General features: G+C 37.6%; 2 protein-coding genes across 3 annotated transcripts; one reads left to right on the forward strand and one right to left on the reverse strand.

Moving 5' to 3' along the window:
* The first annotated feature begins 48,942 nt into the window (after nt 1-48,942).
* On the forward strand, nt 48,943-99,457 carry Galnt5 (polypeptide N-acetylgalactosaminyltransferase 5). The gene is made up of 10 exons (XM_003478576.3): nt 48,943-50,843; nt 62,075-62,241; nt 64,355-64,474; nt 80,741-80,876; nt 81,727-81,846; nt 83,843-83,960; nt 84,759-85,082; nt 89,552-89,632; nt 92,253-92,414; nt 93,761-99,457. The coding sequence occupies exons 1-10, from the start codon at nt 49,399-49,401 to the stop codon at nt 93,899-93,901; spliced, it is 2,814 nt and encodes a 937-aa protein (XP_003478624.2). The 5' UTR covers nt 48,943-49,398; the 3' UTR covers nt 93,902-99,457.
* A 769-nt stretch (nt 99,458-100,226) lies between these two features.
* Ermn (ermin) lies at nt 100,227-106,680 on the reverse strand. 2 transcript variants are annotated; one of them, XM_063259118.1, is made up of 3 exons: nt 106,223-106,673; nt 105,512-105,604; nt 100,227-102,751 (listed from the first exon to the last, which is right to left on the reverse strand). In XM_063259118.1, exons 1-3 carry the CDS (start codon nt 106,446-106,448, stop codon nt 102,237-102,239), a joined length of 834 nt encoding a protein of 277 aa, XP_063115188.1. In that variant the 5' UTR covers nt 106,449-106,673; the 3' UTR covers nt 100,227-102,236. The 2 variants fall into 2 exon arrangements, with proteins under 2 accessions (XP_063115188.1, XP_063115189.1); XM_063259119.1 differs by lacking the exon at nt 105,512-105,604 and having other exon boundaries at nt 106,223-106,680.
* Nucleotides 106,681-144,179: the final 37,499 nt, after the last annotated feature.

The following is a 144,179-nucleotide window of genomic DNA, read 5'->3' on the forward strand; positions in this document are numbered from 1 at the left end:
ACACCATATTCATAGTGAAAAACTCAGTTTTGCTGCTAATGTCATCCTTCATCACTGCTTCTCAACATAATTCTGCAAGTTCTCGCTAACATAGTAGGATGAGAAAGAAACAGATACATAATTGGAGAAGAAGGAATAAAACTGTCTCTTATTGTCCATATAGAAAATTCAAAATAATTATCTAAAAAAAATTGGAAATTAAAGAAATGATAGTGAAACTGAATAATATACAGTTAATATATAAAAATCAATCATTTTTCCAGCAATAAGAATGAAAAAGTGGAACTTGAAATTAGGAACAAATTTCTATTTATATCAGCACTCCAAAAAATGAAATATATAGGCATAACTCTAATAATATATGTGCAAGATTGACATGCGGAAAACTGTAAAACTCTGGCCAAAGAAAGCAAAGAAACCAATTAAATGTAGAGATATTCCACTTCCTAAAAGGAAGATTTAATACTGTCCTATGTTAATTCTTCCCCATTTGATCTATAGATTCAACACAAGCCAAGCCAAAATACCAGTAAGTTATTTTGTGAACACCGATTGTCTTAGTTACCTTTTACTTGTTGCTGAGACAAAATACCTGATGCCCAAACTTGGCAAAGGAAAGGTTTATTTCTTTCAGTTTTTGGAGGTTTCAGTCCATACTCAGTTGGCTCTGAGGCAGGGTTGCAGGAACCAATTTTCTTACATACAAAGGCAAAAGATTCAGAATAGCCAGTTGCATACTCAGTTGGCTCTGAGGCAGGGTGGTATGGTAGGGCTGCAGTTCATGGCAGCCACAAACAGCAAGGCAGAAACGAGCAAGAGAGAGAGATATACCTTCTTCCTGCCATTACATTATATGCTGGCTCCACCCCTACGGGTGTAGCAATGACACCATCAATCCGAGCAAGACAATGAACCAGGACACTTTTGCTTTGTGGAAGATCATGTCAAGACAGTGTAACAAAAAGGTGCAGCCTCAGGGAAAATATTCACAAAAGACACTTGTGATAAAGAATTATTATCCAAAAGATACAAGCTTTTAAATCCAGTGATGATTAAAGAAATCCTCCAATTTACAAATTTACAATTTACAGAATGATAGGAACAAACACTGCACCAAAGAAGACACACAGATGGTGAGTAAGCATGTGAAAAGGTATTCAGATAACATTTTCTTAGTCTGTTTTTTGCTGCTCACCAATATCTGAAACTCAGTCATTTATAAAGAACTAAACTTGTGACCAACAAGTACGTGAAAAAATGTTCAGCATCATTAATCACCAGAAAATGCATATCAAAATTAGAATGAGATATCATCTCACTCCAGTTAGAGTAACAAAACACAGACAAGGGCTGGGGATGTGGCTCAGTGGCAGAGCAGTTGCCTTGCACGCACAAGGCCCTCGGTTCAATCCTCACCACCACAAAAAAAGGAAAATAAAGCAAACAAAGGATAATAACCACTAGTGAGAACATGGAGAAAATGAAATCCTTGTGTTCTATTGGCAGATGAACTAGTACAGGCATCATGGAAAACAGTGTGAAGGTTCTCAAAAATTACAGCAATATCACAGGTTACAGCAAATAGTATAAATGTAAAACCAAAAGGAAATATCAGTGTGTCAAAGTTACATTTTTACTCCTATATCTATCACAGGACTACTTGTTAGAGCCAAGAAATGCAACATGGACCCTTTACTAGTCACAAAAATTAACTTAAAATTGATCAAGACCTAAATGTAAAACACAAAAGTGTAAAAATTATAGAAGAAATGGCAATGGATTTACTCACTGTTTGAAAGGCTGAACATCCAACGCGAAGATGCTGTCATTATTCGATTGGCATCTTTGTCCTGTGACCTCACATGGTCGAAGGCAAATCAGCAAGCTAACAGCCCAGCCAAATGCTATGTAAGATTTTTGTATAAGACCTTAGTCCCATGAATGAGGAAGAAACCCATGAGACCTAATGACTTCAAGGCTACATCTTTTAATAGTTTCCAGATGACAGCAGCCAAACTTTGGAGAAGACACTTTCAAACCATCATGTACCTTCTTAGGGAACTGCGAATTCAAATAACAATGAAATAACATCACACATCTGTTAGAATGGACAAAATCAAAACTACTGAGCACCACATGCTGATGAGGGTGTGGAGAAAAAGGAACACTCATTCATTTCTGGTAAGACTATAAAAGGTACTATCATTTTGGAAGACAGAAAGTGTCATACAAAACTAACCATTTATTTACCAATCAAGCCAGCACAGTCCTTGGCACTGACCCAAATTAACTGAGATTTACTTCTGTGCAGATACTTCTGTGCAGGGCTGTTTCTAGAAACCTGATTCATCACTGTGATACCCTGGGAGCATACAAGAGGCCCCTGAGGAGGGGAATGGATAAACTAAGGCATATCTGATAATGTAGTACTATGCAGCACTCAAGAAAGGATGAGCTATCAGGTTATAAAGAAACATGGAGAAGCCGGCCCCGAGGCTGCCCCTCTGCTTTCGCGGCCCTGTTCTGCGTCTGCTTGCTGAAGAGATGGGAGGGGGTGCGGAGTCTCCTGCTGAGTGAATACCTACCTTGGTGGAAGCAGCTGAAGGCTGCGAGGCACTGCCTGGAGCGAAGTATCCCCTTAGAAATGGGTTACACAATTGAGAAGGTGCGTGCTGATGCTAAAGCCCTCGTTGAATGACTGGTAGATCAAGATGAGGTCACAGGGTCTAACTGAACAAACCACAGCTCTCACCAAGTGAGTAGAAGCAGTGAAACAATAAATGATCCTATGAAGAATAGGATCTGATTCTTTCACTAAACTTTGGGTATGATCATCAAAAATTAGAATATAATACAGATATCTTTCAAATGATCATCTTAGATAAAAATCATTCAATTTTCATATTAAATTTTGGCATGTTTTCAGGGAAGAGTTTGAAGATCACAAATATCAATGAGTTCCACATTAGTTCTGAAAAACATACAATCTTCAAACCAGAACCTTTTAGGAATCCTGAGAATAAACATTCCCTCTTCTGGTCGGGCTACCTCTAAAATCTCTTAAAGGTCATTTTCTATGGTCCCCTCATGTGCCAGTGTGACGAGCATGGACTGAATAAAACTTGTTCAATTAAGCTTGTAGCAAGCTGTTCACCAGAATTTCTAACAAATAAGTCCTTCTGTTCACTCGTTAGAGTCGTGATCAACAAAGCGCCAAAAGAAAAAATGCTGTTAGTTCATTAGTTTCTCTGATCAGTGATGAAAGAGTGGATCACTGATCTGGCAAAGTATTTACTTTTTTTCTGCTTATGCCCATATATCTTTTCTAAAACTCAATTTCTAATATTATGTTTTTGTACTTGTTTATGCATTTTTAATATATAGGTCAAAGATAAATCTGTAACCTCTTAAGGCTTTACCATGTCAAGGTGGGTGCCATATCCCCACCATGACTACAAGTAAAAAGGAAGAGAAAATTTAGGGCCAAATCCTAATGTAAATTTTCTGAAGACTAGAGGAAGAGCAGAGAGAACAGAAAGAGCCTTTCCCACTCTCAGATTCATGGAGAACAGGTACCACTGGTGAAACCTCCTCCTCGGCCCTAGCCCAATTGGAAAGTGCCATCTCCTTGGGCCCCAGGCTCCAGGTTCTGTCACCCCAACCCCTCCATTTGTCTCTCCAGCCTGAAGGGCAGTGGCAGCTTCTTACTGTTAACACCGGGGAGCCCTCTAGCGGCTCAGCTTCCTCAGTACCTGCTGGACCAATTGTATGGATTAAATCTTATGCAAGGAAAGATTTTGCGTGATTTAGTTTATCTCACCACACCCCCAGCTGATAAGAATAACTCTGGCATCTTCTGACTGTAAGTTCTACAAAAGCTGAAGCACCTGTGTGTTCCAGCTGCTTAGTGGGCACAAAACAATGTTTCTGTTGCACAAGTGAAGAGTCTTATACTTTACTAACAAAATAGAGGTAACCTTCTTAAGAAAAATAAATTACTGAGTATTCACAAATATTCGAATTTAGCCAACTATTTCTTAAGCACTGAGCTTCTTTTCCATGGTATTTCCAACCATCTTATTGTAGAATCAAACAGATTCAGAAACTTAAACAAAAGAGGTTAATTCTTTTGTAACTACCACCAAGAACAAATAATAGTTTTTCTACCACCCAAAAGCTCTTCTATATGTTGCGTCTCGATTACATTCTCCAAGATAGCAAGTACTCTGATATTTGTAGTCATGAAACACACAATTTGTTATTCTTTTCACCAGTTGATGGAAACCGGTTTATTTCTAGGTTGTCGCCGCTATGAATAAAATTGTTAATTTAATAGACAGTCTTTTCAGAGAAATGCTTTTCTTTCTCTTATATCTTCGTTTCATTTTCCTAGATATAAGGATTCTGAGTTCTATGATAAGTATATATTTAACTTTATAAAAAAAAAACTATTGAACTCTTTTCCAAAATGATCTTACCATCTTGTACTGGTGTGGACTTCCATTGGTTCCATAGCTTGCTAGTTCATATTATTTTCATTTTAGATGAGCTAATATATACATAGTTTTATGTTATTCTGATTTCAATCTGCATTTAGTTCCTTTTTGTGTGCTTATTTGTTGATTGCATTTTTAAAAGACAAGTCTTTTTGCTTCTTTATAGGTTGCTTTATTATTAAGTTGTAAGATTTTATTGTGCAAACAGAATATAATTGTTTTAATGATGTGCTTTAAAATATTTCCTCATTTATAGATTAAATATTCGCTTGTTAAATAAGTAATTTTAAAGACTAAAAGTTCTAAGTTTTAAAAGTTCAATTTATCAAGTATTCATTTTTTGTGCATATGTGTGTCATATATAACTTTCTTATAAATTTTAAAAAATTAAAGAAGAATTATTTCTTATTTTGTTTCTTACAGAATTTACTTGCTGTTACTTTAGATATTTTGTTTAGGCTTATAATCTACTGCAAATTTATTTTCTTAATATGGTTTTATTTACCTAATTTCATTATTTGTCATGTAGATGCTAATTATTTTTATCCTGTAACTAAAAACTGTATTTATTCTCCCTTAAATTACTTTGCCACCTTTATCAAAAATTAGTTGACTATGTATATGTGCATTTATTACTGGACTCAATTCTATTCTGTTCCTCAACATGCTTATGCTTAAAAATCAGTGCTACCCTATTTAATTGAAGGTAACTTTATAATAAATTTTGAAATTAGATAGCACATGACCCTGAAATTTTGTACATTTCAAATTGTTTTGAGTAATCTAGACCAGTTCCATGTAAATTGGCTTGAAAATTTCAACTGAAAAAATTGATGCCTACAGATGTGACAATTTGATTAGGAAAGAATTAGCATTTTATCAATATTGAATCTTCTGACCCAGAGCATATTTCTCCCCAGACATTTATGCTTACTTTTTAAAGCAATGTTTGGTGATTTTCAGTGTAATAAAATGTAGTCATACATTTTTGAAGGCTTTAGGAATGGTATTTTTATTTAATTGTTAATTGTTAGTACATTAATGTGCCACATAATGACATTTCTGTCAAAAATGGACCATCTATACAATTCAATCATGTAAGATTATATTATGTAGATTTGTCACAGCATAGTTTTCGAAATACACTTTGAAATTTTTTGCACCACAGTGAAATCAGGTAAGAACACAGTTCTTAGGATATATCCCTATAGTTAAATAATGCAGGCCTGTATGTGAAAGTACTATTCATTTTTGTTCTTTGACTTTGTATCTTTTTCTATTTTCTTAATATAATGCTCCATTTCCCTTTTTTGTCTTTTGTTATGATAAAATACATCAGTTTCTCTTTAAATGTGCAAATAGCCTTGCATTCTTGAAATCCAAGTTGGTCGTTTTACCCTGTTGTTATTTTTCTGTATTGCAAGATTTGATTTGCTGACATTTTGTTGAAATTTTTTGTCTGTGTTTATGAAAGATTTTGGCTTGGAGTTTTCTTAAATTGTAATGTCTTTGCATAAACTTTACATTTGGCGTATCAGGTAATGTTTGACTTGACAAAATGGTTGGATTAATGAAAAAGTCTGCTCTTACTTTTCTTCAAGAGTGTATGAAGGTGGTATTATTTCTTTCCCTAGTATGTAGTAGAACATAGCAGTGAAGTCATAGGGACCCAGAACATTCTTTATAAAAAGTTTTTAACTATACAGTCAAAGTCTTTATTTTAATAGGTTTCAAACTATTAAGGTTACCTATTCTTTCTTATGTTTGGCAGTTTCAAATTTTTAAGATAATTTTTCACTTTTATGTAAATTATCAAATTTATGGTAAGAGAGCTTCAAATTATTTTAAATGTCTGTAGGGACTATCATATTGTAACTAATTTCTGTCTTTTGTGGTTTTCTTTTCCCTTAGTCACCTTTATCAGTTATTTCAAAGAATCATATTTTGATTTAGTGTTTTTTACTTTTTGAGTCAGAGTTTCACTATGCAGTTCAGGCTGGCCTTGAACTCATTTTATAGCCCAGTCAACTTGCAGCAATCCTCATGCCTCAGCCTCCACAGTGCTGGAATTACAGGCATTGCCACCACACCTGGCTTTTGATTTAAGTTTTCATATTAGCAATATATTACTGATTTTTCTCTAAACTTTTATTAGTTATTTCCTCTTGTTCATTTGCTTTTCATAGATACTACTTAAATGAACACTCAGATAACTAATTTTTTTGTTTTGTTTTGTTTTGTACTGGGAACCGAATTCAGGACCTTGCACTTGCCAGGCAGGTGCTTATGCCACTGAGCTATATCCTTGCCTCTTTGTTCCTATAAAGTCTTTTGTATTTCTATTTGATGCTATTTATTTGCAATGAAGAAACTATTTGGTTTCATCTCCCATATGTAATTTTCTGTACTGTCATTTCATTCAATTTAAAGTATATTTTAATTTCCCTGTGATTTCTATATTGACCTATGATATATTTATAACTATATTGTTAATTTCCAAATATATTGGAATTTTTCAGGTATCTTACAGATACTAAATTTTAATTGATTTTCTTTTTCTCTCAAAATGTGGTTTGTATTATTTTGAGTTTTTTCCTAACATTTGCAGCAAGTTTAACAGCAAAAATATTTTATTTTATTTAATGATAACTACATTAATTTGTTATAAGTGGATGCACTTTTACCATTTTTGAACATTCTTTAACAATTGATATAAAAATGACTGATGGCCCTTTCTAAGTTTGTTTAGATTTGTATAAAAGACTGAAGAATACTGTAGAGGCCACTACCTTCCAACTTATTTAGATTTGGATGAGAAACATGTCAGACTTATTTTGGCTTTCAGAATGTTTCTTTTTCTACTGGACACTTCCAAAATTTTCTCTTCTAAATTGGTTTTCCGAATTTAATTTATGATGTGCCTAAGTAGATTTTCTTTCAATTCATCATTCTTGAAATTCTCTGACTTCTTTATTTGTTGGCTTTTACTTTGGAAAATTGTCTCCAAAATTTTTAATGTTTCTTGAATATTTATTTTGCACCATACTTTGTCTCTCATTCTCATAAATCTTCTATTGCATGTACAGTAAACTAAGTCATGTAATATGATTATTGTCATTTCTTTACCTTTTCTTTTTTCCAGTTTAGATCATTTATAATTTTTCTAACATAAAGTTCACCAATTCTTTTCACCCTTATATCCAGATTGCTAGTAAACATTCAGCAAAGGATTCATCAGATGAATTCTTTGTCAGTGCTTTTTTCAAGATTTTTATTTCTACATATCTAATGTGTCTTTTTAAATCTCTGTTTTCCTGCTGAAGTTGCCCATCTGTTCATGCATGTGCTCACCTTTTCCATTATAAACTTTAATTTGTTTAACACAGCTGGTTATTTAACATAGTTACTACCAAATACTCTGATGTTCCTTGATCTATATCACATCTTGGTTTGACTCTGTTGACTGTTTTATCTCTTGATAATGCATCTTTGTGTTACTGTCATTTTTTGTGTATTATATTAAATGTTAGATTGAATACAGACAATGTGGAAAAAAGAAAGAGTGACATAGTTTATATCAGGAAATGGTCACCATTGTTCAGTCAGTCTATTGCTGTGTTGGTTTGGTTAGTCTTAGCAGTAGTTGAACTCAGTTGGATGTGGTTGTTGTGCCAATTATCTTTAGTTCACCATAGATTTCAAATTCTACCATAACAATGCTAATGGTAGAAAGTTCCTGTCTTTGTTTAGTTTTAAGCCTATAGTGCTGGAGAATTTTTGTCAATATTTGTTCTCCACTCTCTTCTTTCAGGAGATCCTGTTTGTGTCCCAAAAAGGATCTCAGCCAGCGTCTTCCCATTCCCTAGGAACAGAGTGCTAAAATCAACTTATTTTTAAGTGTGATTTTTTTTTTTTTTTGTCAGTGATGGGGGACTGTCAGTCTCTTGTGTTAATTTTCTTGGTGTTTTTTCCTCCTTCCCTCACACCATGGCAGCTAAAAATCCGCCTCAGTTTGTTTTATATGTTGTCATTTCTCATTTTTCCTTTTTAACCAGTGAAGTTCTTGAGCTTAGTAAGTCTTTCATTCCCTTCCCAGTAACATACAGCTTTTTATTCTGCTTCTACCCATGGCAGCCACCTTAGTGTCACCGGGAGAGTATCTGGTTGGTTTGCCTGCCTCTTTCTCAGTGACAAAAGTGTTTTATTCCATGTGAGAAAAGGACAGGACAGAAGCACTACGCATTACAATAGGCTTCAAGCATTAGAATAAGTGTTAGAAAAGGCTTGCATATCCCTCTTGTTTCCAATTGTTTCAAACTATCACCCTACCACATATTTTAACCTTAAAGTACTTGTTAACTTTTCAGTTTGTAATTGTCAAGATTATCCAAAGAAATGAAACCAACTGGATATATGAATATATACATATTTAGATAGATAGATTTATTATGAGAAAATGGCTCAGGATTATGGGGGCCAAGAAGACAAAATTAGTTCAAGTACAAGTCCAAAAGCAGAACAATGCCCCACCTCAAAGACACTGATCACAGAAAAGAATTCTTTCCTATTCAATGTTTTATTCTGTTTAGGTTTTCTGTTCAAGGACCAGGGCTGGCAATTGTGAGATCATGAGTTTGATCATTGGTACAAAAACAAAAAAACTTTGTGTTCAAGCTTGAGGAAGGTTTACCACCTCTTGTCTCTTTCACTGGACTCTGCAGTGATTAATATAATATGACTTTTCCTTGCAGAGGTTTGTAATTTTTAAAGAATCCATTGATACTAATTGCACTGAAATCTAAGATATGTGATGAGTATGAATAATGATTTCATTGATTAACATTTTCTTATTTAAAGTAGGAGTTTGCTGTGGCAGACCAGATAGTAAGATGAAGGCCTAACTGACCTCTTCTGTGAGCACTAGGGAGAAAGGCTGCATGAGCACATGCTGACACGCTGCAGGGAGAATTAATACAACCACTATTCTGTTGTGCACTTGAATAAGCGCTATGGATGATGGGAGGCGGATGAATCTCGTTTTACTCTGATTGTGCCTGTGTGGGAGGGACTAAAAGCGGAGTGTACCAATCGCTCGGCCTCTTTGTAGAAGGGAGACAAGAACCCCCTACATGCCCCTCCTTTCTGTTTTAACCTTATTCTGTGTCTCTTTGGGTTTCACCTTCTTTGACCTTCAGTCAAGTACAATTTTGTAGGCTGGCTCCTACAGTTTATCACATAAAAACTAGAAAAAAGTTTTCTAACTACTGCTTATATTCAAGGTTGAAAGCATTTGTGTTTTATGACTGAAAGATAAAAATGAAGCAATACATCTTCTCTTTAGACATAAATCTAGAACATTGAATAAGATGTGTATGTAATATAACGATCATATTAGCGATGATGAGTTAATGATAGACTTCTTTAGACTAAAACTCTTAAGTCACCAAGGCACATTATAGTGTAACAAAAAAGCTGTGTTGATTTTAAATTTTGCTTTAAGTGATCTCTATGTTTCTCAGTATTAAAAATAGTCTGGCCTAGTTTATGGTGTACTTTTATCTCTGCATTTTACATAAACGGTATCCATCAAAGCTTTTTCTCTCTTATACCTGTTAACTTAAAAATAAAGTTAAGCTTTAATTTTTAAGTGATTATTCTTAGCTCATCTGGATTTAGTTACTGAATTTGAACAACCTAATATCGTGCTTACAATCTTTTATCATTTCATAAAGTATTAGGTAAAATGTAATAACTCTAAGATTAAAGAGATGTATTGTGTTCTTTTGCTGAATAACAGTATGAAAAATGGGTATATTAACAAGAATGGTATGCATTTAATGTATCATAGTTTTCCTCATAGGAAACATCAAAAATCAACTTACTTCTTCCATATATATATATATATATATATATATATAGAGAGAGAGAGAGAGAGAGAGAGAGAGAGAGAGACAGAGACAGAGAGAGAGAGAGAGACAAAGACAGAGACAAAGTTTTGTTTCCCAGTTTGAGAAGTTTCTGTCCAGGACTGATTTGTCGTATTGTTTGGGTCTCTGATGTACATCACAGCAGAAGTATGTGATACAGCAATGTTGTTCACCACAAGCCTGGAAGCAGAACAGGAATTCCAGGGTCTCACAGTTCCCTCGGAGGAAATGCCACCGATGATCTCATGACCCCTAACTACACTCCACCTCTTAAATTTTCACCACTTCTCAACAATGTCATGAGCTGGGGACTAAGCCCTTATTTAACACCTGACCCTTGGGCGCCACTTATATAAACTGTAGCAGCGTAATGCTATGAAGACTTTACTAAAATAGCAACTGATTAATTTTAAGTTATGTTGTATAGATGTAAATGTTTATTAATCTCATATTTTATTTTTGTAGCATTGAAAAACTTTTTTAAATGCTTAGAATGTTTCTCTGAGCTCTTGAAAAGTCCTTGGCACAGGTCTGGGAATTTAATGTGAGTAAGATGGCCTCACTTTAGTGTAGTTTCCCCAAACAAGAGTGATGATGAAAGCAGGGGCAGAGAGGAAGAGTAAACCACTAACAGCAAGAACTTCATCCTCCCTACATTCAAAATGCTGTAGTAACACTAACAGAATATCTTTAAACAAGGAAGAACAGTTGTGTCAACAATGGACCATCCATGCACATAGAAGTGGTTTAGATTGATTTTGGTGTATATGGTCACCTGAAACTCACTCCTGATATGCTTGAAATGTTTATATGCTGAAATTATAGATCAAACTAGATCCAGATCTAAATCTAATTTTGATCTAGTTTATAAATTTATCCTAAAAGGCAAATGTAGGAAAATGTTTCTGTGGGGAGAAATAATGAATTCTTCTAAACCTAAAAAAAAAATAAAAAAATAAACCTCAGCAACTATAAACCATGTAACACCAAAATTTGAAGAATTCAATTAAATATTTCCAAATATCATCAGATTGCTTCCAATATACAAGCCATGTTTCTATCAAAACCTGCATGCACCGTGCCTTTTGGTTTTTTATGCTGTGGGCATGGATAAAACATATAATAAATATTCATGGAAAAATAAGGTTAAAATGAGTTCTCCCCATCCCTAGTAATTTACTTCTCTTTTGGTACCTCGGATTTTTCTGGAATGTAAAGGAAACTTACAAAATTATTATTGCAAAACTTCATTTTAGCTCCACTGAAAATTATTCACTAAGATGTAACAGCATCAACAGAATTTTGTGAACAGTAGCCAATAATCGCTTATTCATCTTCCTCTGTTTTTTCTGTTGCAGGCACTAGAAAAATGTCAGTGCAGTTAGCTATTTTCTAACAGTGAAATTTCCTGCTCATTCCAAATATTTCACCAAAACCAACTAACGGTCATAAGTCAGAACCCATAGTTCTTGACTTTTTGTCCTATCATTTTAAAAAATATATATGACAATCAAACTCTGAATTTCAGTCTCCTAAAGACACCATGACATATTTATTTTAACTATTCCAATGTAGAAAGCTAATTAACCAAACTGGTTCAGCAACTAATCATGTTTCACTAATTTCAACCATCTGCCTCAACATTTGTTTCTATGTGTACCAGCTTTCATAGCTTATTTCTTCTAATAGCAATTAATGAAACTCTTAATAAGCTACATATATAATGTTGGAACAATCTACTAAAGGGTGCCATTATGAGACAAATTATGTTTAACAATTGTGGAAAAATGAATCCGATTATCCAATGTTATGAAACATTGACTAGTTTTTTTTTTTTTCAGATGTATGTGTCTCTACTAATTCTCTTATATTAGTTCACATTTCATGTGTAATTTGTAATTTTAAACTCTTGATCAGGGTTTACAATCTATTTTTATATGCTGAGTGCTTATAAGAGACACATATTAATGCAACACATTCTGTGTAAAATTACTGACTTTTGATTTTATTTTTATTCACATTCTGAGATTCACTGTACTTTTCCATTATCAGGAATTCATGGAAAGGCAAACTCTACTACTGGCCAGTTTTGTGTTGTATTAGAAGAATGGTATATTCACATGCACACATATAATTTTAATGAAAAAAACCAAGGTTAATTTATAAATATCTCAACCAAAATAGCCCCTTAGAGAAATAAATAAAACCTTTGAAAAAGTTCTATCTAGCTAATTTAATCTTCTCTCATACAAATGAAAAATATAAAATATCATTTAACTTCATCAGTGGTTTAAATTTTACTTTTCTTGTAGCTCAAAGAAACAGTGAGGAAAAACACATGCATGCTTCCTCAAAATATATTTTTTATAAACAAGCAGTAAGTGCTACAGTCTTACCTTATCAATAGAAAGCAGCAGTGATGTAAGTAAGTGCATGTATACTCACACATGCCCTGCATCACAGCCTTCTGCCCAGTGGCCACCACTTTTTACTTCCATACTCACAATTAAAATATTTTTATAAGGGTAAAAATCCTGTACATTATTATACACCCAGAACATCTTTACAAGTCTACAAAATATATATGACCATATGCATTTTTCTCCCAAAATGTGCTGTTGAGAACATAGAGATAAGCCAGAAATTTTCAAAACATTTTTAATGATTTATAATGAACAATATGTATAAGAAAATGTATTGGAAATAGTAACAGTAAAAAGATACAAATTTTCCAAAGGAGTTCAGGTAAAAAGGTAACTCAGAGTCATAATGAATCATAAATGAGATATGTTTATAATTTTATTCTCATCCTTCATTAAATTATGTGCATCCTGTGACTCAGGTACATTAAGATCAGACATAGCTAAAAGACTGATTAAAGTCTAATTTTAGTGCTTTATAAGAAAGACATAAGCTCATGATGAGGAGCAACTAAGCTTAAAGGAGAGGAGAGAAAGAATATTTGTCTTGTTCTGATACAGAAGCTCAGCACTGATGGTGCCAAGTACCATGAGGAACTGTCCACTCAAGCTGATTGTAGTCCATTTCCAAAACAATGTGTTTTATCTCATTTAATTTATAAGGGGATTGAAGTTAAAGAATGTTTGGTAAACATCACCATGCACCATTAAGTTATACAGCTCCTTGGGTAGAGACATAGCTAGTTCTATACATACTCAGTTCAATAAATGTGCATCAATCCATCCCTACTCCCTCACCAGTTTACAGACTATAATTCTCCTTTTCCACTCCCAAAATTTAAAATCCAATCAATGAAAGTAGCTATCTAGACACAGCATAAAATACTACTTCTTAGATTGTTTTACATATTCATTAGGGAAAGAAGTACATAATGGTATATTGGAGCTTAGAATAGGAGCTAACATAGTATTATTACATGATATTAAATAGTCTTTGTCCTCTTATGTTTTACATACTTTTATATATAATATGGAAATTTCTACTGAAACTATTCTATTTTACTACTGATATTTAAAGAACACAGAGATAATCCAGAAAACAGCAACAAAAATAAATAATAATTTATTTTAAATTCAAAAAATAAGAACCAGATTCCTGGAAGAGTGTTGAGAAAGGAATTGAGAACCATACCAAAAAGTTTATGTGCAAAATACAATAATTTGTCTGATCTCTTTTAATCACACCTCAAATTTCTTATATAAATATCTTTTTTGTAAATGGACATTCTCCCTCTTAAATGAAATAATCAGGTTGAAAATTCTCTCACCTAAAGGGGAAAAGACAGAGCAATATTGTCCTCCTCAAATCAACTTGGCTCCAACCTATAATTCACTATAGCTCTTCTTCAGTAAATCACTTCAGTTGGCTGTGTTCTTATTTATTAATTTCAATTATGTTTTTCCAAATGTCCTATCTGGTACCTTGTATTTCATTTTAGACAACATTCATTCTTAAATCTACTCCCTACAGTACCAAAAGGGAGGCACACTAACTAATCACAACCCTGTAACTTCTCAGTAGCTGCCAAAACTAATATATGTCATTCCTTCCAGCTAAAGATACTGGAATACAACTCTCTTCTTTATGTAGGAAAACAAGTGTGTTATAATTGTGCATTACACAGGAATCATACCTAATATTATAAAATTTGGTCAATTTTCATTTCCCTGGAGACTGTCAGTGATGAATGAGAAAGAGAACAAGTGTGCCCAGGGCAGGGCAGCATCTCTGCAGGTCCCTGGCAGGGCCACCTCACTGATGAAAACTCAATTTGAACTGAATCCATGCAGTAGCAGTGAATATGATGACACGGGGCTACCTTATTGTGTTTAAATGTGTACAGCCTGAATGCTTCTTGATGTGTGCTAAAATACAAGAAGTTTCACTTTCTTTAAAATACAAGTTTCATTTTCTTTACTGTTTTCTAACATTGTTATTCACAGACACAATCTTTCCATTAACCCAAATAGTGCACCTTTCCCTATTTTTTCTCTTTCTCTCTTTCTCAGTTTCTTCCTTCCTTCTTTTCTTCTTCTTTTCTTCTTTCCTTTCTCTTTTAAGAAGGCTATAGAATGCTTTGGGTAAGTTTTTCATCAAATTTCACTATAAAAGATACACACTGAAGGACTACAACTCATTAAAACCACAATGAATGGAAAAATTAAGCATTTGGCAAAGCCTGAAACGGTTTAATACAATAAAATGAATGTGGTGGAAGCTGGCTGCTACACCTGAGCCCCAGATTCTGCTATGAATTCCCTTGAAGCAAAGGTGAAAAGAAGATGCGTGCTGGTTTCCACTCTCTGTCTTCAGAATCCTGGCTAGTGCCTCCTGAACTGAGAAACTGAATCCAAGCAACACGTGCAGTCCCCACAGGACACCCCAAAAGAAAGCACTTCTACCTGACTCCTACCTGAGGTAACCTCTTCTGGCTCCTTCCACATTTCCTAGCGTAACCTCTGCCCTGAGTTCTATAGCCTTGGCAGTGGATAAAGAAGAACACTGATTAAATTTCATCAAGCGCTACTCTTTGACTAGGAATGGAAAATTTAGTCCCAAACGTTTCCTAGATTAGGGATCAAACTCTGCCCACAACTCATGGAAAACATCCCGGACCCTGCCTTTTTCTGACAACCAAACACTGCTAATTTGTGGGTGTTGCTTTGTAACGATGGGCAAAAAGTTCCAAGTCAATGACTTTGCTCATTAGTAGGACACTAATTATTTTCCAACCAAGCCTTCAGGGATTCAAGTCTGTAATCTTAAATACAAATAGTAAAAATGTAATAAGTTTAACATTGTCAGAATAATCCACTCCTTACTATGGATCTTTTTCCACAAAATTGAAGTAAACTCTCCTGAAAATATCACTTTCTGAAAACTATCTTCTTAACAAAATTTAAATTTCTGTAATGACAGCTTCAGTGCTTTCATTGTGATTATTAATTAATGCACTGTTTATAAAGAAGTAATTTCCTAGGAACTCAGAAGCCCTTTCCTGAATAAAACTGTCCTGTTATGCTTGCTTTCTGCATAACAAGTCCTCTGACCTTCCTCTAAATCGGCTGTTACTCTCACTGTTGTTGATGTGTTACTGCTCCTCCCCTGCACCCCTCTTCTATATAAAACTGTCTGGGTAAGGTTTTGAAAGTGTGCCAGCCTCTCCTCCAGGGAGCTCGAGACTATCATTTATCATTTGGGGGCTTTTTCATTTACTTTCTGGCTTACAATTTGGTTTCAAACTAGGTATTAAAATCTGCCTTCTGGAATCACTGAGGTTTACCATATTGTGTATGTTATTATTGTTTTTCCAGAGAGCATCGTATGTTGAAAATGGATTGGCCTGTGTTACTATAAATAAGAAATAAGAACTTGCCAAGAGTTTAATATATAGCCTAATAGCTTTGGGAAAATACAAGTAGCTTTGAAGTTTCATTTTCATAGGCATCTTCAGTTTCTACTAAAAAATGACATTTGATAAGAAAAAATATCTATTTCCACCATGGTTAGCCCTGTTTTTTTTTTTGTTGTTGTTTTGTTTTTTGTTTTTTGTTTTTTTTTAACTCAGGCCAACTCAAATGAATGTTTATACCACAAATCCTTAAAATAAATCTTAAATACCCACCAGGGTTTATGGCATTTATCATGGACCTCTTCTAATTACTCAGATTCTTTCCCATCCTTTCATAGCTACTGATCCTTCTGAATCTATAACTCTTGACTCTATTTCTGCTCCTGATAGTTGAGTTTTAGCTTTGCCAAGAAACTTGGCTTAGTTGCTCTTCTTCTCTCTCATATTTTTAATCCATAGATAAAAATTCAAGTTCAAGGAAGACCAACAAAAAAAGTAGCCCTAATCATAGGAGCCCATGTACTGAGCCCTCTGGGAGGGAGAACTTAGACTCCCAATCTCAAAATCCTAGTGAACTAGCATAATTTCAACTTAAATGGATAGTTCTCATCTGCAAGAAATGATTTATCTTATCAGATTTTTTTTTTTTTTTTGGTACCAGGAATCAAACTTAGGACTTCATGCTTGTTAGGCAGGTGCTATGCTGCTGAGCTCTATCCGTGGCCCTAATAGTTTATCTTGTATCTCCTGGCAAAGTGAAGGACGTGTAAAATGGAGTAATGGAAAATATTATTTCAGAACTTTTCTTACATGCAATTAATCACCTCACAAGATTAAATGTAGAAATTTAATCAGGAACATGAATAAAAAGGCAATTGTTTAATAAGAACATTTAATTCTCAAAATCATGAAAATTTTCTATCACAGTTTTAAACAGTATGTTGAGGACTCCAATAGGTATGGCAGGAAGGTGCTGAGGAAGTATTACTCTGTTGTGCTGAAAATTCTGCCTAAGTTCCTGTAGTGAAAATAGAAGGCACTATGTTCATTCCCCAACTGGAAAAAAAGATACATGTATGTTAGACTTACCCTAAGGATAACAAATATTGTCTAGTGACTTTTCTTTTCCTTTTTTTTTTTTTTTTTTGATGTAGTGTGATTGAATGAGGGCTTTCCAACTGCTAGGCAAGTGCCCCATCACTAAGATACATCCCTGCTCTTTAATTATTAGACAGGAGATAAATTGCCGAAGCTAGATTTTAATTTGAGATTCTCCTGCCTCAGCCTCCAAATATCTGGGATTATAAGAGAGCTCCATTGCAGGTAGTTTATCTTGTAATTTTTACCTGTCACATGATTCAATTCCTGCCTGAAAAGTAGAAGATTAATTAGAGGGGACTTCAAGGCAGAAAATGTGCAGTTCATTTCCTTTCATCAATCTGTAAAAAGGAGAAAGTAATAATTGCCCTCCTAGGAGCAAAAACTCTTCAATTTAACTTTCCAGCTGGGTGCTTGCTAAACTATTATGAGGGTGGAGAACCAGAAGTGGGTGAGATGATGGGATGTGAAGATAGTGTGCAATATTTCCCAGGAAGACTGGGAATGTATATCAACAAAGAAAATGATATCTGCCTTCTGCTTATAAAATGTTGAGGGCAGGACATGGGTGGTGCGTCCAACACAGACAGCACGAGAGAGTTCACCATCTTGGTGAGCAGTTGCTTTGGTTACAACAGCCAAGTCCCCTTAGGCTGAATGACTGCCACTTGCAGTAGCTGGGCTTGGGCAGGTCAGCGGGATTTTGTCCCAGGTGACTGTCTTTGGGTGACGTGGCTCTGTACAAGGAGCTAAGCAGGCCCTCTCAACCCAAGTCTGAGAGTCAAACAGGTCAAGAAGAGCTCTTGCTGTGTCAGTGAGCATGGGCAACCTGGAAGCCAACTCAAATAACCTTAATCTCCTGACAAAATCCTGTGTTCTGGGCCAGGGGCAGATGACTATTTGCCAAAGGGATTTAAAAATTCCAAACATTTAGGTTGAATTAATTCATAGTAAACCATGAATGATTCTAAAATTTAAGTCTTAAATCCATTATAGACTGTGCTGCATAAACAGGTTTATGCTTAAAATAGCATCCAAAAATCATGTGTTGCAGCCTTCTGGCACATTTCGTTCCATCAATATTCTATGCTTGATATAGCTCTAAAGACTGAGCCATGGAAAGAAAGAAGAAAATGTAAGAAATGCTTCAGTCCTTTTTCACAATAAAAATGAATTTTGATTTAATATTAAATAGAGATGCTCCAAGCAGTAACTTGGCTCTTTTAAAAACAGACATTGTGGGGGCTTTTGTAATCTTCATATTATTCTCACACTGGTAGAATGTCACACTGAGAAGGCAAGGACCCAGAAGGAGTGGCATCTTCACTTCCCCAGAGACAGGCAAAGCCTGGGACTCAGGCCAGGGTCACTGGAAGCCTGCAGTTGACTGCTACAAGTGAATTTTTCCTCTTTTCCAAAAATAGCCCTCCTGACTTAATATAATCTGCCAAATAAACAAAAATACAATCTAGGTCTGACTATGTTTTAAGCAATAACTAAAAGCAGTACTTCTGAAGCTAAAACAATATTTAGTCTGAAACAGAAGAGATCAAAATGTACTACTCTGCCATAAAGAAAGATGAATTGGAGTCACTTGTAGGAAACTGAACGCATCTTGAGGCTACAATGTTAAGTGACACAAATGAGACACATAAGCCTAAATATCACACGGTTCTCTTACAGATGAAAGTTAAAGTATAAGTAAATTAAAAGAGCAAAATAAGATAGACAATAGGAAATAGGGAGGCAGAACTGAAAAAGTGGAAGCGACCAACAGATGGAGAAGGGAAAGAGAGAAGAAAAAAGGAGTATATAAAAATATCAGGATGTGATGTATACATGTACCAACCCAATCACAAGGAATGCGGCCATTATGTACTGCTGACATGTATTAATACAAAGAATTTTGAGATGTACATTGCTTAAAAGAGGTAGAAGTAAGTGATTTAACCATATGGTGAAATCTGTCTTTATAAATCACATGCTAATACTTCCAAAATGCATTGTTTCTTTTCTAGATTCATCTGAAATTTAGATCTTCCTCAGATGTCACAATTTTGATTTACCAAATGATCTTGTTTATATATCTTGCTTATATATAACAAGCCACGTCTTCCTGTTTCCAAGTGTTTTATTTGAACTACTACGAATTAGTTTCTCAGAACAACACACCTGCCTTGGCATGGAGGCAGTGCCTATAATCGCAGCTACTCAGGAGGACTAGACAGGAGGATCATAGGTGTAAGGCCTTCCTGGGTAACTAAACCAGACCCTATCTCAAAGTAAACCCTTTTACAGTGTGGGAGATGTAGGGCAGTGGTAAAGCCCCTGTCTAGTACGCATGAAATCCTACGTTCAATTAAAAAAAAACCCACCTTGAACATCCAATTGAGGAAAAAATTTTCTAATCATCTGAAAATTTACCATAGGCCCAACAATTTGGAAGAAGTGAGGGAATAAAATAAGTGACATATATGAGGTTTTGGTTTTTGTTTACCTCAAAATTTAACTGAGCTAAGGCTCTGTTAAGACTTCAGTGCAGGAAGCTTTTTGCTTTCAATTCTGGGAAGAAATTTTCAAAAAGAAATAATGCATTATGATCCCATTCTCATTTTTTTTAATCATAACCCTAGTGTCTAGTAAGCACACAGAAGACTGCTATCTAAGTAAAACTTGACGTTTTCTGAGCCCCAGAAGTAATATCAAACATATCTTTAGTTAATGCAACAATGGAAGCAAATATGATGTTTACAGGTCCGGATTTCATTCAGGCATCTCTTGCCTTCCTGCAGTTTGGCTGGTTGGGATCCAGAGTAGGTTAACAGGCCCTGCTGCAGAAACATGAGGCAGGAGAGGACCACACTGAGCTGCAGAATGGAAAGTTTATGGAGCTCATTTTCTCTACAAAAACCTAGCAGGATACACTTGGCAGAACTGGGTGGGAGGTACTCAGGACAATTCCCAGCCTGAACCCTTCGTAACTGAGATAGATGATTGTTTTTCTACTATGAAGTTCAAAGGAAAAAGTCAAAAATAAATATAAAAAGTTTGCATCTGTGAGGTGCCACCTACATCTGCCTACATATCTTCATGACGCAGATTGAGAACAAAGTGCGTATGTCAACTAGGCAGAGGGGGGTGGGCTCATAGCATGACTCTCATTGGCAGTTATAGAGTTTAGTAGGTTGAATTATGCCTGCCTGATAAACAACATTTGGTTTCACCACAGGGAGGAATTGGAAAGAGAGAGGCTGCTCATGAAGTGACACTGACACTTGGAGAGAAAACATCGGGGAAAAAAGCTTTGAGAGAATGTAGAACAAAATCCCACTTAACTATTATTGATTCCATTTCTAGCAGGAGGTTTTACTGGGTATTGCTATCTTGGAAGAAGTCATAGAGGTGTTGAGATGGTTAGAACCTTTCTTCCAAAATGTTCATTTCTTCAAAGAAGAATCACTATACTTGTAAGACTTGGCTGGGGAAAAAAAGAGAGAGTAAAAATAAATTTTAGACATTTTAGATAAAATTCTTCCATAGATTGAGTTGGGCTAAGACTAATTCTACTTCTGAGTCTAAAATATTGGTGTCCACTTGGTAAAGCAGTTTAAAGCTTATTTCCACCTCTATATTGTATAGCACATATGAAAAGATAGCAGTATATGTCTTTTCAATTAACCTTGTACAACAATCTTGCTAAATTAGATCATAATTCCTGTTATTTTTAAATATCTCAAGATTTATCCAGTCACATCTACTACAGTTCAGTGACAAGCCTGGTATGGTAGCACGTGTTTGTAACCCAACATTCTGGAATGCTGAGGCAGGAGGATCCTAAGTTGCAGCTCAATTTTAGTAAAATAAAAACAAATTTAAAAGGGTGGAGGATATAGCTCAGGGTGAAGGGTCTGGTTTCAATCTCCTGTACAAGAAATAAATACTGGGGAGGGGGGAAGGGTTTAGAGAGAAAGAGGAGGCGGGAGAAGGGAGGGGGAGGGGGAGAGGGAGAGACAGAGACAGAGACACAGAGAGTCATGTGGGTTGTAATCAACAAGGACAAAATAAGGACCAATGCTCAAAATGAGGACCAGAGATCCCCTGAAAAGTACAACAGCCATCTTCAGTGACAGTGAGGTCCTGAGCTCCACTGATGATGGGAACATCACATCAGGAAGCCAGGATAACAATCTTCTCCTAGAGATTGAGCAGCACACTGCTTCTCCTCCAGAGCCAGAAATCAATGCTCAGTATAAGGACCAGAGCTCTCCCAAAGTGAACACAGCCACTCTCAGCAAAAACAAGGTCCAAGCTCCTTCAATGAGGTGAACAACCAAATTATATCAGGAAGAAACTCCACAAGCTCCTCTAGGAGAACAAACAGCTCCAAACAACAACACTTACCAGAACCCACAATGCTATTCTTCTTGCCCAGGTCTCCTTTTTATGCTGATAACCATACTCAGGTGGGACATCTATGCTCAGCACCACACTGATCCAGTTCAGCTGATGTTTAAATTGGCCACCAGTTACCAACCTGTTACTAATCTAGTTACTAATCTAAAATTACAGACAGATCCATATGCTTACTAATAGCAAATCATTTGGTAAACCTTGATTTATAAAAACTATAAAGTATAATTATAACATTATCAGCTTTTACAGTCTTCTACTGAACACCTATTCTTTCATCTACTTGCTAAGTTTGATTATGCAGAATTGACATTTTCTGAAATTTTAGGGAGAATATTGCTGGCTCATCATAACCCATACAGTAATGCATAAGATATAGGATACAGTAATATAGTAATGCATAAGATACAGTAATGCATAAGATAAGACTTGAATGTAGCTCTTTTTTAACTGAAAATAGATTTGAAAAAAACACAGTTTTCTAAATTTTGATTACTTATAAGACAGAGACAGAGAAAGAGAGAGAGACAGAGAGAGAGAAACAGAAAGAGACAGAGAGAGACAGGGGGAAGAGAGAGAGAGACAGAGAGAGAGAGAGAGAGAGAGAGAGAGAGAGAGAGAGAGAGAGAGAGAGAGAGAGAGGAAGAAAGGAAGAAAGGACAATACAGGACAGAGGGAGGGAGGGTAGAGTTATGGTTCATATCTGCTTCTTCTCCAAAGCCTCACATGGTCATAGGTGGCACCTTGGGACGTGATTGGATCACAGAAGTGTGATACTCCTAGTGGATTAGTTAACTGATGAGTTTATAGCTAAATGTTATGCTACAGGGTAGAGACTGGTCTGAGAAGGGGTGACTGGGGCTGTGGCCTGGAAGATTCTCGCTCCCTGCTCTTCCCTTGTTCTCTGTCTCCTCCCAACCGTCTCACCATGAGCAACTTTCTTCTGCCAAACCAACTCTGCCATGTTGCCCTCCCTTGACACCTGCCAGCTGTGGACTGAAACACCCACAACTGTGACTCAGAAGAACCTCTCTTTCCCTAAATTGTTGATGCCAAGTATTTGTGCCTCAGAGATGATGAAATAACTAAGATAGGAAATGAGGGAAAGAAGGAAGGAAGGGAGGGAAGAAGGGAGAGAGACAGGAGGAGGGAGAGAAGCTGAAAAAGAGAAATGTGACAACAGTTATAGGTCTATTCAATTCTCCTTTTCTATTGTTTACTGTGTTAGCTGAATTCTCAAGAAAATGTGGATGAGAAACAGTGAAATTTTAACCATGGTAAAAGCAAAGCTTTCCTTTCCCCAAAGCAAAAGAAAAGCTTTCAGCTTTCTGCATTAAATATGATATTTCTGGGTGTTTTTGTGGATTCAATTCATCAAATAGAGGTTCTCTCCTATTCAGAGTTTGATGAGACCCTGTATCAGTATTATCAATTAAATTCTAAGCCTTTCTGCATCTATCTATTGAGATGACCATATAATTGTTCTTTTATGTTAATTTGTGAAATCCATAGGTGTTTTTAAAAATGATAAACCAATTTTGCATTCATGCAAAAACTGTTATCATGCAACATCTACTCTGTGTATTTTTAGATGCAATTTACTAACACAGACACAAGACCCACAGTGGCATTTGGTCAATATCAGACTGGATATATGATGGTGGTCCTGTAGATTATATCACTTAGTGGTGTCATAGTCATCGTGATTTGCATCAGTATAGTGTATGATCTTTACAAAAGGACAAAAATTGCCTAGCTAATTGCATTTCTCACAATGTATCATTATTAACATTGAGACCCATAATTGTGTTTCAGGTTAGAGTTTTTGTGTCTATATTCTTACCCCTAATGTCCTTATGAGATTTCAGACTTAGTGTTACATTTGCTTGATAAAACTATTTGAGGGATGTTCCTTATTTATGTTCTGATAAAATCCATCTAGATTAATATAATTGTTCTTAAAATGCCTGATAGAATTCATTTAAGATGGCAAGTGGGTTGGAGTATTCTTTGTGGACGGCTTGGATTTTGGTTGGCTAGTTAACATAGCTTGATTTGATTTGGGGGTTTATTTATTTAAACTTTAAAGTCGGTACTCAGTATTAATAGTCAAAGATACTGACAGTTCTTATTTCTTATTTTGTACTTATTTTTTCTTATTTTCATTCATATTTCTTATTTCTTCTTCCATCAATTTCGGTAAGTTTTGATGTTTTTAGGTATTTATCAACCTGACCTAAATTTTCAAATTTAGTGCAGTGTAGTTTTGATAGTGTTTTCTGGATATATTTTATTTCTGAAGGGTATGCAGTCATTTATTATGTTGGTTATCTGTGCTTTATTTTTTCCTTGATCATTCTTTTTAAATATTTAGGTTTTATTAGCCTTTTCAAACTTACCTATCTCAATTTTACAAGTATTGCCTGTTATATTATTTACTACTTTTATTTTCTTATTTATTACCTTCCATTTCTGCTGTTATTAATTTTCCATCTTTTCTGAGATTGATGTTAACTTCATTCATTTTTAACTGTCCTTCTTTCTTGATATACTTATTTCAAACTCTAAATTTCTCTGTATTTATGGCTTTTACTGTACCTCACAGGTTTCAGTATATAACGTTTATATCATTGATTTCTAATTTTCATTGTGATTGCTTTCTTATGGATAGGTTATTTCAAAGTGTCCTTCTTAATTTTGAAATGTATGGAGATTTTTAAATTTTCTTTCAGTGACTATTTCCTACTCAGCTACACGGATTGTACTCCAGTAACACATTTGCTGTTTTCATTCTCTTGAAATATTTGACATGTAAAATAGTGTAAAATAGTGTGCTTATTTTAACAATATGTAGTTGAATTTTTATCAGTCTTTCCATTGTATATTAGTCCCTTTATATATAATACAATTACTGATTTCCATGGCTTAAAGATATTTTATTCACCTTTTCTGTTTGTTTTTCTTAATCTATGCTTTTTTCTTTAAAAGTTTACTACCACTTAAATTGATTGAGATATTATTTGTCCTTGAATTTTTATTGTGGAAAGAACACATATCATAAAATGTATGTGTATGTAGTTCAGTGACTTTAAATACATTTATAACATTGTGCACCAGTAGCCATCTCCAGAACTCTTTTCATCTTGCAAAACTTGCCTTTGCATCCATTAGATAGCAACCCACCCGCCCTCCTCTCACCAAGCCATGGCAACCACCACTGGACTTTCAGCACTCATTTCCACTGCTCTAGGTTTCCAGTGTAAATGAAGTCATATCATATTTGCCTACTTTGTGACTCACTTATTTCCCTTACATAATGTCCTCAAGGTTCATCCATGTGATAGCATCTGCCAGAATTTTTTTCCTTTTAAAAGTTGAATAATACTTTTGTATGTATATATCACATGATCCTTATATGCATATATGGATGAAGACTTAGGGTGCTTCTATATTTTACCTATTTTGGTTATGTTTTTCCTTTAGAGATAGGGTCTCACTATGTTGTCTAGACTGGTCTTGAACTTTGATCTTCCTGTCTCAGCCTCCCTAGTACCTGAGATTATAAGCATGTACCATCGTATCCAACTCTCACATTTTAGTTGTTTTGAATAGCTACTACAAATAAGTGTCACAAATATCACTTTGAGGCCCTGCTTCAATTTATGTTTCAGGTGTATATTCAGAAGTAGGATTGCTGAATCATATAGAAGTTTTATTTTTAATTTTTAAGAAAATACTATGATGTTTTCCACAGCAACTACACCATTTTACATCCCCAATAATAGTACACAGGTGTTCTAATTACTCCATAAGTGTTGATGATTTTTTTTCCATTTCTGCAACTATTATCTTGAAAGACTATTTTTTTACTATTCCTTTTTGTGCTTACCCTAGAAATTGCAATGTGCATTCTTGTCATAACTACATCTAATTTGTAAATTTTACCACTCCGAGCAATGCAAGAAAGTTGGAGTATCTTAATTTAAGCCCCAATCCTTCATATTATATTCCATTATTATTTTTATATTTAAATTTTCTTTGCATTTTTAATTTATAAGCCATAATTATTATTACTATTGTATTATGTAGTCATGTATCAATTTAAATATATTCATCTGACAATTTTACTATTATTGCTCCTTGTTTTTTTTTTCCTGGGTCTTAGAAGTTTGTATTTGGTATGCCTGCTTCTCTTATCTCTGAAAAATGTCATATCTGAGTCATCATTCTCTTGTGCTGTTTTTGCTTTTGTTTATATTGTCTAAAGATATTTGGAAGCATATTCTCTTGAGAAAATTACCACTTAGGTAGGAAAAAGCTTATTCGTTAAGTGCATACCACTCTAAGACAACATAAGAGGTATATTTTCAAAATTTGAAGGATTTCTGATATAAGTGTTAGGACAATCTTTGAAGTAAGTTATAGATTTTAAAAAGGATATATTATCTGGGTTGTCAGAGAGTCTCTATTATAAATAAACCAGATAAAATAAAAGTGGTAACTCATTTAACACAAAGGTAATAAACAAAAGTTTTTCATTTTAAGTTTATGATCTTCATGATTATACTGACATCCTAGAGTATAAATCATCTGAGGACAAGGAGGGTCTCTGTAAAAAACAAAAGCTAACATAAATAGCTGCTAATCTAGTTGCTAAGTTTGCTTTTACAAGAGCAGGACAAAGTGATCAAGCACACCATCACAATTCTCTCCGTCCTCCTAGCTTTACCATCTGAAGTCCACAGTTGAAACTAACCTTAAGTCAAGAAAATGAGAACTTATTTTATGCTAATTAATATGACAATATTTTTACATGATAGAATGTCATAATAATCATCACCAAGGATGCACAGAGTAACAATCAAGGCAAGATAGAGCAACTCCAAGGGCATTATTCTCAAAGAACATAACAGTGGTGTCTACTGGAATCATGCAATACATTTCCTCATGGAACTTTGCCTGATGAAGGTATGTAAAAGCAGGTCAAACATTAAAATGTTATATTTGAAACAAAAAAGGTGTTGGTGTGATGTTCTTGGCATGTCTCAGGGTACTATTAGACTGTGCTAGGGATTGCTGATTCATCCAGTGTTACTATAACTCATACTTTTAAAAACAGAATGTTAAAGCTTTTAGCAATCTCTGAGATTAAAAATAAGAGCAATTGAATGTAAACAAAGAAGAGTTATTGGTGTAGCAAAATCAGTGGCATTTTTAGCATATGTGGTTAAGGAAAGTCAGACACTTCTGTTGCCCATATTTTGATGTTTAATTCACCCAGGCATGACTTTCCTTAGTTTCAACATTAAAAAATTCTTTCACAGTGAAGGTGTTTCATTTGCCTCCTTGCTTCCATGATAATTTTTCAAAATGGAAAAGGAAAGCCCTGAAAATCATTTACAAATATGCTTAAAATAATGTAAAACAACACTAAGTGGATATAGATAAGAAAGGTGAGACCATCACCTTTGATAATTAGTGCTGAAGACATTAAATGTTATAATCCTCTTCAGAGAGCTCAAGCTATAGAGCTATGATAAACCATTAATATCAGAAAATAAATTAATAGATGATATAACCTAACAAGTCATTGATATGTACCAGATAATTTTGGCTGAAAATTGTCATGAAATATTGTGGGATATGTGAAAAACTCAGTCTGTGGAACTCAATCCCACAAAAACAGTCTTCTCCCATGAAAAGTCACAGGGTTAGAGACATGAGACACAGAGAGACACTGTATAAACTCAATTCCTGAAATGGATTTAACAGGGAATTAGTTAGATAGCAAAATCAGTAACATGGTTGAGTGGGCGAGGAGGCTCCAGAATTGTTTCACAGAATAAGCACTAGTTTGTCAACTCACTAGCTGATATTTTTAGCACATAATACAATTTTAAGACAAGATCCTTCATCCTTATGTCAAAAGCTCTACATGTGAGTAGCCCAAATGCTATTTGGAGTATGAAAATGTTCTGTGTTGTCAGTTGTCATATGTGTGCTTCCTAAAAACCAAGGAAACCTATAAAAGAAAGCCTAATGGAACAGGGCCCTAGAGCATTTAGCTCATGCTTTAATCAAGCTAATCCTATAGACGTAACCAATAACTTTCTTCCTGCTAGTATTAACCGCTGGGCCTCTTCTTTTGCTTCTTAGTACCAACTATGATTCGGTCCCTGCTTATTTCCTGAATTACTGTGACCAAATTATATGTGCCAAACTCTATGCATATGCATAGTTCTTTCTACTGGGAATTAACCAATACCTTTGTCTTTCTGGATAGCTGCTATTCAGTCTTTAATACTTACCCCTAAAGTCATTTCTCTTGACCTTTCAAAGCTAAGCAGATATCTGTCTGTCTACACATGAGGTATAAAAATCTCCACTGCACTTACATTTATATGTGCTGGTTTATTGGACTAGGAATGTGGATTTTATGGCTATGCTTAATGAATTGCCAGACTCTTCCACCCATCATATAACACAATACCCGTCAAGTAACATTTGAAGAACTAGTAGTTGTTATATAAATATATATTGTACTGCTTTATAATTTATTAAACTTTAGTCTTAATCTGTCTAATTATGTAGTAAGGTGTAGTCACTCATACAAGTACCTAAAGCTCATTGGTTAACCACAACCAAATCACAAACCAATAGGGGTTCCTAGTGAGAAATGTTGACATATAAACTACTCTGTACATACTAAGCAGTTTTGTGTACATTTCAGCCACATGAGTAATATTATTACTTTTTGGCCTTTAAGTCTGTGGCCAGTGTTGTCTGGAGACAGGCAGCATCTGTGTGCCTAGAATATAGCAAATTATTAGGATTAGTCCTCCATCACTTTTTTGTTGCTATTATAGTTATTATAAGTAAAAACAAATAACAATATTTTAACCAAGCCCATTTATCAAAAATTTCAACACGAATAATAGCAATTAATTGCTAACATTTCATGAGCATCTACTATGTACCAGACATAAAGTTAGGTGATTTTATCCTTTAATCTCTAAGTCCCACAGCAGCTCTCACATATAAACATTAAATTTCAAAGCTCACATATGAGGAACCTGAAACTCTGTGCAGATGATGTGCAGATCCTGAATTACATCTCAGGGAAATGATGAGGTTAAGATTAGAGTTTGAAATTTGATGAGCTGTTATGCTAGATTTTCTTCCAGAAGTTCTTTTTTCAATTTTATTAATTTATTTTTTATTAATATATATTTGCAGTACATAATAACAGGATATTTTTGTACATGTGGTTATCTGGTCACTGTTTTTGTTTCTTTGCTAAGTAAAATGAGAAATAAAGCAGCACTCATATTTTTTGTACCATGAAATCTTGCATGTGCAAAATACACACAAAACATGAAATAATGAAGACACAAGAAAATGATGTAAATGATAACAAGATAATTACTATATGAGCTAACATATTAGCACTCCAGGTAAACCAGTAGTATACTGATAGGACAGTCAGGCAAGAATGGGAATGATTGTTTGCTCTTGTTGGTTAGTTATCTCAAAATCAGACATGAGTCAGTAAGTTAGATTCCTCTTAGACCCACCATTGTTGGAGCTAAGGATGGGTTCATACATAAGAAATAATTTATTTTATTTTCTAGACCCTGAATTTCTCAAATATTATAATTAGTTTACAATGTTTATCTTCCTTTCAATAGTAAATTTGAGTACTTAACAGACTTTGATCTTTTTGAAATTTTAGATTCACACAAAAATGAGAGGAAAATACATTTCCATACATATTCTGCCCCAAATGCACACAGCCTCCCTTACTATCCTTACTATACCAGAACGATATATTGAATGCTCATATTTTAATAAATTAAAAGTTGTTTCCATTCTTTCCATGGAACATGTGAGTAGTGATTCCATTTTCCTAAAATCTGGTCAAAGTATAAATTCTCCTATACTTGACACATAGCCCATTTGCAGCCATTCAGAGAAATTAAAATCATAGTTGACACTTCCTGAATGGCTTTATAGATCTGTCCTTTTCTTGACATGTGTGAAGTTATTTAGTCCTTAAAAAAATAGTAAGCATATTTTAATGAACTACAAGATGTGTTTATGGAATTACTGATATCCAACTCAAGCAAGTTATAAGTGCCAGAGGTTGACAAACAAACATAACCATAAAAGTTAGGAAAGAGTTTGACACTCCTTAATTATATTCACAGAAAAATACAATAATCATACCCTGAGGGAATCATATTGTTCAGCTTTAATATTTTACATGCATTAGGATTTCTTTCTTAATGAGCTGACCAAATTGAAGGGGAAATTATTTTAAAAAATGGGACAAAATCAAGTGGAAACATTGTTCATCATAGCACCGTACATATTATTATGAAGAATCTTGATTTTGCCTTCACAAAATAAATTTAAAATGGAAAGTAAACAAGCTAATGTCATTGTTTTTTCCATAGTAATTTTTATGATACTAGAATATTTTGATAGATTCCACTTAATCAAATGTGCCTTCCCAAGCTGATTTATGACACAATGATTATTAAGATCTGTGATTATGACTTTACAATGCAGCAAAATCTTGAAAAGTGTTCTGACTTGATCTGTTAAAAAAATATTTTTATCAGTGTAGGATTAAGTATTAATCCAACCTTTTTAAGCATAAAGAATGAAAGAACAAATTTTATGAAATTCCGCAGCTCCATACATTGCATTCTATTCACTTATTTTGCCAACACATTCTGACTAGAACTTGCAGTTTATTTATTACCAATGTATCTCTTTATGTATTGATGTATATGTATGTATGAGAAGCAGGAGGATTGGGAAAATGGTTGGGTGTGTATTATGTGAATGGAAATGAAAGAAAGATAGATTATCAGTGCTTAGTGAAGGTTTATGTCCATTGTTGTGTCATTACAGTTTTGCAATTTCAAGTGTGACATGTGCCCATGTCACACTTTGTAAGTACAGTTCGTTATACTCTAGTTCCCCAAACACCAAGTAAATGAATCAAAGTGACGGCTTTCCAAATATTTCAGAAAAAAATAGTAGTTGACATTTGTTCAATGTACATACATTGTTTATGTATCTGTGCTTTTCCAAGTGCTTGACTCACATGAAATTATCTTCACAACACTAAAAGATGAGCCCTCTTATTGTCCTTCAGGTTGCTGATAAGGTAAAAAAAAATCCTCAAAAATTAAAGTACTTGTTCAGTATCAAAATAGTCCAAATGGCAGAATTAGAAATCAAATCCAAATTATACATCTCCACAACCCTCACCTAAAAGGGGTTTTATTGTCATTTAGTGTGGCAGAAGACTTGGGTGGCACTGCTCAGCACATTGTAGGATATTAGGCATTCATTTCCTTCTCCCCAAGCACTGTGGCATTCAAAAGTGGTTACCTACCCTTAGCATTCTAAGCATCTTCTTGAGAGTGAAATTGTCCAAGGTAAAATACTCCAGCATCTGTTCTGTAGGCAACACTGTAGCTCACTGAGTGTTTACATATCCATGCATGTACCTGTACAATCCGAATCATAGACGCAACGTAGTCACATACTCAGACACATTCAAACTTTAATCAACTTCATTCTTATTATTTTTCCCTTCATTTTTTTCTTGGTAAACATTACTTTTACCTTATTCTTTATATTTGGAAAACAGGCAGAATGCAAAAAAAACAGAAAGAGAAAAAACCTACAAAAATTAGAAGTGAATAAAAGAAATAGGGAGAGAGCCAACCTTACTGTTAAGCTGTGCAAACCAGGCAGGGTCCAGGAAAAGAAACATCAGTGCCTCCCAAGAATTGGCCATGCTTGGGACTGGGAGGAGCCAACCAACAAGCCAACTAGCCAGCCTTGCTGGTAAGCCATACAAACAATGCGTGTCCCAGGAACAAAAAAGTAAGATAGCACCTCCTGATAATGGGCCATACTGGGACTGGGAGGAGCACAAGAAGCCAACTAGCCATGCAGGGCCCAGGAAGAGAAAAGTCCTATAGTGCCTCCCATGAACCTACCAGCACGCGGGCTAAGAATCATCAACTCCTGTCGATGTCCGCTCCCGGCCGGCAGGAAGGACACACGACAAAGTCTGGTAGTGGACAACCTTTTCTTTTTATTTTCCTTCTCCGTACAGCCTGCCCTGGGTTCTCCCAGCTGAAGCCTCCTCTGGTCCGCTCCCCGCGGCTCCTTTTGTGCTTCAGTCTGCCCCAAAGCCTCTACCGGTCCGCTCTCCGCGGCTCCTTTTGGGCTTTTACTTCTGGGCTTCTACCTGGCTTCTTCTTCCGCCCAGGGGTGGCACCGGTATATATACGGGTACAGTGTCCAATCATGTTAAAGTAAGCAAGGCAAGCTGATTGGCTAACATCATCAGTTGCCAGGCAGACTATATTGTTGAGCGGGTTGTTTACGCGGTAAGCAGGAAACTAACATATTCGATGGGAGGGGTAATCTACCTCAGGCTTTGCTCTTTACCACAGGCCGCACGTCCGCCGCGCAAGGCGAGCTATCACAGACGCGGCTCCCAACATCTCCCCCTATTTTATTTTTTATGAATGTGCGCATCGTAGCCCTTCCTGGACTGGGTGCAGAGGCTTATGCCCTATGTGTAGGTCCACCGTAGGTCCTTGGCTTAGACCCTGGTTGGCCATGCCATGGTCTGCCAAGGCCCTGAGGCCCTCGTCCTTTTTCTAGGGCCAGGCACAAACTGGACGGAACCTGGATGCACACAAGCTTGCACTCATTTCCTCTCCGTAAAGAAATCCCCTCGGAGAGAAATTTAGACCTGGGCAGCATCTAACAGTCCAGCGGCTTACGTGCAGGATGGGGTAGGGCCTGGCTTAGGTCGAGTCGTGCTGGGGAGGCACGCTCTTACCCGTCATTGACTCACCTACCCTGCTGTGTATTGTCACCTTATGGAGGAGAATGAGGGATGCCCGCCATATCTAGACTCGGTCGTGGGCCAATTGAGCAAGCCATGCATATGCCTGAGGATCTTCTTGTCCATTTCGGGCTACCGCTATTTCTATTCATCTTATTGGTTGGTCTGTGATGGATCTCCAGTAGGGCAGGTCTGATCTTCAGTCGAGGGCTTTGTTGCCCGTGTCAGTCTCTCCGGTATCCACAGTGGTTCTCGTCCCGGTTCCTGTGGGAAAACACAAACCGCGCCTCGGTTCCAGCTGACCACTGGATCCGGGCCCATCCATTGTCCTGTCAGGACATCTTTCCACTTCACCCACCCTTTATGGTTGGGGGAAGGGTTGCAGTGCTCCACAGCTGGGGAGCGATTATCATTATTTAAATTTAAAAAATTGTGTGTGAATAGTGCCATGGATAATCGTGCCTTTGGGGCCAGGCCTTGGCCTACTCCCCCTTTGTGTTTTTGTAAAATTTCTTTGAGGCTTCTATGAGCCCTCTCAATGATTCCTTGACCTTGGGGATTGTATGGGATACCATGTTTTAATTGAACCTCCATCATTTTGCAGAACTCATTGAAGGCTTTGCCTATATAGGCTGGTCCATTATCAGTTTTTAATATTTTTGGTTTGCCCCATGCGGCCCAAGCTGCCAGGCAATGATTGATCACATTAGACACTTTTTCACCTGTTTCTGCTGTTGCGAATATGACGTGAGAACAGGTGTCTGTGGAAACATGAACATATTTAAGAGTCCCAAACTCCTGTATATGTGTGATGTCCATCTGCCAAACATCACCAGGGATCAAACCTCGAGGGTTTACTCCCATCGGTATGGCAGGTTTGTATGTGGCACAGGAGTCACATAGTCGCACGATATCTCGTGCATCTGCTCTAGAAACATGGAAATGGTTTGCTAGTGTCCTGGCATTAACATGAAATTTATCATGGAAGGCACGGGCTCGCTCGATTGGTGTTAGTAAGGTAAAAATCCATAACGGGCGAGTGGCAGTGTCAGCAGCCGCATTCCCCTGTGCCATGGGCCCCGGCAGGGATGTATGTGCTCTTATGTGGGTGGTGAAGACCTTATGGTGTCTGTTCTGAAGCAATGTCTGGATAGACAGGAACAGTCCAGCCACTGTGGAAGTGGATCTAATTAAACTGGCAGTCTCAAGCACTTGCATAGCATTGACCACATACCTAGAATCGGAGACAATGTTAATGGCTTCTGAGAACCGTTCAAGAATCATTTTAACGATCTGCAGTTCTACCACCTGAGGCTGATCTGGTTTAAATTGTATGGTAACCGGGGGCTTGCCTAAGATCACATAGGCGCCTATCCCCGTCTTGGAGCCATCTGTGTATATTGTAGTTGCTGGGACTAATGGCTCAGAGGCAGTAACCTTTGGAAAAATTATAGGGTGCTGAGTGACAAATGACAAGATAGGGTCTTTAGGGTATTGATTGTTTATATCCCCATGGAAAACACATCTCAGAATGGCCCATGTATCTATGCAGGCAGCCAGGGTCTTGATCTGGCTGGCGGTATAGGGTACTCGGATGGCTCGTGGTCCTGAGCCAAAATGTTGGACAGCTCTATCATGCGCTTCAAGGGCCAATGAAGCGACTGCCTCCGGGTAATGCTCTATGACTTTTGCAGGTGAGACCTTAGGGTGTATCCACAGTAGTGGTCCTTTCTGCCAAATCACCGCTGTAGGCTGTAAACTAGTCTGTAGCAAACAGACATCAAAGGGTCGCCCTGGTTCAATTTTGTGTAAGGTAGCCCCACCTAAGGCTTTTTTCACTCTCTGTAAGGCAGCTCTTGCCTCAGGAGTGAGCCTCCTGTGGGAGGCTATATCTGGGTCTCCCTTCAGAAGGTCGAACAGGGGTTTGAGATCTGAATTTGGTATATGTAAATATGGCCTAATCCAATTAATGTCTCCCAATAGCTTTTGCATGTCATTTAGGGTCCTAACGCCATCCGTCCTAATGGTGACCTTCTGTATAAGTCTGGAGGCGACACTGAGGTCCACACCTGCTGACCCAGGGGTGGCCCTTGTTGAAGGCTGCCACCCTGAGCTGTCCTGTCTCTGGGGCGGGGGCCCGCCTGTGAAGGGGGCCCCCTCTGGCCGTTTTTTGGCTCTCTAGCATCTTGTCCACAAATACGGTTGCCCTGAGCATCAAAGACCGACCTACACTCCTCAGCTTTGTGTGATCCCTTTTTGCATCGCCCACAAACATATGGTTCTTCATTCCTAGGGCGAGGCCTAGCATCTGTATTGTTTGGGCAATGACGTTTAATGTGTCCTGGCTCCCCGCAGGCAAAACACCCTTTAGCCTTACATTCCCCTTCTAACCCGCGAGGTCCCCTCTGCTGTACAGCCGCGGCCAGGAGAGCAGCCACTCCCGAGTTGGAGAGCGGCCCCCCTATCTCTCTGCATATCCTAATCCAGGCGTTGAGGTCCTTGTTCTTATGAGAAGCTATCGCTGCCTTGCACTCCTTTGTACATTGCTCAAAAATCAGCTGTCTTACCAGCGGTTGAGCCACTCCCGGATCAGAAAATATCTTATCAGCAGCATCTTGCATTCGGGCCACAAAGTCAACAAATGGCTCTGTGGTACCCTGAATTATTTTTGAAAGACACAAGGAGGCAGTTCCGGCACCACTTACCTGTTTCCAGGCGCGGAGCCCTATGGCATTGATTTGTTCATAGACAGCGCCGGGGAACTGGGTCTGGTCATCAGCGTGCCGACCTTCTCCCATAAGCATTTCCTTGTTCCACCCCCGGTTTCCCCGATTGGCGTTTCTCTCAGCCTGCTCTGCAGAGAACTCTGCGTACCAGGCTCGCCAATCCAGGTAACTGCCCGAGGGCAGACACGCCTTTGCCAGCTGAATCCAGTCCGCGGGGGTGAGGGGCCCAGAAGACAGATTCTCCAGCATGGCAATGGTGTAAGGCGCAGTCGGCCCAAAGGTTGTAACTGCATTTTTAAGTTCTCTAATCTGCTTTATCTCAAAAGGCTCCCATACATTGCGTCCCTGGCCCATAGCTACTTGTACAGGAAATATCCCGTAGGGGCCACTATCTATCCCAGGTGGATGTACCTCATGAGACAAGCGTCCCCCCTGCCAAAGCCGCCTGTAAAAATACCGACCCGCCGGCGGCGGAGCATAAGACAGCGGCCGTGATTGGGCGGAAAATGGGGGCCCATGCATCACTTCCTGTTCTGGCGAAAGGGGAGAGAGCTCCCAGGCGGCCGCCTCGTGGCGAGGGATCGCCTCCCTCTCGCGCCGGGGAGCGCTCAGGAGCTCTCTACTCCTCCGCAGACCAGGTTGAGCAGAGCGCAATTTGCAGGGCAACGCTGGAAAAGAACCCTGCGACTCCTTATTGAGCGATTTAGGCTCCTGACAGCTGGTCTCTTTGGCCTCCTTGCCATTCAACTTTCCCTCGTCCTCGGAGTCAGACGACTCCGAGGCTAGAGCCCCGTCCTCCTCCTTAGCATCCTTGTTCCCCTTGACGGACCCCTCTCGGGAGCTCCCTGACTGGGCCTGCTCAGATACCCTGCGTACTTTTGTAAGCTCTTGAGAGCTTTCTCCACAACCACCCTCGCTTTTAGTGTTGCTACCTAACATGTTTCCCATCTTTTAATATGTTACTCACCGCGTGAGGCCCAAGGAATCCGCCACTTACGCGTGAGCCTGAGGGGAGTCTAAAAGCCCTGTAGGTGCGCGCCACCCAGAGCCCAGGCTTATCCCCAACTCACCTGTCTCGCAGCTCTGTACTGGAGCGTTGTCCACTTCCACGTCTCGGGGGTGATCAGTCCCCGTACGGGCCACCAAATGTCGATGTCCGCTCCCGGCCGGCAGGAAGGACACACGACAAAGTCTGGTAGTGGACAACCTTTTCTTTTTATTTTCCTTCTCCGTACAGCCTGCCCTGGGTTCTCCCAGCTGAAGCCTCCTCTGGTCCGCTCCCCGCGGCTCCTTTTGTGCTTCAGTCTGCCCCAAAGCCTCTACCGGTCCGCTCTCCGCGGCTCCTTTTGGGCTTTTACTTCTGGGCTTCTACCTGGCTTCTTCTTCCGCCCAGGGGTGGCACCGGTATATATACGGGTACAGTGTCCAATCATGTTAAAGTAAGCAAGGCAAGCTGATTGGCTAACATCATCAGTTGCCAGGCAGACTATATTGTTGAGCGGGTTGTTTACGCGGTAAGCAGGAAACTAACATATTCGATGGGAGGGGTAATCTACCTCAGGCTTTGCTCTTTACCACAGGCCGCACGTCCGCCACGCAAGGCGAGCTATCACAGACGCGGCTCCCAACAAACTCCCCCACCTTCCACCCCCAAGCAACCAGTTGGTTCAGAGAATAGGCTGAGCTGATATTAACTGAGGTACAAGAAGCAACCGAATGCTTGTATTGTTTGATTGACTTTCCAGGCCTGGGGCCAGCAGTCTGAGCAGTATACAATATAGTAAATATGAGGGATTGTCATTTATCTTGGTTTTGAAATATGATATTGTTATCTCTTTTGTTTTGTTCTGATTAACTGTTTTTGCTTTATTCAACATTCTGTTTTGATTGGTTTTATTCTGCTTTGCTTTGTTTTGATTTTGCTATATCTATTGGAATGACAACTATTGTGAAGATAAGATTTGCTGTGGTAGCCATTGTTGTTTTATTATCCTGCTTTGAAGTTCTGTACCAATTTCACTGTTTCATTTTGATTGGATTTATTGTTTTGTTTTATTGTGTTTTGTTATCTTTAAAATAAAATTTTAAAAAATTTAAAATAGAGAAGAGAAATCAAATAGAAGACAGAAAACTCAATTATCTATCTATAGGCCCATTGAGATAGGAGGTAGATGTTTATGTCTGTGTTTTTCTTTAAATCAGAAAATCAAATCCATCACCTGATATGTCTCACTTCAAGATTTGTTTATATATTTTAGCGAATCATTGATGTTCACAATGAAGAAACACATTCTTCCATTTGATGGACTACTCCACACCCTCATTATATTTCAGAATGCCCCTTAAAACTTTTGTGACAGATGGCCATTCATTCTCTACTACATGTCATTTCCAAGAGCAGACAAATCATTAACTACATTTAGAAAGAATCCATGTCTCTTTTGTTTTGTACTAATTGTTAGAAAGTTCTTCTCATTTAGAACAGAAATCTGCTATGTCTCAGTCTCAGTTCTGTCCTCCGGAGCCATATGGAATGACTTAAATCCTCCCACATAATATCCCTCCAAACTTTTGAGGCAGTTATAGTGCCCCTGAGTCCTCTCTTACTCAAAATAAACATATGCAAAACATATGATCTGCCCTCTAAGAAGCAATACATCTGGTGCTATGGCCAATATCCTCAAAAGCCCTGGTGCATTTCTTCCTTGGCAGTAATTTTTTTTCTTACAAAGCTCAAAGTAAGCATTTCTGGTGTGTGTTTTGTGGATGTGACCTGTGGACTCTTCAAAGGCACATGCATGTAAATACAAATGCAACCCATGAAAACACGAACTGCACACAGAGTTTGTGTTTTTATATGAATATATGTGTGCACATGTGTAAATGATGCATATTGCTCATGCTTCCTTCAGTCCCAAGGATTCCTTCCTCACATGACTCCTGTCCAGCTCCAACACACGGCACAAATTCACCTATTTCTAAGCTGATTTCATCCCTCTAGAAATAGAATGGGTGCTTCTGAAGTGAATTTATGACCTTTAGCTCAACTAAAGTGTGTACTTGCATATTTGTATCTTGTGTGCCAGTTCTAAATAGTTAATCTTCAGCTTTCAAGAGTGGGAAAATACTCAAGTACTCTAGAACAGACCTGATTAACTTTGAAAATATGTGATAATGTAAACAAATCCCCAAGCCCATGGTAACTGCAAGCTTGATATTAGCCTGAACCTTTTCCTTTCTGCTCATTAGTTTCATTTCCATCAAACTAAATTTTCCATCCTCTTGCACTTGGTTTATCATTTGCCCATTTCCTATCCTACCTTCAGAAAGAAAAAATTTTTTTGATATTACGGGAAATGTCTAAAAGGCCCTGAGTTCAAGTCTGTTCTATACATCTTGCTGTAATCTGAGTTTCAGAGTTCAGTGTTTCAACAAGCCTCAAATGGTTTCTAGGTCATGTTCACATAATTGGCTCCTAAGTCATTGTCCTTACTCGCCCCACAGAAGGTGATTTCGAACTTTCTCCCAGGGCCAGGAATTGTGTTGGTGGGGGACAGACAGAGGGGATAAATGAAACAGTGTCACAGAATGCAGCTCCATCAAGGCTTTCATTTCACCTGACTTCACATCAGCAAGGAGAGCACCCTCAGAGGCCCTCCGTAATGCCTTCTCCCTACTCCACCCATGCGCCATTTATCCTTTCCTCTTCTCTTCCTCTTGTCTTGGCTAAAAGGTAAAGCATAAGAAAATTGTAGGCTTTCAGGGTCTGAGGGAGGAAAAAAGGAAGAAAGGTGAGGAAACAGGATCCATCCTGAAGGCAACCCTGAGGTGGCACCTGGGATGCCGTGGGGCCATCAGCAATCTGGGCAGGGGAGGTCCTTACTCCAGGGTAATGGGCCCACTCTGCATGGCAGTGTTGTTCAGGCCAAGCCCTAAGGAGATGCTCCTAGGTATTTGTTCTCTTAACTCATCAGGACACTGAATAATTGAAACTTTTAAGTAAATGATGTCAGAGAGCAGCTAAAGATGCGCACAGTTTCTTCCAAGAGACAGAGGAATTTTTAAAAATATCATTTATATACATTAATTTATTATGAATAGTAGACTTTCAGAAGACAAACGTTTGACAGTCCTAAGGTCATTAAAATATATCTCTTTCCACCCCTAAAACAAATAACACAGACTCTAATCTCTAATTCTTACTCTACCTTGTAGAATTTTGACTATGGCTTCAAGCTCTGATAATGGCATTTCCTGCAGGAAGTATCCTGTGACTTGCTCTCTTTCCAAACTTGTCAGACTCACAAGCCATATCTGCTTCCCCATTAGCCTCATGAATACTCTGACTGTCCATGTACCTACTTATTCTTCTGTTACCCAGTGCCTTTCCCCAGGATTAGATACATAGCTGCGATGTCCTCAGAGTTCTCCAACCGTCCTTAACAATTCTGAGATAGCAGCATTTCTTTCTGCTTAACAGCTGATTTTAAGCTCTACTAAATAGATTGACATCCTATGCACTGTTAAATAAAACTTTCATGGGTCCATCACTTTGAACACTCTCACTGGGCCCCAACAAATGAGACAAAAATGCAATCATTCACGCTAAAATTCCAGGTCACCAAGTGAAATCTAAATTGTTTATCAGACCTTTCAAGAAATCAGGAGATAACAGTCATATATTCTATTATAATTTAGATACAAAATGTCATGCCAAAGCCTTAAGCAGTTAGAAGTGGAGCTTCTGAAAGGTAAATAGATGGGGGTGCTATCATAATTAACCAACTGATAATTCATAGATGGGGCCTGGCTGGAGGCAGTGGGTCACTGGGAACATGACCTGGGAAGGTATATTCTTGTCTCCAACATCTCTCTTCTCTCTCTGGTTTCTGGCTGGAATGCTTGAGCAACTTTCCTCCACCATGCACTCCTACTATGCTGTTTCAGCTTTGAAGCTAGCAACCATTGATCAAACCTTCTGAAGCCAGGAACCAAAGTAAACCTCCCCTCTTTAACTATTGGTCTTGAAATATTTGTCCTAGCAAGAGGAACATATAACACATTCTCAAACTGTCCAATTTCAGCAAGCATAATAAACAAGCCTCTTTTGTTTTAACCCTTGAAGAACAAATAGTAACATGATTTATTAGATGTTATCTCACTCCTTTTAGTATTGTGCTATTTCTTTGGTCTTGCTCAAGGGTACTTATTCAATAAATCATTCTGTCACTCCCATTGGAATGCCTTTGCTAGATTTTCAGAGATACTGCACCAATTCAGGAATTGCTAATTAAAGTTAGTAAATTTGTATAAATCTGTCTTCTCAAAGAACCTACTCTCTCCTCATTGTTTGCAATGGGTCTACCTTGTTTATCTCTAAAAACAAACCAACAAAAAAAGAAAACAAAAAACTCACAAAAGATTAGGCCCAAACCCTGAATAACATTTCCTTTCATCTCTGCTCACACTTGTCTGCCCTTAAATGAAATTTCAAAATACACATTGTTACCCTTTTTCTTAAATTAACTACTCAATATAAACTGTGCTCAGAAGTCTATTTCTTGTCTCCATTAGGTCCTTACTTTTATCTAAAAAAGACTTATCCTACCTTTTCCTTCAATCTTACTACCTCTAATATCTATTCTTTAAAAGCATTCCCATCCTCTATGAAAGACAATCTCATCAATGATTGAGATTATCTATTTCATTTCCATTTATGAAAAAGTTCGATAATAAAAGTCTTTGTTGATGAGAAACATTAATTTATATTAAAAAGCATTTATATACTTATGATTTATTTATAACAAAATTTTACTAGAAAATCATACATTTATAAAAGACATCATAGTGTAACAAAAATATTTTTGTCAGTGAGGTGATATCATCCTAAAAGGACAAAATTTTGTTCCTGGTGGACAAACAATTCTTAAATGCTATAGTTGTTTATAGTCCTCCAAAGCTCAGCCTCACTCAAAAAGTAATATTTCTTAATATTAAATCCCTTACCCCTTAAGGAGATTTTAATTTCATTTATAGATTTGAGTAATATGAAAGGGTAACAGTATTATTCTGCCAATCCATGGGCACAAGATATCTTTTGTTAATATCTTTAATTTTTTCATCAGTGTTTTATACTTTTAGTGTGAAAATCTTCCCATGCACTGGCTAACTTAAGCATTTTTTGATGTTATTGCTGATAGATTGTTTAATGTATTTTGGGGGTGAAATCATCTCAAAAATGAATTACAAACTTAAACATGATACCTGACACTTTAAAATTACTAGAAAAAAAGCTTTTTGAGATTGGTCTAGACAATGACTTATTGGACATGACACCAAGAAATATAGGCAATAAATGCAAAAACAGACCAAAAAAAGATTGTTTCAAAAAAAATTCTGCACAGCAAAAGAAAGAAACAATCAATAATGAAGAGACAGTCTATGAAGTGGTAGAAAATACTTGCATATAAATATCTATATAAGTAGTTTTAGAGCTCTTTCTGATTAACAAAAGACTCAACTTAATTGTAAGTAAAGAAACAATTTAAAAATGGGAAGAAAAATTGAAAAGACATTTTTCCAAAAAAGAAATTTAAATGGGCAACAAATATCTTTATTTTTAATGTTCAACATTGCTGATAATCAGAAAAATGCAAACAAAAACCACAATGAGATATTATCTCACCCTTGTTAGATTGCCTATTAACAAAAACATGAAAGATTAGCGTTAATGAGCATGTGGAAAAAAGGAAACCTTCAAACATTAATGGAAATGTCAATTAGTATGTCCACTATGAAAAACAGTATGGGAGTTCCCAAAAAACATAAAACGAGAATTGTCATGTGATGCTTCTGGGGTGTATATCTAAAGAAAATAAAATCTGTGCAATAAAATCTGTACCCGAAACAGATGTCTGCACGCCTGTATTCATTGCAGCACCACTTGCAACAGCCTAGATGTGGAATCAGCCAAATGTTCCTCATTATATGATGGATAAAGAAATGTAGCAATGGAATATTATCCAAACTTAAAAATAATAAAATTCTGTCATTTGCAAAAACATAGGTGAATTCAAAGGAAATTATCTTAAGTAAAATAAGGCAAGCACAAGGAAAAAAGTACTTCATGATCTCATTTACCTGTAGAATCTAAGAGTCAAACACCGAAATAAAGAGTGGAATGGTGGATACTAAGGACTGGATGTGGAGAAGGAAGAGTCATGATCTAATGGTACAAAGTTTCAGTTATGTAATATCAATAAATTTGAGACCTTATTGCAGCATGGGAACAATAGTTAATAATGCTGCTTTTCATGATGGGAGCTTGGTCAGAGAGACAATTAAACTTCTTATAAAAGCGCTAGTGATGTGATGGAAATATAAAGTTAGCTTCACTGAGGTAATCATTTCCCAATGTAAATATATCAAAACATCACCATAATATTTATTTGTTAATTATGAATCAAATCAGTAAGCCTGAGAAAAATTCAATAGGCATTTATAATAATTATTCTCTGTACAATGTATGTTTAAATATGTTTTTCCTTTTGTATATTTCTTTGTAGAGGGGAGCAGTATAAATGTCATAAAAGAAAACAGGTATTAGTTACTCAATAAATGCTCACATCAACATTCAAATATCCAAAAATACTATTCTAGCTGCAAAGCCAGAGTACTGGGACTAACACTTTTTAAACTACATTCCTATTGAGGATATATAAGAATAGAATTAAAGCTGTGTTTGTTGAGCTGTTATTGATTAACAATGAGGATGATTCAGGGATACTGGTGATGGGAGGAGTACAAGGATATAGATTTCAATCTTAATATACACAGAGATAAACTGCTAAACACATTATAATTGATTTTATGAAAATTAAATATTGATGATTAAATACACATTAATATTAAATGAGTAGTCTAGTATTGAGTGCTTAGTAAATTCTCAGTAAGTAGTTGTTATTAATATAATTATATTGACAGAAACCATAAAGAATGTAGAAAAATAGTAGGCAAGTCACTCTATTATACAAATTTTACAAAAAAAGTAACTAAAATATACCTTTACTTTTTATGACAGCTAGATTCAGATAGATAATTGAATTAAATTCAAAAAATCAGTATCATTTACATGTGAAACACACTTCAACTTCATATGTGCTGATTCTTGACAGATATGACCACATAAAGCCTCCTGAATTCCACTATTTGAGATCACAAGCCAAGATCTTCATCTGGGATGTGCTTGAAATAACCAATATCATTGTACATTTGGTTTTTGCTGATAACATAGAAATCAATCAAGCTGAATTTAAAAAAATCATCATTAACTTACATAAATATCACTGGGCTATATATGTACTGACTTCTATCAAAGGTAAAATTTCTTAATTTCTCTGTTTTCTATTCCTCTTAACCCACACCTGGTCATTAGTCTGAAATATGAAACATCCAATATACCCAGAAAAGAGATAAATAAGAAGAGGAAAGTATAAGCTGATTAAGCCACTTAAATAACACACTATCCCTGAAGATCTGTAGCCTTACGTCTCTAGTATTGGTTATAACCAACTTCTGCCATCCTCACAGATTACAGTAAATTCAGCAAGAGAATTGGAAGAGCTCCTTAGAGGAACGCTTTCAAGTATGATGTATCTTTGGTGGTACAGCTATGAGGGTGGTCAAATCAGTATTGCAGAACAGATCTGACCGTCAAGCCACTCCTCATGTATCAGGGGACTTGGTTAATGTTGCTTTTTCTCTTTTTAGTAGCCCTAATATCTCTGAATTACACGTCAGACAGAATGAGTACTAAGTCAGAATTTATTTTCACTCATGGTAACTAGGAAAATACTCTCATTTCCCTAATGTTTTACTTTCCAATTTCAAATAGTTTGTGTTTTGGTTAGTAAAGACAAGCCAGAGAGAGAGAAAGAAACCTGCTGTTTTTATATCAAAAGTATATGGAAGAGTAAGGATATATTTCAAAGAGTGTTTCAAAGCTATCAAGCATATTAAGGACATAACAAGTGTTGATTCTTCTCACAAAAATTTAAGTAATTCCAATTGCTATTCCCTTTAATACTGAGATGTGGTTGGACAAGGCTTGAATCTTGTAGAGTGAAATATTTACAAAGCATTCCATTTTTGTGTTTAAAGCAGCTATATAATTCAAACAAAGCATGATATTAAAATTTTCTCCCTGTATTTTGGAATGTGAACTGCAAATAATTATGCTCTTTTATGGTGATGATGTTCTACTGACTGAAATTTTCAGGTCATTAAAAGCAAAGTTAATGCTATCTACTTCATGTTTTGGGCATGTAGTGAGTTCTCAGTGACCAGTTATCATTGCTTAACTTTATCATAAAAGGAAATATAAATGTCAAGAATAAAATGAAAAACCAACAAAATCATTTTGCTCCAGTGTCAGAATCACATTACTTATCTGACTTCTGTTCGGTTTTTGGGAAGAGTTTTTATGTTAGTTGCCGCATACACCTCCATAGCCTAGCACAGCAAAGCATTAGTGGTATTAATGGCAATGGCTATTATTTATAGAACAAACTCAATATAAAAAAATTTAAATCACTTTCTTTGATCTTCAGAAATTATTTTCTTTTATTTCCCCCATATTAAATAACTTATAAGCTCACAAAATAATATTGTACAATACCATGGTAATATGTATTCATCTTTGTTTATAACAGCATAATTTTTAATAGCTAAATCTTGGAAACAACCCAGATGCCCATCAACTGAGAAATGGATAAAAAAATGTGGTATTTTTATACAATGGAGTAGTACTCAGCAATAAAGAAAGATCACATTGAAGCTTTTATAGGTAAATGGATGCAACTTGAGGCCATACTCGTAACTGAAGTAAATCAAACTCACATGTATAAATACCATATTGTCTCCCGAGTATAAGAAACTGAAAGAGTAAATAAGATGTAAAATCTTCAATAAATATTGTGAAAGGTAAGAAACTGCTCAAAGAAAAAAAATAACTCAGGGAAAAGAACACAAGGAAGAGAGAAGAAAAATATATAATTTTTTATATGTACACTTAGGATTCTAAGATGACTGTATGACTAATTCTGTTCATTCTTGGAACAAAACAGTTAACATCCATAGGATTACATCAATATTACACAGCTATATCTGGTCATTTGAGTAAGACTTTTAAAGATAACGATATAAAACAACAAAATTACTTATATAGCCTATATTGTTTCTGAAAGCCTATATTGTTATTGTCGGGCTTTTTGTTATAGTTATCTGTATGCTCTTGCTTCTTATTTCTCTTGCAAATTTTTGTGCTTTGTTTTATTTTTCCCTATAATACAAAAAGGATAGATGTACATGTATAGATATATATGCCTATAATTTCAGGTAAAGAACTGTACATGAATTAATTTTATTATTTGTGATGCTCCGAACAACTACATTGAAGAAAACAAAACATCATGGTAGTCATTACTGATTTCTTGTCATTTTGTTTTGAAATCTAATAATGCTTTTATTCTTGGTTTTGATTGGTTTTAGTTTGTTTTTAATCATTTCATTTCAATATGTATGAAAGTATGGACAGCTATTTTGAAGAAAACAAGAGACAGTATGGTAGCCATTATTGATTTCCTATTGTCTGGTTTTGAAGACCTGTAAGACTCTCATTCTTTTGTTTGATTGCTTTTATACTATTTTGTTTTGTATAACTTATTGTGTGTGAAGGTATGGAAAACTATTTCAAAGAAAACAAGATATTATGGTAGCCACTGCTAATTTCCAGTTGTCTTGTCTTGAAGTCCTGTGGTTTTTTGCGTTGTTTTACTCTGATCTGTTTTGTTCTGTTCTGTTTTGCTTTGCTTTGTTTTTGTTTAGTCTTTTTAAAATTTAAAAAAAAAAACAACATTGTGCAATAGTTTAGCACATTGACTATAACACCATACAGTTATGTTTTTAGGATCCAAGTCTTACAATTCTCAAAGCTTTAGTTTCTTTACTACAAAATAAGAATTACAAATTTTGTCTTTCACATGAGAAATATTAAGTCAAATAATAGAAAGAACATGCTTAAGCCATACTGTGTATACCAACACACACACACACACACACAGCCACACACACACACACACACACACACACGCCTTTGCTTCTCAAAACTTATGCTTCCCCTAAGCTACTATGTTCTATCTTCACCTCTATGCTTTTGTTAACTCATCTGATTTTCACAAATAAGTAATATTTCTTTCTAGACCACAATATAAGCACAGATAATTATGTTCCTAATTTTACTTCAATTCAATAGATAGTTTCTTTAGAAATCATCAACACTTACCAAATATATCCCATAGAATATAGAATATAATTTCTCTCAACTGACACATTGCGTATTATAATACACAGTAAGTCCCTATGTGCCTGTGTTCACTAACAAGCTATGTGGTTTTCAAGATCAAGGACTATGTCTTATTTCATTTTACTCAGTGTTTCTCAATACCCGATTTGGGGCTTGAGCCGCAAAACATTCCCAGCAGGTATTAGAATGTGAGATGAATAGAGGCAGGTATGCTTAGAGCAAAGAGCTGAGCTCCCAGTGCCCCCACCTTGTGGATATTCCAAGTAAGAAGAGGAGCCACTGGGCAGAGAGGAGAATCAGGGGGTCAGATAATTGTGTCATTATAGATGCATTTATCTGGGTTCCCTCCCTTGGGTCAGACTACAGTCCTAAAGGTCAAATGTAGAAGGGAATGCAAAAGTGCATTGCCTTCCCCTTCCAAGTATTTGGGAACCTAAGCTTACTTCAAAGATTTTTATGCCTGATGCTCCCAAATAAATGTCAGGGTAACTGAAGATCTATCAGGGTAACTCAAAAATGGTACTCCTGAGCAGCATATCTTACCCTCTACTGTTATAACTGACAATATGAAAATGTGAATTCAGTTCAGTTGTTCTGAGGAAGAGTAGTTACTGTTAAATTTTTCTCTGAGTGAGGAGGAATGTCACTGAAATTGTGGGCCATTTTAGTCAGGATCCTCCAGGTAACAGAACAAATATGATGACTAAACTAATAGACAGACAGATGGATGAAGAGACAGATGAATTAGGAGAACTGACTCACATAGTGATAGAGGCTGAGAAGATTCACACAATATTGCCTACGAGATGCAAAATCAGGAAAGTTGACAGCATGGCTCAATCCAAGTCCAAAAGCCTCAGAACCAGAAAAGTCAATGGTACAATTCTCAGTCTGAGGGCTGTTTCAGGGCCATTTGTTTAAGTTTCAAAGTCCAGAGAAACTGAAGTTCTGAAGCCCACGTAAGAGAAAGAACATGTATTCCATTATAGAACACAGAGAGTGAACCTGCCTCTTCCTTTTCCTTTGTCCTGTTGGGATTCTCAACAAATTGGGTGAGGAAAAATCTGCCTTACTTATTCTACTGGTTCAAATGCCAAACTTTTCTGATAATATCTGCACAGTAAAGAGTTACCTGTTGTTTGAGTATTTCTGAAAAAAATTAATATCACACGAACAATATTTAAAAACCAATACATATAAAATATTTCTTTTGAACCAAAAATATGTATTTCTTTCTAAAGTAGACAGATAGGTATAGACATATTTTATTCTAAACTGGTATTTCCCAACTTGGCTATACATTACAAAATCATGGAAAGCTTTTAAAAAATATAATACCAGATCTACTATCTTTTCTACCCCCACCTTATCTGTCAATTAGAGTGTGGAAGGACTTCTTCCAATGGATTCCAAGGTAAATCCTATGCGAGAACCACTGTCCTATCAGTTCACCAGGTTCATTTAGATTCTAGTCCAAGTCCTGGTATAATCCTTGGTTTATTACTGGTCCACTACAAGGTTAAGTGCTAACACTGACAGTGTGTCGTAATCCACTCAAGTTCCTTTAATAAAATACCATACACTGAGTGATATACAACCAATGTAAACTAATCTGTCACAGTCCTGGAGGCAAGGAAGTAAGGGCCTATTTCCTGGCTCTCAAAAAGTGCCTTCTTACTGTTCCCTCACCTGACCAAAGGGGCAAAGCTCTTGTCTGGGATGTCTTTTACAAGGGCACCAAACCCATTCTAGATGGCTTCATCCTCACAATCAAATTAGCTCCTGAAAGCTCCACATCCTAATACCATTGCATTCAAACTGTAGCAAAGTATCGAGAAACTTTCATGTAATATGATAACTTTAACTTGTGTTTATTAAATCAAACAATAAAAATAGATGGACTAGTGAAAAAAGAATAATCTCAAAATAATAAGGAATATTTTGGTATTCCAGATGCCAGTTTTAAACTATTAACCACTTAAAGCTAAAACATTAAGGCCATGGAGCCATTGCTCAGGGAAGCACTTGAGCACCTGGGTGCCAGAGGGTTAATGAGCAAGACTAGGGTAGGTGGAGATTAAAACCAGGAACACATACCCTCCGATTTAGATAGTTTGCTTACTGTTTAATTGCCCTTAAAACACACACTTTCATATAACACAGGAGGTGAGGGCTGAATGAAGTTTTCTGGGTAATGTCTTGAAATGTTTTCCTTATGAGACGTGGTGTTGAGTTACAGCACAGCTGAGAACTGGGAGGAGAGAACTGCAGCCCCAGCCCGGCCCCCACCTTTTCTTGGGCTCCTAGGAAGGTGGACGTGGGCACCTAGAGACAGGGCCAATGACATGGTGATCTGTCCTGTGTGTTGCAATCTACTGATTCCAGTGTGACTTAAGTCTGCTGTTTACCAGGGTTTAGCCGGGCCAGGCGAGCAAGCACAGATGCTCTGCTGTGCAATGCCACGCAGGCAGGGACTGACAGGCAGCAGGAGCCGAGCTTCCCCCTTGGACTGACTGCGGTTTCCCCACTGTGTTCAGGGCAGGGGGTGCTTTCTGGCAACTCTGCGGCTGCTGCTGTTGCTGCTGCTACTGCTTGAACCCTGTCTTCGTTCAGGTAAGCAGGTTCGAAGGGAGGGCAGGCTGCAAAGGAAGTCTTTGTACCATGAACAAGATCCGAAAGTTTTTCCGAGGAAGTGGGCGAGTCCTGGCATTTATATTTGCAGCTTCTGTCATCTGGCTGCTCTTTGACATGGCAGCTCTCCGCCTCTCATTCAGTGAGATCAACACTCGGCTCCTCAGGGAAGACATTGTACGGAGGGAGCAGATAGGATTCAGAGTTCAAGCAGACCAAGAGAAGATCCTTTCCAGCAGCATCAGAAAGATGAGGCCTTCCCCAGGAGGACTTGGGAAGAGGGTGTGGGGGAAAGAGAACTTTAGAAAGATTGAGGACAGTGTGCTTGAGATGGGGGATGATTTGGATCAAGCTCAGAAGGAAAGAAAGATGCAAAACACCCTGATGAAAGGCAAAGTTTTACCTTTGTGGCATCCTGGACATCGGCAGACTCCCACTGGGACTCTGACCAAGCAGAAGGCAGAGGTGAAAGGCAGCAAATCAAAAGCCTTCTCTTTCCAGATGACACCACGGCAAACAACAGTGCAGGGGGCTCAGAAAAGTCCATTCATAGCAGCAAGAAGAGCTGCACTGGTCAACACCTCAGGATACACAGAGACTGTCAGTACAAAGCAAGAGATCCTGAAGACTCATAGTCTCAGCAGTGACACATCAAAACAAGTAGCTGAGGGGGACATCACTGTGACCATTGATCTTAGAACTAACAAAACAAAGCAGCAGTCTCAGGCAGTAGCAAATAAGAGGACACATCCTGCCAACCCACCCGTGCCAAACTCAGTGGAAGCCACAGCCTCAAATAAAACTGAGACTCAGAACAAAGAATTGCATGCAAAGAAACACAAAGTCCATAAGGGTCTTCCTTTTTTCAAACTCATCACTGACTCAAAAGGCTTAAGGAAGCTGTCTATGAACAAAACGCAGCTGAGAGGCTTGCCAGAGGATGTTGGTACTCTTAAGGAGCAACTCAATTTCTCCGAAAGCCATGTTGTGATTATAACCAAGGAGGAGGAGCTAAAAACAGACACCAAAAAGACTTCCAACTCTAAAATCAAAACTATACTTCCTGAAATAGTGGATAAAAGTCAAGGAAAACAAATTTCCAGGATTAGAAGTAAAGCATCTTTCCCCTCACCTGTTTTACAGAAAGCAATAGTGTCTCGTACCAGAAATGAAATAGATGAAGGGCTTAGGCCAGCAGGAATCAATCTCACTGCCAAGGCCCAGCCTGCAGAGCACAAACAAAGTCATGCAAAAGTCCTTGTACCTGAAGACCATGGAATGCACCAGGTGTTAAAAATAGATGTGACACTTTCCCCAAGGGACCCCAAAGCTCCAGGTCAGTTTGGACGTCCTGTCATTGTTCCCCCTGGAAAGGAAAAGGAGGCACAAAAAAGATGGAAAGAAGGAAACTTCAATGTCTACCTTAGTGATCTGATCCCAGTGGATAGAGCCATTGAAGACACAAGACCTGCCGGGTAAGACCCATTTTTCTTCTCTTTCCTAGGTTTCAAGTACTTTGACTTTCACATAGCAAAGATTTATTTTGAACTAAGTTTGTGTGAATTTTGACCAGGTAAAGAGTTAAAGTAGTATTAATCATTAGATCCTATCCAAATATTCTACCATCCACCAAAGAAAATTCTGACATGAACACATGCACTGCTTTTTCTCCATATATACTTATCTCTGCAGCCCTGTTTCTATAGTTCCTTTTTCTGGCTTTAATCCTTATTAATTCGAGTTCCATTTCTTTCCCTTTGAGGCAGAATGCTTGCCTAGCACATGCAAGGCTCTGTGTTCAACCCCTACACTACCCAGAAAAAGTCACTTACATTTGCAGAGTAAGACATTTACAGTGAGTCTGTACACCCATAGATGAGCTCCACAGAGAAATGAGGTGGCAGGCATCATGTTTCAAAGTAATTGTCCAAGGTATTCAAAAGTTACATTATATTTAAAGTAGTCCAGTGCTAAAGCTGTCTTTGAACAACTGAATTCCTATAATTGCATCATCAGGCGTCAATCAAATCACAGAGCTTGATCTGATGTAAATATGGTTTGGTTTCTAGCTTTTTTTTCCTTTGGCCCACTCCTAAGTGAGTATACATTGTAACCATATGTTCACTACTCATTAACTGATCATTCAGCTCAAGTATACTTTGATTTTTCACTTCCCTGAGCCAAACAAGATTGCCTAAGCTGTATTCATTGGTAAAAGGAGCCACTTCATTAGGAAGTCAGCTATAATGAAGCCATTTTCAATCTCTTAGCTACTGACAAATAGCTGTTGGCCAGAGACTTCCTGTTTAAATCATGCACTGTACAGATTACTCACCTTGGTGATACAGCCTTGATGACAACACAAAATATCCACTGACAGGGAAAGTGAGGATCTATGTCTGTGATCATAGAACTAGTAATTGAAGAGAAGTGCTTAAAAGTCCACTTTCAAAATTATGCTTCACTCTCTCCCTCCTCTTGTTTTATCCCTCAAGAATGATCTTAAAAATAATATTGGCCCTGAGTTAATCTGAAATCCTATATTTCACAGGACTTCATGCACCCTTTTAAACAAAAATGCAAGGGAATGCAACAATCCTTTAAGTGACTATGTTTTAAAATGCAGCCAGGCAGACTGCTCTGGGGTCTGGGAAAGAATCCCACCCAGCACAGGAGCAGGGGTTCCAGCTCCAAACTGGAGAAAGAGCCATGTGTGAGGACAGAAGCAAGCTGCAGTGATGTTATCATTCATGTGAGTTATACAGTCATGGATCCTGTGCATGTTAGGTTTTATAATTTGGTCTGTGGAACTGAAGCCTTGCAGCCTAGATAAGTTATAGTCAGTCTCCATCTCCAAAGGGGTTTGTCCAAGTCAGCAAAACTGCCTGTTCTGGAGGTGGCCAGTCAGAGCGCCCCTCCCTCTTCTCACACAACCCACCTTTGCTAAATAAAGGTGCTTCCTCACCCCTGCCCCTGCCGGCTGCTTTGCTCCACCCCCAGGGAGGAGGGGCCAGGCTGGCCACAGAGAGCCTAGACGTGGGGCTCCCCAAAGGGTTAATAGTCCTGTCGTGCCAGTGCCATTCTTTCTTGAAAGAGGATAAAACATTGTTTTCTTTTACCCAAACATTCTGATAATAAATACATTTAAATTATGTATTTGATAGGTAAAGATCAGAAGGAAATATAAACTAAAAACATGTCCATCAAACAAGAAAGATCTGGAGTTTTTTTTTCTTTTTCTTTCTTTGATTTTATTGGTTTGAAGTCTCACTCAAAAAGTACTTAAGATGCCTTACAAGAATACATAGAATAAAATTTTTAAAGATAACAGATTTTAAAAGGCAGCATAAGGAGAAAACTGTCATACTATAAGAAAGTGTGTGTGTGTGTGTGTGTGTGTGTGTGTGTGTGTGTGTGTGTGTGTGTGTTTAGGGCTAACACAGCCATCAAGACACAGATCTATAAAAGCACAGGAGGATGGATTGGTCCTAACATTAGCTCTAGTGACAGCCTACAGCAACCTTTAATTATCATGATTTTGCAAGTGTGAGAAATCTCTCCCTTCCTACCCTTTGTATTCCCCTCATATCTGCCACCCAGTATTATAACTTAACACAGTATTGAAACTGTTCATTGAATATAGATTGACAAAAAAGATTTAAAAACATAGATCTGTTATATTCATTTAAATTCAATCCCCTTCAGTAAAGATAATAACTAGTTACTAGTTAATAACTTCTTATGGATGAATTAACTGATATTCTAGGACAAGACTAGCATTAATTGGAGGAGATAAGCAGAGGTACTAGGACAGCTTCCCTTTAGTTCTAGAATCAGGCTCTTACAGACCTTCTTTTCTCTCCTTTCCCACTTAAGTCCCCAAAATCATTTCTAAAATACTGTGATGCAATTTCATGGCCTTTTCAAAAAGTAGGTGACTTCCTTCTTCCCTTCCGAAGTCAGCCTTGCTCCCCTTACCCTTCCCAAGCTCCATGCCTGGCTCCCTTGCTGTGGAATTCTGGCAAGAGGCACAGGAGCGCCAGTTTCTTGACACTCATGACGGTTTTCTGCACCTCATGCTCATTATCCTCCCCTCAAGTTTTTATTCGCTGCTCTCTTCCACAGCCTGCCTGTACCCCTTTGCATGGCTCTCGCCATTTTCTCCCACACATGCTAATCCAGCATTGCTCTTAATCCAATGATAGCCTACCTCCAGCTGGACCATGGCATGGCTATGACCTCTGAATCCCAGTAGGCTTGAAGTGTGAAGCCTCCTTCAAACTGAAGCTGCACTAACTACTGCCTTGAGCATCCATGTTTCCTAATCAGTGATATTATAAGCTTTTTTGGGAAACTACTTTTAACTGTATTTCACATCACTTAGCACTGAGAATAGTGCTATATCCTTTCAAGATACAAGTGTATATAGCAGGGATTTAAAGTGTTTGTTTGCCTGAAATGGTTTTTGAAAGTTGTCCCTACTTTAAAAGAATAAGTAATAGATAGCGATTAAAATGAACATTGCAATAAGTCTAAAATGCATAATTACTTCCTGGTTTTCCATTTTGAAATTATGGAATCTATCAGTAAGTGGTTTGAAGTAAATATATCCTGTTGAATACTGTGATCTATTGATTGATCCATTGTATTTCTTAATTCATATTTTTCCATTGTTTCCATTGTTAATTGTAATGTTTTGACTTTAAGTGAAAGATCTCTTTAGTTCTGGCTTTTAATATTAATGTTTGCTATCCAAGGGAGGGAAATCTCTTTATTTAAAAGAATATTTTATGTCAGTAAGTAAAATATAATCTCATCTTTGCCTAGAATGTTTGCCTGTAAAATACGCTTAAATTTAAATGCTTTTTGGACAATCATTTTAAATCCCATATTTAATCTTTTATATGGAAAGCTAATCCCTAATTATTGAAGTTCAGTTTCACCAACTACACATACAGCTACACACAAAAAAAATCTGCTGAAATACAGTCTTATCTACTAAAAATACCAGGCAGTCCTACTTGGAAAAGTCTGTCTTTTGGCCTGCAGCTACCATTAAGATGGAACTTCAAAAATGAATTTAAGAGTGTACTTCCTAAATCTCAATTTAGAGAAAAATGACTCAAAGGAATGTTTGCTACCAGCATTTAGTTTTTAAAAGACTGTAAGAATTGTGCATTAGTTGGACATAATGTTGCTTGATTACCTGGTTTAATGCCTTGCTTTTCCTGTGTAACTCCAGCAAGCCCGTCAGCAAGGCGATTAAAACAGGCCCTTCCTCTCAATAGATCTAGAAGCTGCAACTCATAATTTAGTTCTTTCTGCACAGCTAAGGACAGTTTTCTTTTGGCACACAGGAAAGCAGAAGATAGTGCTGGGGGCTGCCACAACCAGCCTAAATTACTGAAAGGAAAGGAAAGTTCTCGGGAACTTTAATTTAACCCTACTAAGGCCAAAAACCAGAACTAATGAGTTACTGGAGGAGGAAAAGAAGAGGCCAAAGAACTAGAAGAGAAAAAATAAACAGCATTTACCTCTTCCTCCATACTTCAGTCTTCTAAAAGTTTATTGAGTTGGGAGAAAAGGAAATTTAAAGTCAAATGAAATTCGGTTTTTATTTTACATGGGATACTTTCAATTAATGTAACTAATAGTGAACAATTAATATCAGCAAATAGTATTTAAAATTGACTGAAGCAACCATAAAATCTTCCTGAGAAAAACAATCAGAAGCAAGGAAAAAAATCTCACAGAATGGACTTAAGAGGGTTGTATCCTGCTTTCACTTACAGTGCGATGGTACATTTTGTGTGTGCATGTATATCTACATACGCAAGCAAACACATGCACTTATGAGCACCTTAAGGTTCTTGTTCTGTTTCACTGAAAAGACATGTAGGAAAACAAGAAATAAAAAGGAAAATCTGTGCAAGAAAGACCATAACATGATAGAGATTACATATGACCAAATGATAGATACTTTTATCACATTGTCTCTCTAACTAGACTAATAACAACAAGGATGAGAGAAGTGATATAAAAAATTCTGCTACTCATTTGGGAAAAGAAAATGGTTAAACACTGCCTAAATAAGGTGAACTAAAAAACATAAAGCAAATGCAAATTGCTCAATTACCTAAATACTGCTAAAGATCTAGAATTATTCTTGGGAGAGAGTAATAAATGTTGGACTTTGAACCTATTTACACAGCTTTTTCACTTATCTACCCAGGGCCAAATTTAACTATGAGCCTAATTTTATCAGATTCCTGTTGCAATATTTCCCTGGGTCCTCTTGTCCTGGAAAATAACTTTCTGTTGGGCCCTTCTGCCTGATTCACTCCGAACATAAGTTACTCAAGAAGAGAATAACCTTTTTTACTCAAAGGTCAAAAATTCACAGAAAATAGCAATGATTAAAAGCTCTGTTTGTTGTCAAAAACACAAGGAGTTTTCTAGAGTTTCCTGGAAACATTCATAGTATGCCAAGTTCAAATACCTTCGAAGTTGGTCCTGCTTTTAAAATGTTGGAGGTTAGATACAGGTGAGAAGCAGGAACCAAGTACATATTTATGAAGACCTTTCCTATTTGCATTCTTACTTTATTCCAGAAACAGTTTCTCCAGATAGCTTTACCTAGAGAGACTCTGGAGACAGACAAAGCTGTGCTTCAGGTTACGCATGATCCGGGTGGTGGCAGTTCATTTCATTCATGTAGTTTTGCTCACTGCCTACCACAAGCAGGTACACCAGGCACAGACCCCAGATCGTTCATCTTTCATGCATAGTATTAAACAAGTGAAGGGAGAAAAACAGACAGAAAGCAAAGTAACTTTCCGGAGGATTCACAGCACACAAGTGACAGGGCTGGTTCCCAGCCTTTGGTGTTTTGATTTTTCTTCACTCAGTGATAGTATCTCTTGTCTGCCTGGTTCTGTCCTTGCCCTCTAAGTTACTTGTGCTTCATGGTAATCAATTCTTACTGACTTGCCCGCGCCTTCTGCGTGAAAAGAGGGCCCCTTTCACTGTGGTGACTCACATGAAAAGCATATTTATTTTCCTGGCAATGATATGTGTCTATCTATGTAGACTGTGTGTGTTGTGTGTGTGTGTGTGTGTGCACGCGCACATGTGTGTGTGATGTCCAGTCCTCCAGCAACACTGTGAAAGAGATTCTCTCCCGTAGATTTTATAAATTAAAATAGTGAGGTTGCAAAAGAACAGCAACCCAATAGCAGAACTGAGGTTCAAAAGAAAAGTTCCCAACCTCTAACTCTAGTGCTCTTTCCAAAGGCTACAACTTCTCCTTCGTTTCCTTATAATCATTTGACTTTGGCTAAAATTTAAATAACTCTCTTCCTTACACATAAATCAGAGGTGCTCAAGGGTAAATTCATCCTAATGTTGCATAGAAAATCAGAACGCTAATACGTATGAAGATTCAAAAGTAACAAACCTAGTTCCTTATGTCAAGAAAATGGTTATGATTCACCCACAGTCATACACAGCAAGGAAGCAGCACTCATCCTCACCCAGAACTATTCCTATCACATCACACCACTCCTGCCCTCCAGCTCCCCTCACCAGTCCACCCTTCTCAAAATAGACTATTGGTAAGTAGTGAACATGGATGGTGCTAGTTTATATTTTTAAGCTTGAGTCCTGTCATTCACATGCTTGCCGCAGTACCCACAGCACCAGCTGGCTAAGACCTTTGGAGTGGAGGAAATGGGTTTGACTTAAAGTTCTCAGTAGCAAGGTGACTTAGACTGAGTGTCAGGGAGAGTTCACCCTAGAAAGATCAAAACACAAAAGCAGATGTCTCATATTACTATACCCTCTTATCAGTGAAAGGAAAAAGCCTAATAGTTCTAAAGTCTCGAGGAAAGGCTGGAATTCCAGGCAGAGCTCCTCAGTTGGATGCTCCATGCCCCTGATGCTCTGGAAGATACCAGAGCTTGGGGAGTGAAAGCCCCTGAAGATTCCTGACAAGGCTGTAGTTGAATTGCAAATAGAAGTTGAGAAAATATGCTCCCGACCTTCTGTTCAAAACTGTGAAGACTGAGACTTGACCCACATAGTACATTTTGACTGTGTTGGAATAAAATGAAAAATTCATAGATATAAAAGAATGTTATCATTCCCTCAATCTACTGATTTGAAACCTTTATTTCATAGGCTACATTCAAATCAGGTTAGTGGCTGAGCATTCAGCACACAGCAGCTGCAAGGGTGAAACATCCCTTTCTGAGTCTCTTGATAAAAGGCTGAGCACTTAGATTCAGATTAAAGAAATGCCTCGGAAAAGGGCAGTGTGCACAGTCAAAATGTGTGCATTTGCATTGTGGGTGGCTATAGGTTGTCACATGCACTTTCACCATGAAGTGTACAAAGTATTTTATATCCATTATCTTGTCAAATCTTCATAGCCATTCTGTGATGCAACCATTAAAATATTCATCCCAAAAATGAAGAGACTGACACTTTGGAAAGTTAAGGGTCTCATTCAAGGCCAAGAGGCCAATAAGTGCCCAAAAAGGCTCAAAACTTAATTCCTCATCACCTTTCTCAATTCCAGAGCTTTCTGTCCTATAATAGTTATGTACAGGATGGTCAAATTAACCAGGCCAGAGCCCCCACTCATTTCCAGTAAGTGGACTGACCATGGAAACTAGATGAAATGAGACGACTGTTAGTACAAATGTTTGATGCAAAAGTTAATAGTAATAGAATCCTTTCTGATCTGACCCATTGTGCCTATGAACAAAACACTTACATTAGTTTCTTTAGGTACCTAGAAATATGTTTGACCTATTTGGTAATGCAGGAAATCAGCCTCTTGTAACTATTACCATGGCCTGACATCTCAGTCACCCAAATCAAGACACTCTCTGAAACTTTGTGTGTGAAATCTCTGGCATTCTGTTAGTGTCCCTCTTTGCTGTCTGTTAAGACTGCTTTTTACCAGGCACTAGCATGAGCTATAGTATTATCATGTTCCCTTCAATATGATTCTTTCTTTTTTCTTTTCTTTCATGTGATTCTTTAAACACACCTAAAATACGTATTTGTCAATAATTGACCCAGAAACTGCTTACTGTCTGGGATAGCCATGTCTTGTAGAATCCTCCCTGATATGATCTGCTCATACAGGTTTCTAATGGTGAAATTAAGGAACCATGAATGGGGATGGAGGATCAGATATCTGGTGATTGGAGGTGTCTTGCCTGAATCTCTCAAATATGTAAGAGATTTTCCCACCTCAATTCCAGACTGACTAACATTATACTTTTCAGAACTTCTTTCTAAGACAGACCAAAATGCTTCTGATTCACAATATAAAGAGTTATCTGTATGGACCCACTGGATTAACTCTACCCAATGTATTTGATTTCCTCCTAGAATATTTCTAAAGCCAACCCAATTTTAAACATAAAGCATGCTCAGAATGTTATAGCTAGTCTTGTTGGTTCATGCAGAATGCATGTAACTGACCTTTGCTTTTTAGAATGGATTTGTTTTTTCAGCACCAAATGTTGAAAGAATATTTAAGTGTGAAATGTGCATTTCTCATTAATTTGTGTTAAAAAATTAGAGACATGAAGTCACAGGAAGTAACTTTTGCTACATTTGCTCCTGTCTTTTATTCCTTAGACTTACTTCACTTTGCCCCATCCGGGTTTGTGATGGAACATTTAACCACTTTACCTGCCAAACCCTTTAGCAGCCTTCTCCTTGTACCTCATCACCCTAATGACCTCTTTTGTATTAATCCAATATTTGCTTTATCTCCTCCTATTCCCAGATTTCCAGCACTAGTGGAACATATACATTTGTATTCTTTAAAAAATTGGCATCTTCAACGTCAGAAAAGTGTTCACTGTCCCCTCAGAGATCTTTTCATGTGTAACCGAGTAGCACTTTCCAACCACCATACTGATTTTTTCTATATTCTCCATTCCCCTCAACCCCTGTACTGTCACATTCACAAAGAACCTTCCCCCAGTCTGAGCCGTAACTGTTTTAGCATGTTATTCCCTACACGTAACTTTAGCTGTGTATATTACCACTTTTTGTGTTCCTGTCTCACAGGGAAATATCTCTCCTTTCACTACGAAAGTTTTAAATTTAAGCTGTATTCTATCTGTATACATTTTTCCATTTATGGAATATGTACTTATCAAATATTTATCATTTACAACTCTCTGCAAATCTTGTGGTATTATTGGGGAATAAAAGGCAAATTTGACCTATACTCACAAACTTCTGAATTCAGAAAACAAGAAAATAAAATTTATAAATGAATGTTGTGAAAGAAATGTAAGTGACCATAGTGGACAATAATATAAAAACAACTAAATTTTAATAAAGTAGACAAAGAAAGCCTCTTTATGGTGACAATATTTAAATTAATATCTAAATAGAAAAGGAAGCCAGCAGTGAAGGTATGGCAAAGTTATAAAAATGTTAAAGATTAAGAAAACCACAAAAGATGAGGTAGAGAGTATAGGTAGCTAGTGAAATGACAGCCAGTTGAAAAATGGGTGGGCAGGGGAATTCAAGGATGTAATAAAGTATTCGACTTTTTGGGGGGTTCACTCAGGAGAGATTGCAGTTGGCTTTCCTACTGCTGGGACAAGTTAGCTGACATCCATACCATAAGGAGGAGAGGTTTATTTTGGCTCAGAATTTCAAAGGATTCAGTCCATAGTTACCTGGCTCTGAAGCAGGAACTTCACAGCTGAAGGATGTGGTACAACAAAGCCTCTAAGTTCATAGTGACCAGGAAACAGAGGAGGGGAACAGTACCAGACAGGAAAGTGTCCAGGAAAATATTTAGTGACCAAGGTCATGCTCCATGACCCACCCAGACACACTCAGAACTGTGCTTTGTTAATACCTTGGACATTCCTTAATCCAGGCAAGTTAACAGATCTTCGTGGTCACAACTGACTAGAAGATTTTAAGCAGTGGAATGGGGTAAATATTGCAAAGAGTAAAAATAGAGCCCGACCAAGAAGCTGTAATGATAATCCTGGGCAAAGAGGTAACCTCTCAATTATAGGTGGTGACATGAAAGTGGAACGCTGGAGTTGAGATGTGTGCTAACAATACAAGGCACAGAAAGTGATAGATTGATTTTATTTAGCATCAAAAAGAAGACGAAGTCTAGAATGGCATCTTCATTGCTGTAACAAGGTGGGTAACAATGTCATTAATTAAGAGGAGAATTGCTGAAGAATTTGTTGGGATGGTTAAAGTAAAATCAAAATTGCTGTATGATACTGTGTCTTTCAAGTAATTGTTATGAATATTGAATTAATTGATGTACACAACAGTACTTTGCCAACTGTACTGAAATGCCATGCATATGTGATTTGTTTCACTATGCTTTTAACTCTTACCTATGTCTTAATTGTTGAGTAAACAAAATATGCCATGTTATTTGACAGAAGCATCAGCTCACACCGAGGCCACATGCACTATCAGCTGTTTTTGTTTATTTCTTGTGGATTTAAGAATTCCTGAGTGGCTACTTTTGGAGCCAGACTGGACTGTATTTATTAGCAGCATAATCATGAAATAGATAAGGCAGTGAAATTGGTACAGAACTTCAGAGCAGGATACCAGGACAACAGTAATAGGTACCATAGTATACCTTGTTGTCTTTACAATAGCTGTCCATTCAATCAGGAATAGCAAAATCAAATGAAAAACAGAACACTATAAAACCAACCAAAACAGAATATTAAATAAAGCAAAACAATTAATCAGAACAAAGCACAACAGTGATTAGTCATTTGTAAGCTGTCAGTGATTTGGGGTTTATATCAAAATAAGATAGAATGCTTAGTCTTTTTACTATGCTGTGTTAGCGGGACAGGGGGGCATACTCTTTGTGAGGTTCCACTGGCTGCTGCCTTGGGGACAGTATTACCAGCACAACACAGAAGAATGCTCACTATGAGGTGGTATGAACTGCAGAGCACAGAAAAACCTAAGACCAATTCCAACCCACCTGAGTTCTGACTCTCACTTAGCTTTGCTCTCATTTCTCTGTCAGCAAAATGACTTCAGCTGTGGTCCTGTGCAGCACGGTCTCAATAAGGAGCCTCCAGGAGGACAGGGAGCTGGAGAGCATTTAATAGCTCGGCCCATCTATGATACAGAGTAAAAGAAAGGGTGTCTCTTTTGGTACATGTCAGTAACAAGTTATGAGGGCAACCATGAATTACTTAGTAATACTAAATAATTAGAATACTTTCTTCTGCTAATTTAATAAGGACAAAAACAGCTACTATAGAATAAATTCCTGAGTCAAAACTATACTAGACCTTCTGAATGAGCCACACTTGATATGCTAGATGAAGAACTGAGGTGCAGAAAAATTAAGGAAAGTGTTAAAGATCTGAGAAATCATGGTGGTCAGACTGAAATAGAGTCTGATCATCTGTTAATCCCCAATCCTTAGGCTGCAATATTATGTCTCCACTGGAAGTACTTTTGTCTAGCACTGTTAGTCTTTTTAGCAACCACCATTTCTGATTATGAGATAGAGAGAGAGAGAGATGGAGAGAGAGGCAGGCAGCAAGGACAAGCGGTAGATACAAAGTGTGTGTGAACCCAATGACACTTTGTGACTTTTCAAACCATGTTGTGGATCTCACTGACACATCTCTTGTGCTCTACTTACATTTCGGCCCAGGTGTGCAGAGCAGCTAGTTCACAATCAGCTTCCAACCACCAGCATCATCATGTGCTTTGTGGATGAGGTGTGGTCCACGCTTCTGAGGTCTGTTCACAGTGTTCTCAATCGCTCTCCCCAGCACCTCATCAAGGAGATCCTACTAGTGGATGACTTCAGCACCAAAGGTGAGAAAACCACTCAGGCTTTCTCCTAAGGAGTCAAAGTTTGTCAGAAGACAATTGTAGTTCTTATGGTAAAATATATACATATGCTAACTTGATGAAGCATAAACATTTTAAAATGAAGTCTTAGTGATACAGGGAAATGAAACTCCTGACCTACTATATGTCCAGTATGAGTTCGTGTTCTCTAAAATTGAAGAATGAATTTTAGGAACAATGGAGGTTAAGAGCAGAATATATTTATTGAGTAAAAAAAAAACACAAAACTTTCTGTCTGAGAGAGAGACAGATGGGTCCCACGTGGGTTGTCAAAGACTCTGTCTTTTCTAGGGACTTTTACAGAGAACAACCACAAGGTGAGATAGGTCCAAGGTGAGGAAAACCTGGGAACTCACAAGGTGGGCACATGGTGGGACAGAACTATGGTTAACCAATTAGATTAACTGCTCAGGTAAAATTGGACAAATGGAGAAACAAGTCATGTAAAAAGCGAGAAATGCTTGAGGTGCAGCGACTCAGCATAGAGAGTTGAGACAGTGACTTCTGGCTTTCTCAGGGTGAGAGAGACCAGTTTAGAATATCAGTCCTTAGATGCAGGTGCATTTGTTTGATCTTTTGTCTTGAGGCCTGGCCCACAGCAGGAGGTGTCTGTCTCCTCTATAGTTACAAGGTATCTGGGCTTCCGCACTGTCTCCTTTGAGGACCTGGCCCTGTCTGACTGCGTATAATATCTCTGCCTAACCCGGCTGCCTGTAAAATTAGAGGCACGGGTCTAACAATCTATGAGATATTAAAGTCATCTATGACCTTATCTCATTAGCTGTTTCTGCTTCCACTTGGCTGTGACTTTCTTGACATGAAGGAGTAATTTTCATAATGATAGCTCCTTGCAGATGGGAGTTTTGATATACCTGAGACTAGAGATATTCCCTACAATTCCATAAGTCAAGTCCTTTTCATGGATTCTAGTAAGTCAGTGCTCCGCAATCTATAGAATGCTTTTCCAACTATAATAACTAGATTTAAGCTCTGAGGAGAGCAGCAAAATGGAAGCCTTATAACTTCTTCCTCTACAGCAAGGAAGATTGTATGTTTGATTAAGTATCGAGAAGACAAATTTCCAAGGAGACCAGAGAAGTATGATTTCACCAAAGTTCAGAATCAGAGTCCATCATGATCTTTAGGTTGATTTTTGTTTACTACAATGAAGAATCTCACTACTTAGGTTGTCAAATAACTTGTACCTACAGGAGTTCTTACAGGTCCAATGATGACCATGTTCCATGTTCCCAAAACGTAACCCACTACATTTAATTTTAGAAAATAACAGATGGATGACATTACTAGAGCAGCTTAGCCTTCAGCTGTGACCATGGTGATCTGAGTGGTTCCTTTAGCCTCAAAATTGCTACCATAATCACACTGAGTTCAAAAACCAGTGGAATACCAGAGAAAATGAACTGAAAACTTTAAGATGTGGCTTTGAAAGCATAAACAGAAATAGTACACAGTTACTAACCCAGAAGAAAAATCTCTTTACAAGAGACAGATCCACATCTGATGGGACCTGAAACTCATATAATTTTCAGGGTCCTTTTCAAGAAATATAACATAAAATTCATAGAAGAGTAAGCCACAAACTATTCTTGGGAGCCATTTCTACGTGGGAGAGCTGTTAATAGCTTGATTATATCTAGAGGTTACTGGAAGCTATAGAAACATATCCTTAAACAGCCTCCCCTCAAAAAAAAAATTGTCTTTTAGCTGGATGGCTCTGTGACTATGTAAAAAGATAAGAATTGTCAGACTGATAGGATGTTAGAGCAAGAAATGACAGTGGTCTTAACCAGCTACAGTAGTATCAGCTTCTTTTCCAAGTTTTTTGATTTGCACACATTGTTTAGTCTGTCCCCTAGGATTGAAGGAGTCAGGGAGCTTGGAATATTGGGTCTAGATGAAATACTTCTACGATAAGGATTTCAGGTAATAAAATTATGGCCCAAGGAATAAAATTTAGTGAACTGTAGCAATATAATAGTTTTTGGAATTTCACATTATGGAAGCACTTCTAGGACAGACCTAGTTAGTTTAAATGTTTCTTCTTTTATCCTTATAGACTACCTAAAAGATAAGTTGGACAAATATATGTCTCAGTTTCCAAAAGTTCGGATTCTTCGCCTCAAGGAAAGGCATGGTTTAATAAGAGCCAGGCTGGCAGGAGCACAGAATGCAACAGGTAAGAAGCTACTTATTATTCATTTTCTCTGCATTTTGCTTTACATTAAAATGTTTTCCAAACATAAAGGAAATTTGAAAGAGTAACACAATGAGAAACCACATATGCATCAGTTAACTCTAGTGTTTAACCTTTTGAGATATGTGCGCCATCACACACGCATACACACACACACACAACATTTGTACACACTTTTCTCCTGAACTTTAAAGATAAATTTACAGATATTATAGCACAACACTGCTAAATATTTAATAACTGTGACTGAAAAGTGGGAATACTCTGTGAAATGAATGTAGCTTTCATACCTAAATAACACATTCTTCAAATTATCTAATTTTTCCCAAAATGATTTTTAAAAGTCCATATTTAAATGTTTCGTGTTCTTGATTTAATTGCTTTATCCTTATGCTTCCAATCTAGTATAGTCAGCTCTGTGTACTGTGCTAGCAGATTAGTGTATCTTTGTCTTTTTTAATAGTCCATTTGTTGGGTACAATTGACCATGTTCTAAAAGTTTCTGTTTCTTTGTTATCCAGAAGATAAATGTTTTTGGTTTGAACAATATATAGAATCTTACTACATAAATGATGATAATTATGTATACCTTATGGCTTTCTATCAAGAGGCATATAATGTCATCCTATCTGTTTGCTAGTAATACTGAAAATTTGGTTAATATGTTGACAGCCGGATCTTTTCAGTGGTAGTAGAAAGTGGTTTGTTGGTGAAAACTTTAATCAGTGAGAATATATCAGTTTCTTTACATTTTACCCAGTGACTCAGCATCCACTAGTAATCTTTGCTCAAGTCAATTACCATACTGGAGGCTAAAAAAATTGCTTTTCTATCATTTTTTCTACCTTTTTAAAAGCTAATATTCATTTAAAATAAAACAATATCACTATTCCTGTCTCTCTCTCCTTCCCTGTATCTCCTTGAGATAAGATGTGAAGAGAGTAAGAGAGAGGGGTTGAAGACAAACCCTAGAATGGGAACCTGTGCACCTCGCTGGGTGATGAGCTACAGCTGCGAAAATGGATTTGGATTGATATTCAAGTTCTGATTTGTCCATGTAAGCTCGAGATGACAGTTAGACATCCATGTAGAGATAGCTGGTGAATACAGGTACAATACTGTTTGTCATAAAGATTTCTCTCTGCTTGCACAGAGCGCTAAGTCTGTTAGCAGTGACCACCAGAATGGTATGAACTCTGAGATCATATGGGAATCTGTCTTCAGAAAAACTTGATTAAAAACATTTGCAGTTATAATTGCACCCATAAAATAATTTACTTGAATTTAACAACAACTCAAAATGAAAAAGGTAAATTTGTTCCCCAGATATTCATTAATGCCCCCTAAGAATATTAGCTCAGTTTTGGTGCTGAAACTTTCAAATTGTCTTGAAAATGACTCTGTTAAGAAATTAAATTTTACACCAAACCCCAGTACATGTTTGTATGCATAATTCCAGAAGACAGTTCATTAAATAACATGTACAATGGACTCTGATATCTTCTTTAATATATCATTAATGTTTCTGGATCCCTGGACAATCATACTGAACTTTTGGATGATTCACTAAAGGGTCACAAATTTTAGAATAAAAAGCCCTAGTTGAATGTATCTTAACTGATTGTCACTATCTAGATGTCTCTCAGACTGTCTGAAAAGAACCTTTTAATCTACAATTTTTGTGGCCCTGCACCTTTTGGAATTATAATAAATTGCAATTCCTTTTAACATAAATCAACAAATAGATATGCAAAATTACAGACATTTAGCACACAGTCAGCCCTACATACCTATGGATTCTGCATCCATGAATTCAACCAACTCTGGATTGAAAATCTTCAAAACAAAAATGACATCTGGACTGCACATGCATGAACTTTCTTTCTTTTTGTAACTCCCTAAACAATATGGTGTAACTATTTACATAGCATTTATGTTGCATTTATATGTACATTGTAGTATAAGTAAACTAGAGATGTTTTAAGGACTATAGGAAGGGTATATGCAAATACTATGCCATTTTTATGTAAGAGACTTAGGCTTCAAGGATTTAATCTTCACATGGTGTCCTGAAGCCAAAGCCCACTGTGTACTAAAGGGTGACTCTATATATAACTTGGTAAGAAAAAAAAAAAAACAGTAAATTAATGCTTTTCTAATTAAGGTTTCAGAACATTCATTCTTAGTTTCTGCTACAATCTCCATAAACAGCAGCGTCAGTGGCCCTCATTTTCAAGCAACATTATAAAAGATTCAATGACCTAAAGTATGGAAATGAGTATCACAGGGGAATAGTAACAGCCTCCCCTGTTGCATCTTTGGATGTACTAAAGATACATCCAATATTCCTGAAATGTGCCCTGTGTTCTCCAGTGGAGAATTCAAAAGTTGTCAGGATCCAGTACCAGATTTAGGTGAAGGTATAATTCAGAGGCTGATTTGAACAAGGATGGACCGAGTGTGAGTCTTCTAAAACTCCACAGGGCACTCCTCAGTCCTTACAAGTAGAGCTAGACTATAGGCAGCCCAGGCCCTGAAGAGTCCTGTGAACCAAAGGTGAGCAAAGGTAAAGGCAGGAAAGTACTCTGGAACCCCTTAGCCAAGCAAAGAGATGGAAGATAGGAAAATGAGTGAAGATTAGGCAAGACGTGGCAGCTACTATTTTCTGAGATGTTGAGAGGTGAGGAGTGGACAATGATGAGATCAGAGATTCAAGGACACACAAGAGTATAAGGAAAGCAACCATTTCCATTTATGGATGATATCAGCCCCCCTTAAACAATGAAGGAGTCATTTACAAATTAATCAATGGCCACCAGTGATCTCTCTTACTGTCTTCAGGGCATGTTAGGTTCTTCATCTGCATCTGCTAGAGGCAAAAAGATCAGGCCTATTAGTTGCTTGCTATAAATGGGAGATCAGAAGGCCCAAGTAGATTTCAAATATTGAGGGGCAATGGATCAGTAAAAATTGTTTGCCATATGCAGAAGTGTAGATTCACCAGTAAGAGTCAGAGTGAAGGGCAGACTCCCATTAATTTCCTTCATGAAAATTCATGTAGTCTCTTGCCATTGCTATGAGCATCCCAAAAAGACTCAGTTAACTATATTTAGTGACCATATAACAAATGGAACCTAACTCCTGACTGATAGGATTATTTCCAAAAGATGAAAAGTATTTCTAATAGATGAGAAGTATAAAACAAAAAGTGGCCTTTATTCTGAGAAATAGAGAGATGACTGGCACCCTGGCCACTGAAGTCTGGAGATCTCTCTCGCAGACACGTGGCGTGGGGGGATATAAGTAGTCTAAGCTTAGGGCAGTGCCCTAAGGCCATTAGAGATGCACAGGTATTTCATTTGCACACGTTTGGTGCCAGGGGCAGATTCTGAAGGGTGGGAGGATATAGAGTTACAGGTAAATCTCTAGGGGCAGGGGAGACAGGAGCTCCCTGATTCCGGCTGAGGTCTTTTCTGGCTACAGTGTCTCATCTGGGCCAAAACCCTTTTTTATCCCATCTTATGATTATTATGAAAAGGGGCAAAGATTTCTCTCTTTAACTACTTCCTGCTGGCAGGGGGCGCTGTACTGGAGCCTAGGGGAGTCAACAGGATGATGGTTGATGCCCAGGTAGACGCTGATGCCAGGTGTTTTAGCCAGGACAACTTCGCTGGTGAATGCACCTATGTCAGACTGAAAAAACAAAGAGACCTGAGGTTATGAGGAGACATGGCACTGTCACATTTAAGGACCCAGGTGAGGTAGAGGGAAAGGTGCCTTTGAATTAGGTATGTTATTCTATCAGGATGATGTTGAGGTAGGATCATTATCACAGTGAGGTATAATTCTGAAAAATAAGTGTGAGGTTAGAAGAGTGAAATTATGAGAGGTGCTTACTCCCCCATCTGAAAGCATAAAAGTTAAGAGGGTAGGTGTGTAAAACTTGTCTCCAGTCTAGGAGTTGAACTCCTAAATAGGGGGAGTAGGGGAGGCAATGGCTGTACCTGTATAGGGAAGGTAAGGGCTTAGGCTTTCAGGGATGTCATGTTTAACCAGACAGCTGAGGGTAGAAAGAACCACGACAGTTATCACATAGAACATTATGAAGATGATCTTACGCATGATGTGGGAGTCTCTAGGAAAGACTGTCAAGAGTCCTGCTGTAAAAATGATCATTAATAGAACGTAAGAGATTAGGAACCAAATTGGATAACAAAACATGACTTAGCCTGTTAACTGTGAGTGATGTGAAATCAGGATGGGAGTCCAGCAACTTTGACTGCTGTAGGGGTAGCCAAGTAGACCAGGTAGGGGCCACTCCACCTTGGTTGTAGTCCTGTGGATTTAGAACATTTGAGATAAATTAGATCTCCTGGGGATATGGGAGGATCTGGTTTGGCCTCTCCAGAGGGTTGTGGAAGGCAGAGATCAGCATGTTGTTGCAACAGGTGTCAGAGGAAGGAGAAGACTGGGACATAGTCAGCCAGGGCAGGGAGATTTGGGGGAGTAGGAGGATTGTGGAGTAAGAATGGCCTGCCGTACATAAGTTCAAAAGGACTTAAGAAAGTAGGAGCCCAGGGAAGTGCCCTGAGCTTGGCTAAGGCTAAGGGCAAAAGTTGAGGCCAAGGTTGGTGTAGTTCTAAAATGAGTTTTGTAAGGTGTGTCTTTATGAGGCCATTTGCCTTTTCTACTTTTCCTGAGGATTATGGATGGTTTGGGATGTGTAGGTGCCAGGTGATGTGTAAGCTCAAGGATACCTGTTGAGTGATCTGAGAAATAAAGGCGGGACCATAATCTGACTGAATACTCTCAGGTAGACCAAACCTTGGAATGATTTCTTGTAATATGATTTTGGTAACTCAGTGGTTTCTCTAGTTGTGGGAAAGGCTTATATCCATCCTGAAAAGGTACAAACAAAGGTGAGAAGATATTTGAGAGTCTTGTGGTGGGGCATGTGTGTAAAATCTATCTGCCAGTCCTGACCAGGGGTGTGTCCCCAAAACTGATGGATAGGAAAGGAAGGGGATCCCATGGGTCCCTGAGGAGAGGTCCTGGCACAGAGATCACAGGTATGAGTAATCTTAAGAATGATAGCTTTTAGAGAAGGGTGTGTGACTATTGAGGCTAAGAGTTTGTATAAGGCCTGTAATCCTATATGAAAACAGTTGTGTAAGTCAGTGATGATGTCTGAGACCTGTTGATGTGGGAGAACAAGTTTAGATCCCTGAAAAATCCATCCCTGAGTGTTTTGTGTGTAATCTGGTTTATGAAGTAGCTGTAACTTCTCTGGTGAATAATTGGGCTGAGGTAGACTGTGTGGGACTAACAGGAGAAGATGAGAAGGGCAGGGACCTTGTGCAGCTAACTTGGCTTGTGAATCTGCAAAGGCATTGCCTTGAGCAATAGGATCTGTAGAGTTTTGGTGCCCTCTGCAATGAATAACTGCTGCCTGCTTTGGAAGTTGGGCTGCCTCTAGAAGTTTAAGGATAAGGGGAGCACTAATGATGGGGGTTCCCTGAGTGGTAATAAAACCCCGTTCTTGCCAGATAGAGGCATGAGAGTGTAAATACTAAATGTATACTTTGAGTCAGTGTATATATTTATAATCTTGCCTTTTGCTAGTATAAGAGCCCTTGTAAGGGCAATAAGTTCTGCCCTCTGGGATGAGGTCCCAGGTGGCAGTGGATTTGCCTCTATAACTTTTGATTGGTTAACTATTGAGTATCTTGCCCTTTTTTTGGTTGTCTGTGTTTGTTGAACGGCCATCTATGAACCATGTGTCAAAGGCCAAGGAGAGAGGTGTGCTACTGATGTGAGGGAAAGGGGTGGGAGTCATCTGTAAAAACTCAATACAGTCATGGTGAGGATGGCCCTCTGAGGTGGGAGGTAAGGTGGCTATATCAAGAGGACCACTAGTTGTAATAGAGATGCAAGGGTCTTGAGAGAGAGCTAAGTGTACCTTCAACAGGTGAGAAGGGGTCATTAGGGCAGGGAGCACCTTATGTGAGATAAGGTCACATAGATGATGAGGTGAGTGCACTATAATAGATTGTCCTAATGTAAACTTTTTAGCTTCCTGTGTCAGGAGGACTGCAGCTGCAAGAGCTCAGGGACAAGGAGCCCATCCTTTTACTGTGTGATCTAACTGTTTTGACAAGTAAGCTATTGCTTGAAAAGAAGGTCCCTTTTTGTGTTCTAGTACACCTATAGCATTGTGGCCCTGACAAATAGTGTATAGGATGAAAGGCTGGGTGGGATCAGGAAGGGTAAGAGCTGGAGCTTTTAGGAGAGCCTCTTTTAATTTTTGAAAGGAGGCATGTATGGACCTAGTAGTGTCCAGAGGTTCTGATAGGGGACCCTTAGCAGCCTTGTAGAGGGGTTGAGCTAGGGCTGCAAAGTTAGGAATCCAGAGATGAAAGAAATTAGCTAGACCTAGGAAAGATGTAACCTGCTGTTCAGTTGTGGTCACCTGGAGATCACGAAGAATTGCCTTACGATCTGAGGTGATGGAGCAAGTGGTGGGGGTGAGAGCAAGACCTAGGTATTTGACTTTTGGGGGGGGTATCTGGGCTTTAACAGGAGAGACCCTGTATCCATGACTAGCAAGGAAATTAAGAAGACTGGCTGAGTGGTGTATGGCTAACATATGGGATGGAGAACATAATAGGAGGTCGTCTATGTATTGAAGAAGAACACTAGGTTTGAGATCAAGTTCTGTGAGGTCAGTAGCAAAAGCCTGACTAAAGAAGTGGGGACTATCTCTGAACCCTTGGGGGAGCACTGTCCAAGTAAGTTGTTGAGACCTGAGAGTGTCTGGGTCAGCCCATGTAAACGCAAAGAGGTTCTGGCAATCAGGGTGTAGGGGGATAGTGAAGAAGGCATCTTTAAGATCTATAACTGTAAGGTGAGTAGTGGAGGGAGGGATATGAGAGAGCATGGTATAAGGATTTGGCACCACTGGGTGAGTGGGGGTAACAGCACTGTTAATTACCCTAAGGTCCTGTACCAGGCGATAGGACCCATCAGGTTTGAGTACCAGGAGAATGGGAGTATTGTGGGGTGAATGGGGAGGTTTAAGAAAGCTGCTTAATTATGGGTTTAAGTTTCCTTAAATGTTGGGGAACTATGGGGTATTGGGGAACACAGGGAAAAATTGAGGGATCCTTGAGATGGATTAAAACAGGCATGGCATGTGTAGCCAGAGTGGGATTGGTTGTGTCCCAAACCACGGGGTCAACCAGAGAAGGAGGAAGAGGGGGGAATGGCTTTGTGATGCATTGTGAGGCTGTTTGGAGGATTAGGGCTGTGGGGAGAGAGAAAGTGAAGGAAAAAATAAGCTTTTGTAGAAGGTCTCTACCTAAAAGGGGTGTGGGACATGTTGGGATTACTAGGAAGCTATAGATAAGAATCTACATGGGATAGGCCCGGTCTGCAAAGGTTGATTCAGCTGGCTGTCAACACCCTCAACAGAAATCAAGGACTTACTACAGGGTCCTGAAAACTCAGGAAGTACACTGTAAGTCACCCCCATATCCACAAGCAGAGATATTATTTTGCCTGAGACCTCCAGAGAGACTCGGGGCTCCAACAAGTTTACCAGAGTGGGGGCTGTGAGCCCCGAGCCCGATCAATCTTCCTCAGCATGTCCGAGCAGGTCAGTCAGTGACAAATCTGGCATTGACAAAGTCTCCTGTGAGGGCGAGGGATTAGAGGATGGCCTAGCCGCTTGCTGGCATCTAGGACAATCGCTCTTCCAATGCCCTTTAACATTGCAGTATGGGCAGGGCCCAAGAGGAATGCCAGGGTTAGGGCAGTCTTTTGCCCAATGTCCTTGTTTGCTGCATTTGAAGCACAGTCTGGGCGGGACTCAGGCAGCCACACTTTGTTGTGGATTTTTTGTCTTGGGAGATCCAAGTGCCACTGCTAAGAAGTCAGACTGATATTTAGCAAACTTTAATTTTTGAGCTTGTTTTTTCTCTTTTTGAATCTTATCTCTTTTGTTGAAGATACGGAAGGCTAATTTAAGTAGATCCCCTTGTGGAGTTTGAGGGCCATGTTCAACCTTTTGTAATTTTGCACGAATATCAGGAGCAGACTGTGAAATAAAATAAGAGATAACAACAATCATCCCTTCATGAGAGTCTGGGTTTACATTAGTATACTTGATTAAGGTTTCCTGAAGCCGATTTAAAAACATAGCCGGGTGTTCCTTAGCCTCCTGGACTGGTTCTAAGAGCTTGTTGTAGTTAGTATGTTTGTGAGCAATCTTATTAAGGCCCACAATCAGACACTCAATCATCTTATGTAATTTTTTTGAACCTTGCCATTCTGATAGTTCCAGTCAGGATCTTGGTCTGGCAAAGCCACAGGCCCAAGGTCGTTTTCAGTGGTGTTTGCCCTATGCCTGCATCAGCTTCTTCTCGAGCTACCTGCCACAGCTGATTTCACTCTTGTGAGCTAAGGGTGGTATTTAAAATCACATAAACATCTTTAAAATGTAAATCATAACAATTAGTAATAAATTCAAATTACCTGATATAATTCTGTGGGTCAACAGAGAAGCTGCCTAATTTATGGGTAATCTGAGAGAGATCAGAAACGGAAAAAGGCACATGTATATTAACAAAGTCCCTCTGGGCCAGCTTGCTCATGAAGTGGTAGCAGAGCTTCAGGAGAAGAATGTGGAGGAAAGTGCCATTGGGTAGCTATCCACCCGGTAGGCATGTGTGAGCAATTATCTGCAGAGCAGCTATAGAGCGGTTGCCGCTCACCCTGGGACGAGGAAACACAGGCAGATGGCATCTCACTGTATGCCTTGCAGCAAGAGGATTGTTGCCGGCAACTGTCATGTGGACTGCAACAAGGCGGCTGTTGCTGTTCACAAGAGGAGCCACAAGGGGGCGCCCATTGACCACGAGACCCAAATGAACATGGCAGCACCCTGTCACCATGTGACCTGCCTGAACATGGCAGTGCCCCATTGTCACGGCAACCGCCTGAACATGGCGGCGCCCTGTCACATGGTAGAGGGCTGCCACATGGCCACTGTTCCCAGCTCAAGCTGGAAAAATCACGCTGCTTGCTGGAAGGGCACAAGGAACGCAATCTAGTGTGGTGGATGGGTGGCAAGAAAGTGTTAGAGGGCAGAGCAGAGCTGCTGGGAGAGGCCTGTATTGTGAAAGGTGGAGGGAGAGAGGATCATGCAGTGAGAGGTAATTTTGGTGCAGAGGGACCAGGGGCAGGGGAAGGGGATGGCAGTGGGGAGCAAAATAAGGATGAGGAATCAATTTGGGGATATACAGGGGGCAGTGAGGGCCAAGAAGAGAAAATCGGAGGGACTTCTTCAAGCATATCCTGGGAACAGGATGAAACAGATTGGGTCGCGGTAGAGCTAGCCAAGAGTATTTGCGTGAGATTACAGGACTTTAATGAGAGAGGGGCGTGTTCTCAGAGCTAGGAATGCCTCATTGTACGGCAGCTCTATCACACTGTCACTGGCTCGGCAAAAATCATACAGTGTTTGTAGGATGGAGACATCAAATGTTCCTTCCCTAGACCAATGCTTGCCGAGGAGTGAGTACGTGGGCCAAACTTCCTGGCAGTAAAAAGTTAATAGTTTAGTTTTCATGGTACTTTTAATTTTTAGGGTATGTAAATTGGAAATTAAGCATTGTAACGGCCTTTTTGGGAGTTAGGAAATGTGTTTCCCATGACTGGTTCAGGCAAGAAAAAAACCTTGGTCCAGAGAATAAGGCATCACTGATTCTGTGGCACCACATGGCGGGGCTAAGGTTCCAAAAACTCATATATTCTAGTCATCACTGAGAAATTTACAAGTGGGGTTTGGGTGAGGACAGTAGCAGTTTTGCCAGTGAAAGCGCTATGCTTCTAAGGGAAGCGAGGGATTTTTTCAGATTTTTTCAAATCTCTGCTTTGGGCTATCAGAACCCAAAGAATATGAGAAATTTTAGTGTGGACACAGGCTAGCCCAGAAAAAAAAAAACCCTGCTCAGGGCTGTCCTAAGGACATGAAAATGCCAGAGACCCACACAGTGGGGCCTGGCCCAGTGCCACGAGTTTCCCGGAGGGTGCTCACCTGAAATCAATCTGTTTGGTGGTGTGTGGAGATGGCCAGTGACAAGTGAAATGCTTCTCGGGAGAAGAAAAAGCACAGAATTAAGCCAGGATGTTATCCAGTTTGTGAATCGCCTGGGGACTCAACTGGGTGTGTGTCCCAGGAGTCAATCTCCTGCCGATCGAGTCACGGCACCAAATGATAGGATTATTTCCAAAAGATGAAAAGTATTTCTAAAAGATGAGAAGTATAAAACAAAAAGAGGCCTTTACTCTGAGAACACGGAGAGAGATGACTGGCACCCCGGCCACTGAAGTCCAGCGATCTCTCTCTTGCGGACACGTGGTGTGGGGGCATATAAGTAGTCTAAGCTTAGGGCAGTGCCCTAAGGCCATTAGAGATGCACAGGTATTTCATTGGCACACGTTTGGCGCCAGGAGCAGATTCCAAAGGGTGGGGGGATATAGAGTTACAGGTAAATCTCTAGGGGCAGGAGAGGCAGGAGCTCCCTGATTCCGGCTGAGGTCTTTTCTGGCTACAGTGTCCCATCTGGACCAAAACCCTTTCACTGACCAACACCTAGATTTCCTGGAAAGCACCAGTGGGCATCTTTCTATAAATTTCTACAACTTGTTTCTGCTACGGGTTAAACAAGTGGTTCTTTCAGTGTTACTTATACATCATGCAAAATAAAGTATCAAGCTAAATCCACATCATTCCAGTACTAATTAGTGCTGGCAGCAATATTGCATGTTGGTCAACTAAATGTAAGTAGGGAGTCCATGCTCGAAAAGAAGCCAAAGCTGTTTGGCACACTGAGAAGGACTGGGTTAGCAAAAATAAAAAATATTAAACTACAGTGAAACCCATCTGTAAACAATCCAGCATTACTGGAATCTAGTCTTAGGAAACATAAAACCATGCCAATTTCCAACCAGTATCAGATTAATTATTCTGAGCTTGAGTTTAAACATTTATTAAAAAATAAACAATACTACCCATTGATTGAAAATTTATGTATTAGAGAGATCTTAGAAATATCCTCATAAGACAGACCTTAATGAAGTTCAGTAGAATTGTGTGTAACTTCAACACTGTCCTAAATCCACTGCTCCTCTCCACCTCTCAGCATCAGCTGCACTGTGTGCAACATCCACAAACTGTGTGCCACCAGGAGAAATCTTGCCGAGAGACATGATACCAAGAATTCCTTTTCATCTAACAGAGTCCTGAGCTCTTTGAAAGTAAAATGCCTGGGATTAGAAGGTTGGCATTTCAGCACAGGATTCAGCTGCTCCTCCCCCAAACAAAACTATGTAAAATTCTAGGTTGTGTTTAGGGCAAATGTGAATTCCCTCAGGTCCTGGCAACAACTGAATGAGAATCTTTGCTGACATCCAGGCTAGGCAAGAAGTGAATGCAGACAATCCCAGCTGTCACTGAGGACTGAATAAGTTGTTCCAAATGCCTTTGACCCAGCAAGACTTCTCTAGGGACGGGGCAGGTAGAGCAATAGAGACCACTCTTTTTTAACTCGGGGTCTGAATGGACCACAAGTAGAATGGTGAGAGAAAGAAGGCTGCATTTAACAGATGCTGTGCCATTCGCCAAGTAACCTTTGCAAGCTATGTATACATGCCCTCTAGGTCTAGATGTTTCATGAAATTTCCCATCACTGGGGAGGCACCCGTGGAAGAGGACATGGTAGGGCATAAATTAACCTGTTCAGGCTGCAGTAGCAAAGCACCTCAGACTGGGTCGTTTCTAAGCACCTTCCACTTACTGCTGATAGTTCTGGAAGGTACAAAGTTCATGATCAAACAGCTGGGTAGATTCAGTGTCTGAAAAGATACGCCCTTTCCCTGAAAACTGGCACCCTGAGCGGGGAGTGGTGGGACACACATGTAATCCCAGCACTCGGGGAGGCTGAGACAAGAGGAACACAAGTTGAAACTTAGCCTGGGCAACTTAATGGTTTGGCAAGAACTTGATAGATAAAAATAAAAGAGAAAAAGGGCTGGGACCATAGCTCAATGCAAAGGCCCTAGATTCAACCCCCAGTACTAAAATAAAATGGCATCTAGTTACAGCTCCGTATGCCAGGAGGCCAAAACCTCACTCGAACTTTTTTGTTAACTTGAAAAAAATGTATTTTAGTTATACACTTAAAAAGCTGTACCCAAAAACTTGTAAAACAGTTGTAAAACTGAGAAAGCTTTCAGGGGCAAGGAAGGGTGAAATATTTGAACACTGGGGAAATTAGAGAAATAAAAACAGTATAATGTTTTAAAAATTAACTATTTCCAAGTATAAATTTTATAAAAAGAAAACAAATTCATGAATTACTTTGAATGCTAAATAAGTATCCAGTTAATAAACTTAGACTTAATATCCCTAGTCAGCACTGGAGGGATATAAAATTGGATCCATTCGTGTGTAGTTTGAAAGAATGTGCTCGTTAAATAGTTCTTAAGACTTGTACACATTTCTCTAAAGTGTGCTGTAGCGGAACACCCATCTGTGCAGATATTTCTCCCTTAATACCACAACTTCTAAAAAAAATCAATGATAAAATAAATCATAAGATGAAAGAATATTTTATAAGATATCTGCACACATGAATGATCTCAAAATGTACAAACACCTCTGTAAACCAGTATTGTATCCATGCATATGTCAAATTTATTAGATTCTGAAACTGTATCTAAGGAAATCTTTCCTATACTCTCTCAGTGCTTAATATTAAAATCGAGACTAGTACAGGCCGCACACTTCAAGTGGTCAATCAGCTGTTACTGCTTTATACACATATTTGCTTTAGGGCATGATTTAATGTTCCATCTTCATGAGCAAATGTTTCCTGAAATATATCCCTTTGAAGGGCAAAAATCAGATTTGTGACTTTGTGCAGTGGGTGCTGTGCTAACATGGTCCACATTACTGGGTGTGACATGGAGTCCAAGTTTTTGAGCCTGAATGTGAAAAATGCTTGAAGCCTGGTTCCAGATTTTGCTTCACTTGTGTTACAAGTACTGTACTCAAAGCAGTTTGAAAACATTAATTTGATATCAGTAAATTCAGATGCTAATTTTTATTTACTTTTTCACAAATTATATTTAAAGCGATGGGCTTTCTAATGATGTCATAGTAGTCTGGTACCTGGATTTTAGAGACCAGTTTCCAAAAAGGCCAGTTATCACCATGCTGCAGTAATCCTACAAAAAGTAGCTCAAAAGTAGGCAATTTATGAAATCCTCCCTGTTGGCCAAAACTCCTTCAATTCAGCGGCATTGGAGATAGCTCCATAGACTGTCTTTTCCTGTTTCTTTTCTTGGATTCGCTAACCTGGAGACAAAGTCTTGAAGTGATGTTTAAAGATCATGACTCTTCACCTAACTCGGTGGGAGTAACTGACACTGGGGAAGCTGACGGTGTTCTGGTGTGTTTCTGGCACTTCTGCCTCTGCATTTCCTATGAAGGCTAAGGAGTCCCACAAATACAGCTGCTTGCTCTGTGCCACAACCAACAATTCTTGAAGAGTTAGTTTCTGCAGGGGGAGCAGATCTTACCTTTCTTAGGTTTCTACCAGTAGTTCTAGATAAATCAGTACTTTTTTGGGTGTATTCTGCTGACTGGAGGGTATCTTCTAGGATCTTGTCTTTGGCCACAACTTGAGGAGGAAGAGCTGAGTGTCCCTCTTGTCTTAATTGGCAGCCTGACTTGTGGTCTTCCTCATTTTGGTGGGCTGAGTTCTTCCTCTTCTTTTTTAGGGGGCCAGTTCTATGCAGGAGGGCACCACCTTCACAATCGAATCATCTTCAAAGGACTCACTTGGGGAGTCAGATTTTATGAGAATTTGAGGAGTATATATGCACATAGAACAGAACAGGGGCGACAGCCTTTCATTACCAAAAAAGTGCTGATCTCCTAAAAAATAATCTCCGCCAGCATGATTAGGAGATGTAACCAGTATCTTCAAGAGAGGAGGCTACAGGGGAAGTTTCTGCTTAGCAAGTTTCCTTCTGCGTAGGAGTTTTTTCTGCCTAAAGAAACTTTTCAAGAACTCCTCACCTAAACTTTGGATAAAGTTCAGACCTTTATCCTCATACAAAAATTCTATTGATGGCCAGGTAATTAATACAATGCTGAATTTCACTGACTGAGAGACAGTTCATAGATTTAGTTAATCATGACATGTCATCCATGTCATGGATGCTCATCTTGTTTGAAAGCCCTCCTGAACTCACAATTCTGCCTCTTTCTTGCATTTTTAAAATAGCATAAGCTATGGGGTGACCCATCGTTTTTCTAATATTACCACTAAGTAGCGGGGCAACCTTGAAAGATGTGGGCAACCTTATTCTAATTCATTGTTCTTCAATTTCCTTATCTTTTCTAAAATTTAAATTTATTGGTACGTTTTAGGTGTACATAATGATTATATTCATTACAGAGAATTTGTACCTGTACATGACATAACTTGATTCTATTTTTCCAGCTCTCCTCCTCTCAACCCTCTTATCCTCCCTATTTACTAACATCGTGCTTCTATCTTTTTCTTCTTTTCTCATTTGTTTTCTTTTCCTTTCCTTCCTTTCCTCCACTTCTCTCCCTAGCTCCCCTTCCCATTTGAACATTTTCTTCCTATTCCACAATATCTATTATACATTTTGGTCCTTATTTACATGTTCAATTTTCCTTATCTTTTAAAGAGGGATACAAATCAGACTTACTCGTAATTTCGTGGCAAGGATTAAAAAGAGCAACGGTGTAGAGTGCTTCAGTCTGGGACAGGCAAACTCTTAATAGATAGTAACCGATGTTAGCTGAGCAGCCAGGTATTGGAGTAATCAATGAAAACAATAAGGCAAAACGAAGATGACGGTCAAGTCTTCATTGCTCGCAGCAAAAGTATCAGCAAGTGGGGAAACAGAAGGGGCTGGCTTCGTCCATGGGATGGCTCAGCATGGCGGGCAGAGCAAAGCAGAAATCAGGATCGTGTCTTTGCTGACAGAGCACTGAAGTCTGAGTCACAGTGGAAAAAAATAGGCTCAAGACCAACTCCATTTCCATTAGCAGAGGCCTTGACAGAGGCTGTGACCAGGGAAAGGCCTCTGAAGGGAGGCAGCTGGACCAGGAATGCAGCTACGTGGAAGGGCCAGAGGTAGTGAGAGCTGGAGCCCTTGACAGCAGCTCCCAGTGGAGACTGCACTGCCCCGGCAGGCACCACATCTGGGCGGAAGGGCAGCTTTGCATCCTGAGGTCTATCAGGTAGACACCTCATAATTCCTGTGGATGGATGAGAGATCACAGGGGATTTGGGCTAGGGATTGATTATTCAACTTACCAGTAATCACACACACACACACACACACACACACACACACACACACACTCCCTCCACTTGTATAAGATCATGTAAAGCACTGTGTATGCAACTGAGTTTTCATCAGAAGGCTGAGAGTAGTACTTCATGCAACAGGGAAAAATAATTTTGTGTAAGTATTTCTGTCTCCCAGTTTCTTTTTTCTCTCATAACACCTTTTATAAACTTGTTAAGATACACACAATGTAAAATTAGCCCTCTTAGTCATTTTAAGTGTAAGTTCAGCAATTTATACTCATGCAACCAGTCTCTAGAACTCTCTTCATCTATCAAAAATAATACTACTGTATACCTCGACATTCCCTGCTCCCCTGTCCATAACACTTCTAACAACACCTCCTGCTCTTCCTAGTTCCTCCATTTTAATTTATCTTGGCTCATAATATAGAGTGGGGTTTTTTAAAAATCATTTTTGGGGGGAAATTATGATTTTCACGTCACTCTGATTTTCCAAAAAGTAAATTTCCACACCCTCCACACCCAGAATGAATGGTACTTGCCTCCTTCCTTAAAAGGAACTTTAGCAATGACCCAAATTCTGAGCATTCCCTTCAGAATTGCTTCCCACTCTAAATAGTTTATCAGATTTTTTCCCTTTCTTGCTAACCATGGACGATACTTACCCACCAAGCTTTTACGTGCAGAATTTCTTCATATCATTATAGAATGAGATTTCAGGCACCAGAAATTCAATAGGAAGAAAAGATTTCTGGAGCGGTCCCCAAAACTGCTGTGCATGAGGTATGCACTCACTAGATCATATTTTCAACTTTGTTGTACTCTCTAGGTGATGTGTTGACATTCCTAGACTCTCACGTAGAATGTAACGTTGGTTGGTTAGAGCCTCTTCTGGAAAGAGTTTATTTAAGCAGAAAGAAAGTGGCCTGTCCAGTAATTGAAGTCATCAATGACAAGGACATGAGGTAAGACTGCATATCCCCTCAGTATCTCTAAGTACATCTCTGCCCACAAGCAGTAAAAAGTGCTGGCTTTAAGAGGAACATTTTTTGAAAAATCTAAGCAATCAGTTGTTTACTTATTTGAAATAAATGAAAATATAATAGGTACTTTGTATGTGGTACTCATTATCCAATAATATATTTGGTTACTGCTAACTCTTAATACCAATAAATTTCACCATTTATTATCAAATTCATCCCCTTTTATATTAAGCTGAATCCTAAGCTTTATTTCCCTCAATTTGAGTGTTTCTTTTTTGTGGCCAACATATTTGTGCTTCTAAATTGTTTATTTCTTCCTCAAAAATGGCGAGGGTATACTCCAGCATGGTGGCACATGGGTGTAATCCCAGCACTCTGGGAGGCCAAGGAAAGAGGACTGAAAATTCAGTCTACCTGGGTAACTTAGTGACCCTCAAAATATAATTTTTTTTACCAAAAAAAAAATTGAGATCTGGCTCAGTCCAAAGGCCCTTGGTTTAGTCCCTACCACCACACACACACACACACACACACACACACACACACGCACGCACACGCACGCACGCACGCACACAAAGACAAAGCTATTATTGTTTTTAAAGTATAAGTTAAAAGCAAGCAATTTGGTCAGCTAGCCACCAGTACAAATTGCACTCATAAATTTTCTTGATTGAAACTGTTAAGTGATGCTGATCTAAAATCGCCTACCTAAGTACCTGTTCTGTACATGAATAAGTCATGGAGCTAGTTGATGAAGCATATAGAGATACATGCAATCTCAAGTGGTACTTTGTTCTTTGTTATTGTGCTTGTTTGTTTGTTACTGAATTAGTTACATGACAGTGGACAACTTTCAAAGAGGCGTGTTTGTGTGGCCCATGAACTTTGGTTGGAGAACAATTCCTCCAGAGGTCGTTGCAAAAAACAGAATTAAAGAAACTGATGTAATAAGGTAAGTATGTAAAATATAAGACTAGAAAGCAATCATACATTTTTTTGTAAAGGTATAGAAAATTTCACCAAATGGCTCTAACCTATCATTCTTTGAACATCAAGGATTGTTAGTCTAGCTAAAAGATTATAAAAGCAAATTTTTCCTGGGAAATTAGTTTTCCACTAACCAAAGTCATTTTTAAATACCCAATTGAACACTATTCAGCCATGAAAAATTCAGCTTAGAAAATTCACTAATACTCTTCCTGTTCCCTGGGATTTGTAGCTTAAGAAACAAATTGTAACCTAAGAAACAAATACTGGGTCCATGTGCTGTATTAACACACATAATCTTAAATAAACATGAGTAAAATTAAAAGAGTAAATAATGGTGATAGAAATATCATTATAATAATAGCTATAGTGAGATTGTCTTTCACAGTCAAATCCTACGCTCTCCATGGGACAGGCGCCAAATTCTGTAAATAAATTAAGAGACAGACACAGAAGCTAATATGAATTAGAATTTGGGCTTTATTACTGGAGGTAGATAGATTCAAGATCACTGGGTGGATTTAAAGCCTAAGTGGTGACTCTTGTCGCTTGCCCCGAGTTCAGACCTGCAGGACAGGCAACAGCCAGCCCTACGCAGAGCAGGAGAGTCCTTGTGCCCTCCTGGAGAAAGAACTCGAGCAAGCACAAGTTAGCAAGCTGTGCCCTGCAGCCTGCTTTCCCTTCGGAAATCACTTCTCTCATGCCTGGCTTGATATTTCCTGTGTGGATGCCCCACGGAGTGAAGAAGTTCTACCATTCACTGTGCCAGGCATTCAACCTTCTCCTTAGCCCTAAGAGAAGTGGTCGTTTTCAGTTTAGGGAGATGAGGATATTCATACTTAAAGAAGTTAAATAATTTTCCCAGGGATACACAGATCAGAAAACAACAACTTGCTATCCATCTCAGACCTTCCTAAATTTAACACTCTTTTTCTAATCCCAAACCTAAAGAACTTCTCTTTTTTTTTAGAGTCTCATTTTATCAGTCAGTTTAGTGGTTGAGTTGAAATTATACTTAGCATATGTTAGGAAGAGAATGCATTCTGTGTAATCTGGTAGGGAGGACTGGCACACAGATAGAGTTAGGTACATAACTGGCAGACAGGGGCAAGGGTGTGAGGCAGGAATTTTCTTACCCTTGAGGGTACTATGCATCCTGAAGGCAAAGCAGGCGCTCCATAGGAACCGCCTTCCACTGGCTGAGTGGTGACCACCACCGGAAGTGATCAGCGCTGTTTCTAACTTCTTCCTAAACTGTGATCAATAAGAACGTCAAGGCTCTGGAGTCAGACTCTTCTGAATATCAACTTTACAATTTACTTGCCCTATAAACTCAAATTACCTTGAGTCTGTTTTAGTTTCATAGGAAGACTAGCAGAAGTTACCACCATGAATTTTTTGGATACTTTAAGCACATTATATTTATAAAGTGCTTTATTCGTGGCTTGTTTTCCACATAACAAGCCGTCAGTCCAATTTGCCTACAGTTGAGTGCAGTACCATGTAATGGCGGAGTGCAGAATCAAGAGAGATTTCCAAAGTGTGAACCTCAGATGTGTGACTCACTCTCTCTTGACCTAGGGAAAGTTTCATACCTTTTCTGCACATGATTCGGTTTCTTAAAAATGATGCAAAATTTTTGCCATACTTAAATTAATAAACAGATAATACAACAGTACCTGGTACTTGGTAACCCTAAGAAAGTCTTGTTAAAAGAACATCCTTGGAGAGTCAGTGTCAGAGTTAGGACAGACAAGGAATTAGTTTCAGGTTACATCTTTCTTTGCTGACTTTAATCAAGATCTGGCACCAAAAATCTAGCAATCTTGTCAGGTTTTGAAGGTCTATTTGTGATTCTATCCTAAGACCTCCCTAACTCTGGAGCAGAAGCACAAAGGTCCCATGCTACAAGTTGAGTTCCTGTAGACGTAAGTTTAAAAAACCATCTTTTCTTTATGTAGGTGCCCTGTCATGGCAGGTGGATTATTTTCTATTGATAAAAATTACTTTTTTGAACTTGGAACCTATGACCCTGGCCTTGATGTTTGGGGTGGAGAAAATATGGAGCTCTCTTTCAAGGTATCACCAAGTCTTTTTTTTTTTTTTCAAATTTTCTATACAATTAACATTGTATCATTTTCATTGGTTTAATTTTACTAGTATAGATTTCCTGCCTTTCAGTATAAATGCAGTGGGATTGATACTTGATGCAAAATAACACCCCTAGGATATTTCTCTAATATATTGACAATCCTATAATCAATTGGTAGTGGGCGATTTTGGAAAATGCATGTGACAGAAGAGGAAAAGAGGACCTCTGGAAAAGGCCAGTGCAGGGCGGCTGTATCCCACAAGCAGTTCCTTCGGGGACTTCATTCAATCATTTATACCATCATTGATCAGCAGCTAAGTAACTCTTAGCAATGACCAGAGTAGAAACATCTATAAAGCAGCTGGGATTGCATGGTCTACATTAGAAGAGGTGTGACTCTGGAATTTATGCTGACGCATGGTGCGTGCCACAAGCCTAATGGATCTCCCCAGGATGAGAGGAGGGGAGGGTAAACAAATTGACATTCATTCAGCTTTCCCTGTTCAACCACAACAGGCATTCACGTTATGCTTTATACTTTGGGATTCCCGGAAGATTTCTTTAGGGGGGAAAGATAAGGTAATCTTGATGCAGTCCACCATCATAATTAACAAAACTAAAAGAATTTGTTGAGTTTTACTTTTTATCACAGAAATGTTTTCCCACTTGAAAGTAATGCAGCAAAAAGACAGAAACAGTTGCCAGGTGTTTTCTGACCACTGTTGATTGCCCACAATTTGTGAACACTTGTTTGATAATTGCTGCTTATCATCAAATTGTTCCAGGTGTGGATGTGTGGTGGTGAAATCGAGATTGTCCCCTGCTCCCGGGTGGGCCACATCTTCAGAAATGACAATCCGTATTCCTTCCCCAAAGACCGCCTGAAGACGGTGGAGCGGAACCTGGTGCGGGTGGCTGAGGTCTGGCTGGATGAATACAAAGAGCTGTTCTATGGCCACGGGGACCACCTCATAGACCAAAGGCTGGATGCCGGCAACCTCACCCAGCAGAGGGAACTGCGGAAGAAACTGAAGTGTAAAAGCTTTAAGTGGTACTTGGACAACGTCTTTCCTGACTTAAAGGCTCCCATTGTGAGAGCTGGTGGTGTGGTAAGTTCAGCTGGCGATTTCAGATCTTGCTCTGTTTAAAAAAAAAAAAAAACTTTCTAAAATGTGTAGGTAAAATGAATCATTTTCTTATGTATAAATACCAAATATGAATACCAATAAGACCAAGCACAATTGGTGATTAAATAGAAATAAACCTGAGGAGACAGTCATGTTCATTGATCAATTCAACAGACACTGCTGTGCATTAGGAGACCAGGCAATATTTCAGAAATGGATTGCAGAATGATAAATAAAGTACACTTGATATCTTTCTTTGGAATTTAAAGCTGACTTGGGAAGAAAGACAATAAACAAGTAGTAGATGTCAATATAAAATGTAATCCTTCTCATTTAGAGAACAGGCCACAGGTGGAGAATCCTTCCAAGCTAGTGTGATCAAAAATCTCTCTGAGGGTGCCGTGGAACCAAGTCTGGAGCCCTAAGCGCCAACCAAACTCTAAAAAGAGAGCTTGGTAGACAGGATAACCCTTGCAAACCTTCAAGACCAGTGCAAGCTGAGGGCATTCCAGAAGAAAAGGAAAGATGAGTCTTGTTGGGGCGCACAGAACAGAAACCAGTACCAGACGGAGATGGAAAGCGAAGCAGCAATCAGGTCACACCGGTTTCTGTAGGGAGAATAAGGAGTGTTCTTCCGTCCTTCCTCTGAATGTAGAGGAAATTCATTGAGCAAGATCAGGTACTGGGAGCACAAAATTTAATCAGGATTTAAAAACAAAATCTACAGCTTCAAAGAGGGCTTGAAAATAACAGAAACCATTGGGGAATGGCAGATAAAATTCCAGAGCACAAAAAGTGGCCTGAAAAGGGAAAAATGCTAAACTAGATGTGTTGGATAAGTGCAAATCCAAGAGAAACTCGGGCAGTCTGGAGAAAAGCCATTTCAAACGTGTGCTAGGAGTGAGACTCCTCAGAAGAGGACGGGAAGGTACGAGGCGCTGAGTGGACCACAGAGCAGGTGTAAGGCTGTGTACGGGGTGGTTAATCAGCCCTTCCACTCTCTTGTATCTTACTTCTAATTTTATGTTTATTCGTGAATACTGAAAGTATCCATTTGTTTTCTTTAGAAGTTTCCTATTTTCTTTCTTCATTCATGTTCTCAGATGTGACCAACAGTAAGTCCCCTTTTTGGGCCACACATTCCTATCCAGTTCTTCCCAGAAAGGGAGTTGCACAGAGCAGCCACTCTCCTGCAGGTCAGAGCTCCTGCCAACAAACACAGCTCTGCCATTCCCCTGGCCTGAGTAGGGAAGTCCAGGCAGGGTATTAAAGGCAGGAAACTAGTCCGAAGAGTGGTTCTGATGGTTTACAGACCTCAAGTGATAAGACTATGTGGCTTGTCTATATATATCACAATGCATTATTTCCTTTAAAATCGCCACTTTTAAAGCTCAAAAAAGAGCAGCTCTTTCAGGTGGCGCAACCTAGTATTTTTTACCCCAAGTAATTGGATTTGTACATATTGTTCAAAAACACTATGTCAATGTATACACACACACACACACACACACACACACACACACACACACACACACACACACACACACACACAGTTTTTAGTTGCGTCCCTGAAACAGGAAATAAAATCTCACTCAATTTTTCCTTTCCTAACAGAATCTCAGCTGGAGCATTACTAACCTTTAACCACCAGAGGGCACTACAAAACTATCTTTTAGCTTCGCTGTACTGTTGAGCGGGTAGTTGCAAGTGTGGAGAAATACATCCATATGGAAATATGACAGTGAAGCCCTTGAATTTGTGTGATTAATATGTTAAAGTGATAATAAACTAAATGTTAAAAAGGAGTTCCCATAAAATTGGCTAGAACTCTCATAATGAAATAGGCTTTCCTGCTGCTTGGACTATAATGTGTCAAAATGCAGCAACTATTTTTAAAATGATTTTAACAGATCCTTTCCTTTGTTTGTCCTATTATTTTGGTTTTTTTTTTTTACTTTCTCTAAAAAAATGTTAATAAGCATATCATTTGCTTCCCCTTGAAGCAACAACCAGAAAGTTTTATTAGTACTTTTTAATTCAGAGTAAGTTAACTAGACCCTTGTTTAAATAGTCCTGAAACATTCTAAGAAAAGAAGCCCCACATCTTTCTGTTTCATATTCCATGTTTTCCTGTCTTCCAGTCTATCTACTGAAGAGTTTATATCCAGGGAAAGTTCTTTAAAAAAATAAGAACAATTACTTATTAAATCAAATATAATTGACACTAATAAATAAATTCACTAATAATGCATTTTTCATGGAATTACATTGTTAGCTAACAATGTAATTGTTAGCCTAAAATTTAACAATTGTATAATAAACTGTGGGGAATTTCTGCATCCAGAGTTGGAAAATGAAATAATTTAATATAGAAAAATTGAAAATGTGTGTACTGCCTGATTTTAAAAGTTGTGGGATGGTTGAAATGGCTTACAATAAAATTATGGAAATAATTATTTTTAAAAAGAAAATGATTTAAAGCTATTCATAGTGAAATGAAGAATAACAGTTCTTTACCATCTATCTAAGACAAGAAATAATTTTTGCTAGTAAGTAAAAAGGTTTTCGGATGAAGTGAAGGAGAGGGATATAGGAACAGAACAGTTTTCGTTTTTTCCCAATTCCTTTCCGGGCTTGGGAAAGAAACTGCATAAAGTAAACACTGAGCAGTGAGTTGAACTAGGGCTTCCCGCACACTGCTCTGAACGTGGGTTGCTCTGCTAGGGTTCCGTAGTGAAGCAGGTTTGGGAAACGCTACACCCTAGCTGAACATCGTACCTGAAGGCACGGAGCACGCTGGGGATGACAACCTGATCTGCTGTGTGGGACCCATTTCGGGTTTCCTGAAAGACAGAAGATCTTCTGCTTTATCCAAAAACAAACGAGCTGATACTTGTTCCTGCAAAGATCCAGAGAACAATCAGAATAATTTCTCTTTTTTAAACTCCAGGAATGTTCTAGCTTCACCCACTTCCGTTCACCCTCCTCTCTGAAGTTAGTGTGATTAGATTCTTCTTTGCATTGTAACTGCTCACATTTACTAATGCTCTTGTAGGTGTCATTTTAAATTGTGAATAGAAGTTTCTCTGAGGATTTTTGATGGTGATTCTGTTCCTCTGAACCAGCAACTATCTTTAATGTTCGTTTCTGTACCTTGAAAGTTTAGGAAGGTTCCTATCCAATGAAAGTGATAAAAATATCTTCTCAAAAACAGATAAACATCACTTCCAATTCCTAAGAAGAACCTAGATTCCTGGGATAATGGGTAAATTGTTATCCATAGGACATCATCCCACTGAGGGTCCACCTTTCTGTGAAAGGTGACAATTCCAACTCTGGCTCATCTATATCCAAGTTTTTCACCCATTCTAATAAGGAGACATGTCTCTCTTACCAAGCTTGCAATTTTTCCTAGTTCAATTTTTCCTGCATGTTTGGGTGCCTGATGTTGCTCCTTACTTCTCCTGAGCTAAGCTATGCATGTAAAAGTAGGATCCACACACTGGCTGCCTTGTTCTGGAATTTGGCAACTCTATGAGCTACACAGCTTACTTTGATGCAGTCTCTTAGAATGATAGCTTTGTTATGCACCATAAAACAGAAAAGGGCAAATATAATGTCTGAGCAACAGAGACCTTCAAGCCCCCAGATCTGGAGGTTCCTGGCTCATATGGCATAGATTCAGCTCTGTGTAGCTCTGCTAGAAGCCTGAAAAGCCTAAATTTGCATTATTAACCTACCACCTTGTTAGCTCAGCTCAGGATGTCAAAGAGGGGTGAGGGAATCAACATTTTTCTGCATTAAACGGTGACTGATAGAAAGCTACCTCCATATCTGACCCTGTGAATCCATTAAAAACCTGGGGGCCTGCCAGAAAGTGCCTTTCCACTTGGCTCAATATTAGCTTTCGTGACTTTCCTGTAATGAATTGTAACTCTCTTGAATCATTAGAAAGATTCTGACAGGGAATCGGCTGGAATCTGCTGTTCTTTGAAGGACTCAATTTATCTATGATTCAGTGCCTAGGCAGATAGCTTGGAGGGGTCAGCCAAGGAACACAGTGGCTTGATGAAATTGAAAGTGTGTGCATTGACTTTTAATACATGCATCAGATAAATCTGAGACAAGAAAATAACTACTTTCCAAGCTACCTTTCGCTCAGTTTCCATTCTGCATTCAAGCAAGGGTTAATTAAAAGCTCCATTTTCTGGCTCCATGGCTGAATCACAGGCCTAAATTGACAGATTGAAGCTGTACTTTAGCAAGATTACATTATGTCTCTGTTAGAGCTAGCAACCAATATAATCATATTGTGCTAAGGAATGCTGTTATTAGCAATCTTTTAAACTTATTATAGCTTTATGGACTGTGTTCTAAACGTGTCTGAGTGTTTTATACTACTTTAAAATGTTTTATTTTTCTTAATTCATGTTTTACGTTCTGCTTCCTAGCTTGTTAATGTGGCACTGAGTAAATGTATTTCCGTGGAAAACACCACAGTCATTCTGGAAGAGTGTGATGCAAGCAGTAAGGTACGCTTGGAATGTTTTACCTCGGGGCTGATAGGTGCAGCCTTTGTCATGTTTGTTGACTGCTTAAGAAATTTATATCCACTGAGTGGAAACCCATGTCTATCCTCTAAACTCCAGTATAACCATGAGGCTAGTGTGTGAGTGGATCAAGAAATACAGTGACAGCAACTGAAAGAGGCCAAGTGTCGGTACCAAAATCCTCCACTGGGCCCAGCAGGTATCATTTGCAAAACGGTGTCAATTTTGAAAATTCTTCAGCCTTTAGGGAAATGGAAGTAATGACAGTGCTTACCTCCAGGGCTAAGACCAGAGTTAGGTATCACCTAAGAAATTTGTAGAACAATACCTCAGGCTTAGTGCTCTGTCAATGCCACTGCAACACAATTAAAAAGAAAAGATTGTAAAATAAATTGGTGGCATACAAAAATAGATGATAGCAAACCCGAGGTCATGAGTTCAATCCCTGGTACCAAAAAGAAAAAATAGATGATAGAGAAAAAAGAGAGAGAACGTATTTTTAAGTAATCATTCTAAGGAAGCAATGTGTTCTCTGATTCGGTCCTTCATACATCTTCAAGGAGTCACAGAAGTCACATAACCCATGACCCATGATGGAAAATCCTACAGCAAAACTCCCACAGACCCAGAACAGAACTGCTAGGAGAGAAAGTGGGGTCCTGGAAAACAGAACAGGGCTCCTCCTGCTGTGCCGCAGGTGAGCTGAGTGTTCACAGCTCCCTCTCCAACATACGTTCCCTAACAGCACTGCCTCTGCGGGATAGCTTCTGGTTTGGGTGCCAAATACGTCTCCTAGGAACATTGCTTTGTGAACAGCAATCAGATCCCTCAAAACTAAAGATTACTCTTTGGTAGAAAAATTACTTTCCATTGATAGCTGAGGCTTACTAAGTTTTGGTGCTTTGACTCAGAAATATTTCTTATATTTTCAAACATACTCCTGCACCGTGTAATTAAAAAAAAAAAAAAAAAAAACGGCAACTAGAAAAATAGAGACTTTTGTTGCTGGATTATAAACTTGAACCCTTGGGAATTCTTTATTAATTAGGGAAGAGCAGAGACAAAGAAGTGAAAAGTATCCCCCCAGAAAGTCAGTTGATAGAAATAACTTGCTTATTAACAATTCAAAGTGAAATAAAATCATAAATTATAAAACAACACCACAGTTAACCTAAATTGCATGCAAAAATTAAATAATGTATTTTTTGAAGATTCATCATAATAGGGATTTACTGTGCCTGATAAAACAGTATTTTTTCTGAAAACCCAGCTTCTGCTCTTGGTAACCACTGAGTGTGTATAGGGGAGGAAAGGAGACCGAGACAAGAATTATGTAGCCACTGTCTTTACCAGGCTCAGCTCCCACTATGTAAATGCTCATTTTTAGCTTCTATCTGTTGTGGATCACTTAAGTAACAAAAAGGACGGGAACATCAAGGAAGTTAACATGGTTTGGGCACAAACATGAATTGATAGCAAACCCATGAGAATGGTATTCAACCAAAAAAGTTGAAAGGAAATAAAGCCCTTAGATTTAAGCGTCAAACACTACCCTTACCCTTCCTGAAGACAGTCTCCTTAATTTTAAACCACTGGTGATGTTCATTTTCAAGGTAACATCTAGCTTATTTTAGTAGTTTTACAATAAATGGAGTAGGTAGAAAATACTAGCTCGCAAATAACTGTAGAGAATATTTTTAAGGATCGAAAACCTGGTTCCATTACCTGAATCGAAGTTTATTTTAGACACTGTCAATTCTTTAAAACTAGACTTCTCCAAGAGCAGCTCCTATAAATTCAGGGATACTAACATGGCTGCAGCCTCATGATTCCTTGCCCTGTCAGAAGAGAAAGATTTTAATGTGTCCTACAGTGGAACAAAGCCAAGGGTCCAATTGTCTAGACAGTCAGAACGAAGAAGGCATAATAATGTCCACCAAAGAAATTTAAGACTGTGACTGATCTCCCTGAGACTAACCATGACTCAGAAACTTAGGGATGGTTTGAAAATTTCAATACTTCAGTGTCAGAGTTGTCTGGAATTCAAAATACCTGAAACAGCATCATATGCAGATACATACTACTTGTAAAATACAGTAAGCACTTTTGTTACTGTAACAAACTTGCATTGAGCCTCCCTGTTTGCTCAATATTTGATGGGCATCCCTTCAATCCAATAAGATAATTTTGTTATTCAACTTAAAAATGAGAAAAATAAGGTTATACTGAATAAACAAAATGTCCATCTTATCACTATTGAAAGTGGTAGCCCAAGCAATTGAATATAAATCATTATTAGCCCCGCTTGGTGGTACCCACCTGTCATCTCAGCTCCTTGGCAGGATGACAAGTTTGAGCCCAGCCTGGACAACTTACCTGACTTAGTGTGACCTTGAGAAAAATTTTAAAAACATATTTAAGGGGGACTGAGGATGCAGCTCAGTGAGAAATCTCTGGGCTCAATCTCCAGTCCTTCGATAAATAAATAAATACACAATAAACCAAAGCCACTATATTTCTAACTATTGCTAACAAAAATATTTGGCAAGGTCTCCATGTTTGCTGCCTGAAATGATCTTTGCTTTATTCATTTCCTCTACAGAGTCAGCAATTTAATTATACCTGGTTAAGACTTATTAAACATGAAGAGTGGTGTTTAGCCCCCGTCCCTGACAAAGGAGCCCTAAAGCTGAGTACTTGTGATAACAGAAACTCAGGGCTCAAATGGCTGCATATATTAACCTCAGTCTTCCATCCAGACCTGGTAAGCAAAATTATTTACCTCTTCTTTACTAGCAATTTACCTTTTCATCAAATAGAATATAAAAATCTTCACTGTTAGTTGCCTCACTCAGAAGATTTAAATGGGTTTGTGATAACAGAGGCAGTCTAAAAGTTCACTCAGAAAGATAAACAGATTTTTTCAGTAAATTATCAAGTCCATTTTTTATTTTTAAAATGCATTTCAAAAGAATGATTTTAAAAAGAAGTCATCCCATGCCATGGCTGTATTGTCAGCCATGACTTTCTTTGTTTCTAAAAGTCACTTGCTTCATCCATTCAATAATGCTGCTTAAGACCCGTAAGCTGAAATTGTCATTAAAACCCTGTAGGGAAGACTTAAGGAAAAAATCAAGAAACTTCATGCTTACTCTAAGCCATGGCTTTGAGGATGGTTCTAGTTTTTCATTCTGCCCTCTTTCCATACAAGAGAACTTTTTCTCATCCCCTGTAGGCTCCAAGGACCTGTCCACTCTGCAGAATGTAGGGTCCAGCTCTGATAGGAGACCTGACTGTCTGGTTTCATGGAAGAGTGGACTGTGTAATTACTCACCAACTTTGTGTTCCATGATGTCACATTGTTGGCCTGAAAACTATCATGAGGAGAGTCTATCACACAAATCAAAAGATCCAACTGGATCCGGAAATATTGGTCCAGAGCCCAGTCCTCAATATTTACTAGAACTTTCCTCTCCCACTGTGTTCATTCTCAAATTTCACTCAGTTTTCCTGAGTTATTTTTTTTAACAGAAAATTCTAAGCACGTTACCTACCGTGTCCAGGATGTTCAATAAATAGTAAGCAATAACAGCGTCATTTGAAATGCCTTTTTTTTTTAATTAACCTGACTTTGGGACATCAAAATATGTACTACCAAAATTATGATAAAGAGAACATAAATAAAACATATCACTTCTAGCATTCTGTCATATAAAAGTACACTGTAAAAAATGAACTTAATACTTTCTATCATAGCATGTGTTATTTTTCTCTCCTACCACCCAATGAAGTAGTCCTCATTCATCAAATATATTAGATACCATTTGGAAATTTTCATTTAAATAACATAGTTACTAGCTATGCTATTAGAAAATTCATCTTTTGATTCCTGAAAGATTAAGTCTGATAGCTTAGAGAAGTATGAAAACTTAGTTTGAGACAAGACAAACTTAATACTTTCAAAATCCTGCATTTGTTATCAGTTTAGTTCAAGAGAATTCTTAAGGAATAAAATAATGATTGCTCGTCTTTCAGAGGGGGTACTTTTTTTTTATATCTCCATTGTTAATTCCATGTGGAGATTCATGCCTGTATCCTCTTTTTCTCTAGGTCAATCACATCGTTTTTGAAAACTCACATCAGTTGTTGTGCTTGGAAGGAAATTTTTCTCAGAAGACTCTGAAAGTAGCTGCTTGTGACTCAATGAAACTACATCAAAAGTGGAAATTTGAAAAATACTATGAAGACTGAAGAGGAGCCAATGTTTTTATCTAGAAAACTCTTTGGATACTGTGAAAGTAACAGAGAACTTGGTGACTGTATTTCTCAGTGTCATTTATATTTTCAATTCAAATAGCATTTGAATGGAAGGTCTTTAAAAGTCATAATTTTTGGAATAGCAAAAGATTACTCAGGGATATAATCCCCCATTGAACTAGAGTCCTTTTTTACCCTGGGTGGTCTTTGGGATCACCTACTTCCTTCCCTGTTCTGGAATTCATCCTACAAGTTTCTTCCAGGAATCTCACAGGTAACTGAAAATGAAGACAGATGTTTGGAAACAACGATACCCATGATGGTAGTGCTTTGTAATAACTACATTTGTTATTATTTGGCTTACAAATGAAGGAATAAGCAATGAGAACCTGTCCTTTATTGTCTAATTTTTCATCTCACAGAAACCTCTAGAAGTCTTATAGCTTTGAGATCTTAGACAGATGCATAAAGCTAGCACCCTGTTGAAACCCCTCCAGACTAATACGTGTTTATTGAACAGTGTGAAATAGTATTGGTCAATTACTGATAACACTGGCTAATAGCAAATGATAGATAATTTTGACCTATATTACCATGTAATTTGTTTTTATTTTGGCCTGAGTCAATGGAGACAATTTTAAGTGAGAAATAAGAGACCTTTAAATATTCACTTAATCATAGATAGACATTCTATACCTTAAAAAATTAATGACCTATAATTTCTGAGATTTACGTGGGTAGTTAAAAAAAGAGGCTTGCAACACACTGCCATCCCCAAAAATGCTGTTAATTATTGAACACACTGTAGTGTAGAACCATGTGAAAGACTCCAAACAAGTACAGTGGAAACAGCACACTGAAAAATGTTCCGTTTTTTACATGAAAGTAGTAAATTACTACTTCCCTGGGTTGAAGTATGCTAAAAATGGCCCCTAAAAGATTGCAAAGTATAAATTAAAAAAGCATAATGAAAGAGAAAGAGAAAGGAAGTGAAATAAACAACTATTAGAAAGAGAGCTAAGCAAAACATTGTCCTGGACTTGGCCTACGAAGAATGGGGACTTGATACTTCTAAGAGGGAAAAAAAAAAAGCCCTAAATATGAACCTAATGCAGGAAAGCAAGCTATTTCCTTGCTATAAATTAGCTGTCATCTTACATATACCTATACCAATACTTAGTAAGCATACTAGGAAAATATCTTAGGATGGCCTTACAGTCATTTTGTTAAGAAAATTGATACCTTAAGATAAATTACATGTCTAAAAATTACAGGCCAATTAGTGATAGGATCAGTATCTGGAGAAAAGGTTCATTCTACAGCTTTGTTTAGGCCCTTTGGCCTAAACAAATCAGTTCCACAGCCATTCTTAGAAAGAGATATCTAAACCTCTTCACTGGGGCTGGGTCCCCATGGCACGCCCATGTGAATCAGGCTACTATTTTTTTCCTTAAATCTTTGTTCACTTGAGATGATGCTAAAACTGGGCATTTTTAGTTGTTTTTCCTGTTTAATACTTAATTTTTAACTTCCAACTAATTACACAAAAACAGAGCTATTAACTAAGAGTGGGAAGGGGAACATTTTTGAACATTTGTGCCATATTCAAAATGTTTTATTCAGATAATTTACAATTGCAGATGAGATAAAAGAACAACTAGAAAATGATACAATTCGTTTCAAAACAGCCATTTGGAGGTGGGGGAGGGACAAGTCTGTTGCCGAGAGACTCACTGAATTACTGACCATGCCGGTTGCCTTATATAATTCTTCATATAACTGAAAAATTTGAAAGGCCCTCCTCCAGCCTATCAAACTTCTGTCTTCTCCAAAAATCAGCTTTCACAAAGAAAATCAATCCTGTTTAGAAGAAGATGGTTCATATTTTGAATATCCTTGAGGTGTACCAGCCAGCAAAAGCTGAATATGTTTCTCAAAAGAAACTTCTGTCTGCCTAACATATGTTCTTCCTGATTTTACCTTCCTGATTTTACCTTATTATATAAAGCTCTAATTGATGGTATATTGTCACCAGCACAAAGGATTGTTTTGGAATATTACATTATTTGTGCTGGAGGAAAATTTTTAAATCCTTTTGTCATATCTGTGCTTAATTACTCTAAGATTTCAAAGAGCTAATCACCAGTTAGGAACCTGTGTGGGCCTCCCCTTGAGAATACTGACTAATTGTCAAACCTGCTACCTAAAAGAAAACAGGATTGTCCTCTACATTTTGTTTCTGTTTTTAGAAGACTAGAATAGACCTATAAGTACTACTATAGCTCTTCAAGATCTTTTCATGACAAACTCTCAAAATGGGCTGCATGAGGGTCCTAATCAGCCCTGATTTCTTCAAAGAGGAGGCTGTATTCTTGGGTTTGGCTTAGATGATTGTCTTTACTAGGAGAAAATGTCTGCACATCTTAACTTGAACACTAGATAATATTAAAACTTACATGATTATAGAAAAGTAGCTTACCAAACCATGTCGGTGCTTCTGTGCCTTTCAGTTTGCACAACTGTGTTTTCTCTTCACCAGTTCCCCAGAGTTCCTACTCAGCTCGCCTGTAGGATCACACAGCTGCTGTTGGTAAAACCATCAAATTTGCCCAGTTCTGCTTGCTGACATTCAATGACCTGTCACTAACAGGAAACATGTGCCACAATCACAAGGCATCATTAGCTTCACCACACTGATCTGGACACATACTCTTAGACACAAAACCATTACAGCGCTGCCTAGGAGGCTATACTGGGTCCACACAAGAATTCAGTGTTCCCAGTTGGTCCTGATTTCAAAAACAGCTGGAAATGATTTGTAAGAATCTCTTGTGAAGAGAATGGGGTTGAATCATACTAGAGAGTATCTTATTTTTTTTGTTCAAACATTTCTAATTTGTTTCATGTTCAGCACACAAGAAAGAATCCTTCCACTGAAGGTCTCAATATCTTCTACACAGATAAGGAAATTACAAGAGGTGAAGGTAAAAAAGAGAGGAGCTGATCATCGCTGAGTAATAACTGTGTCCTAGGCACTAGATGGGCTTCATCCCACTGAGTGGGCCAGGCTGGTGCAGTCTCCTTCCCCCCTTAACCCAGATAAGAAGGAGTCTCCACTGCACTGAGGTATAAAGAGACAAAACTCAGTTACCATCCTAACTTGGTTGCCCAGGAATATTCATTCTCTACCCCATATAACTAATTAGAGCCATCAGTGCAGGAGGGCCCAGTTAAAATTCCCTTTTGATTGTAGACTGTTGACATTGCAGATATTGTGACGAATTGAACTCAAATCATTTTTTGCCTGTCTTCACTGTTGAACAGATAGGAAATGGAAGCGGGATCGCAGTTAAGCAATTTGTGTGGAGGCGTATGTGTGACTGGTGACTCTACGTGTCATGACAGGTTCTATACCCTTGACTGGTTATTTTCCATTTTTACTACCACATATGAGAAACAGAAATAAACACGGAGTGTGGCTTTCTCTGTGAATAATACCAGCTCCTTCTTCACCCTGTCTTTAAACAAAGCTGAGACATTGTTCCATTTGAACACAAATGAAAAATTTAAAAATTGAAGAATCCTTCAATTTAAAATGTCAAACCATGACTTTCAATGGTTTAAAATTCAAAACCATGACTTGTGTCAATTGTCACTATAATACTTTTGCAACAACCACTGTATAGGTTATTCAGAAATTACTGCAAGCCAAATTGTTTTCAAGTAAGAAAAAAAAAACAAAAACAAAAGCTACTGTATAAAATATTTATTCTTTTAACAAGTACTCCATCAACAAATTTGAATGAGCCATACACAATATTTTATTTCTCAGCAATGCCAAAAGGATGGTGTTTCAAGCATTTGCAGTACTCATGTCCAAGAGAAAGAAAAAGATTAAAAACAACACCACACAAAGAGGATTTAATGCATCTGTTTTCAAGCTTATGGATCAATTAACCATTACTATTTCAATTAGGATCTCTTTGCAAGTTTACCTGAGCCTTTGCTTTGTAAAAACAAGTGAAAATTCTCATTTTCCAGCACACTGGGAAACTTTGAATATGCCAAGCTCTTCATAAGGAAGATTGCCATAAAATAAGTAAAAAATAATTTCTTTGAAAGCAAAGGTATTCATATAATAAAATATTTCTATTTTATTATGAACTGATAGACATTTGCCTCAAGATATTCACTATAAATATATGTATGAATAAAGCCTTTACAGTAGGTGTTGAAATAAAAAATTTTGCTAACATGAATAAAGATTTTGAACTTTGATTATTTGAAAATATCAATTTTTGTAAAAATGGATGTTATATTTGTGTATGTATGTATGCACATGATGCTTTGAAGGAACCAAGAGTTTCTACATGCAACATAAAGGCAATATTAAAAAGTTCACAAGTACTTTTAGCTTTCTTGTAAATGTACAGTTTTGTCAATATCTTCCTTCAGCACTTTTACCTTGGATACTGTTCTACAAGTTTAAAGGAGTAGTCAGATTCTAAATTATCACTAGGTTTATTCTTCCATTTAGGATTAGGATAATGTTTGTGCTTCTCCAGACAACTTTAGCCTTAATTTTATATATATTCACTGCTGCAGGAAGGAAGTGGGCTTAAAAACAAGGGAAATCAAAGATCCAGTGGGTAATTTTGTTGTTTAACTGAAAACATTTGCTACTGGGAGAAGAAGTTCAAAACGATAGAGGAGAGAGATTTTCCAGTTCCTCTGAGCATTTTTAAGTATCCACCTTTTTGCCTCTGATCAACTGACATTAATATAAAGAAGTCAAACTTATAATTTGAAATTTCTAGAAAAATCCAATTACTTTCTAAATTCATTCTTAAAATTCTTCTGAGGTAGCAGTTAGTGACTAGATAGGACTGGTTTATTTTAATCTTGTATCTGGGTGATTTCTGCCTCCTTTACTTCTTGGGTCATTGTTTGAGTTGCTTGTATGGTCCAGTTATTTGCTGTTCTTCATGAGCTTGTACATATTTGGTCTTTATATTTATGATGTTATGTTATGGCCTGATATTTTAATATTGGCAAAATAACGTTTGACGTTACTTTTTATAGCCCTTTTGTTTTTATAGAGCAATGAAAGTTCAAGCTTTAAGAGAAGTGGTTGCCTTTCTCATATGGCCAAAACATATTTCTTCTTTATTATATGCTAGTGTTTCATCTTTTTCCATTATTTGTCTATTATTGCTTATTTAAAATGTTTTACCTACCACTGTGAAAAACGTAAATGTCTGTTCTCCATTTGTAAATTTGCTAAAAATGCTACCCCACAAAAATATGCAGAAACAATTACAATAAAAGTGTCATCATTGTTGAAATGTATGCCTTGGATGATTAAAAGATAAACATGTCCTCTTCAGGTTATTGGTAGGAATGTGCATCTAAAACAATATCTCAGTTTCTTTCACAGTAATAGAAATTTTTTGTGTGCATTAAATATTCACCAACTAGAAACTCTTTTTGTAATTTCATATATAATCCTTTTATGACCCTTCTGCAATAAATAATGCAAATTATTTGGAATAGGATGTTCTCTTTATTTTTTGAAGAGGTATTTATTAATGATCTTAGCGGGTGTGTGTGTGTGTGTGTGTGTGTGTGTGTATGAGAGAGAGAGGTTCTGGTAAATCCTGTGCCTTCAAATGCAGCATTTTATGAAATGTAAATTTCATATTTACAAGCAGAGTTATTAATTCTGGTTCATCTGGCAACAAAAAAATAAAAATCATGTAATAAATATCAACATTCACACAATGTATCAATTTCCTTTCTTATCATGTACCAGAGTCCTGACCACGCTGAAGCTTGAATCACAAAATCTTAGAAAATCTTCACATATAATTAGTAATTTTTGTTCTCAGTTATTTCTCATGAGTTTCATATGTTAAATATACCCTCATGCAATCTGATGGAGACTTTTGTCTCCCTAGGTATAAAAGCTCAGACATACGAACATCACCAAGTTCTTTAACACAGTGACCTTGGTGTATGATGCAAGTTATGACAATGCTCAGCAATGTCAAAGAACAGTGTGGGTGCTCTTATGTAATTACATCACTTCATCCATGAAATGAATGGATGTGAAAAGTGAAGCATTTACAAACTGGCCATATCCCAAAATAGTTTTTGTTGACAAAACAGTATACTTTTTATTTTGAGACAGGGTCTTGCTATGCGGTCCAGGCTAGGCTTGAACTTACTATGTAGCGCAGACTGACCTGGAACTTCTGACAATTTTCCTGCCTCAGCCTCCCAATTTCTGAGATTATAGACATGTAACACAACACCCAACTGTTGATAAACATTTCTTTATTGGTTAATTGCCTAGTGAGAGGACACAGCTTTAAAAAAATGAAATTATTGTACATTGTATACATTGGACTCCCAGAAAAGCCAATCAGTTTGCCAAATCACAGTCAGAGTCCACTTGTTTTACTCAGGCTTTACAGGACTCACACTTTCTATTGGACTAATTTAAAACACAGGCTGTCTTAAGGTGAGTTAATACTGTGATCCTGCTATCTGATGGATAACACAATACTGTTCTTTGATGTTAAGTAGAAAATTATAGGAATCATCACTAAGCCAGAAAATAGGTTGTCCAGTTAGATTCAGAAGATCTAAATTAAACAGAATTATCTTAGTGAATCAATCTCTTATCTAACTTTATCAATAAAAACTTGATTTCCCCTCACTGTATTCTAAAAATTCACATTCTATCAAATGAAATCTTCAAGGTCTATGGTTTAAGGGTAAGCCCTTACCCTTAGTAAAAGACATTACTTTACCCTATACTAAAGGGTAACACTTTTTACATGATCAGGTTGTAAACTATCTAAAAGAACAAAAGGAGTATGTTAATCCTGAATTTCAAAATTGAGTCTTGTAAACACTAAATACTGGTACATGATACTATGGAAATATATTCTATGACCAGGAAGAATCAAAAGAAGTTGCCACATACTTGTATGTGTAGGATTTATTACACATAAATAAGCAATAACCTAAGAAGGACGTTTTTTGCAAGATGAAAAAGAAACAAACAAAGGACTGAATAGTACAATGAAGACTGTATTACATTCAGACAATAAGGAATTGTCTTCTTATTTGCAGAGCCAAAAAATATTTTTATCTGTGGTAACAGAAAGTTCGGGGTGATATATATGGAAGAATGAAATGAAAAGTTGTGGAACAAACTATCTAAGAATATAAATATAGATTCTTTTCATAAATATTCAATACATTATTTGACATGTTGGTTCTTGTGACGCTCTGCAAGTACAATTTTAAGCTTCTTGATGTGGGCCGAGGTCCAGCAAATTATATATGCCCACAAGTATCAATTTTCTCACTAAAAATACATGCTTATACCCTACTTTGAAAGTATTCTAAGATAATTATTTTCATTTTCATAGTAACTAGCACACTTATGACTAGTATTGTCTCAGATTGCTAAGGAAAGAAAATTATTCTGAGCTAATGTTAATAAGAAAAAGGGCAGTGATAGAGAATGACATTTTCTTAAAATTGTTCTTAAAACTGTCATTTGTATTTTTTGATAATTTAATTGTGCTAGACAAGATTTTGTCTCCAGCCAAAGAAATAAACTAACCAATATAACCCTCTCATCTGGTGCCCACCAATCCTCCAGCCCCTCCCTGTGTTGACCTCACAATGAGCTTCATTCATTTTAAAAGCATAAAGCGAACATTTGCAGAGTTCTGACTGGCAGCCCTGCTAGTGAGAAAATTCAATGAATGGTGACACCTAGGAAGGAGACCGATAGAATTTCCACTCAGTGGATGCCAACAAAAACCCTTGAGAATGTTTTTTGATGATAATATGAAAGGCGCAGAGTTTTGGAAGTTTATTAACAGAGTGTATAAACCCATGTATAAAAGTAACAGAGATTTTATGCCAGGTTTTTCATTCCTGCAATATGCAGGAAGAAAGACAGAAAAATAGGAGTCGTTTCACATGGCCGCATCTTTCATTTGAGTACTGCTTTTTAAGACACATTGTACCAGATTTCCCAGTGGGGCTGTCTTTTTCATGCTTATTACTCTAATGGGATATTAGTGAAATTTTTAAAAAGCCAAAGCCTAAGAATTAATCTAAAGTTTTTTGATTTGCAGTGGCCAGACTGAACTCTGTCTAAGGTTATTTCCACATTATTGTACAGTGAAAAAAAATGCAAGTTTGCACATCTTCCAAGGGAAAACTCGGTAAGATATGGAAAAATTCATTTCAGGATACAATTAGCTTTTGTTTTAGCAGGGAGAAGTTGTCAGTTCCTGGTGGTTTATAAATGCATCATAGACTCAAATTCATCAATTCTTTGCTTGGTGTTTCCCTTCCTGATTTTCCGGTAAGATATTGTATTATACCTTGAATAAGCATTTCTAGAGATATCACCCTTCTTTCCTAACGTTGACAGCTCATCAGGTGTCACAGGTTGTGAACCGGGGCTGCTTAGTGGAGAGTCCTCATTTACATTACCTTCTTTGAATCGAGGGCCCTCTTCGTGCTTTTTCTTAAATTCTATCACTCGGACTTCATCTTCATCATCGTTACAATTATCATCATCATTAGTTTCTTCATCCCAAACCTCTTCCTCTGCCTCCTCCTGTTTAGAATGCAATACAACAACTTGGCTAGATCTCTGAAATCCCAACCATTCAGTTTCTGTTGTCGAGTGAGCTCTGCTCTTACTCTCTTCGTCTGCCTCCTCTACTGGTTGCTCAGTAATCCTCTCAGCAGGTCTCCTTATCCCCTGGTTACCAGTGCCGCTCAAAGGAATCTTCTCCCACTGATGCCCTGTAACAAAATCAAATGGTAGTTGATATGTGCAGAGGTTTCAAAATACTTAACTGCCATTATTATTCTCTAAGTCATTTTCATGAACAATCATTTCTCTACTGTTGTCTTATGGTATACGATTCTAAGCTACTAAAATGTTCTACACAATTAAGCATGCTTCACACTTGTATTGGTTGGCAGCTGCTTTAAAATTTATCCAAACCTTTAAAGTGCTAACAAATAGTGTAAATCTTAGGGAAGTCAGCAACCCAAATTCATTTGACTATGGAACTCTATTGTTGAGGGCTACCTTACTTGGTGAGATTGTAATTCCCTGAGACATACTTAAGAATCTTAGCATCACACACAGATACAGACATACCTTTCAAGGAAAATTAGAAAACAGTGACAGCCCACATCTGGTCCAACTCCGGAGCAAACTGGACGTCTTACATTTATAAAAGAAAGAGTGGAGCCCAGAGACAATCAGGACTCATGTGCTGGCCACCGAGGCACATGCCTTTCATCACACACTTAGAATGTTTGAGATCTCCCACCAATTTCTAGAAAGCCCAGATTTAGAAATCCCATTGAGATCATATCTTAATGCTAGACTAGCCTGTTGTTTTAGTCATATTACCAATGACAACTAATTGACACAATGATTTAGTGCCATGTAATAACTTCTAGAAAGTCTTAATATACTGCCTTCAACATTTTTCACACATCTAGCTCATATCAGTACACCTTGGCTAGTGTTCATTGAGCAGGTAAGGGTGGAAAGGCAGTTCTTTGAGCTTTCCGCTGTAAAAGGCTTCTGTGAGAAGCCCCAGACTGCAGTGTGCATAATCCAAAAATGGATCCTTGCCAGACTTGAGTTTCCTATTTCCTTTCAACTGCACAAGCCTTTGTCCTAACACTGCAGAATTTTCTATTCCTGAAAGATGTGTATGCAATTCCATTTTCATGCAAGATTTTTAGTTCTATTTTTTGTTTTCTTTTATTGATGTAGAAAAAATTTTTTGGCTTTTTGAGACAGGGACTTATTATGCAGTTAGGTTGTCCTGGAACTTTCTATAATCCTCCTGCATCAGCCTCCCAAATGCTGAGGTTATAGGTGTGCACCACCAGTTCAGCTAGAAATCAGATTTTAAATTTACAGAGAGATAGCAGTGAAGGTGTGTTATCTCACTAGTTATCTCTAGCTGCTGTAAATTCATTGATATCTAGTCAACGTTACATAAATACACATAAATACACATTAGAATATTATATATAATATTAAGCTCTTTTGTTTTTCCACAAGAACAAAAGAAACTGATATTTTTTTCTCATATTCATAACTCAGGCATGGGATTGTCATGAATGAAATTACTTCTTGAATTCTTGAATTTAAATCATAGCTTTTCTTCACATTTTTAGCAGCTTTATATTTTTCAGTCCAGGAGCATTCTCCTTGCAGATTTTATAGCTGTTTTGCCATTGTGAAAATAAAATACATCAAAATCTGTGCTTCTATCATGAAGGCAAAGCACATGCTCCATCAGGCACGAAAGCATTCATTCATAGACAAATTTGCTGGTAAGACCATCTAACTTTAAAATAGAGACTGCTTTCATTCTCTGTTCGATCAAAACTAGAGCTCATAGAAACCTATCATCTAGAGTGGGACTCTAGATAAGAAATTTTAAAAAGGCTCTAAATAAAGACTGTGATCCCTGCCTCAGAAGCTTCATTACATTGAAAGGAGAAAGATTAGGGCAGAAAGTTATTTGGTTCATTTCATGGGGACTTATGTCTAAAAACTATCCCTGGGAATGTAGTAAGTTGAGAGTGGTTACTGCCTGCTCAATTTTCCCTTAAGTAACTCTGCCTGCATTGGTCAGGGCACAGCGTTAAGTAGGCAAATGGAGCAAATTCAAGGAAGTTTCAGTCGCCTTACTGTTCTCCGTAATATCTACTACTTTATGCAATGTTCTAATATTTCAACCAATTATCTCTTTAATGTCTTTGTCTTTGGGTCCTAAGTAAGCTAAATTGGTTAGATCTAACAGGCTGACTCTAATTTTGAGATACCACATTTAAGCTGCAGAAGGGGAAGTGCATAATTAATTAATAGATTTTTATCCTACCCTTTATTTGGAAACTACATGGAGATACTATCTTTTTAGAAGAAATGTCTACAGGACTTTTTGTCTTAGTCTACTGATTTCCTTTGAAATTTAATATAGTCACCTCAATGTCTTTTTTATTCTTCCATTTCATTAAAGAACACAACTAAAATCCACTTTATCATTCTGGGAGCTTTAAAAAATAGTTAATTTTTTTTTTTTTACTTACATCAGGAGACTATAATTTTCCTACAGAGTAAATCATTTTACAGAATTATTCTAAACTGTGTGCCAGTGGTAGACTTTCAGGATGAACCTGCTTTGAAAACATTTACAGTTAGTGAGGTGCCTGACACAGATTTGGAGACACCAAGTCAAAAAAGAAAGGTGGATTTAATGGGCTAATTTAATAAAACACAGATATCATATTGGTATGCCAATCTGCTATACCAACTCATTCCGTTTTAATCTTGAGCCATCTGGGATGCTTTCTGAGGTGGGAAGCAGCAGAGAAGTCAAGATTCTCTTCTCTTCCTAAAGCAGCTTTTGAGGTTTTGAAACCATTGCCTGCACTGCTTTTCCAATACCCACACTGACACAACATTCCATGCAAAAACCGTCATCATACACAAGCAGTTTCTGTGTAGAAAACTGTAGTTCCTGTTACCTCCTCTGAACGTCATTTCATCAGCACTTGCTTCTTGAAGAGAAAGATCTGTGATAACCTTATGAACAATAAAGAGGTTCTCTTCTGGATTTTCTGGGGAAACAAATACAAGTATTGTAACATTTAAAATATATGTAGTTCAAGGTTAAAAATGTGTCAATTTAGACTCCAAATAGATTTCTTTATTTTAATTATGATTACTAAAAATTACTACTTGAATTCTGATTCCTTTATTTAGTTTATTTACTGAGTAATATATTTATTGATTATCATCCCTTAATATTTATAAGGGGTATAGAACTGCGAATTCAGACATCTTCAGGTATATGCAAGAGATTCTGAATTCTTTTTACAAATAATAATGGGAATGCTCCTAATAAAAATAAGTTAAAATTTAAAAATAACTTAATCAAGATTTAATAATTCTTCCCATCATCCCACAAATGTGGTTACTGTTTTTCTGCTTTCTTCTAATGAAAAAAGGATCTTGGATCTCACAGCTCCCAAAAAGACAAGGCTGGATTTACCAGAGCCAAAGGTTTAGTGCTTATGAGAAGCAGCCCTAGCAGAATAAGGTGCTACGTTTCTTGAATATCCTGTTTATTCTTGTCATTAACAGTTCATCCAAAAAAGAAAAAAGGATAACAGATAAATGTCCAGTGGGTTCATAAATCAAAGCAAGCAAAGTGCAGAGAAAGGAGAACACAGTACCTTTCAGGAAGTCCTCAGCCCTGGGCAAGCTGAGCTGCATACTGCCTTGTGATTTTCCTCCTTCTTCTTGGTTTCCTTTGGTGGGTAAATCTTCACGACTGCACTCATCTCTGGAATCCACATCAGTCACACCATCACTGAGATTAGTGATGGGTTGTTGATCATGTTCCAGGGGGCTATCCCCATTACACTCGGCCCCACCAAACGTTGCGGAAACATCTGCCATGATGTACACTGGAGTTCAATCTGCAGAGAGCTTTGGGGAAACTGAGTAAACAGATCCTTGGTATGAGGCCTTCTTTGCCTTCAAGTCCTATAGTTCCAACTATTTCTCTAAAAATACAGATTATTCACTCTGGTATGTAATAACTGGGTTTATTTGCAAACAGTGTCCAGCCAGAGTTTAGAATAAATGCAACAGGATTTGTCAGATTTGCCCAAAGTCCATTCAGCCAATCACCACCTCCTTTGGTGCTCAGCAGTCCCACTTACAGAATTAATGTCACCCTTTGCATTTACATAAACAAACAATCTGAAGCAATCAGGCTTTTGTGTTGGTTTGTAGAGGGGGACTTTCAGCTTGTCAGTCCCCCTCTGGGAACAGAGATTTTTGTTCCTTTTCATAATAGTTCATTGTAATTTTCCTTGTAACAGGAGCCGCAATTGTTCCACAGCTTTAATCCAGAGAGAATGACCACCTTGAGGCATATTAGTTCTGTGTAACCAGCTTAACATTTCCAAACAGATTTTGTTCAAATAAAACCTCAGCTATTTTGTAGGAGCCAGTTGCATCATTTTTGTTGTTGTTAACAAACAAAATCAGCTTATAAAAGACCAGTAAACAGGACAACTTTATTTTAAAATGATTCTGGCAGCAGGTTTCATGGTGTGTTTTCAGAAGATCTGGGAAGGGGCCTTTACAAAAAAAAGTAATTCTCCTAATTTTATAACACCAAAATTTATAGTTTTATTTGTTCATTATCGCCTCCACTTCTTTATATAAGTAGCTTATGAACAAATACCATAAGCAAAACCTATAGTTTAAAAAGCATGTAAAAATGATCCACTTTAACAATCATAAAAAAAATTGAAGTTTGAAACATCAATAGCATATTTCCCCACCTACTGCTGGGGGAGGGTGTCAAAGCAAAAATACAGCCAATTAGCTAAGAGCATTGTAATGTTAGATGGGATCTCAGTTTGAGTCTGACTACCACCACTTAGCTGCTGTGTGATCTTGGGCATGGCTCTCAAACTTTGTAAACCTTAACTACTTCATCTTCAAAAGAGGGAAACTGATGATAGACACTTCAGAAATGTGAGGATAATGAAATGATATATGCAAAGTATTTAGATCAGTGCTTGACACGTAATAAATGCTCAGTAAATGTAAGATATTAGTATGACTACTGAATATACAAAAGTACATTATAACACTCATGACATTTAGCCAGGCTCATTTCGCTATAGGCAGCTGAGTTAGACAGATATATTAAAGGCAGTCAGACAGGGCAAGGCCCTCGAAGGAGCCAGCACAGAGGAACAGACACCTTGCAAATTCTGCTGAGGGCCAGATTTCAAGGCAAAAGGCAAAACAAATGCAATGGCATCTAAGTATATAGCATAAGGAGTTGATATTTTAAATAGCTATGGATCACCTTGAGGAAGCCAGGAGTTACCATCCCAACCCCCTACAGGAAGTCATTGCTCTTTAAGCATGGCTGCTTGCTGTGTGACTGGCTTCCTCATTTGTCCCCAATTTGGCCAGTTTTATGTGAACAATTAATATTATTGGTTCACTATAGTTCTGTCTCATCTCATACCCATCTGCCTTGCAAGTTCTGATGTTTTTTTTTTTTTTATTTAAGGAGAAAAAGAAAAAAAACAAGGGTACAAGTTATACAGAATTTTAAAAAAAATAAACAGTAGGAAATCACTAGTTAATAGATTACATATTGTCATCTTATAAATAGTTGTTCAAGTTACAAAATTAAAGCATATAAAGTGGACATTCAAACAGTGAAACTGGAAACAGTTCTGTTCAATGATCCAACCAAAACTCAGTAATATGGTTATCTATCTTATACGCTTAAATATACATGCAGTTATATCCTTTAGAGCACTTTCTTTTCCTCTCTTTTTTACAATGACAATTACACATTTTGGATTTTATTACTACCACAATTATTATTACTTTTTTTTTAAAAGAATAAAACCAAATGTGACATAACAAAACAGAGTCAGTCAAATCAAAAGGATGGACATAGTACATAATGTAAAAACAGAATACAAGGTGATCAACAATGGTTACCATAATGCCTCTTGCTATCTTAAAAAGAATTGCCTATATCATCAGTTATAATAAAATTGGACAAAACAGTAAACAAAACCAATAAAAACAAAACATTGGAGACATTACAGGATGTCAAAAGAAGATAATACTCAAACCAGAATGGGCATCATAGTGAATCTTATTGTTTTCACAGTTGTTGCCTATACTCTTAAACTTGGTACTATCAAGCAAAACAAAATAGAGTAAAATCACTCAAAACAAGATGGTGAGAGCAATATAGGGTTTCAAATCAAGTTAATAGGAAATCAAAGTGGGTTACTATAATATATCCTGCTATATTTTATTTATTTCCCTTAATTAAAAAGATAAAAATAAATAAATAAAGGAGATTGAGATAAAAGAGGACATAACAACAAAACAGCACAGGTCAGAATATAGCCATTTAAGCAAAATAGTGTTTTACCATAAGATATTCTGACATAAAAGTAGTTACCATAGTGCCTCTTTCCTTTAAATCTTTGAGTATATCTTCATATACTGTAGCATCAAACATATCAAGATAAGGTAAATCCATTCAAGAGAATGACAGTATTACAGGGTATTTAGAACCAACTAACAGAAAATGAACAATGGTTTCTGTATTATCTCCTTGTCCATAAAATTTTTGCTTATATTAGCACATATAATAAAATCTAATAAGATACAACATGTTAAAACCAATGGAGACAGAAGAACAAAAGCTTGATGGGACTTCAAAACAAGATATTAAATCAGCATTAGCTATTATGATGTCTTGTTTTCTCCAAAATAGCTGTTCATACCATCCAACCTTCTCTGCCTCATTTCTGTTGAGCTCTTTTTCTGTCATTAGTTGTCAGTTTGTCTTCTTCATTTTGCTTTCTGCTCCATTCATTGTGGCCTCTCTGCCACTGTTTCTGGAATCTTGGTATTTTTCTTTTTTAGAATGTCCTGCAATATTCTCTGTAAAGTTGAATTGGTGGTTGCAAATTTCCCTAGTTCCTCTTTATCCTGGAAGCACTTTGTTTCCCCATTAATTTCTAGGGACAGTTGTGCAGGATATAACAATCTTGGCTGGAGTTATTGTCTTTCAAAGCTTGAATTATTTTGCCCCTTGCTCTTCGTGATTTGATGGTTTGTGCCAAGAAGTCTGCCGTAATTCTGATGGGTGTTCCCTTGTAAGTGATCTGTTTCTTGTCTCTGACAGCTTTTAATATTTTGTTCTTATATTGGATTTCTGGAATTTTTATTATTATATGCCCAGGAATAGTTCTGTTTGGGTTGTAGGTGGCTGGGGTCTGTATGCCTCATAGATCTGAGTATTTATCTTTTCCTATATTAGGAAGTTCTTCTTGATTATTTCTGTGAATAGCCTTTGCAATTCATTTGTTTGTATCCCTGCTTCTTCCTTTACATTCTTGATTCTTAAGTTATAGATCTTGTTATCTTCTAGCCTTTGTATTGTTACTGCTTGTTTCCTTGTTATTTTTAAGAAGTTTTTCCTTTCATGTTCCCACATTACAAATCTTTCCTCCAGTTCAGATCATCTATTCTTAGTTTCTTTCAAGTTGTTATGCCAGCTTTCAATAGAGTTTTTAGTTTCCTGGTAATCTCTTTGAACCTGCTTCATGTATTCTACATTTTCTCTATTTTCTCCATCAAACAATTCTCCCCTTTTTTTCTGTTCTTCCATTCCGCCATCTGTTTTTTCTTGGGATGTGCTTAGCATTTCTCTAACTATTCTACTTATATCTTGCTTTACTTGGTTAAATACTTCACTTTTGAACTTGTCTATGAGGTCCCAGAGATAACATTTTATGTCTATTGGTGCTGTGCCTGATATTGCATGTTTTCTGTCCTCATTCTCCTTTACATTTACCTTTCCTGGATCAGTGTTCTCAGAATTGGGAACTGAGGACCCTTTCTTGTTGCTCCCTCTTCCCATACTTTTTGTTCCTTCCATACAAGTGTATATAGGAGGCCCAGTTTCTTTCTTTGTCTGTCAGTTTGTTTGAATCACGCCGGCTAGGTGTTCCTGCCCACTGCAGTGTACTAGGGAGACACAGATCTGGGCAGCCTATGCTGGGCCCACCCCTCCAGGTCAGACAGCCTGCTGAAGGCTTCACTGCATTAGGGTGCACTGACAGGCCCAGGGACCTGGTTAGGGCTAGCCTACTGGGTCTTAGTCTGAGGCATCACCCAGGTCAAGCACTCCCCACCAATCCTGCTTGAGAGGGCAATATGTGACTGAAGTCACTGCAGTGTCCTGTTCTGGCTAGTCTGCCCAGTCCCAGAATGTCCTTGGTTAGAGCCTCCTAGTCTATGGAAGGGTCCTTATTCCTCTCACTCACTGCAGGTCGATGCATGGCTCCTGCCAGCTCTGCTCTCAATTTGGTTCACTGATTCCCACTCTCGGAGCTTTTGCATCTCTATCCCTGCTGTGCCAATTCAGATGCAGCAACAGTGACAGGAAATTCAAGCTGCAATTTCCAGAGGCAAGGGTTCTAGCTTCAGCACTGAGACTTTAACTGTTTGAGTCGTAGCACCAGGATTGCATTTCCAGTTGGTTTCTCTCAGCTTAGTTCATTCCTGGGTCATCAAGGTATATCTCCCCCTGCTTAGGACTCCCCACATAGCACCATTCCTGGAATCTAAGCTGGCTATATTAGAGAGCCTCCATAGCTGCTGTTATCTATCCACCATGTTCTCCCGAAGTCCAAGTTCTAATGTTTTTTCCATCTTGGACCTGTCTCACTTCATGGTTTTACTACATAAAAGTCCCTGGGAAAGACAGAGTCTTTGGCAATCCACTAGTGACCCCTTCTAGTCTCTCAAAGAGAAGCTTTTTTTCTCTCAATAAATGTATTCTTTTCTTCACCTCCATTGTTCCTAAAATTTATTCTTCAATTTTAGAGAATATAAACTTGTACCAGATATATAGTAGGTTGAGAATTTCATTCCTCTATGTCAATTTCATCAGTGATTCCCCCTAGTTTATTTATGTCTCCTGGAGCCCAAACTGTGTTTACAACTGTATTTTAATTTTCTGCATTAAGTTTTCCCTTACCTCCATGAGAAATGCCATCCATGTTCTATACTATTACAGGGTGTTGGTATAATGCCACAGCACCAACACGAAGCAGGTGATTAGTGATTATCCTTTAATGGTTACCCTTTAATTTTAAAAGAAGACATTAATTCTTTCTCTTTTTTGGTCTCTATGGTCCAAAGTGATCTCAAAGCCTTTGTGCTCGCTGCTGCCTCCATCCGCTATGCCTTTCTCTTCCCCAAGGCCACGCCATTGGCTGAACCAGCCCCTCTGAGTCCTCACTTATTAGGCTTGCTTGCAGTTTCTTTATAAGTTTACATGACCCACAGGATTAGGATGACTTCCTGTTACACATTATTTTTTCCCTCAGAGTGCCCTTCACAGTTGTAATTAAACAAGTAATCTGCATAATTATCTGTAAGATGGCTCTCTTTTTTTTTTTTTTTTTTTTTTTTTTTTTTGGCTTTTTCATTTTTATCGGTACCAGGGATCGAACTCACGACCACACACTTGCAAGGCAGGCGCTTATGACACTGAGCTAAATCCCCAGCCCATCTGTGTGATGTCTCTTGCAGCCACTACAATCTAAGCTTCATCTGAGTTGCAGCCTTTTAGTTTCTTTATATGTTTCTTGGCATGTAGCATCTGCCATGAACTAAGTACACCCTCATTTTAAAATATCTACATGCTTCCTTTTCTAAGGAAGGGAAAAGAATAGTGGTTAGGGAGTAATTGTGAATCTATCACCTTTAGACTCATGTGTAGGCTTGGCTTACTAGGCCTGTGTCAGGAATAACAAACATTATGCCACTATGGTATCATCCCAGTCCCAGGAGCTGCAGCAGATCCCAGAACTCACTCCCTAGTCAACAGCTCTTTTCTCTCTAGCACATGAATCATTTGCTTGATGGACTGTTTTTAATTTAATGCATGCAACCCCAGCGAACCACTATTCTGCTCCATAAGGAGAAGCACAAAATTGAAAACTTCAAAGCATCCTTATGAGGTAGGTGCTGTTTTTCTCCCCATTACTCATATAGACTAGAAAAATAAAGCACAAAGGATTAAGGAACTGGCTCAACGTCATAAAGCTAGGAAGACTATTAATAAAGAGTTTGCAGCATACATGATGCCATATGTCATCGCTACCCTGGATACCCAGGTTTCTTTGAGTCAGATGCAAAGCAGCCCCAAGTTAACCATCCTGGCCTCAGAGACAGCTGTAGCCATAAAAAATCAATAGAAGGCTGGATGTGGTATCAAGGCCTTCTAAAACATCCAATGAGCAAGTCTGTAAATGAGAAAATGTTGAATGGGAGCTGTCAAGGTAATGCAGGAACGAGGACTACAGTTTAGGAGAAATACGGACATACAAGACTGAGCGATTTTTGTTTTCTTTTTTTGTACTGGAGATTGAATTTATGACCTTGCACTTAACAGATAAGGGTGTAAGCCACTGAGCTAAATCCCCAGCCGGAGCCTGGGAGATTCTTAAGAAAATATAGTGGAACTAATTTAACCAAATATTGAGGAATAAAAACAGATATACAGAACAGCCCATATCAGCTTTAAAGAGTCTGTCTCCAATTGTTCTCAGCTGTGATTTGCAAGACACAGCATGGATTACGGAATTTCTCTTTCCCTAAAGCAATTAGAATATATAACCTAGATTTTATGAGAATTAGTTAATTTATAGATTCTCTCCTTTCTAATGTCATGTTTTGACTTTTCTCTGGAATTAGAATTATTCTAAACTTGGAAAGGTAATGAAAAGATCCAGAATTCGCTTAGCAAGGAAAAACCACAGCATTCAGGTCTAGAAAAAGTGTTTTTAAGCTGCCCTACAAAATAATAAATATCAGATAAATCATTTATTATTTGTTATTTTTCCTACCAGTAGATTGGCAACATGAGACATTTTTAGCACCAAAATTAGTCCAATCACCACAGAAACACAAGTTACTTTGTCTGTAAAGAAATAAGTTTATAACGATTTATGGCTTGGTGTGCTGAAATATGCACTAATGATCTTTAATGCAAGTATTACTAAATAATGTCCTCTATATGAAACTTGACTTTTAAAAATGTAATTTTCTAGACTATTTGACTTCTTCTAGTTATTACTCTTAAAGATGATGAGTGTCATACAAATGTGCTCATTATCAAATCAATTGCAAAATATGATGATAAAAGGACCATCCACATGTGATTATAAAGTTTCAGTGTAAAAATATGTAAATAGTCACATTCTATTTGTCAATGCCAAATGCTCAATATAAAGATTATATTAGATCCAGAAACAGGGTTGCATTTGGAAGTAAGTCATAAAATTCTGATCCTTAATGATATGTAAAAAGCAACACAACAGGTTAATGCTATGGCTAAGAGTGGCAAATGAGCACTGAATAAAAACATGAAATCAGTTTAAGATAAACTTGGAGCCAATTCTTACACAAATAGAGTAATAGAAACAGAGTTACTGTTTCAATCAGAGTTAAAGTTGAAAGTTAAACCACTAAGAGATCATCCCATCCACCTATCCACCCACCTACCCACCTACTTATCCAAAGAGATTTGATTTTATGTAAATGTGGGTGTTGTGAAGTTGTCTCTGTAAATCTATTGTCACATAAGATGCTGGAGCTTGAATTCTACAGGCAGGAAGTAGAGAAAAAAAGATGAATATAAACAGGGAGATCAAAAGCAAGCTGGATACCCAAGTACAAGCTGCAACCTTGCAGCTCTGACTGCTTCTGACCTTTTTGATTGGTCCTTTGGTCAGGGCCTTGTTCAGAAAAAGGTATTGTAGTGTCAGGCACACGTACCCATAGTGAGCCAATATAGCAGTGTGTGTGTTACAAAATGCAGCAATGTTACTTGCAGTCAAAGCTCACATAAGAATGTCTCCTTTGTTCCTTTCTTCTGGAAACATAAAGAAAAGCAAATTCTAGGAAATGCAGTTTAGCATAGTCAAATTGACATCTAACAGTCACCAATCCACCAAAATTTCTATAAGGAATATGGTAAAGCCACAAGGAAACATACAATCCTTAATGACTCAGAGGAGATAGGATAATCTAAATTAGTTCACTTAAGTAATTGCTCTAAATTGTAGGGACATCCAGCTAAAATGAGCCATTACAGAAATATGGGATAGTGTAACAATAAAATTAATCAATACCCACAAGTTTCCAATGCTGCCTAGTGTAAATTAGATTTATCCTATGCTCTATAGGACCTTTTGTTTAATCTTTATTCCTATAGTAGAATAACAGCTGCCATTCTGAGAACAAAAGATCCCAAAGTAAAGAATATTTGTTGTAGGAAACCACCAGTGACATCCACAAGTAACCTACGACATTTAAAAACTTACTAGAACAGAGTTTGAAAATTTAACTATGTCTTGTAAGAAGTATGAATATGCTTTCCAAACTCTGAGATAAGAAAAGGGGAGATTATCCATTCTATCTCTAAAAGTGAAGCCTTTTTATACTCCAGGAAAGGAATATGTCTCATGGTCCTAGAATCTGCATCCTGGCCTTACAGTGAGTCATTGAACAATATTTGTTTTATGTACTGGAATAAACAGGCTGGGCATTGGTTAAAGGATCATAGGAGCATCTGGCCCTGAACATAAGCACTGTATGTAGGCTCCCTTAGCAAAGACAGGTAGAAGTGGGAAAGGTGAAGGGAAGGCACTAGGCAAGAAGTGTCACTTTCATTCAGAGGAAAATGAGCGATCTCAAGCATGAGCACCCAGAGCAGTCAGAGGAGGGACTCAGCCAGCCCCTGTGTGACACCGGCAAGTATACAAATCAGGCCTGTGTGGGATGCAGATTATAGATACTAAATTCAAAGAATCCTTTTTCAGACTGAGAGAGAGGTAGTGGTAAGGATCAAAGCCAGGGCCTTGAACATGCTAGCCAGTGCCCTACCACCAAGTCATGTCCAAAGCCCCTTCTCAAAAAATATCTTAAAATTCTATGGACTTAGTAGTTCATGAAATGGGTAAATCTGGAGGTGAAGTCTTATTTATTTGCATCAAGGACTTTAAAATATTTGCAGGTAACTCGTTGCTCTCAATCATAAGAAAAAATGCTCATTAGTATGGTCTAGTCTTTTCCTAGGGCCTGTAAATGTGGTAGGCTACCTGCTGACCACTCCCAGAGACACTCACATCCTAATTCCCAAAACCTGTGAATCACAGCCTTCCATGATAAAGGGGACTTTGCAGATGTTACTCAATGAAGAATCTTGAAATGGGGAGATTATTTTGTGTTGTTGGGTTCAGTCCAATCACAGAAGTCCTGAAAATAGGAAGTAAGAAAAACAAATGAAGTAGTAGGAAATGGCCCCCAAAAGCAAGGTTTCAGAGGGACACGAGGAAGGGGTCACCACCTGAAGATTGTAGGCAGCCTCTAAAACCTGGGAGACTGGAACATGGATCTGCCCTTAAAGCTTCTAAAGTTTTGGGTGTATTCAGCCCATCACCATAGGCTGTGTACTGCCCCCAGACAGCTGGTGATGTGACCCTACAAGATCAGAAACTTTTAGCATTATTATATGATTTTTAGTAATATTTTCAAGACATGATGCTACTAAGAAACAACAGAACACAACTCACCCCACCCCCGCACAGTCTGTCCCATGAAACCCTGTGTAAGTAGACATTATGTGCGCTGGTAAGCCTTTGGGAATAAAACACATAGATTATCAATCACAGTATCTCAATCTACCTACGTGTATGTGTGTGTGTGTGTGTGTGTGTGTGTGTGTGTGTGTGTGCATCTGTACAGATAGGTATTTATTGTTACTAAGCAGCAGATAAGTTTCTCAATTATTAAATTTAGGCTTATGTTAGTTTGTAAAATAATTTAATAGGTTAAAATACTAAAAAAGGAAATCTTTTTTAGTATTAAAAATACATTAACTTCTCTGTATATTTTATATACAGCCCAAGATAATTCTTCGTCACTGATTGTATCCCAGGCAAGCCAAAAGATAGCTCCACAAGAAATCAACACATTGATTTCAGACTTCTAAGCTGCAGAACTCAATGAGAATAAAGTTTTCCTGTTTTAAAGTTGTTAGATATGTGGTAATTTGCAATAGCAACAACAGCATGTTAATAAGGGTGGGTCTTCTTTAACTTCATTTTACTGAATACCATCTTCAGGATGTATACCTCTGAATTACAGCTATCTTGGATTGCTTCTTGTTATCCAAAAAGATCTTCCTAACAAGACTCTATTTTTTTCTCTCTCTCAGCTTTTCAGCAATCCAGGTTTGTCTGAAATTTCGAGCAGTTTACTAAAAAGCTATAAGAAAATCACCAGGTCTCTATCATCCTGATATTTCTGTGACAGGTCACCTAAAACCCAGTCTTCAGTAGGAAACGGTGTGACTCGAGATTTGGGCAGCTAATTTATAACAGTGATGATCAGCTTCAGTTAGGGATAGGCAGTTCTCTCCGCTTCTCAGTGCCCCTCTCCTGACCCAGTCTCCTTCTTTAAGGTTTGTGGTCTGACTCTCACGCTCCCCCTCCACTTCCTCTCTCATTTTTCATAAGCAATGTATCATTGGTTGAAAATGAAAGAGATTTAACCCAAAATAGAGTCAACAGAATCTGCCCTCTAAACATTTCTCCTTTGCTCTTTATCCTTCTCTCCCTCTCTCTTTTCCTTCCTCCCTCTCTGCTCCTTTTTCCTTCCTCCTCTCTCCTTCACATCACTCCTTTCGTCCTGCTTCCCTCTGTATTAAATTTTTCCCGAGCAGGTTCTATCTAAGTCATGGTCAACATCCCTCTGTCAATGCTAAGGTTTTATTATAAGGGAAATTAGTGAGGGGAAAAGGAGGGAACATTTCTTTCCCATTCATTGCTCCCAAGCCCCTGCGATAGCCCTCATTGCACTAATTTGGAATATTGGTTAATTCTTGAACAAATTACTATGAAAAGAGGGCCTAGAAACTCCACTTTTTCAGTTTTGTGACAAGAATCCACCTCTGAACAAGAAAATGAGCATAGAAAATGTGAAAGACTGTAGGACAAACAGACAAATAGCAGACACCTACCATATTCCTCATTCTTTAAAGGCAAATACTAATGGATACACTTTCTAAAACTTTTGTAAAAATTAAACGGATTAATCCAGGGAAAGTATCTTACATGGAAGATATTCATTCAATATTTATTTTTACCATTCTACTGCTAATTATATTGCTTTTATTTTTACCACTGGCCATGTAGTTTTGGAAAAGTCACTTAATCTATTTAACCCCACCCACTCTCTGCGAATAGTGTTGGTGGCACATACCTTGCAGCATGACACTTGGGTTTAGTGTGGGCAAAGTACTTACTGCAGGGCTGGCATGTGGTAGAAACCCATGAATACTATGTATTATTTTATTGTTATTTCTGAAGAAAAGTGCATTGAAAAAATAAATATAATATAATATAAATATATTTAAATATTTTCACAAGTCAAACTCTGAAATTGGACTTCTGAAATGGGCTGAAGTTAGACTGCTAAGGAGCTCTTTTGACTCAATACAGGGTGAGGTGGGTGCTGAGATGTACTTACTCTCTAGATTGGGTCACAGATGCAGTCCAGAGCTAATATGACTTTAGTCCTGTTCCTTGGAAACTTCAGCCATTGGTAATATTTTGAACAGCTCATAGTCATTGTCAGAATAGTGACACTTGTCTAAAAATGCACACTCATATTAGTAACAGAACTTTGCCTTCTTGTCCTTGATTGACATCAGTATATATGGTTGCCAAAAACATTGCAATGTATTGACGTCAATGGAAACTTATCCTGTGGCCCTAATGGGGTGATGTATACATCCTGCCCCACAGATCTCTCTCTCGCATGCACACACAAAAAAACCCATGCTAGAAGAATGTGACTTATGTTTTAAACTGTTGTGATGCAGTGGTGCACATCAGAGTAGCGGAAATCTCCATAAGGTAAAGCTACCCACTGGACACCCTTGACCATAAATTTAAATATATAATCCTAAATATGAAAGGAGTGTTCCCAGTGAACTCTCTGGGGTTCTTGGCTAAACAACTACATTTCTATTTTACTTACAGTGGGATTTTTCTTGGTACATTTTAATGAAAAGAATTATTTTCCTGTTCATAGAGATTCCATGTGTTAAACAGAGAGAAATCTCTGTTAAACAGAGAGAAATGGAATTTGTTTGGGCATTTATAAAACCACAGAAATAATTCTGAGCTACATATGCGTACACACTCCTTGGTAGTTTGAAAGCATTTTGCATTCCTCCTGGAGAGGCAGAGCTGTGTGAAACTAATCTCACTGTCTGCATCACTCCTCCCGAACTATTTTGAATGTCACCAGGAGTTAAGGCAACATGATGGTTTACAGAGGAGGAAGGCAAGAAGATAATTAAACACATTTTTCCTCAAGGAGGAAAAAAAGACAGAAGGGATCTGCTGTGAATCTGTTTTTTTTTTTTTTTTTTTTTTTTTTTAAAGAAACTTGTGATGATGTGACTAAGCACAAATACAAGTTCTGGACTAGGGTGCCTCTGATAAGTTAGTAAACTCCATCTCAGAATAATTTATATACCTCCCATGAGTTAACTAAGTGCAGACACATAAGATTCCCTTGTAAAGCCTTTCGGTGAAACCTGGGAAAGTCAGCTGTGCAGGTACTAGTCACTTTTGATGATGAAGGCAATAAATTTTAACCCCTATTTAGTGATGAGTTTGTCACTACCAAGAGGTTAAAGCCAGACAAGAGATACACTTAACGTACTTCAGGAGCCCAGCTTCTGAAGAAGATAAGCCTGTAGAGATGAACACTGCACTCAATGAAGACTGCACAATAATTTAAATTTACACTCTCAAGCATCTTTCTGGACTAACGTAATAGTCACGCAGCTGGTCTCCCACTAGCCACCCTTTATCCTCTGTCTCTCACCTCTTTTTTTACTCTTATCAACACAGTCACAAATGAAAGGGGCCAGGCATAAACCTCAGCAACACAGGGCCTGCCTGGCCAGCCCGAGGTTGTGAATTTAATTTCCAGTATCAAAATAAAATAAAATAAAATTTATTTTAAAAAACACAAATGAGCAAGAAATGGTATTACAAATCTTTTTTACCACATTTTCTGGTTCATAGTAAGAGTTCAATAGAAAAAACTGAACATCTAAAGGACTTTTGAATTGCTGACAACCTCTGCACCATGTTAATATACAAGCTCTTTTTTACATGACCAAGCTATTTTCCAAGTTTATCATTCCACGATTGCTACAGTGAACTCTTCATTATTAGCAAACATGGTTTCCCATTTCCGTGTCTTGGCTCATTCTCCGCTCACATCTGAAATGCCTGCTCCCCACCTCACTCAGCATCTTTCTCGCTGTCTCTACTCAAGCCAGTGCCGTGTGTTGAGACACATCTCCAACATTTAATCGTCTACCACATGAAGTACTTGATGACAACCCACAAAGGCTCTATTTGTACTTTTCTTTGAGCCCCCTTAGCAATGTATCTTTACGTTGCTTTAATGACTCTATTATTTTTCCTCACATTATCATTTACATAATTTTCTTACTTTGCTAGCAGAAAGCTTATAATGCAGGAGACAGACCTCAACTGAAATCCTAGTTGCAAGGAAGAAAAGCTGTACAAACTTAATCCAATTCCTTAAGTTTTCAGAGCTCTAGGCATCTGAACAATGACTATGGAGTGTTTGAAAATATTAAATTACATGATAAATAAGAATCACATGGTACAGTGCCCAATATATGGTTGTTAAGTAACACTAAAAATGCTATCTGCTATCACATTGCAGACTTCATGTGATTCATTTTTGCCTTTCTACATAGATAAGCGTAACAGGTTCATCATTTATGTTGTATAACTATGTTTGAATTGCCAATATCTAGAGGATTCCCTCAGTAGAATATGACAGTAAATTCACTTGACATATTCCTTATCTGTTTCTCCTTTTTTCTTTTATAAACCTATTTCTACCCATTCAAATTAAATATTAGAATTCAGGCTCCAAGTAATGAGTTTTCTGCTTTTAGATTTTGGAGTGACTCTCGATGACGCCACCTACTGGCAGACAGGCAGGATTTAATTTAGAAACGACACTAGGAAGACTTCTCAACACCTGCTTACCTTTACCCACCCTCCTGATTGTTAAGTGGCCAGACCTGCTGCGTGGAACATGCAACTGCATGAGCCAAGTGTAACATAAAAATACAAATTTCCGATGGAAGCAGTTCTATGTCAGCATTGACTGAGGCATAGGTGAATATTATGAGTCAGATTTCCGAAGAAAAAGTTTAACAGAAAAGGGGCTTATTCTCAGACAGGATAAAGAATGCTGGACATATTGAGGGGCACAAAGTAGACCTGGTTCCATGCCTCAGCTTCATGCCTAATGTGCCTCCCACCAACAAACCTGGGAAGATCATTTTCCCTGGAAAAGGATGAGACTACCGTGTCTGACATGAAAACATGAGGTCATGATAAAAGCTGTCCTCCCAGGCCTCTTGTGCACAAGGATTTAAAACATTGAGCCCAGAGAGCTCAGTGGCTGGTGCATAATGCACGATCCAGAAATGGACCTTCTTCTGTGACTAAATAGAAGAATCAGACCAGACTTACTTTACTCGATTTGTCTTCAAATTCCAGTTCGCCTCAGAAACCTCTGGGGGTCTCATTGACAATACTAAACTAATACTAATATCTAAACTGCATTCCTAGATATCCTGATTTTGTTGAATCTCAATATAAACAAGAGCCTAGATGATTCTAGTATCTTGTCTAGCAATTTTGTATTTCAAACTTTCCAATCACACCTGAACAAGGAGAAACAAGAGGCAGCAACTCTCTTGAAAGAAATAATTTAAGTAATAATTCATATTACTTAAAATGGGAGGGGCCTGGGGATGTGATGGAGGCAAGAGAGAGGGAAGGGACCTAAAAAGGACTAAGGAGCAATGTGTAAGTGTGCAAAATCTCCAAGGTGTATAAATAATAATGATGATAGCAATGAAACAATTTAAAGTCTTGGGAAAATTAAGTCTGTGAATAGTAATAATCACATAGAGAGCATTTATTGTGGGCCAATTATTGGTGGAAGAGTTTTCAGGCAACAGCCCTTTACTCTTTACTCAAACCTCTGAGGCAGATACTCTGCTTCTCATTATGCTACAGATGAGAAGATTAAGGCACAGGAAACAGGTTGCTGAGGTGAACGAGATGGTAAGGGACAGAACCAGAATTTGAACCAGGGCCTCCAGTCTTAAACAAAACCTGTATTTCATAAAAATTATGGCAAACTTCATTCTGTAGCCAAATCATATGAAATGCTCCAACACAAGCAGTCAAGTTTCCTGTAGCACTCATATATTTAGTAGTGGCCTAGAGGGACAAGGGAATATAACTTGTGTCCTGGAGTCTTGGCCTAGGCCACTGGTCTACTGCTCAGGGATATGATGATTACCACGGACCCTGAATGGTCAAAGCCCAGGGAAGGACTAAGACCAAGAGACATGGAGTCTCCGGCCTTCATTAGGTGCTTGATGGGAGGAAGAGGCTGCAGGAAGCAGTGGGAGTGAACTGAGATAGGGGCAAGGTTAAAGGACGGAGGGACAAAGCGCTTTTGGAGAAACATTAGGGAACAGATCATGGTTAGCTAGTAATCTGTTTGTCTACTAACTAGACCACTGAGCTAGAGGGAATTTGGATGAGTGATATCCTCAGCTGTTTAATCTTGCTTTGAGGGGCCAGGACGTCACAGACCATTTGCTACTCTCAGCTCTGACTACCGGCTAAAGGATTAACCTGTCCATGAGGCAGCTGTAGGCTTCCCCACGAGTCATGAAACCCTAGCACAGACTCTCAATTTATTTATGTGCCAGTTTATCCATATCAATTATTGCCTGCTGTGCACAGCATCAAGCTGGTCCTCAGCACCATATGACAGCCACTAGCTTCCTTTCTAATGCATTCTATCATCACGGATGCACAAGTACATGTGAATGCCATTGTGTATTGTTCTATATTAATTGGAACCGTCTCTGCTTTTTCTTTTCCAATAAACAAATTCTGGACTTGCCCCTTTAACAGTTCTTTAGTCTGGTGTTCATGGATATTTACAAGTAAAGATATATCTATATCTATCTATCTATCTATCTATCTATCTATATATATATATATTACAAAAAATGAACTACCTGATGAAACCATTCCCAGGCAACTTCTATAAAATGCCAGCTTTGACTGAAATAGCAAATATGCACTGTAAAAGCTAAAGATTATGCCTAGTTTTTGCCATCAAAAACAAGAGACATAGTTTGATGACTAGCATCTCTCAGGCCATGTTCTCATGAGATTTATAGCTGAGAGTAAACTATAGCTGAGAACAGGGCAAGCTTCTGTTACCAGCGTTAAGGAGGAATTGCCTCTTCCTCCATCCAAAATCCCAAGGGAGAAAAAGAAAATGAGCAAAAACACAAATTCATAGACATCAGAAACCCAGGGATACTTAAGGAGAATCTGTTAGCAACTCGGCACCAGCTTGGTTCCCTTCTCATCTCTAACCCTTCATGTTCCTCATGAAACGATGCATGGACAGTGTGTTCCACTGTTCTCTGCCCTTCCACAACCACTCCATTACCTGATGTGATGGAAGCGAATCATTTAGGGTAAGTGCAACACTTAGAAGCCCAGGATCACACACATCTGTTCACTGACTTGATGTAGGCTTTGAAATTTTGAGTATAAAACCTGTGGTTAAAATGACACACAGAGAGCCAGCACAGTGTCTGCTGCCAAATGTGCACTTCATAAATGTTTGTTGAGGGAATAAACAAAATGTCTCACCTTCTTTTTGTACACAAGAAACCTAAACTTCATAGAGGTAAAATTCTGTGAGGTAAGTGAAGGCATGAGAAAGTCCAGAGGCTAGTAAACAAAAACACCTTCTACTTGCTCCCCACCTTTTCCAGGTCCCTTTCTTTTCTCTGTGTCTGTGTCTGTGTCTGTGTCTGTGTCTGTGTCTGTGTCTGTGTCTGTGTCTGTGTCTGTGTCTGTGTCTGTGTCTGGGTCTGGGTCTGGGTCTGTGTCTGTGTCTGTGTCTGTCTGTCTGTCTGTCTCTCTCTCTCTCTGTCTCTCTCTCAACTTTTTTCTTTGTGTCCTATTGAAGTTTTCTTATTCTCCACTTATACTTTATTCACTAAACTACTTGGCATTAACACATAAACTAAAATAAGTTTATGTGTTGAATGTTTAAAAATTGAATATTTAAAAAACTTGTCACAAGAAATAAATTGCAATTGGGTTTGGGTTGCATCATACTTCTCTGTGATGGGGAACCGCTATTGTCTGCCATGTAGTTAGTAGTCCTCTAGTGTAAGGGAATCTCAAGTCATGTCCCCCTACTGGCAGCTATATATATCTGGCTAGTTATGTGGTTCTCTCTCCTCTCTCTTTTCCCCTATTGCCTCTCCCATCTCCCCTTTCTCCTCTCTCTTCTCTCCTCTCCTCTCTTCTCTAACCCCAGTAACCCCCAAGATAAATATGGGAATAACATTGACATAAAGTATAGTTGCTTCATGGAGATTTCAGAAATACCACTAAGAACTCCAGACTCTTGATCATTCAGCCAAAGATGCTCAGGGTTCATAGATTTTTTAGTTAAATATATGGAATTGAGTCCAGTAACTGTATCTCCTATACAGTATCCACTCCATAATTTCCTCTCTCTTTGAACATCCTTGGATGATGATGAGTATGGTACTTCACGGCAACAGTCATTCTGTGAACTGCTCTGAACTCTGTTCTGTATACATCTGAACTTTTACACCTTAAAGTTGCTATCACACATTCATTGCTTTTTATTGCACCTTTGGAGACATGCAGCACAAGTCTAGTCTGTTGTCTAACTGACCGGTGTTTGAAGATCGCTTTTATCCTCATGCTGTTCCTCCAAGTCTTCCCATTTTTGGAATAAATATCTCTGGTTCTTTTAGCTGTTTCTCATACACTACTGTATTGAGTACTTTCCCCTATGAAATATTCTTCTCGAAACATATTTGTCTTTGTACAAGACTGATAGTGGACAAATATGTACTAGTTTAGATATGCTAAAATATTAACTAAATAGGATGACCTAGTTGTATCATCAAATTGCAGGAAAACAACCATGAAAAGAAAATCCTGAAAGAAATTGGAGCAGGGTGGGGGAGTCCCTCACCTGTAAAGAAACAGGTATAAGCATCAGAAGCCATGCAACCATGAAGAAAATAGAATGAAATGTTTAAGATGTTCAAAGAAAAATACTGCTAACCTAAGAGGCTATATTCAGTGAAATTATCCTTCAAAGACAAAAGAGAAATAAAGACTTTCAGACAGTCAAAAACTAAGGCAATTTATCACCAATTCACCCAGCCTGCAACAAATGATAAACGTGGAAGAAGTCTGTGAAGCGGAATTAAGAACCTCCTCCATGGATGGTGTTCTAACCGGGCAAGAATCATCACATTAAGTCCTTCTTCTCCATCATTTCCTCAGAAATTCCCTGAAACAATATCGAGTCTGCTCATGGAATATCACACACATTCATTCAGTAGGGCGTATTCCCCACTAAAGCACAAAGAGATGCTTCTCCACCAAGAATCGATCTTAGTGAACTCTTGCCAGATTCTCTTCTAGCTTTTTATGAATTAGCTCTGTAAAAATTATTCTAGAAACTTCCCCGGAACTAATTGAAAGCTCACCAGTCTGGAGAGGAAAAATAGAATTTCTTACTTCATTTTAAAATGAGAATCTAAATTTGCTTTTTTAATCTTATGTTTTCTCTTGTTCACTTATATTTCTTTACATTTCACTGTCTTCATTTGCACCTTAGGATTCTGTAAACAGGAGTTTAATTTCTCCGCAGTTTTTTAGCCAAACAATTATATTTTGTAGTATTTTATCTCATCTTCAAATTCTATTTCTCTTTATCAATACTATTCTATACAGTTTACTCGCCTTAAATATCACCAAGATCTTTTGATTATCCCTGCGTCATCAAAAATTGCAAACCTTAGCATTTCTAAACCTGATCTTCAGATTTTTGCTTCCTCTCCTATTATAACCTTCTATGTTGAACTATTTCTTTAAATCTGAGGTCATTTGTGGTGCATTTTCTACAGTCCCACTGTGACAAAATCCCTGACCGCTCCACACATCTATTTTACTCTACATGCAAACAGAATAATAAAATTTATTAACCAAGCTGGATCACTCTTGAAACAAGTCACAGAAGAGGCTGAATATTTCTCTAATTAATAAAATGCCTTTGATCAAGGTGTTGATATAAAGAAATATCAGCTTCTATGTCTACATTAAAAGTGCTTGAGAATAACTATGATTGCTCATTTATTTGAGATGAAAGTTACATAACATAATATATAGTAATACATAATATAATAATATGAGCATATGACTATAGTTAACACTGACTAATTCAGGAGGTTCTATTAAATTCTTTGTACCTTCAATTCCTCACTGTTAAATGATGCTAATAAACATATACACTGTTACTTGTAAGGCATGAACTTGACCTTAGAAAACTTAAAATTCTGGATTCCAAAGTGAGAAGTATGAGTTCAGATGACTACTGGGCATACATATTTATAAAACATCAAACATTTAATGATAAAATTACTATTTTTTAAAAAAAATTGCCCTTTTAACCGAAAGTGGAGTGGGTCACAGACTCCTATTCAGCAACAAGTCAGTGTATGACAGATCAGAAAACACTCCATAACACAATGTACACATTTTTAAATTGACGAAGTTAGCTTTTCATTAATTATTACCAAGGGAAAGATTATTGAAGAAATTTAGTGCTTGGGACAGATTCCTGTGCCTTATTCCCAAAGCTTCATCAAGTAAAGGTGCTTTTCTTATAACTTTCATATACTAAGCCCTTTGAGAACGCTATAATATCCCTGTTAAGAGAAACTTTAACAGCAGAGTCATAAGGTAAAACCTTTTGAGGTTTCTTTTTGGGGATTATATATATGTATTTTTATATATCATATATATAAAATATATATATGCTCTGGGCTTGTGGGTTCCTGGCATATTTAATATATGAAAGATTTAAATCCTATATATGGCAGGAAAATAAAGTCTCTACATTCCAATCACAAAATAAGTTGCTGAAAGCCAAAAGCCAAAAGGCAAGAGAGGGAGGAAAGGAGGAAATTCTCACTTTGGAATCCAGAATTTTAAGGGACAGAGGAAGGCAGTAACAGAGACAGAGACTGAGACAGAGACAAAGACAGAGGCAGAGACACAGGGACAGAGGGGGAGAGAGATCATAACAATGAAGTTATGATTCTAATGTGGAGTCATTCTTCAAGGCTGATATTACAAAAGAAACGTAGAGGCCAGAAAGCATAGTACTGATTTTCTGGCCATGTGCCTCTACCACCTGGCAGGTGAGATGTGAGGGTAACACGAATGTGTAAAATTCTCCAGGAAGTGACACCCAGGCTGGGATCTACAATCCTCAAAAGAGAGGAAAAAGTGGTGAATCGTTATTTTAGAATAAATGTGCTGTGTTCTGTCTCAGCCACATCCTCTACCTCAATAGTTCACTTCTTTCTGCACCTTGCTCCTTACTGGGTCTCTGCACATCACAGCTGAAACAGATATGTGTATGTATGAAAAGAGTCACCAAAATGGATAAATGTCACATGGTTCTAATACCATCTCACTTTGATGGATTTTAAAAGTTTTTCTTTTGGAATTGAAATTATCCCATGCATATTATTAGACCAAAGTGCACTGAAATTGGAAATTAACAACAAAAGAAACTATGGAAACTACAAAACACGTGGAAATTAAATAACACCCTCTTAATCAACCAATGGGTTCAGATGAAATTAAAGAAGAAATTAAACAATATCTAAAGTTCATTGAAAATACAGATACAACATACCAGAACCTGTGGAATGCAATGAAAGTGGCCCTAAGAGGAAATACCTGGCAATGAATTGTCACATTAGGAAAACAGAGCAAGCACAAATAAACAACCTAGTACTGTACCTCAAACATCTAGAAAAAGAAGAACAAGCCAAGACCAAAACTCATAGAAGGCAAGAAATTTAAGATCAGAGCAGAAATGAATGCAACTGAGACTAAGTAAAAAATACAAAGGATTAGTAGATTGAAGAGTGATTCTTTGAAGGAATAAACAAAATCGATTACCCTGTAGCCAACTTTATTAATGAAAGGAAAGGGGAAAACTCAAATTCATGCGATGAGGAATGAAAAGGGTGAACTTTCTGCAGATACTGTGGAAATTCAGAAGATCACCAGTATCTACTTTGACAATCTTTACTTGAATAGGCTGGAAAACACAGAAGAAATGGGCAGATTCCTAGAAATGCATGAATTACCAAAACTGAATTAAGAAGATATAAAAATTTTGAATAACCTAATGTCACTTACTGAAATTGAAAACATAATTAAAAACTTACCAACAAAGGAAAACTCAAGTCCTGATACATTCACAGCTGAATTCTATAAAAAATTTAGAGAAGCTCTAACACCAATACTCCTCAAACTCTTTAATGAATTGAAAGGAAAGTAATTCTTCATAACTCATTACTGAAAGTGTTGTAGCTTGGCATAACTGATGCCATCTTGAGCCCTACATTTAACTGGTGCCCTGTGTTTGACTCAGGAGAATGGAAAGTTACTCAGAGTGCAAGCCCTTGAGAAAAGCAGAATGAGCTGCACCCAAGGAGAAAAATTAACCTGCTCAACAAAGAAGCAGGATACAGGTGTCAACTAAATATTAATGTAAGATTCTAACTAAATTGTTTCCCACAGGATGTCTTTTTGTGGTTCTCTATTTAAAAGCTTTGTAACTTTCCAGTTCAGGGCCACTCTGTGGGACTCTGAAACAGCGGTCTCTATGCGAGTGGTCACTAAGCTCAGCTAATTAAATTCCAAATTTATCAATTAGGCTGCTTGGATTCCTATATTGCTCACAAACCCACTTCAAAGGCAAGTATCAAAACTAATATCAAAACCAGAAAAAGACTGGAAAACTGGAGGCCAAATTCCCTAATGAACATAGATGCTACAATTCTCATTAAAATACTAGCAAAAAGATTGCATTAAATTATCAAGAAGATTATACACCATGACCAAATGGCATTCATCCTAGGAATGCAGGGATGGTTCAACATATGCAAATCAATAAGTGTAATACACCACATCAACAATGCCAAAGACAGAAATCACATGATCATCTTAATAGATACAAAAAAGCTTTTGATAAAGTCCAAAACTTATTCATGATAAAAGTACTACAAAAAATTGGAGGAGATGGTCTTTATCTCAAGCTGACAAAAAACATCTATGACAAACCAACAGCCAACATTAAACTAAATGGAAAAGAACTAAACCTTTCCCTCTAAAGTCAGGAACAAGACAAGGATGTCCACTATCACCACTCCTATTCAATACAGTTCTGGAAACATTAGTTAGAGCAATTAGGTCAGAGTGAGAAACAAAAGAAATAAGAATAGGGAAGGAAGATGTTGAATTAGCATGATAATTATTATGATATTCTACCTAGAAGACCCCAAAAACTCCATCAACAGACTACTAGAGTTAATAAGCAAGTTCAGTATCATACTGAATACAAAATCAACACTCAAAAATCAATAGCATTCTTGTACACAAACAACAAACTCACTGACAGAGAAATTATGGAAATAATACTTTTCACAGTAGAATCCAAAAAATGAAATATATAGCAATCAATCTAAGAAAGGATGCAAAAGATCTATATATTGAAAACTATAGTATTCTGAAAAAGGAAATTGAAGAGGATATAAGAAAATGGAAAGATATCTCTTGCTTTTATATATGAAGAACCAACATTGTGAAAATGGCTATACTCCCAAAACTGTTATACAAATTTAATGCAATCCCAAGCAAACTACCATTAGCATATGTCCAATATCAAAATAAAACATTCCTAAAATTCATTTGGAAATGGATGAGGTCTAGTATAGCAAAGGCAATCCTGGGTATCAAAGGCAAGGCAAGAGGATCAAATTTCCAGACTTGAAATTATATTACAAAGTTACTGTGATAAAATCAGAGTGGTATTGGCAAAAAAACAGACTTGAGGATCAGTGGAACAAATTAGAAGATACAGGCACAGTTACAAAGACACTCAGCCACCTTATCTTTGACAAAGACGTGCACTGGAAGAAAGACTTTAACAAATGGTGCTGGAAAAATTGATTTCTCACATGCCAAAGACTAAAACTAAACCTAGTCTATTACTATGCACTAAACTAAAGTCAAAATGGATCAAAGATCTAAATAATAAAACAGAAACACTAAACCTACTAGAAGACAAGGTAGGTAGAAATAAATCATGGAAACATAGGAGTAAGCAAAGTGTTCATGAACAAAATGCAAACTGCACAGGAAATCAAAAAATCAAACCTAGGATCACATTTTATTAAAAAGTTTTTCACACCAAAAGAAATCACCAACAGAGTGAAAAGAAAGCCCATTGAATGGGAAAAAATTTTATCCAACTGTCCCTCAGACAAAGTATATCTAGAACATATAAAGAACTGAAAAACATCAGGCCCCTCAAATTCAAAGACTCAATCCAAAAATGAGCATCTGAAATAAACACACATTTCTCAGATAAAAAAAATTATAAATGGCAAATGAATACATTAAGAAGTATTCAATATCACTGATCATCAAGAAATGCAAGTTAGGCTGGGGATTTAGCTCAGTGACAAACGCAAGGTCATAATTTGGATCCCCAGTACCCCCCCCCAAATGAAATGCAAATTAAAACAATACTAAGATTCCATCTCACTCCAGAAAGAATGGCTATTGTCAAGAAATTAGTCAATAACAAATGCTGGGGACGTGGGGAAAAGAAACACTTCTCCACTGTTGGTGGGAATGTAGACTGATATAACCACTGTGGAAATCAGTGAGGAGATTCCTCAAAAAACTAGGATTAGAGGTCCCATTTGATCCAGCTATTCTTCTCCTGGGTATTTTTCAGAAGAACTGAAAACATCATGCCACAGTAACATATGTGCACATATGTATAGGAGCATAATTTGTAATAGCTAAATCTTGGATACAACCCAAAAGCCCATCAACTGAGGAATGGATAAAAGAAATGTGGTATTTTTATACATTGGAGTAGTACTCAGCTATAAAGAAGGACAAACTTGAGGCTTTTATAGGTAAATAGATGCAATTTGACACCATATTCCTAAGCAAAATAAATGACTCACATGGGTAAATATCGTATTGTCTCCCTAGTGTAAAATAACTGAAAGAGTAAATGAGATCCGAATGTACAAGAGATATTGTGAAAATGAAAGAGGAAGAAAGTGCTCAAAGGAAAGAACAATTGAGGAGAAAAGAAGGAAAAGATTATATAAATACTTATATGTATACATATATTTGTGTGTATATACATACACAAGATAGATAACTGTGCTACTAATCTCTGTTAGTTCATCAAAAAGAAAAGTTTGTTTTCATTGCATGATTGATCATTTTCTTACACATAAGTCTTGTAATTTAAACAACTACTTTTAAGATAACACAATGCAATATATTAACTGGTGTCACTTTCCTATTATTTTGTTTTGAAATTCTGTATCTGGGTCAGGGATTTAGCTCAGTAGTATAAGCGCCGGCCTGACAAAGTGCAAGGTTGTGAGTTCAATCCCTGGTACCACACACACAAAAAAAAGCTGTATCATTTTTAATCTTTTTTGTACTTGTTTTTGAATTTTTAAAAATGCTAGACACATGTTACCCCCACACACACTAATTAAAAACAGCTTTTTTTTCAATTTCTGCACCAAGCAACATAGGTAAAGAAGAAGAAAACTCTGAAACGTTTTGAGAATATCAGAGAAAAATTACCTTGAATTAGAGACTAGGTTATCAGAGTCAAAGAAAGACCAAAAAGCCTGTAGGGTGAGCACAGTGACTCTCAGGGAAAAAGGACAGAGAGGGGAGCCATTTATGGAGTACAGCAAAGGCAACCAAGGTCACTGTGCCTAGCAAGAATTCTCAAGACACAGCTGCTAAGTTTCAGCTGACAAAGCAGAACTTCAATTCAGTATTTGAATAGAAGACTAAAATAATTCTAAATAAAAGTGCATACTGTGAAAAATAAAGAAGAAACCAAAGAAGAAAAAGTCTCATATTTATTTTAAAAAAATTAAAACAAACATGAACATTTTAGTGTCCTTAAAAAGACTAAATGTAACAATAAACCAAAAAAGCAGAGTGAACAAAAATTTTAAAAGAAATGTTGTTTAATCCTTTACCACGGGTCAAAAACATCTGCTTTCAGATATGCAATAACCTTCTGATATTAGTATTGTCACACACTATCAGAAGGCCACAATTCAGGAAGGTTCATGGCACGTTTGAAGTCACAAAAACACTTGTGCTGCTTAAAATATTAGTAATGTGTGTGTATATATATATATATATATATATATATATATATATTCATATATACATATAGTTAGAAACATATAAGACTGGAATATACATATATATATATATATATATATATACATGTATATTTCCCATCCTCTCATCAAATAGACTCACTTTCATGTCACTTTTATTTTTGTTTTTTTATTAGGGAAAGCAGGCAATACTTGTCTGTTTGAGTCTGGCCTATTTCACTTAACATGATGATTTTCAGTTGCATCCATTTTTCTGCAAATGAAGTAATTTTATTCCTTTCTGTTGGTGAACATGCCACATTTTCATTCTCTATTCATCTGTCAGTGGACACTGAGACTGACTCCATATCTTGGCTATTATAAATTGTACCAAAATGAACATAGGCATACAGATATGTCTACAGTACTTCATTTCCTTTAGACATATATCTGGATCCTATATGATAAAAAGTCTGTTCATGTGTGGGAATTGTGTGCATGTATGTTATTTCTACCTTTGTAAGCACATGAACATTCCACAGAAAAAGATCCAAAAGGACATCAAAAGGCTAAAAATAAATCTAAGTCACTAAGACTAAACTGAATCATTATAAATTTGAATGTGACATTAGCCTTCTAAAAGTTCCACGATGCAAGATAGAAACTCTGGCCAGCTGTTCATTTGAAAGTGCTGTAGAGGAGGGCTGCCATGAATCAAAAGACAGAGACAAAGCTGAAAGTTAGTACACTCTCAGGCCACCCAATAGAAAGCACTGGCAAGGTCGTGTGAAATTCAGGAGCACATTGGGATGAAATTTTAAACCATATCCTTAACAAACTAAAGCGGGACCGGACCTTAACAATCAGGTTGGAAATTCTGGATTGAGGAGTATTTTAATTAGTGTAAATATATGGCTACAGGTTTAAGGTTTTTAAGCTATAGTAATTATCTTCTGATAGTTCGCATAGTGTCATAACGACAGTGGTGTAAACCTAAGTGGTGCTTTTCTAGGTACTGGTCCAGAACTAACAAGTTATATGGAATCAAGTTTAGGATTACTATAAATAACACATGTCAGTAAACTGACTCACAGGAAAATGGGGTGATAAAAAATGAGTGAAAATTTAACATAAAGCTTATGAGTTAGTTTCTTAGGAGTTGCCAAGGAACAGAGGCCACTTCGGGTTACCTCAAGACTACACTCTGGAAATTATTAACAGAAACAAGAGTCTCAAAAATTTTATTTAATGATATCTATAACTCAATAGCATTTTGGCTAATAAAAGAAGTGCCCTGTTAGCCCCGCAGCATCAGCTCTGCCTGTGAGCCCCCTGCCCTTCTCTGCCTTGGGTCGCCCACCCCTCATTCACCGCATTTCTCCCTCCACACAGGCTCTCCCACGCATGGTTTCCTGGGCTCAAAGGCTTCTCCTGCCCCATGATTTCTCCTCATTAGTTTCATTCTCTGTTATTTTCCTTCTGATATTTATGTTATCTGATATTTCTTTCTGTGACCTACTTTAAAAACTTCTCAGTAATAATCTTGTTGGAAAAATAATAGTAATAATCTTGTTGGATTGTCATGTCAAAATCTAACATAATTCATCACTATGTACATGGAGATTTCTTCCTGTTCTCACTGTAGTAAATGAATTAGATTTCTTACTGTTGTCACTGTTAGATTTCTTACAGCCATGGTGTGTGTGTGTGTGTGTGTGTGTGTGTGTGTGTGTGTGTGTGTGTGCTGGCGATCAAACTCACAGCCTTGTGCACGCAATACAAGAGTTCTCCCCCTGAGCCACGTTCCCAGCCCATCTTACTGCCATCTTCCAGATTGCTTTCTCCATGTAGCTGAGTTTGGGGCAGTTGCCCACCCATGTCACACTCAGCTGTGACCAGGATGATAGGGTAATATGTCAGCTAACATTGCTACCTGCATGGAGTTCTTTAGAGGAAATACAAGTGGCAGACACCTTAAATGGCCTATACAGTATCGCTACTTAATAGAGATATGTTAGAAGATGCATATGTATTTCCTAAAGGCTAAATAGAATCTTTTATAATTTTCCCAAGCCTAATAGCCTATTATAAGTGTGATCAAAATATATGGTAAATGTTAAATTTAAAATAATTACAGTAATTATTGTGATACATTGTGATTATTCCCCCTCAAAATACCCACTTTTTTATTGTAAAATGAAAAAAGAATAAAAATGATCTTAATATATTACATATTGTTAATCTTCAAAGTACTTGCTTAGATTACAAGGTACAGGCATGAAAAAATGTCAAATTGTGAAATCACAAGCTATTCTTTTTAATGAGCTAACAGACATTAGTAGTATGATTATTGCATATATATATATATATATATATATATATATATATATTCTCTCTTTTCCCCTTTCCTCCATCCCAGTTGTTCTTTCCTTTTGAGCAGTTTCTTCCCTTTTCATTTTCACAATAGCTATTGTACATTTTAGATTCCCCTCTTATTCTGAACACAGTATCGCTTTGCTTTTTGCCACTTGGTGAAGTAGCTCTGCACATTTTCTTCTGCGAATTTCTTTATGAGTTATGATCAACAATAACAGTGAATGTTGCTGCTAAGAATCATCCCAGAAAAGTAGTCTTGTGTGTCCTTATCTACCTTTCTCAGCAGATCTGGCCCCATGCAACTACTGGTGCGTTCCCGAGGTCAAAATTGCCAGAATGGTCAAAGCACCAAGGTAACCACGGCAGCACAACTAAACAAAAATCATGAAAGAAGACTTCCAAAACTGCTCCAAAAAGTGGCAAGAACAACGGTATGAATGTGTTCAAAACAAAGAGGAATATTTTGAGAGGGATCAATGACCATGTGTTTTTTACTGGAATAAATTTAAAATTGTTTAAATTCCCATTGAATTTTGCAAACTTGCTGTGTATGTTAGTCCACAATTTGAAATCATTATTGTTTGTCTATATTAATTATGTTATACAGATTTCCATACCTTGTGACAAAATATCTTGGAAAATCATTTTAGAGAAGGAACAATTTATTTTGACTCCCCATTTGAGAGGTTTTAGTCCGCGGTCAGCTGGCTTATTGCTTCAGGCCTGTGGCCTGGAAAATAGTCATGGCAGGAGCCTGAGGGAGAAGAAAGCTGCTTACCTTGCAGCAACCTCAAAAGGAGAAAAAAGGAGTCTGAGAGAAGGGGACAGGGAGCAGGTGTGGTCCTCAAGGTCAGAGGTCAGTGAAGCAGTCCTTCACTGTGCCTTTTCTATCATGTCCCAGGATGCCATCAAATCGTGATCCTATCCTATCACTGATGAAATCAGAATGCTCAATCACTACCCCAAACCCAAAAACAACCAACCTTTCATTTCAATTAGACTTTGGGGGGGGATATTTCATATTCTAATCATAATAGTTAATAAACCAAAGTTCACATCTTATGCAAATAAGTTTATTGGCACCATATATAATGAAAAGTATAACTGACCTAGTATTATTTCTTTCAGCAGAATGCTCTAATTGAGACTATTTAGAACAACAATCACAACGAGAAAAATGAGTATAAGATGTAAGTATTATACACAGACACAGGGATGTATTTTATACATTTTACCTTGGTTGGTTCTTTTTAAATTTTAGCAAATCTCTTTATCTCTCTGGGACTCATTTTTACCATTTGAAAAAATAGAGAAGCTGTCACCTAAATTTCAGATTGTGGAAATTAAGTTTTACAAGTGTGATAATTTTTTTTATGAGTCCATAATGCCTTCAATCAATAACCTAAAAGTGATTAAAATCACAGAATCTTTTTCCCATCAGTGTATCATTCCTTCTCCCATAACTGGGACAAAATACCTCACACCTACAAATTAAAGGAAGAGAAATATATTTGGCTCACAGATTCAGAGATTCAGTCCACTGTTGGCTGACTCTAAGGCAGAAACAAGATGACAAAGGCACTGGCAGACAAAAGTTCAACCCATGGCAGCCAGCCAAAAGAGAAAGAGAACAGTGCTGTCAGAAACAAGAATATACCCATAGTCTTGGTTACTCTTCTCTGCTGTTGAGACAAAATACCCAACACTTGTGCCAGGAATTTAGCTCAGCAGCATAGTGCCTGCCTTGCAGATGCATGGTCATGAGTTCGATCCTTGGTTAAAAAAAAAAAAAAAAAACTCAAATGAAGGGAAGAAAGTTTTATTTAGCTTACAGTTTCTGGAGGTTTCAGTCTATAATAAGCTAGCTCCAAGGCAGTGTGGCATGGCACTGGGGCAACACTTCAAGGCAGCAGCTTGTAAAAACAACTAGCTCAAAAGGAGAAAACAAGCTCCTTCTTCTGGCTTATATTGTACACAGGCACCCCACCTCAGGGTGGATGTAGCACTCTCCAAGTCTCCTTGCCCTTCTTTGCATAGAATGAGAATATTTACAAAGTAAGAACGCTGTCTCCTACTGAGTCTTTCAGTTAAACTTCTAAACTTCTTAAGTTGACCCAGTGTATCAACTATAACACCCATCCAGGTCACGTACCCAGTGATCCCCCTCTTTCAAACAGGAGTCAACTTCTAACAGCACCTTCAGCTGTGAACTCATCAGCAGATTAAATCCACTGAGGAGCAGAGCACTCCTATAATCAAATTACCTCCCAAACACTACATCTGAACATATGAGTTTTAGGGAAACATTTTAGATCTAAATTGTAATAGCCAGTATCCACAGTTAGCAAAATTATTTCTATCAGGCAGCAGTAGATTATTTGATTAGTGCATAGAAGAAAATTAGGTATTTGGAATTTTCCGAGAAAAAGAAAATTTCAAGCATCCTACTAGGTGACTAATTTATTGCCAGGCAGCCTTCTGCCTTGCTTCCCTTCTTTCTCTCCCCATGAGCCTATCACTTGATTTCCCTTAATGATTTATAAGCATGAAACATTAATTATTTTATATTTCATATTAAACTCTGTGAGCCAAATTGAGTTACAACTTAGACAATAAATCCTAAGACAAATACCCACAAGACTGTCATGACACTTTTTTTCTCTGGCGTATGCAGAGATAATAATTAAGAATCACATGATGTATCACTCTAAATTTAGATTTCCTTTGTGGTCTTTTGTCATAGATGCATTTAACGGTTGGTTTTTCTTTAATATTTATTTTAATATGCTACACATTTGGCCTCTGGGCATCATTTCACTGAGTAACTGAAAAGCTGCAATAAATTTTGGTTATAGTCATGACAGTTAGATGGGTTATACACGTACCTTAATGTTTAAAACAGTAAGTTTATCTGAGACATATTCTGCTGTCTCTGATTCATAAACAACACATGATCCAAGTAAGAGATGCCATTCATCTCCTTCAATTAATAGTTCTTTTTAATCACTCATTCATTCAACATTTACTGATCTTCCATAAAATAACAAGCAGTATTCCCAGGACTGATGATATTGAAGTCAACAAGTATCTTGCTTTCATAAACTCACAGTTTTTGTTTTAGGAAGGTAAACAGTAAGCAAGGGAGAAATTAATAGATTATCCTAGATAAATTTCATAAAGAAACAATAGTGTCCAAGAAGAGCTTCATATTTAGATTAAATAATAAATATAAGTTCTCTGAGAAGGGAAGAGCACAATGATGAGAAAACTGCCAGTTAAACACTGGAATGAAGAACTGTCAGAGCAGAGGGTGCCACAGTGGGAAAGCTGCTGTCCATAGCAAAGAGTGACCCAGGCAGACAGGAGAAGGTAGGTGGAGGTACACACAGTGTGGCAGGTTGCGCCACTGCACACATGTGCACTGTGAGAAGGAATCTGTATCTAATCCAAAGTCAATGGAAAGAAGCAATGAGACAGTTCTAAGCAATGGTTGGGTGTGGTCTAATTTATGTTTCTAAAAGTTTAATCTGTCTATGTACAAGAAGGGGATGGGGTGGAAGAAGTGAAATATTTGGCCATTTGAACATTAAGTAATATAGACAAAACAAACTGGTGGCAGCTTACACCACTGTTACAAGTGGTGGGGGAGCAGAAATGGTGAATTTAAGACTTTGTCAAGATATATTTTGGAGATAAATTCAACACGTTTTTAAAATTAACATTACATGTAAAATAAAGAGGAATTGAAGCAGCGTAGCTGTGTTACTCTTTGGTCCCTTTTATGTTTCTATCTTCATTGTATGGTGGTTCACAGCTGGTATTAAAAGAGTGTTCTATACCTGAAGTTGTGAGAATCAGAAAGAGTTGACTAAGTCTTAGAAAATTATAGAGCATGCTCTCTGGTTTTTATTATCCTCATGAAATTTTCTATCTTATCCCTATATCATAATAGTATATTCTACTTTTGTCATTAGATTTTACACAAGACTATAAATTTTGCAGTATTTTATTAAACCCCACCATCACATTACCTCATCTCAATAAAATATGGTGCACTGCAGATGTGGGCAATGCAAAAACAAAACAGAATAAATGTGAAAATTCATAAAAGCAAGAAGGATGAATTAAAGTGAAAAAGCTTGAAACATGCCTGGAAAATGCAAAGAAAGTTCATTTTTAATCATCAGCTCCTCTGTACTTTTGAACTGAGGAAGTTTTGAAGTGAGTGAGTTCAAAAGGTGGCCAAGACTGATGAAGTGTCTTTGTTCACAGAAAAATTTAAACTGAATCACTCCAGGGAGGCATATTTAGAAGCCCTCTAATGAACTTTGCAATGGAAGAAAAAATTTTGAACCTAATCTTTAGCTGTGTAAATTTTCTTAGGAGAAGAGGAATTTAAGTCATATTTTATTAAATGACTTAAAAAAAAAAACTGTACGGAGAATTGAGGTTCTGAACCACTGTTTGAGGTCTTTCCACTCTGTTTTTTTTTCCATCCTTTTTGTTTGCTAAACAAGAAACTTTTCTCTACCTGCCAGGCAATGCAATGTTCTGAACTCTCTGTAAAAAGAATTTGAAGTAATCACATTGTGTCTGTGGAAGCTTTGTATTTGTGAATGGTAACAAATACAAAAACAAATCTGCAACTTGTGTTTCTATCGCAAGAATAAAGCAGGGGAATCTGTACTTAGTGAAAGAATAGAGTGAGATCTTGAAGTAATTCCCTGAAATATAAACATGACTGTCTAAATGTTTCCCATGGAAAACTTCTGCCTTTTAGTGCATGACCCTTGGTATTTTTGTAAACCTAGTTTTATAGCTTTACAAATGATGTAAGGGAATTTCAATAAAGATGTTATGTAACTGAACTTGGGTTATAGAAAATTCTGTAAATCTTTACTTCTATAAGTCTGCATGTAATTTTAAACATTCATTTTACCAACTCACTTGGAAAATATTCAACTTCTTTTAGCCACAACATAAAGTTCAAGAAGTTTAGAGGTCCTAGACTCTATATTATTTTAGTTGATTTTTAACAATTACAGAAGATATTTTGTCAACATGAATAAATGAAAATGGAACTCAAGTTAAAATTGCAGGTGTTACATTACTAAACATATAATCATATGGAACTCTTCACAGTCAAACAACAAAAGTAAATTGGATAAGGGAACTAGGGAAAAAGGGCACATTTTATGTGTGTTTTTGAGAAAGAGCAGAGAGTGAGAGAGAGACCATTGATCATTAACGAACAGTAGTGTGTTACTCTGCAAACAGTATCTTTCAGAGATTAAAAAAAAACTAGTGGATGGAAGGAATCTAAACAATATATTATATCAAAAGCAAGATCATGCATAGTAGCTTAACCCATGGATTTTGGCTGCTTGCTTGTAATACTACACAATGTTACAAAAACAGAGTGCCGAGTATAGTAAGTATAGTAACTAGTAAGGAAGACAGGCTTGCCTTCGTAATCCTTTACTCATCAACAAGGTGATCTGAAGCCAGTAACTTCTTTCTAACCCTCAGTGTTATTAACTATATAATAAATATTCAAAGATTAGGGCTAGGGATATAGCTTAGCAGCAAACATCTCCCTGGCAAGCACAAGATCCTGAGTTCTATTGTTGGTATTTAAAACAAGTGAAAATGAGTCTCATGCATTTCTTAGAAAAAATAAATGAGATACTACCATGTAAAGAACTAACTCATGAAAGATAATACCTAGAACACTCTCATATCCACTGCAGGCTAGTATAGGCCCCGGAAGTGTACCACCTTTTATTTAAAGAACATCAGCACATACTCAAAAAAATTAAAAGCTATAAAAACTTGCATGTTTGCATTTTCATTTCAAATGCATCACCTGTCCCTGTAGTTTTACCTGGAGCATTATCTTAGTAACACTTTACACAAGTGCACTCTTCCTGTTACCTTAAAAGCTCAAGGCAGAAGATAATGGGAAATTTACCTCTCATTTATTTATTTATTTATTACAGATTTAGGGAGAAAAAGAATAAGCTCAAGTGAGCGGCCTGACAAAGGCAATTTCCTTTCTCTTGAAGGCTGTTTGCAGCAGGTATCAGTGTTTGTAGGGAAGGGCACCAGGTGTGGATTTATCTATGGTGAATTTTATTAGTTCAAAGTAATGATCTGAGTTGCAGGAACTCAAGTAAGGTTGTCTGTAAATAAAGAGAAATTCTAGAACTCAGCAAAAGAACTTCCCAGCTTTATTCTGCTTACTAGAGTTGAGATGACAGATGCCAAGACTGGGGAGTTTTAAACCTAAATAACTTTTACTGAACTTTTATTGTGGATCAGCATGGTACTAAGACCTTACAGTAATGATCTTATCATTCAACAACTCTGTGCCTGAAGTAACATTTTATCATTGTTTTAAAGATGAGGAAATAGCTTAAGGTCACGCAACTCTGACTTCTGATTCTAAAGTCTAAGGCTTCACTTACTCTCCCACACACTGTGACAGCACTGGTAAACTTCATGAGATTCTTAAACATCCTTCTTCCCAAGCACAGCTTGGAGGTTGGCTTTACTTCCTGGAACAGAATTTGTCAAGGGAACATTATAATGCAGGGTGCACTCTGACAACTTACTGTCATTTTCTATTGAGCTTTTTCCTTTCGTAATGAATTTGTAAATAAAACTATTCCATTTTGTTTTCTACTTGCATGTATGACTGGCTGACATTCTCAGGGCCCAATTTACAGGAATTCCCTCCTCTGATGTAACCTCTTACTTTCAAGGAAAAAAATAAACTATTTATGGTTATTTATAGCTAGCATTAATAGTTATTTACTACTTGCTGGACATTGTGCTCATTTCTAAGCATTACTTATGCCATTTTATCCTCACACTTCTTTATAGGTAGACTATTTTTATCTCTACATCACAGCTGAGGAAATTGAGTGTCAGAGAAGTGTCTTTCAACATTATAAATCTAGTAAATATAGGGACAGGACTTTATTCCAGAGCTACATGACTTTCAGCTCTAGAATTGTAAAATCAGATTACTGTCACCTTTTATAGGTTATGTGTACATTGGGCAAAACACATGTGTACATGAGGGCATGGTCTCCTCAGATGAAAAATGGGAATACTGCAATAATATAAGTGATGCTCAGAGTATTAAGGAGATATGACGTAACATACCTGTATAAATTTGAAGAGTGCTAGAGTACTCACAGCAAACACTAAATAAAGGATGTTCTTAAGTTCAATTTTACCCCACTGTATAGCTCAGTAGAAACAAGTTTGCATGCAATTTGGGTCTCAGAGAACATCAAGTTGCAATAATGACAGGACAGAGAAGCTTTCTAAAAAGTCTTCAATTTGGTCAGATACTTAAAATTCTACTGTTTTAGTCAATTGTTTTCCTTGTTTGTACTATGTCTGAATGTGAAGTCAGGTCTAAGTTCTACAGAAATGGGAGGCAATCAGCAAAATCATATATCTATAATCTTTAAGAGCATGAGTTGTCCAAACTACTCAGAAGACTGCACTAAGAAAGTCAAAATCAATACTGCTACTAGCATATGAGAAACTACCACTGATGCTGGGATCTGGACCTTAAAAACCATCTGGAGGTAATATGAGGTGGAAAAGAACAAAAAGGAAAACAAAGAGCAGATTTTCAGTTTAAACCAAATGCAGCTAAGCAGAAATAAATCCAGACGGAGGATTTCTAAAGCCCTGGTGTGCCAAGAAGCTCTACTGAAACCAAAGATGATCTCTTGCTGGTTCACCTGATCACCCAGAAAGAAAATGCACCACAAGGTCAGAAAACAACACTGTAAGGAGTTATAAGGTAGCATTTCTCAGCTGAAGCTGCTGTGGTGCTAGTTCAGGACAATGGTGTTTCTCCACAATGATCTTAGTCAAAATATAGATTCACTTCAATTTCCTCCATTCAACAAGAGTAATTATGTCAAGATTTCATCATGATACACTTAGCCAGAAGCTGCAAAATTTTTAAATAAACAAAAACACCAAGAACCAACAAAAATCAAATAAAGGAATGAAATAGTATAAGACAAAACTATTACGAAATTAAATGAGCTCCCCAAAGGATTCCATGAAGACCTATAGGTGTCCAAAAAAGATTTGTATAGAAGTAAATGAAAAATAAGCAGGCATAGCTCACAGAATTGTGAAAATGATAAACAATTGAAAAAATAAATGCCATGTTACAAACAGAGGAAAACAGGCAAAAATAGTAAGACATTTGGGCTCCTAAGGGAATGACAAGAATATCTGAAGTTCAGTACAATTTGAGCAGATTCTGAATGAATCCTAATAATAATGTCTTTTGTAACATAGCTGTGCTTAGAAGAAGGCAAATGTGCAAACAAAAAGCAAACACAAAAACTGAATCTGAAAAAGGACAGTAAGATCTAATAAAAGTAAGAATTCCTAGGACCACATGTGATTCAGAGCCCTAAAATTTCTTTCACCACTGCCAGACAACTATGCTCATGAACACGGTCATTTGAGGACATGTGCTGAGCCATGCTTAATTCCTGTTAGCATGTTTCCTGCCTGGCACCTCTCAAGGAGATTTTGTTTATAAGCCTGATATTTTTTAATTCTTTTTGTCCAAAATAAGACTAAAAAATGCCTGTATATCTATTACTTTATAAAGTGGCTGTCATGTATTACCCATTCCATGCTTGACAAGAATGTCAACAAATTTCCTTTGGAACTGTTTTTAATGTAATATTCTTTTCTATAAAATGCCAACCATCAAAAATCTCTAATCACACACAGATAAATCCCACAGGTTTTTAAATAACCTCTGGAATGTTAAAATCTTCAGATACTCCAAAATGGTCATATATTATATTCAAATATTTCCTTAAAAAATAAGTATCAACTCAGCAATAGTCGCATCATATACTACTTCCAATTTTGTTGTACTTATTTATCAAGGACTAGTTTATATACTATATCCAGTGAAAGAGAGGAGATATTCATTCATTCTAATCAGCTTTCAAATTCTGATATGAATCCCAGGTCTCTGAATAGTTAAAACACTATTCACAACCCACTGCTTCCAATAAGTTTGAGCATCAAACCTGAGGTGTAGATGAGCTTAGAGTCAACACTGTTTGACTCTAGTAAAAAAAATAATTTTAGAAGTGGTGAGAACAAATTTTAAAAATAATAATTAGCAGTAGTTTATATGCACCATGTGTACTTTTAGTTGGTTTTCCTCACTTCTGAGGGTTGCTTCAAGGCAAAGACATCATGGCAGAATGAGGAGGGATGGCAAAGCTGCTTAGTTCATGTCAATTGGAATGCAGAGCAAGGAAGGGTAAGTGGTAGGGGTGAGGGACCAGGCATAGACTCCCAAGACTACACCTCTGAAACCCACCCGGATACACCAATTCTGCCAGTTGCATGAGTGAATCCCAAAACCTATCAAGTTGTACTATGTCCCAACTGGCATATCCAGGTAGAACAGTGGGGCAAAGAAAATGAGTAGATTATTCTTCTATGAATATTACTAAGAAAAGGAAAATGACATTGCAACAGAATAAAGAGGAAAGTAGTCAACAGAAGATACGTCTACGCATATGTATACATACACACGCTATTTATATGCATACAGTTATTTCTTAATACCCAGAGGATAGGTTCCTGGATTCAGGATAGATACCAAATTCCAAAAT

Source organism: Cavia porcellus, unplaced genomic scaffold (assembly GCF_034190915.1).
Source record: "Cavia porcellus strain 051 isolate PalLab524CR breed Dunkin Hartley unplaced genomic scaffold, mCavPor4.1 scaffold_12, whole genome shotgun sequence".
Classification (NCBI taxonomy): Eukaryota; Metazoa; Chordata; class Mammalia; order Rodentia; family Caviidae; genus Cavia; species Cavia porcellus.

Coding starts and splice junctions, on each gene's coding strand:
- Galnt5 (XM_003478576.3), top strand. CDS start 49,399: ATGAACAAGATCCGAAAGTTTTTCCGAGGAAGTGGGCGAGTCCTGGCA. Junction 81,847..83,842: donor AAAGAAACTGATGTAATAAG/GTAAGTATGTAA, acceptor TTCTTTATGTAG/GTGCCCTGTCATGGCAGGTG. Junction 83,961..84,758: donor ATATGGAGCTCTCTTTCAAG/GTATCACCAAGT, acceptor AAATTGTTCCAG/GTGTGGATGTGTGGTGGTGA.
- Ermn (XM_063259118.1), bottom strand. CDS start 106,448: ATGGCAGATGTTTCCGCAACGTTTGGTGGGGCCGAGTGTAATGGGGAT. Junction 105,605..106,222: donor GGCTGAGGACTTCCTGAAAG/GTACTGTGTTCT, acceptor TTGTTTCCCCAG/AAAATCCAGAAGAGAACCTC. Junction 102,752..105,511: donor TGAAATGACGTTCAGAGGAG/GTAACAGGAACT, acceptor ATTTTGTTACAG/GGCATCAGTGGGAGAAGATT.